Genomic DNA, 144,179 nt, shown 5'->3' with positions numbered 1-144,179 from the left:
ACTGTCAAGGGGAACCCTTCAGGTTCAGGGCGCTTCTGGAATCCTACTTCTCCCAATCTCCTCCCCCAGCCACCATGACTGTCATCCAAGATGATGCTAACCGGTCACTTCCGCTGCTGTCCCCATCAACGCTCATTCTCCATCACCATACGGGTAACTGTAAAGGGAACGGCTTCTGGCCAAAGTCAGGGCTCTGTGCTATTTGTGCCTTTAACGCTCTAGTCCCTTTGTAGGGCATGGATCTGTGAGTTTACCCTCCCTAAGAAGCACCATCCTGACAAGAAGACTGGGTAGGTCCCAGGAATAGCACAACTTCAATCTTTTTTTTTTTGCTAAAACTGGACACAGCAGGCCAAGGGCTGCAGGCCAAGAATGAGGTCTAGTTGAGAAGAGGGTTCGGAGGAGCTGGGCTAAAGTTTGGTCAAGGAGGGAGTCTTTGTCAATGAAAACCCACACATAATTTTTGCATTTAGTTTTGGGGAGGATGTCACAGACCACCCATGAGCCCTTTGAGGAAGATGAAATGTCGTGATTCTTTGGTCTTATTTCAGACACTCTTCTCCATGTTGGATGCAGTGTTCATTGCTTGGAAGAATGGGCGGCTACTCTTAGATGTTTACAGATGTAGGGAGGCATTGCTGTAGAGCAAGGGCATTAGACTTCTGGTCAGATGACATGGCCTAGACTTTCACTAATAATCCTGGTATCATCTTGTGTGATTTCAGACACAAGTCATTTCAACTTTTGAGCTACAGAATCTCATCTGTAGAATGAGGAAAGCACTATAAATAGGAGTTGGCAAACTCTGGCCCATGGGCCAAATCCAGCCCACCTCCTCTTTTCATATGGCCCATATGCTAGGAATAGTTTTTTTATATTCTTAAGTGGTTGAATAAAAAGTCAGAAGAAGAATGATATTTTGTGACATATAAAAATCATATTAAATTCAAATTTCAGCATCTATAAATAACATTGTTTTGGAACATAGACATACCCATATCTACATATTATCTATGGCTGCTTTTGTGCTACAAAGGTAGAGTTGAGTGGTTGAGGCAGAGACTACTGCCTAAAATATTTACTATTTAGCCCTTTATAGAAAAAGTTTGCCAATCCCTTCACTATACCTTCTTTGCCTAACTTAAAAAATAGTTGTTGGAAGAAAAGTCTGTAAAGCCTGTGAAAGAATTTTTCATAGTACAGAGCACTTACAACCCTGGGAAATGATTATTATTGTTATTTTGTTTTTATATTGGAATCACATTTATGGGAGTCTGAATATCCAACAGTATGACTAACTGATCCCTAAACAATTTGACTCTGCAGACTTTTCATTGACTTCTGCATGACTTGTTAGTTGAGAGATGAAAGAGAAAAGGACTGCTGTTTTTAATCTGGCTGCAGTGAAAGTTGGTCCTTCCTCCCCATCAAAAATATAGCTGAGTCCTCGCCTGGGGAATGTATTTGTAACAGAGTGTATATTAGCAGAAAGCTGAGAATAATAAGCCACATTGATTTATAAAAGCATAAGAAAATAACTGCTCTTTGATTGAGATTTGTCAATCAAATCTCAAATGTAACATTCTAGCTTAAAATGCAGTAAAAGCAAGTTGCTTTGCAAGAATTCATGGAGCATCTACTATTTCCAGAGTAATGAGCTGTGGAAAGAACTATGCAGTTGGCAGGTCTTGTCTTGGACAACCCTCTTTGCCTTTGGGCCACTGCTTGACATTCCCACACCCCTACCCATGAATAATACTCATACCTGAACTTCTAGGCAAAAGCCCAATTCTGGACCTTTCTTGAGTTCTTCCCTATCACCTTGGTGTAGCTGGACCATAGACAGTAGTGGTTGATAAATCTCAATAGATGGGTCGAGGTTCTATTGTAAAGTTACTTGAATGGCAGGATGAAGTGTTTGTGCTTCATTCCAAAGACAGTGAGGTATTTTAAAGTTTTACAGCTGGGGGTGGACAAGGAAATTGGGGCTGTATTTCAGGATGATTAATCTGGTAGCTGTGTGTGTAGGATGGATTGGAGTGGGTGAAGGCAGAAAGATCAATGGAGTAGTTTTCCCGGTTGACCAGGCAAAGACTAATGAGGCTCTGAGCTAGTGTGGGGCCTAAGGGGATAAGACAAAGAAAACAGACAGAAGAATCACCGCAGAAGCAATTGATTGAATGTGGGAGCTAAAGAAGAAGAGCTTTGAGCTATAGACGCCATTAATGGAAGCAGGAAAATTAGGAGGAGTTGCTGATTTGGGAGGGAGAGAGTAAGTTTAGTTCTAGATATGTTGAGTTGAAAGTGTCAGCAGGACATGCAGGTTGAGTGGTCAAAACAGAGGATGGAGATACTGTTCCAGAGCCCAGGAGATGATGTCAGGAGATGGAAAAGGAGGGGCACGTCTACTCTGACACTGAGCTCAGATGCCGACAGCAAGACAGGAAGAAAGAGAGTGGGAACAATCTAGGAAACCAGATAAAGATTTCAGGGTTTCATCTTAAGAAGTCTACTGAACAAAGCAAAAGACAAGCAAGTAGGGTTAGTGCTGATCAGAAAGAGAAATCATGGAGGAGAGGATGGCATGGGAGAGGCTGTAAAGACCACAAGGCCAAACAAAAATCAGTCAGCAGAGGGACTCAACAAAGCCAAAATATAGATGCAGGAAACAAAGCCAGTTTGTAGTAAACTTTGCAATAAAAATTTCATTACCTGGTAGCTCGTCAGTGTTCCAGAGAGAAGTAAATAATGTTCTCCCAATATGCTCTATAAAACTTCTTCCTTCCATTTCTCCACTCCAGAGACAACTTGGCTTTTCTTAAATCTGATTAGACTGAAATCCCCTGTTGACTCAGTTATGTCTTTGTTTTATCACATACGTTTCCTGGCCGCCAAAAGCTGGGGAAGCAAATTTTCTAAAGGAAAATATTCCTTTTCCTCTATCAAACCACCAGGTAATTCATAGCAGGCTTTGTTTTGCCCAGGTAAACACTTTACTTTTGTTCCTTTAGCTCGGAATACATTTTGGGAACGAAAATATTACAAATGAACTTCACGTTCATATTTCTTTCTCTACGCTTGCCTTTTTTTTTTCATTCCCTATTTTTTGAGTGACCATTGAGGGTTTCTGGGTCTGTAAAGAATTAGAAGACTTTTTTGGTCGTGCTATTTACCATGCTTTACTCAGCAAGCCTGCTCTTTTGCTCAGAGAGATAGCTAGTGTTGTTTTGTTATTAATCGATAGATGAAGCAGCAGAAACTGATGAGCTTTCTGGTCAATTACATCAGATCATGGTTTTCATGATTAAAATCCTTTTTCAGTTGTTCTCACTATAACTCTAGGTTGATTTTTCAGTGATAAAAGTCCAAACAGCAAAACCAGAAGCCATCTAACTACCCATCACCCATTTGCTTATACTCAGTGGATTAGGAAAGTACGTGTGTGCACATGCACACACACACACAAGTACGTGTGAGCATGCACGCATGTGTATGGTGTCAGTGGCAAGATGTGTGCAAACCTAGCCAGATAAGCTTTCTCAGCTTTCTTATTACTGATAAGTGGCGCATTACAGAAAATTCACAGACCAAGTTGTTGTCTCTTTATCTTTACTCTGCAGATGAGTCCTATAGATATGAACATGTTTAAAATAAAGATCATCTCAGAAGAAGCTCTTCAGCAGCTCATAAAATATACCCTAGGCATTTTCCATTGTAAAGATGAAAACAGCATTATTTCCATTTTTAAATAATATCAAAACATGAAAAGGCCCCTTGGACAATGACCTTCTGCTAGGTTGTCATAATCAGCCATAAGTCTTTAAGTTATAAGCCAAGATCGGGGCTGCCCAAGCTGCGGGCTGCACTGGGCCATGAAGACCCTTGGCAGAGACCTGGCTGTGTGTTCAGCCACCAGCTTTGTCTGAGATCTAGAGGGCCGTTTCAGCAAATGGCATTTTACTTGTCCAGTCCCTGAGAGTCATCCCGGCAGGGCTGAGCTCGGAATCATGTGCGATCGCCAAGTAAGAGGGGCAAGAGGAGACCCAAATGAGGGACAAAGCCTGTGCGTGAATCAGAAAGAACACCTGGGTATCACGAATAAGAATAGGAAAGACCAGACACAGGGCTGTGTGGAGGAGTCTGCAGAATGGTTTGTTACTCTCTCAGCCAAATTCACCAGCCCAGTCATGAAGGCAGAAGTCTCGCCCCACTGTGGAACCTCTAAGTCCCTGCTTCTCATAATTGTAATGCAGCACGATAAAATAAGATGTGCAATTCTTTTATATGGAGGTACATTTATGGAAGACAGAATATCCAACAGCACGACTAACTTTTCCCTAAACAGTTTGAATCTGCAGACATTGCACTGACAATGGATATACTGTTAGTTGAAATTTACACTTCTTATATATACTGCCAAGCCAAGACTGAAGTTCTTGGTACAGAATGCTAACATACTACAGAATAGCAGAGCGACTACCACCATCTTCACAGGGTGGTGTGAATACCGTGGCAGGGTGTTATGTTACTGAGAATAGGACCAACTCTTTCTTGGCCTTGGCCCCCATCTACCTTCACACTTTTCCCCATGTGCTTGAAGCCATTCAGATGCGTCCTAGAAATAGGAGTTATTAAAGCAGCAGCATCGCCTGGGAAGGAGTTGGGTCTTCCGTAAAGAAACCCAAGCAGGATCAGGCAGGTAAATGTTGATACTGAACCACTGGATCTAGATAGCCAGGCTTAGGGGTGAATGTGAATTTCGTTGGCTGCAGGGCAGGGAGTTAGCAGAATGGCAGCAGGAATGACATGGGAAAGGAGCAGTCTCTGTGTGGCCAGAGTCAGAGGTGTGGCCATAAACCTGAGGTCAGAACTAGGAAAACTGGAGGGAGGTGAGGCAGCAGGCACGTGGCCTTTGGAGTCTGGTTAGACCTGGGGGTGGCTGAGGGATGCTGTCCTCTTCTCTCTTGCTTCAGGACTGAGTCTCTTGGATGTCTGTGATCTCTTCCTGGACTTAACCTATGGTTTTGGTCCACAGTAGTGATGTTAGAGGGAGTTAAAAGCTCCTTTGGAGTCTGGTTAGACCTGGGGGTGGCTGAGGGATGCTGTCCTCTTCTCTCTTGCTTCAGGGCTGAGTCTCTTGGATGCCTGTGATCTCTTCCTGGACTTAACCTATGGTTTTGGTCCACAGTAGTGATGTTAAAGGGAGTTTCAAGCTCCTTTGGCAGAAATAATCTTTTTCTGATTGAAGTCTTCACTTAAAACGGATCCTCTCTTTTCCCAGTGTGAGACCTTTCCTGCGTAGCACCACTAGACGTCTCCAGGTAACAGCTGCTCCTGACATAATGCTTAATCACTTCACGCCCAACAATGTGAGCTCATGGAATTACTGAGAGACCAACACAAGCCAGATTATAATCAGGGGCTAGAGTTTCCCATCAATATACAAATCTGTAAATATTTGTTCTTGGCCGAAGTGCTTTGGATGGCTGCGCACCTTCTTTCCAAAATGCTTCCTTTTCTCAGTTCATTTAATTACAGTAGGGGGAATGTCTCATTTTTTCTTTAGCCGTTGCTAAATCTCTTTTTTATCAGAGAAGTTATGAGCCAGGCAGAGCTGGAGTAAGAGAGGGTCAGTCAGAGGACTTTTCTTTGGCGTCCATTTATGAAAGGATGTGAAAACCTCACGGGAATAAAACAGAAATGGTCTCTTTTATCCAGGATTCTACATATGACTCCTTACAGAACAGGTAAAATGTAAATCAGGCCAGCTTCTTCCAAAGGAGGCAACAACTTCAAATGAAATGGAAAAGGCAACTCTGAGAGCAAACATACACGTGTAAACGGGATAATACCTTGAACATATTAAATAGTGGGGTTCCTCATTCTCACATGTCTTGTTCCCTGGTAGCCACCTGACAGCACAGACTCAGAGAAAGTGGCACTGAAAATTCTAGCTTGGTAAGGAAGAAGAGGTGGTGTAGAGAAAATTCTGATTGGAAAAGTAGAGAATATAGAAACCTTAATTCTTTCACCTCCCAGTTCATCATCAAAAGGAGAAGAGAATGTAAGTTAGTCAAAATAAGAGTTGAGACATATTTGTCCTGACTTTCCCATTCTGCATTAAAAATCTAACAGACAGATACAGCCACTGTGGAAAACAGTATGGAGGTTCCTCAGATAGCTAAAAATAGAATTACCAAATGATCCAGCAATCCCGCTCCTCGACATATATCTGGACAAAACTATAATTCACAATTACATGTTCATAGCACCTCTATGTTCATAGCAGCACTATTCACAATAGCTAAGAAACAACCTAAATGTCCATTGACAGATGAATAGATAAAGAAGATATAGTACATATATGCAATGGAATACTACTTAGCCATAAAAAGAATGAAATAATGCCATTTGCAGCAACATGGATGCAACTAGAGATTATCATACTAAGTGAAGTAAGTCAGAAAGAGAAAGACAAATACCATACGATATCACTTATGTGTGGAATCTAAAATATGACACAAATGAACCTATCTACGGAACAGAAACAGAATCATGGACCTAGAGATCAGACTGGTGGTTGCCAAGGGAGAGGGGGTTGGGGGAGGGATGGAGTGGAAAGTGGAGGTTAGCAGATGTAAGCTTTTATATAGAGAATGGATAAACAACAAGGTCCTACTGTATAGCACAGAGAACTATATCCAATATCCTATGATAAACCATAATGGAAAAGAATATTAAAAAGAAACATATATGTATGTATAACTGAATCACTCGGCTGTACAGCAGTAATTAATACAACATTGTAAATCAACTATACTTCAATAAAAGAAAAAAATTTTAAAAATCTAACAGACTAATACAGAGATGTATTAGGTGAGTTGAGGGAAGGTCTAAAAGTTGAGGTACTTTTTGACTTACTTTTCCATTACAGGGTCTGAGAAGAGACCAACTTTCACAGTAACTCCTCCCATGCCATCTGTGGTGACCATCTCAAAATAAAATCCTTGATGTACAGTGTTTATGCAGAGAGAGGACTCCATCTCTGCAGTGTGGAAGGTATCAAGACATTCTTACACATTCTGCAGAGATGTGGGAAGTGGCTGGTGGTGCTTGTTGGTGAGCTAACCAGGAGGGATGTCACAGGGTGTGAAGTGACCCTAACCGTTGACTACTGGGGAGCAGACCATTCCGCTGGGGATCAACAGAGAGTTACAGTGAGATCTCAGGAGTGTACACAACACCAGCAATTACCAAGGAAGACCAAGTTCAGCAGGGGTGATAATAGGATACTGATCAAAGTAAGAGAACCCGCCACAGATTTTATCATTTGATGCTAGCAGGATGATTCATAACCAGGCTGCCAAAGACCTCTATCCCAGTCATCAAGGTCGCCAGAGAACACAAGGACTTTTGTGTGGGAAATGATACCTCCTCTCCCTGCCACCAGGAGGCCATGTGAGCCCTCCTTCCCCATGCCCGCAATGATCACCTGCCATCTTGGAGAGAAGCAAGGGGAGGGGAAGGAAATCTGCAAGGGGAAGGAACTTCACCTAAACAAGTTTGGATCATGTAAAGAGACTGTTTAGTTTATTGGGTTGGGCCAAATTTAAGAGACGAAATTGATTTTGTTTCCCCTTTACTATCCAATAAGGTAAGGGCTTGTGAGGAAGATTAGATTAACTCTGGGAAATGAGGAAGCTCAGTGTCTTTATACATCTGGATGTTTAATTCTGACCTATGTTAATTATGGTTTCTATTTATTTTTCTATTTTATTTTATCATCTAAATTTTAAGAACTTTACTATGTCTCCTAAGAAGTTACCTGGGTCAGAAAAATTGCAAAAGTAAACTGGAGACAGTGAGCTACAGAAAAGTGAGAGATATATCCTCTGAAAGTGAGAAAGGTGCTCCAACTTTAAACCTGGAAATGAAGTTTAAAAAACCTTATACTTACAGAAATACATGTCTATACAGGTATACATCCATGCTTAGCAAGAATGTGTGTCTAACATTTGAGTTATTACTGATAGAAAAATTAGTGAAATGAGTTAAAAAGTCATGCAATAAATTCCTTATTTGGAACATAAAAAAGGAAGAATATGATTTATATTAATATAAAATATTTATTTCCTTTTACAGTAAATAAATGAATGGACACCAAATTATTAGCTTGCTAGTGCCCCTGCATATCTTGTCCTAAGACTTAGGGTTTTCTGCTGGCAGCAGCAATAGGAGCACCAGCTAGAGGCAGTGGAATTACCCTGACCTGGACACCTGTTGTATTGTCTGCTCTCCCCTCATTCCAGTTTTTTTGGAACCCTCTCCCCTTGATTTACACTGTCACCATGAGAACAGCCAATTTTCCCCCCATTTTCTCACTCTCTGGCTACAATTGGATGGTCCATGTTGGACAAATAATACAAGCTGGGGCAACTGGTTCCTTCTCCAGGAATGTTGAAACCAAGAAGGAAGAGAGAACTCAGGTCAGTCTTGTCTGTATGGCTAATATAAGCCTTAAGAAGCAGGTTAGCAGATGATCCCATATCTGCACATGGGATCAGATGAAGAGGTTGCAGAAGATGTCCTGTGGAATATAGAACTCCCAATTATAAATAAGACTAGGGCTGGCAGAGACTGGTCTGACTGGCCCTCAGAAAAATTGAGAAAACTGGGAAGTTTGCCACTGATGGGTCCCATTGCCCCATTCTGGCACTACTACTTTCCTCAACACTTCATTTGGGCCCCCATTTGCTCTTAACTGACTTTAGTCTCTACTTTTTGCTGTTAATTCGTGTGTTAGTGAAACACATAATACAGAACACAGGAAGCCTTTACCTTGGGTATAAGGGGATCATCTTCTTTCTATCTCTCGTAGACCCTTGGGATGTCAAACTCTCAGCCTCACGTTGAGTGGAGCAGCAATACGGAGGAAGAGACTCCAGCCAGACCAAGACTGGGCAGTGAGTGCAAGAAGGAGAGCCCTTCTCTCCCTGTCCTGTTGCTCAATGGTCCTGAGGAATAAGCAAGCTGCTTAGAAAGCTCTGCGGTTTTTGTGTTTAGTCCACTGAGTCTCCCTACTCTATCCATTGCTTGTTGATTTGCTGTCTTCTCTTTCGCAAAGCTTATTCAGAGATTTTAAATTACACGACAAGGAGAGCTGGTGGAGATAGCTCCTTTCTTGAAGTCAGGGGCCAGTGACCCAGATGCTGTTTGGCTGCTGTTGTGGGCATTTGTGGTTTTTACCACCCAGCATTTCCTGATAACAGAATAATGATCTTCCTCTGAAGAACCACTCTGATCCCACTCTCACTCCACATATTTCAGATACAGTTGATTCCCACTGGATCAAGGTGAGTGTGTGACACAGACTGGGCCAATAAGAACATCCAATCTCTTGGCCAGAGTGATTGATTGAAGACTGGTCACTTGACCCACCAATGTCCATGAGATTCAGTGAAGGTTGCTCTAGAACTTCTGGGGATGATGCATACTTTTTTCCTTTTCCTTCTGGGATATTTGGCAATAAGGAAGAAGCTGGCCTAGACTTCTAGGGATCACTCTGTGGAGACCGAAGCTAATTTACAATGATCTGGAGAAGCAAAGTTGAGAGAGAAAGAGAAGCCAATGCTTGATGACATCTTTTGAGCTCCTGTATCCAGTTTTTCCTGAAAACCTCCTCTACTGGATTTTAGTCATACAAATCAATAGATGACATTCATGCCTGAGCCACTTGGAGGGCTGTTTTTACTTTAAAAAAAAATCTCTTTAAAAAAGTCTTATCAGTTCACCATCACTCTGTGACTTTGGGAAAAGTATGCAATCTCTGTAGAGCTCAATTTTTTCAGTCATTCATTCAATGTATAAAACATCAGTACATACCAACAAACATTAGTCATTCCCTATGCTCAGAAGGTTTGTAAACTGAAGAGGACAGCATGTGTGATTCCTTCCCAGCAGTCCCAGTTTCAGTCTTCATGTATTTCACTGATTTGGGTCACATGCCTCTCCTTGGATCACTCACTATGGCCAGGAGAATGTGATGCTCTAATCGACCAAGTCAGATTGTGTGATTTCTATGGGCCCTTCTATTCTACCCTTTTAAGTTTGTAAACAGATTGGCTTTCAAGTTGAACGAAAATCCACTTTACCAGCACAAGGGAAGTCTATACAATCTAAAGTGGTCATGCACTCTGGAGGACTCACATTTCTGTGACACCCTGAAAATGCAGATGCTGATGGGCAAGGTCTTATTCTAATGAAGCTATTCGGTCTTTTGTTGATACTCAGAAAATGTTAAGTAATCATTCTCTAACTTTGGGTGACTACATATGGGCAGTGTAGTAATTTTATTGATGACTATCTCCTGTTCCTCGTTTCTCCCATAAAAGAAAAAAAGAAACTATGTAATGTCCTAGTCATACCAAATGTCCTTTTAAAAATAATATTTTATTGATCTGAGGGAGAGAAGTGAGGGGCTTCTTAATTGAAAGCAATTTTAGGTGACTAATTTCACCAAATAATGGAGTATTCCAAATTGACTACAATGGTGAAGCAGAGAACAGCTCTATAAAAACTTACCTACTGTTTGCAAGCAGAACAGAAATAGCTTGGACCTTATAAGACTTTGAACAGATTTATTTTTTATATAAGAAGTAAAAAAAATGCTGAAAGTCATTCCTAATGAAAATCAATCTTTTTGTTCTCTTATGCATTGATGAAAGAAGTTTCATGATCGTTAGAACGATTGAAGTCTGAATTCTTTTTAATGAATATTACATTTCTACCCATTAATGGAAGGCACTGCAGCCAGCCAGACTTGAACCCAGTTTTCATTCCCTGTAGTGTTTCCATCAGGGGTCCTAGCAGTCAGCTCCTCAGAGCCTGCCTGTAGTGTTGTAGGAGGAGTGTTTCACTAGCAAAATCTAATGTCGGGCAAAATAAAAGCAAGAAAGGGCTTCAGATCCAAATAGACTTGTTAAAAGTGAGCAAATGGGGTGATTACTTTAAAACAAGGATGATCATGGCTTTACATAATTGGAAGATGAATCATACTGTGATGCCATTCTCTCCCACCTCATCTGTTCTCCACATGCAGCATTTGGGCATATAATTATTATCTTTATCTTCTCAATTACTTCCCTACTCATGGTCGTCCCCATTTCAATGAATGACACTATCTTCTTATTAACTGCCCTTGGTTCCTCCTCTCTCTCCTCTTCAACTCTGACCTTCTATTCTATCTCCAAGATGTGTATAAATTTCTTCCCAATATCTCTTGAATTCTCCCTTTCTTGCTATCCATTTTGCTACTTTCTTGGCTCAGGGAATTAGCCATAGAATACTTTCATAGTTTTGTATACTGTTTGGGTGTTTTTTACCTTTTTATTTTATTACAGAGCAATACGAATGCATTCTTAAAGAACACACAAGAAAATACACACAGTAATAGAAGACTATAAAGAATAGCTATAACCCCATCTACATTTCAGATTCCTCTTTAAAAAGAATTAGAAATGAGAGTATAAAAAACAAACAAAATTGCTTAAAGTTGATGTAACTTGATATAAAGTTGATGTAAAGTTGATGGTTTGCAAAACCGTCTCAGTTTTCCAAAATTTAAGATATTGGGGATATTTATATTCAACCAAAGAGTTATTTCAGTAATTATTGAGCACCACCTTTCAGAGTCTTCAGCACATAGCAAGTGCTAGGACGATACTTGTTCAATTGAAATTCAAATGATGGAAAAATTATCACGTGAATGTGTAATGGGAAATAATATTTTGATGGGCACTCAGGGGTCAGTGGACCCCCATTTAGAGGGTTAGGGACTACTTCTAACATTTGTGGGGTCCCGGAGAAGAGTACAATGGAGGCCTAGAAAACATAAGTTTAAACATTTTAGTTTTAAATCAAATTAACAAACTTCAAATGTTTTATGTTATTTTGGTTAATACACCTTCATCATAACTTGCAAGGCCAGATTTGAATTTAGAGTTCTTAAATTCTTCAGACTTCTGCTCTGGAATTTGATGGTGTTGGGAAAATCCGTGAGTCACTTGTTTTGTCTCTCCACAGTGGTTGTGTCCTGTGCTCTGAGGCACCTTGGTTGCCCAGGGTTGAGTGCACTGGCAGCGTGGTCTGTTCATGGGGGATGGACCCCAAGAAGCTCACACACGCCCTGGAAGTGGGTTTGCTCTTTAGCTGTGGTGTGGTTTACACATACAATTAAGTTTACTAATCACCTCTTCCTCTCAAAAACTAACACGTCTTGATTTTTATCTGCTTCTACATGCTTCTTTCACATTCAGTTTCTTCATTTACTTTTGGGAGAAAACTTTCATGATCTATTGCTTCCTGTATCTGTATTGCAGGAGAAAACTGAAATTAATCGGTGACTCAGAGATGTGTCCTCTTAGGAGATCTATATCTGTTAATGACTGCTGAGAAACAGTCCCCTCCAAAATCGAGTGGCTCAAACAAAAATGACTTATTTTTTCTCACAATTCTGTGGGTTGCACTGCTGGTTTTGACTGAGCTTGCTCATGTGGCTGCATTCAGCTGCAGGGTTGGATGGCCTGGACGGTCCACTATGGCCTCACTCACATGCCTGGCTGTTGGTGTTGGCTGCAGACGGAGGCACCCAGTTCTCCTCCACATGAGGAGCCTTAGCCTTTACTAGGCTTCCTTCCATGGCTGGTCAGGGCAGTGTCCCAAGAGGCAAAGGCAGAAGTTTCAAAGTCTCCTAAACTCTTAGTTCTAGAATTTCCATAACATCACTTCTGTCACATTCTATTTACTGGTCAAAGCAGGGCACAAGGCCAGCCCATAGTTAAGGGGTGGGGAAATATGCTCCACCTTTAGATGGGAGCAGTTGCAAAATACTGTGGCCATGTTTTTCCAATCTGCCATAGGATCTTAGTTTCTTTCTTTGTTTACTTGAAGAGTAGATTATTTAAAAGTATAATTTAGATGGTTTCAGCAAATCACCTTCCCATCATCATTCTATATTTCTGTCTGTCCTCCTAAATTTAAAATAACTCATTTCAGATGTCAGTGGTGGATTACAATAGCCAAATTATGATTTAATGATTACAAAACAATAAGAAATTCTAAAAATTGGAAGTCACCTACAAATTTATGCTTTGAACACTAAAAAATATAATGGTAGAAAATAATTTGTGGCAGCAAGACATTTATACCTAAAACACCTAGGGAATAAATTGACACCAGAACAACTTATTTCAAATGATTCCTTGTGTAAAAGAAGAACCAGGAAAAGACAGGAACTCAATTCCCTAGAGAAGAAATAGACAGTGAAACTGAAAACACGTTTAATATTACCAGTAATAAAAAAATGCAAATTAAAATAAGATCAAGTTTTTCACCAACTGAAATGGCAAAATTAAAAATATAAAAATGCCTGGTATTGGTGAGTTTGTACTGAAATGGGCACTCTCATGTACTGTGAGGAGGAGAATTTGGTATATGTACCAAGGATTTTAAACTGTGGTCAGATCTTGTGATCCAGTAACTCTAGGAAGTTATAATACAATTATGAGATAAGGACAGAAATTTTGATAAAGGAGAATATTTGGAAGAGAAAAAAAATAATTTATATGCTTCAAGTAAATTATAACATATCCTGTTGACAAAATGCTACAAGGTCATAAAAATTTATGCCACAGGAAAACTTTTAATAATATAGAAAAATGGTCATTGATGTAATGTTAACTGAAAGTGTAATATGCAAAGCTGTCAGTATATTATATTTCCCATTTTAATATACATGCTAGTTGATCTTTAATTGCCTGCCTCCCATCAGATTGATTTTCCATTCTTTTCTGCCTTGCTGTGTGCCCTGAAGGGCTGACTCCTATAAACTGTATTTCAGATGTTTTTTCATCAGTGGTCTTCCAATTGGTTGTGGCCAATGGAAGTTACTAGCTTAAGATTGGATGGTTGGAGAAGAAAGTGGTCTGGTGTTTGATTTTTCCCCTTTGGCACCAAAGCTATGACTCTCTATGACTACAGCTCCTGCCAAGTAACTCTATTCTCTTCCCTTGGCCTTTGGCTAAGGGGTTGTGACACCTTTCCACTTTTACTATTTCCTGTGTGTCTCACCATCCCTTGTGAGAGGTCCTCTCACCATCCCTTGTGAGAGGTTCTCTCACTATCCCTGCCCACACTTCTGAAAGCAGTCCCTTCATTAAGTCTCTTTATTTGAACCATCTTTATTTGAATTCAATTTTCTACCAAGTCTCTGACAGATACAACATTCATAGATAGTCATGAAATATATATAGGTATTGAATACATGAACCGTAGTTTTTTTCTTTTTTTTTGATGGCAACATTTATGGTTGACTTTTATTCCCTTCTATATATGTTTTATATTTTTACATTTTTATTTTAAATAAGAATATATTATAATGCATTATAAAAATAAAATGAGATAAAAATTTTTATAAACTGACTCTTTTAGATGAAATTGAGCTAATGTGCATTTTAGCATTGTTTATACCACAACTAACACTCTGAAGATGTCACTGTAGTTGGAAATACAGCTTATCATCTGTTCTTCCTAACTCTGTGAAGTGAGTGGGTAACCATCACTGTCCTGATTTTACCTATTAGGAAACAGAAGCTTAGAGACTGAAAATGATTTGTCCAAATTCTATAGCTGGTAATAGGCATTGGAAGCTAGATCTTCTAACTCATATTCAGTTCTTTTCTGCAATGTGGAAGTTGTGTAGGCTGAAGTTGTGGGCCATTCTATTATTATAAAAGCTGATGATGCTTGAAGTTTAAGATTTTACTTAGAAAGTAATCATGTATATTTAAATTAAGTCATTTTCCCATCCTCATTCCCATCCCATTCTCATTCCCATGAGAAACAAACATCCTCATTTGTAAAGTGCAGCTATAGTGAAAGCATTTTAAAAAAGTCTGTTCCTAATGACACTATTAGAATACGCTTACACTTATTTTTGTGTTTTGAAAGAGATACTATTTCTTCTTTAATACCATCAAATGTCTAATCAAGGATAAAATTTACTAGATCACCCCAAAAAGACTGTCCAGTTCTTTATGATCCCTACTTAAGTCCTTTTTCTGACTCCCCTTCAAAATGTAATACTCTTCCCTACACAGTATTTTACTTTTTGTCACCACCTAACTTTGATTTCATTCTCTTCGTTCATTCCCAGATGTTTTAGGGACCCACCTATATGAGCTGTTTTGTCAGTGTCTACATTAAAGGGACATAAAAGGAAGTCCAATTGAGAATATCCTAATAAACCAATAGCACTCCGCCCCTATCAAGAAAGAATGGCTCAAATCCTAAATCCTACCTTTCCAAGGTTGTAGGGGCCCTTCCGATCCATTTTTGGCATTAGCAATTCAATTCTTCCTTTCATGTATCCAAATGCTAGAGTCTTTGTACATGTAAAATTCCCATTAAATTTAACGGCATATTTGGGTATAAAATATATGGTGTCTGACATTTATGTGTGATGTGAGAGTAGTGTCATGTCTGGAGCTTTATTTCAGTTGCTGAGATTGCTTTATATCTTTTGATTTCTCAATCATTTTACTGCATTTCAATAGCCACCATTGTGGCTCTACTTGAAAAATGTTCATTTTGCACCTTTGAAAGTAGATGTAATTTTTCATGGTTGAGCGCACACTACTTCCAAGACTAGTGGGGTTTTTTTGGGTAGTATTGCTTTTGTTTCCTTCTCCAGGCTCCTTCACTACATCTTCCTACTCCACAAATAGTTCTTGCTTTTTGCCTTTAAATAGGCCATATTCTTTTAAAATTTTCTTCTGAAATCCTATTCATCCCATTCAATACCATTTCACCTCAAATATCCAAAACTCTTTCCCTCTGGAAAATAAATTGGCTCTTCCTTAAGAGTTGTAACCGGTTTCTTGTGAGATATATTTTAGGTTAGAGAATATTCTGATGAGTCACTTGGATCCTAAACCCCAATGGTACAGTTGATGACATTGCTCTTCTGTGATTTTGTGCCCACCTAAGATCCCTGTCAAACCTCCATGAATAGTCCAGAAGGATGGTACATGGGATCTGACTGTCTACTCATTCTGTTCTCTCTGCATGTTTATGAATCAGGTACATGGCATAGGACAACTAAATTCTTCTTGCCGTAGGAGAGCAAGTAGAGGGCAACATAACACTTGGTTAATTGGGAAACTCTTTTTTCCCTGTGACAGGAGGTGGGAGATTTCTAACATACAATGTGAAGAAGGCAGATATTAACTGTGGGAGGAACATAATTATCTGTAGTCCTTTCGGAATGAAGCATGTGGTAAGTTTGTATGTGTTTAAGTGGCTGTGATTTTAGTGCAATGGAGAATTTGAAATTTGTTTCTGACTGATTACGTTTACCTAAGTTGGAGAGCACAGTATTTAGCCCCAAGGCCTTTCCCATGGATTTGCACACAATGGTTTCATTATGAGTCAACAAGGAACAACAGAAAGAACAGTAGGATTGGAGTCGGAGCATCTGAATTCTGGGGTGGACTTGTGAATCTGGGCAAGTTTTAACCTGTTTGTCCTTAGTGTATTCATCTGTAAAATGGGAACAACTGCTTTTGAACTACCTACATCAGATGAGATATTATATGGTAAGTGTGCTTAGAAAATCACCACATGCCATACAAATGTGAAGGATTATTACCTCAGTGGGTATCGATGTCACAGCTATGGCTATCATGGATTCATTGACAATCTTCAAATCTTCATTGCCAACCTCAGTCTCCCTGCTGAGCTCAGGTCCATACTTTCAACTACCTGTTTAACATCCCCTTGAATGGTAGTAACTAAAGGCATATTCAGTTTGATATGCCTTGAACCATATGTGTTATCTTTTGAAGTTTCTCTTTCTCCTGTATTTTGGTTAATGACACCACTATATTCCTCATCACTTGAAACAGATATCTGGGCTGTATCCTCCACTCTCTCTCATCATTCATAGCCTATAAATGAGTAAGACCCACTTAGTTGCCTCTATAACATCACTTAACTCCATCTGTTCCTCTCCATTACCATCTGTGTTCTAGGTTATAATCCTTGTCATTGTGGAATAAATAGACTTCTTTGTTTAGAATGAATCACTTGGAATTATGCATTCGTTTTTTTTTTTTTTTTAAAACAATTATGTCTGTAGGGAAAAAGGCAACAACAAGGATCAACATTTTCAAATTCATGCCTCTTATGTAAGTGGAGGAGCTCCAGAAAGAAGTCAATGTATATTAAAATTTCAGTGAGTAAACTCAATTTTCTACAACTAACATAATCTAGCAAGTGCAAATTCCTATAGCAAACATACAGTGAGTAGACTACATCTAACCACAAACATGCAAAACAAGCTTGCAGTAACCTGGAGATTAAGGATTATATTCCATGGGAGAAAGCTACAAATCTTAGTGGTTACAAAGCAAAGTATTACAGGAAATTCTTGTCCCCCTTCTAGCAAAATGGCCAGAATCTCAATATTATGGTAACAATATATGGAATACTATAGGTTTAATTTTGTTTACAACGGTGACTAATTCTTTGTATTTATCATGTTTTTGTGGTAGTGGGTTTGCAAATATTTTTCAACTTTCCTCCATATTTTTATAACAAATCATGATGTCTAGTCCAGTGCTTTGCCATCTCAAGGGTTCTTATGCCAAAACGTTCCTTCCTCTTGAGATTTCTCATAAAATGCCATTGTGAGATGTGCTCTATGGTTTCAACTGCAATTTTAATCAAATTTGAATCAAAATGTGGGTGGTCTTATGATTTTCTATTGCCACATAATATTTCATTGGAATATTTAAATAGCCTTCTTATGGGTTTCCTCATCCTTAGCTTCACCTTCCTCCAACTCATTCTCCATATTGACACCCTGCTCTTTTCAAAATGCAGACATAATCAAATCACTTTCCTATTCCACACCCTTCAGTCAGGTTGGGAACACTACAAAAAGCAAGTGAAAAACCTTAGCATCAAAAATACAAACACACGGAGGCTAAAAAATACACTACTAAATAACCAAGAGATCACTGAAGAAATCAAAGAGGAAATAAAAAAATACATAGAAACAAATGACAATGAAAACACGACTACCCAAAACCTATGCGATGCAGCAAAAGCAGTTCTAAGAGGGAAGTTTACAGCAATACAATCCTACCTCAAGAAACAAGAAACACCTCAAATAAACAACTTAACCTTACACCTAAAGCAATAATAGAAAGAAGTACAAAAAAACCCCAAAGTTAGCAGAAGGAAAGAAATCATAAAGATCAAATCAGAAATAAATGAAAAAGAAATGAAGCAAACGATAGGAAAGATCAACAAAACTAAAAGCTGGTTCTTTGAGAAGATAAACAAAATTGATAAACCATTAGCCAGACTCATCAAGAAAAAAAGGGAAAAGACTCAAATCAACAGAATTAGAAATGAAAAGGGAGAAGTAACAACTGACACTGCAGATATACAAAGGATCATGAGAGATTACTACAAGCAACTATATGCCAATAAAATGCACAACCTGGAAGAAATGGACAAAGTCTTAGAATAGCACAACCTTCCAAGACTGAACCAGGAAGAAATAGAAAATATAAACAGACCAATCACAAGCACTGAAATTGAGACTGTGATTAAAAACCTTCCAACAAACAAAAGCCCAGGACCAGATGGCTTCACAGGCGAATTCTATCAAACATTTAAGAAGAGCTAACACCTATCCTTCTCAAACTATTCCGAAATATAACAAAGGGAGGAACACCCCCAAACTCATTCTATGAGGCCACCATCACCCTGATACCAAAACCAGACAAAGATGTCACAAAGAAAGAAAACTATAGGCTAATATCACTAATGAACATAGATGCAAAAATTCTCAACAAAATACTACCAAACAGAATCTAACAGCACATTAAAAGGATCATACACCATGATCAAGTGGGGTTTATTCCAGGAATGCAAGAATTCTTCAATATATGCAAATCAATCAGTATGATAAACCATATTAACAAACTGAAGGAGAAAAACCATATGATCATCTGAAGAGATGCAGAAAAAGCTTTCAACAAAATTCAACACCCATTTATGATAAAAACCCTCCAGAAAGTAGGCATAGAGGGAACTTACCTCAACATAATAAAGGCCATATATGACAAACCCACAGCCAAGATTGTTCTCAATGGTGAAAAACTGAAACCATTTCCTCTAAGATCAGGACCAAGACAAGGTTGTCCACTCTCACCACTATTATTCAACATAGTTTTGGAAGTTTTAGCCACAGCAATCAGAGAAGAAAAAGAAATAAAAGGAATCCAAATTAGAAAAGAAGTAAAACTGTCACTGTTTGCAGATGACATGATACTATACATAGAGAATCGTAAAGATGCTACCAGAAAACTACTAGAGCTAATCAATGAATTTGGTAAAGTAACAGGATACAAAATTAATGCAAGAAATCTCTTGCATTCCTATACACTAATGATGAAAAATCTGAAAGAGGAATTAAGGACACACTCCCATTTACCATTGCAACAAAAAGAATAAAACACCTAGGCATAAACTTACTGAAGGGGACAAAAGACCTGTAAGCAGAAAACTATAAGACACTGATGAAGGAAATTAAAGATGATACAAACACATGAAGAGATATACCATGTCCTTGGATTGGAAGAATAACATTGTGAAAATGGCTATACTACCCAAAGCAATCTACAGATTCAATGCAATCCCTATCAAACGACCAATGGCATTTTTCACAGAACTGGAACAAAAAATTTCACAATTTGTATGGAAACACAGAAGACCCCGAATAGCCAAAGCAATCTTGAGAAAGAAAAACGGAGCTGGAGGAATGAGGCTCCCTGACTTCAGACTATACTACAAAGCTACAGTAATCAAAACAGTATGGTACTGGCACAAAAACAGAAATATAGATCAGTGGAATAGGATAGAAAGCCCAGAGATAAACCCACACACATATGGTCACCTTATCTTTGATAAAGGAGGCAAGAGTATACAATGGAGAAAAGACAGCCTCTTCAATAAGTGCTGCTGGGAAAACTGGACAGCTACATGTAAAGAATGAAATTAGAACACTCCCTAACACCATACACAAAAATAAACTCAAAATGGATTAAAGACCTAAATGTAAGGCCAGACACTATCAAACTCTTAGAGGAAAACATAGGCAGAACACTCTATGACATAAATCACAGCAAGATCCTTTTTGACCCACCTCCTAGAGAAATGGAAATAAAAACAAAAATAAACAAATGGGACCTAATGAAACTTAAAACCTTTTGCACAGCCAAGGAAACCATAAACATGATGAAAAGACAACCTTCAGAATGGGAGAAAATATTTGCAAATGAAGCAACTGACAAAGGATTAATCTCCAAAACATACAAGCAGCTCATGCAGCTCAATATCCAAAAAACAAACAAACCAATCCAAAAATGGGCAGAAGACCTAAATAGACGTTTCTCCAAAGAAGATATACAGATTGCCAACAAACACATGAAAGGATACTCAACATCACTAATCATTAGAGAAATGCAAATCAAAACTACAATGAGATATGTATAAAATAAAAATCTTTGGAAAGGGGAAAAAAAAAAAAAAAACTACAATGAGATATCACCTCACACCAGTCAGAATGGCCATCGTCAAAAAATGTACAAACAATAAATGCTGGAGAAGGTGTGGAGAAAAGGGAACCCTCTTGCACTGTTGGTGGGAATGTAAATTGATACAGCCACTATGGAGAACAGTATGGAGGTTCCTTAGAAAACTAAAATTAGAACTACCATACGACCCAGCAATCCCACTACTGGGCATATACCCTGAGAAAACCATAACTCATAAAGAGTCATATACCCCAATGTTCAGTGCAGCACTATTTACAATAGCCAGGACATGGAAGCAACCTAAGTGTCCATCAACAGATGGATGGATAAAGAAGATGTGGCACATATATACAATGGAATATTACTCAGCCATAAAAAGAAACGAAATTGAGTTATTTGTAGTCAGGTGGATGGACCTAGAGACTGTCATACAGAGTGAAGTAAGTCAGAAAGAGAAAAACAAATACCATATGCTAACACGTATATATATATATACAGAATGTTAAAAAAAAAAAAGGTTCTGAAGAACCTAGGGGCAGGACAGAATAAAGACGCAGACATAGAGAATGTACTTGAGGACACGGGGAGATGGAAGGGGAAGCTGGGATGAAGTGAGAGAGTGGCATGGACATATATACACTACCAAATGTAAAACAGATAGCTAGTGGGAAGCAGCTGCATAGCACAGGGAGATCAGCTCCGTGCTTTGTGACCACCTAGAGGGGTGGGATAGGGAGGGTGGGAGGGAGACGCAAGGGGGAGGGGATATGGGAATATATGTATATGTATAGCTGATTCACTTTGTTATAAAGCAGAAACTAACACACCATTGCAAAGCAATTATACTCCAATAAAGATGTTAAAAAAATAAAAAGAAGACTATTTACTTGGAGGTAATCTTCACGATGAAAAACAACAACAAAAACCCCTTAGCATCGTATATAAGTTCCTCTATGATCTTCTCTCTGTTATACTTTTCCATGTTCTTCCCTATCCACTCTGCCTTCAATATCTCATATTTCAGCATTTCAAACTCCTTGCAGTCACCTGGATACACCATGTCAGTTTATGTCTCTGTACAGCTATGAATGGCCTTGAATTTCTTCTCTTACTATACCTTCTCTTGCCTTTGCCATCCCAGTGAAATCCTGCTCTATTCTTTTTTCTTTTCTTTTCTTTCCTTTGTATCTTTTAAACTTTTCACTTTGAAATAATTTCAGACTTTAAACAGTTACAAAATAAAATAGTACAAAACAATCTCTGTATCCTTTTCATCCAGAGTCCCTTGGTTTTTAAATGGTATTCAATTAATATCATGCCAGGTATGCTAATAAAGTTCATCCCAAGTGATTCTTATCAAAACATCCAGGTAACAAAAAGTTCCTAACATTTCTGGTTAAATAAGTGTCTCAAGAGGAGGAGAATGTCTACTTTTCTGTATTTACTGAAATGGGCATGGCCAAAAACCCAAAGGTAATCAGATATGAAATTGGTTCCCTCTCCTGTTCTTGGTGCTTAAAAAATTTAAACCACAGTGAATTCTGAGAAATAGAGTTACTCACCAAGAGGAGTGAAGAAAATTGCAAAGCTTTCTGCAAATAGTCATCATACCACTTGTCTTGTATACTGATTACCTATGAAAGACGGGAAACATGGACTGCGTGCTTCCAGGAAGAACCAGGCTATAATTAACCATAGGGAGTATTCTCTTCTCCAAGACGGACCTATAAGTTTGGGGTCAGTTACTTCTTTTCCTCTTCTGCTTCTTTCTAGCAAACTACACATCACACTCCTTTAAAATCATTATCTTATTTATCTGTCTCCACTAGACTCTGATCTCTTAAGGAAGAAGGGTCAAGTCTTAGTCCTTTTTCTATTTGGCAGCATCTATGACAGTGCCTGGCTAAGAATAGGAATTTAAAGATGTTTGTTGATGGGTTGACTGACTGATTGATGAACTAAATTAATGAAATGCAGCAGAAATGGATAAACATGACCTTGAGGTTTGTGAAATATCCCTTGAAGGGACATCTTACCATTAAAAGAGGAAACGTTCTACTTTTGCAGCAAGTCTTGGTAGGATATGTTCTATTTCTCTAAATCTTCTCGGCTGACATAGCTAATTACAAGACTTTTAGACAACTACAGGGATGTTTCTGAACTCTGCAAAGTTATTAACAGATGTGGCATTTAAGAGACCTGTCTATCCTCATGCATCTTCAGATGTTGGTGGTTGTATCTGTCAGACAGTGGCACCATCCCATCCTGTGAACTTTAAAGCTTGAACTAGCTCAATTTTTCATCCAAAGAAGAAATCTTAAATCTTTTCATTAAAATAACTAACAGGAAGTCAGAGAGGCTTTTTTTTTTTTTTTTTTTTACAGAGCAGGTTTTAAACAGTAAAGGGGTAGTGAGAAAGAATCAAGTGATTAAAAGAGAAAAAACTAGGTGATCACAGAAATGTACTTTCAAAGAACTTTAAGGTTGAGAAGTTATCTCTTTCTTTCTATCCCAGTTTAGTGGTCTTGGCTGAATCCTGGGGCTTCAGGGTTTGGGGTACCAGAAATTCAACTAGGTACGTGGTTAGGGAAACCAGTCTGAAAGATCCAACACAAGGCAATTGGTAGGTGTCCAACCAAAGATGTTCATCATGATGACGTGAATTATGAGAGTAGGCAACTAGAAGAGAACTGAATGCCATGTAATAGGATATACTAGAATAATGTAGGGTCCAGGACTCTGAATTAATGGAGAGGATTGATGTGAATAAAGGCCTAGATCCCTTGCCTTAAGGTGAGACAACTCTGAACTACCATTTCAGTTCCAGAACTCCCTGTGGGGTTGCCAAGACCTTTGTTGTTACCCTGTCATAGTTCAATACTTCTCTTTGCCCAGCCAATTTCCCTCTCTCTCATAGATGTCAACTCTGAGTTTACTCCCCAATAACCTTTCAGCACAGAAATTATCCTGAGCTGTTTCCTATATAGCTGGACCTGAGACACTTCTCTTGATGATTAGAGAGGTAAGTGTTCCAGACGATATAGCTATGAAATGGCAAAGCCTCAGTTAATCTGGGTCTGTGAGTGGAACAGAGCTTTGTAGACCTGAAGTGGACATGTGGCATAAGGGAGAAATAAACCTTTATTGTATTAAACCACTGAGATTTGGGGTTAATTTGCCACCACAGCCTAATCTTGCCTATCTTGACTAATAAATACACTCATGGTGTCATCTGTGTCCTTGGTCCTCTGGATGGGCTTCTGCCAGTAGCATCTGAGTCCCTGTCTTTAGGCCACTTTCAAAATGGTCCCCCTGGCCTTTGCCAGTGCCAGGACAAGAATACAGAGATTAAGTAATAGAGCCGTTATATACTCAATTCTGCCAAGAGACTTCAAATATTTTTGGCTGTAATTTTCTCTGAGAGCAACATGATGGATCTATTTAACAGATGAGACCATTTCAGGCCAACGAAGTATAGCAGGGCTCTCTTCTTCTGTTTTATATTGTGTGATTCTCCCAATTCTATTGGAGAGGGGAGGTTAGGTGGAAAAGAGGAGAGGAACAGAGAATTGGTTTCTACTCCCTCATGCTTATGGAGTCTGGCAGTCCGAATTTCTTCCTGAGCCATCCCGTTCACGTGGGAGTGACAGAAGTAAGTCATCCCCAACTTTTGTAGTAGGCTGAATTCCCAAATTCCTGAGCAGTACAGATGGGGTATTATGACTTTACATATCTAATTTGACCCTTATATCACATAAAAGAAGAAATAAGGAAGAACTTGCCATTTTATTAGAATGTTCCAAGGGAATGTGCCATTTCTCCTTTGCTCTGCCCTGGTAGGTGCCCCCCACCTCTGCCCCATCTTCCTTGTATAATCTTGGTCAAACCAAGCTGTGTTCTCTAGGAATTCCATTCTTGTCCCCTTAGGAAGGACTACCTATTCCAGGTAGAAGTTTGGCCCTTCGGTTCTCCTTGTGTTTTGTAAACGCCTGCATTTTAGTCTTTTTGTAGGTGTGAATGGTTGCTCCAAAGTAGGTAGGTGGAAAAGTTAAAACCCACAGGGAGATCCTCTGATTCCAGTACAGTCGCCTCACCAAAGACTTATAACTGGCTTCCACGTGAGCTACTTAGAATCAAGCACATCTTACCACATGGAGTAAGGAAGAAGAGAGAGTCCTTATGTGAACCTGACTTTGACTCCCCTCCTTGTGAAATAATAGCCAAGGAATCACTGGATTAAGGGTGTCTGATTCCTTCCTGGTGACATTATAAAGGTTCAGATTAAGCAAAATAGCTCTGAGCTACGTGAAACAAATGATATCAACGCCAAAGAGATTTATTATTTTTCTACGTTCAAATATTTCTTTTGATGAGGTTTCGGGAATTCATCCTGTTTCAGAAACAAATATGTACATAACAGAGAAAGAAATAGCTTAGGCTACAAATTCTTCATTTTTCCCTTGGCTCTTCAGTAAGTTAAAAAACAATTATAACATATTTATCGAGTAGTTGCTATATGCCAGGAAGTTTACATACATATTATTAAATACTCACAACAACTCGTTTTTACAGATGGGAAAAAACAGAGGTTAGTTAAATTTCTTCAGATCACTCTATTATTCATAGTCCTCAGCATAGTGAGGATTTAAACCCATGTTTCTCTTATTTGCTAATCAATCCTTCTCACCATTATACCCACTCATCTCTCTGTGTAATGAATAAAAAGTTTGTAGGAATCACTCATCCTCTAGAGATTTCATTATTGATGTCTACATTAAATGGGATTTCAAGTTACTTCTGAATGCGAGAAGTACAATTAAAGAGTTACTCAGACCTGAAGCAACTTATTATAAAACTATCTTTAGAATGTCATAGGACAGAAGAATATGTACAGAAAAAATATGAAGAAAAATCTGAGAGTCCTATCTGGATAAATACCATCAGCAGCATAACTTTCACTTACCAAGCCTTTCTTAGGTGGCTGATGCTGGGCTAAAGGTTCTTATGAATTGTCTAATTTAATTATCAGGAAATTCCTAGCAGATAAGGACTATTATTATCTCCACTTTACAGATAGGGGAACTGAGATGCAGAGAGTTGAATTATATAGGTCATGGAGCTAATAAGAGGTGGACCCAGGAATTGAACTTGGGCAGTCCAACTCCAAATGCGTGCCCTTAGTTATAAGGAGCTTCTGTAGGATAACTGTACAAGGGTATCAAAGACAATTTAAAAGTTCTTGTGGTTACATAAGAAAGAAGATTATGATATTTGTTGGGCAAGCATGAAGAACAAAGTAACTCCAAGAGAGTCTGAGGATTTTCGAGAAGGGATGATGGATAAACGAAGAGTCTGGAACTGCTCTCTCTTCTTTGCACATGAATTGAGTCAAGTCATGGCTCTTCTGAGAATGTTTCTCATATTTGATGTCAAGAAATAGAGGATTAACTAAAATCAGACACTCCATTTCCCAAACCAAATTTTGTTGGAAGGATGGGTTTATAACACTGGTTCTTAACTGTCTGTCAACCCCAGAGACCCCAAGATCACTCCTCTGAAGCTCTTTTATATCTTCTTGGGAACTAACAACTGTAAGTGCTCAGCAAGGGTCAGGAAGCTTAATCCTTTTGAGAGAAGAAGAGGGCTTCCTGCTAGGGCTCTGCTGCAAAAAAGAGTGCTCTAGTTCCTGGATAGAAGATTAGGAGAGGAAATTGAGGCCTATACCACTTGTAACATTTTGTCCTTTGCACTCCAATAACGGGCTCCTGCTTTAAAAGTCCATACCCAGTGCTGCAGCCAGAGTGAGTTCCGTAAATAACAAATCTGATCACATGCCTTTCCTGCTTCCAACCTTTCAGGGGCACTGTACTGCCCATTGTGTAAAGTCCAATCCCCGCCCAAGACGACATCTAAAGCCCACTTCTGCAGGCATGTCTCTTACCTCTCGCCTTCTCACACCCTACAGTCTGGCCACAGTGATCTCTTTGGACTTTCCTGGACATGCCTTGCTGTCTTTTGCACCTGGGATTCTGCACTTGTTCTTTCTGCATAGAACAATCTTGATAACTCCTAATATATTTTTGAAAGACTAGCCATACATACTAACTCCTATGAGAAGCTCTTTCTTCAATTATCCATTCATGCATTCACCAAATATTTGTTAAACATCCACTCTGTGCTAGGAACCTAGGCAAGGGTTTTATGTCAGCCCCCAGGACGTCCCATAAAACCCCTGCTTAGCTCTATATACTTGTCACATTGTATTACATTTGCTTTTTATGTAAATGTTTCTCCCACTAGGCTGGGGATACCACCAGGGAAAACACAATGGCTTTTTTTTTTTTTCAACCTTATCACTGTGTATTCTTTTTTTTTTTTTTTAACATCTTTATTGGAGTATAATTGCTTTACAATGGTGTGTTAGTTTCTGCTTTATAACAAAGTGAATCAGTTATACATATACATATGTCCCCATATCTCTTCCCTCTTGCATCTCCCTCCCTCCCACCCTCCCTATTGCACCCCTCTAGGTGGTCACAAAGCACGGAGCTGATCTCCCTGTGCTATGCGGCTGCTTCCCACTAGCTATCTATTTTACGTTTGGTAGTGTATATATGTCCATGCCACTCTCTCACTTTGTCCCAGCTTACCCTACCCCCTCCCTGTATCCTCAAGTCCATTCTCTACTGGGTCTGTGTCTTTATTCCCATCTTGCCCCTAGGTTCTTCAGAACTTCTTTTCTTTTCTTTTTTTTTATATTCCATATATGTGTGTTAGCATACGGTATTTGTTTTTCTCTTTCTGACTTACTTCACTCTGTATGACAGACTCTAGGTCCATCCACCTCACTACAAATAACTCAATTTCGTTTCTTTTTACGGCTGAGTAATATTCCATTGTATATATGTGTCACATCTTCTTTATCTATTCATCTGTTGATGGACACTTAGGTTGCTTCCATGTCCTGGCTATTGTAAATAGTGCTGCACTGAACATTGTGGTATATGACTCTTTTTGAATTATGGTTTTCTGAGAGTATATGCCCAGTAGTGGGATTGCTGGGTCGTATGGTAGTTCTATTTTTAGTTTTTTAAGGAACCTCCATACTGTTCTCCATAGTGGTTGTATCAATTTACATTCCCACCAACAGTGCAAGAGGGTTCCCTTTTCTCCACACCCTCTCCAGCGTTTACTGTTTGTAGATTTTTTGATGATGGCCATTCTGACCAGTGTGAGATGATATCTCATTGTAGTTTTGATTTGCATTTCTCTAATAATTAATGATATTGAGCATTCTTTCATGTGTTTGTTGGCAATCTGTATATCTTCTTTGGAGAAATGTCTATTTAGGTCTTCTGCCCATTTTTGGATTGGTTTGTTTGTTTTTTGGATATTGAGCTGCATGAGCTGCTTGTTGTTTTGGAGATTAATCCTTTGTCAGTTGCTTCATTTGCAAATATTTTCTCCCATTCTGAGGGTTGTCTTTTCGTCTTGTTTATGGTTTCCTTAGCTGTGCAAAAGCTTTTAAGTTTCATTAGGTCCCACTTGTTTATTTTTGTTTTTATTTCCATTTCTCTAGGAGGTGGGTCAAAAAGGATCTTGCTGTGATTTATGTCATAGAGTGTTCTGCCTATGTTTTCCTCTAAGAGCTTGATAGTGTCTGGCCTTACATTTAGGTCTTTAATCCATTTTGAGTTTATTTTTGTGTATGGTGTTAGGGAGTGTTCTAATTTCATTATTTTACATGTAGCTGTCCAGTTTTCCCAGCAGCACTTATTGAAGAGGCTGTCTTTTCTCCATTGTATATTCTTGCCTCCTTTATCAAAGATAAGGTGACCATATGGCTTTCTATCCTGTTCCATTGATCTATATTGATCTATATTTCTGTTTTTGTGCTAGTACAATATTGTCTTGATGACTGTAGCTTTGTAGTATAGTCAGCTGGGGAACCTGATTCCTCCAGCTCCATTTTTCTTTCTCAAGTTGGCTTTGCCTATTCGGGTTCTTTTGTGTTTCCATACAAATTGTGAAATTTTTTGTTCTAGTTCTGTGAAAAATGCCATTGGTAGTTTGATAGGGATTGCACTGAATCTGTAGATTGCTTTGGGTAGTAGAGTCATTTTCACAATGTTGATTCTTCCATTCCAAGAACATGGTATATCTCTCCATCTATTTGTATCATCTTTAATTTCTTTCATCAGTTTCTTGTAATTTTCTGCATACAGGCCTTTTGTCTGCTTAGGTAGGTTTATTCCTAGATATTTTATTCTTTTTGTTGCAATGGTAAATGGGAGTGTTTTCTTAATTTCACTTTCAGATTTTTCATCATTAGTGTATAGGATTGCAAGAGATTTCTGTGCATTAATTTTGTATCCTGCTACTTTACCAAATTCATTGATTAGCTCTAGTAGTTTTCTGGTAGCATCTTTAGGATTCTCTATGTATAGTATCATGTCAACCGCAAACAGTGACAGCTTTACTTCTTCTTTTCCGATTTGGATTCCTTTTATTTCTCTTTCTTCTCTGATTTCTGTGGCTAAAACTTCCAAAACTATGTTGAATAATAGTGGTGACAGTTGGCAACTTTGTCTTGTTCCTGATCTTAGGGGAAATGGTTTCAGTTTTTCCCCATTGAGGATGATGTTGGCTGTGGGTTTGTCATATATGGCCTTTATTATGTTGAGGAAAGTTCCCTCTATGCCTACTTTCTGGAGGGGTTTATCATAAATGGGTGTTGAATTTTGTCAAAAGTGTTCTCTGCATCTAATGAGATGATCATATGGTTTTTATCCTTCAATTTGTTAATATGGTGTAACACATTGATAGATTTGTGTATATTAAAGAATCCTAGCATTCCTGGTATAAACCCCACTTGATCATGGTGTATGATCCTTTTAATGTGTTGTTGGATTCTGTTTGCTAATATTTTGTTGAGGATTTTTGCATCTATGTTCATCAGTGATATCGGCCTGTAGTTTTCTTTCTTTGTGACATCTTTGTCTGGTTTTGGTATCAGGGTGATGGTGGCCTCGTAGAATGAGTTTGGGAGTGTTCCTCCCTCTGCTACATTTTGGAAGAGTTTGAGAAGGATAGGTGTTAGCTCTTCTCTAAATGTTAGATAGAATTCGCCTGTGAAGCCATCTGGTCCTGGGCTTTTGTTTGTTGGAAGATTTTTAATCACAGCTTCAATTTCAGTGCTTGTGATTGGTCTATTCATATTTTCTATTTCTTCCTGGTTCAGTCTCAGAAGGTTGTGCATTTCTAAGAATTTGTCCATTTCTTCCAGGTTGTTCATTTTATTGGCATATAGTTGCTTGTAGTCATGTCTCATAATCCTTTGTATTTCTGCAGTGTCAGTTGTTACTTCTGTTTCATTTCTAATTCTATTGATTTTTCTCCCTTTTTTTCTTGATGAGTCTGGCTAATGGTTTATCAATTTTGTTTATCTTCTGAAAGAACCAGTGTTCAGTTTTATTGATCTTTGCTACTGTTTCCTTCATTTCTTTTTCATTGATTTCTGATCTGATCTTTATGATTTCTTTCCTTCTGCTAACTTTGGGTTTTTTTTGTTCTTCTTTCTCTAATTGCTTTAGGTGTAAGGTTAGGTTGTTTATTTGAGATGTTTCTTGTTTCTTAAGGTAGGATTGTATTGCTATAAACTTCCCTCTTAGAACTGCTTTTGCTGCATCCCACAGGTTTTGGGTCGTCGTGTTTTCATTGTCATTTGTTTCTAGGTATTTTTTGATTTCCTCTTTGATTTCTTCAGCGATCTCTTGGTTATTAAGTAGTGTATTGTTTAGCCTCCATGCATTTTTATTTTTTACAGATTTTTTCCTGTAATTGATATCTGGTCTCATAGCGTTGTGGTCGGAAAAGATACTTGATACGATTTCATTTTTCTTAAATTTACCAAGGCTTGATTTGTGACCCAAGACATGATCTATCCTGGAGAATATTCCATGAGCACTTGAGAAGAATGTGTATTCTGTTGTTTTTGGATGGAATGTCCTATAAATATCAATTAAGTCCATCTTGTTTAAAGTATCATTTAAAGCTTGTGTTTCCTTATTTATTTTCATTTTGACTAATCTGTCCATTGGTGAAAGTGGGGTGTTAAAGTCCCCTACTATGATTGTGTGACTGTAGATTTCCCCTTTTATGGTTGTTAGTATTTGCCTTATGTATTGAGGTGTTCCTATGTTGGGTACATAAATATTTACAATTGTTGTATCTTCTTCTTGGATTGATCCCTTGGTCATTATGTAATGTTCTTCTTTGTCTCTTGTAATAGTCTTTGTTTTAAAGTCTATTGTGTCTGATATGAGAATTGCTACTCCAGCTTTCTTTTGATTTCCATTTGCATGGAGTATCTTTTTCCATCCCCTCACTTTCAGTCTGTATGTGTCCCTAGGTCTGAAGGGGGTCTCTTGTAGACAGCATATATACGGGTGTTGTTTTTGTATCCATTCAGCCAGTCTATGTCTTTTGGTTGGAGCATTTAATCCATTTATATTTAAGGTAATTATCGATATGTATGTTCCTATTACCAATTTCTTAACTGTTTTTGTTTTGTTATTATATGTCTTTTCCTTCTCTTGTGTTTCCTGCCTCGAGAAGTTCCTTTAGCATTTGTTGTAAAGCTGGTTTGGTGGTGCTGAATTCTCTTAGCTTTTGCTTGTCTGTAAAGGTTTAAATTTCTCTGTCAAATCTGAATGAGATCCTTGCTGGGTAGAGTAATCTTGGTTGTAGGTTTTTCTCCTTCATCACTTTAAATATGTCCTGCCACTCCCTTCTGGCTTGCAGAGTTTCTGCTGAAAGATCAGCTCTTAACCTTATGGGGATTCCTTTGTGTGTTATTTGTTGTTTTTCCCTTGCTGCTTTTAATATTTGTTCTTTGTATTTAATTTTTGATAGTTTGATTAATATGTGTCTTGGCATGTTTCTCCTTGGATTTATCCATACGGGACTCTCTATGAGTCTTACTCTTCCGCCATCTTGAAGCTCCTCCCAACACAATGTCTTATTTGTAGTTTTGTTGCAATATGCAGCTCAATGCTTGACATATAGGTTAGGTGTTCAGAAATTATTTCTAGAATGAACGGATGAATGAACCATTTCTTCTCAAATCTTTCCTTTACTTCTAAAACATAAAACAGTCAGATTATGTTCACAATTAATCTGAAAATGCCTTTTTTTTTCTTTTTTATTGCATTTAGGTTGGGAGAACCCTTCATTTCAGCAAAGCCTGACCACCTGCCCTCAAGGTAAATCTATGGCAGTCCTTCCAGAATCTCTAGGTAGCTCTTCCTGATGTAACCTCTCTAGCTTCAATGAGTCCAACAACAGAAAGCCAAAGCTCACTTAACATGCCCCTAGGTTCCCTTTTCTTACTGTAATTTATCTTGAAAGAGTGCTAACAAAGCCAACGTCAGGGTGAGGAAGTGAACAATTGTGCAGTCACCAAAGATGAGATGTGGTTTCCTATATAGCATCTCCCTTTCCTTTTTGGAAGCCTTTTATTCCCCTTTGCTAAATATTCGTGTGGTTCCTAGGGAGAAAAGCTTGATTTACAGCCAGCTCTGTTTCTGCCTTGCCTCCTTAGCTAGTCTTGGCATTGTCACAGCAAGCATATGGTAAAACTCAATAAATATTTGTTGAATTGAATTATCTTGGTGGTAAGGGAAATGAACTCTGTAGAGCTCCAAAAGCCACATTGGTCAGGAGCTATGTTTGTATTTAATCAGTTTGGAACCCTTGGGACTAGAAATATGATGGATAAAAATTGGCCACAGCAATCTCTTTTTATGTATTTCCCTGACTGTCTTTCTCATCTTTACCTCTAGCCACATAGACAAATCTTATAAAATAATGAAGGTATTTCTATGGGCTATGTGAAAACAATGCAGTGGTAGTTTGGGGGCTGATTCAATTGCTAATATACTGTGCCTGTTACAGAGCATTGGAGTGAATGCTCACAGGGTTCTCACTATGACAGGCAATGGGGATTCAAAGAAACATAAAAGACTAAGAAATCCTATTATATCTTCTTTTGCTCATTTATACTTCCCTGTATTAGGCAATCACCTATGCTGAAAATCATAACACAGAAGAACTGGGAAAGATAGGATGACCCATTGTTCTTTTTCTTTTCAGTTTCCTTACTCATCTGTAATCATCTATAAGCCTAAGGTAGACAGTATTGGTAGAATTATAACATGGAGGGAAATAAAAACAGTTGAGTTCATTTTATGCACTATTTCCACTGTTCTGTTAAAAAGAAAATACAAGTGCTTGTATGACCTACGGAAATAGGAACTGTGTAATTTCAGTGATTCTATGTATGAGCTAAATGTGCTTATATTTGCATTTAAAACTGTCATTGCACCATAAAAGATAAACAGTAAATAATTTCAATTTCAAATTTCTCTTTGCTGAGAACAAATTACGTAGCAAATAAACATCATGACAAAGTGACAGAGGAGACATGGTAGGAAGGGAACACTTTGCATCTTAGTACTTTCAACAACATCTTCCCTCAGGTTTTTAAACAAGAGACCCCACATTTTCATTTTGCACTGGGACTTGCAAATGATGTTGCTGGCCCAGGTTACTAGGCTGACGATGAGAATGTTCATTCATTCAGCAGATACTGAACGAGTGCCTGCCAGTGCCTAGGCCTAAAGAGATAGATGAGATAGAGGAGAGCTGAATCTATAAAGTAGAAAGTGAGAAGCCGAACCTGGGAGGCACAGACAAGTGCCCTTAAGGTGAGACACTGGCACCAGCTGGGGAGGCTGCTCTGTTGCCCCTGGCAGACACTGGGCGAAGACTCCCATGGGTACTGCTTGGAGCAAGGCTCCATTTCGTGTTGGAATCTGTGCTGTGTCTCCTTGTTTGGGACTGGAATGAGAGGCAACTTACCTGAATACTCATTGTCTTTCACTGATTATTCTGGGTTCTACTCTGCTCCTAGCATTGCTTGCATCCCCCTGGGAGATGTGCTTCAGATGTCTCCTAGGTTAACTAAAGGTATCAAGGTATCAACATGGGCTATTGACCCATCTCAGTCCTTCCTAACCTATCCTTACAAGGAGCTGACAGAATCAAGCTCTTAATGCCACGCTTCCAAAAACGGACAGGACCCTGCTTCCTTGAGTTTGGTAGTCAGCCTCCTCTCTCCCCTCTTCTCCTTGTGAGACAGGCTGGGACCTGGGACCCTTTGCTGTAGTGCTTGCACCTGGACAAATGTCTCCTAGCACAACAATATACAAAGTAACCATGTGGGACTAAAAATAGCTGTGTACATGCCCAGTTGGGGAAAATTATAGACAACAAGATACAGAAAGACCAGAAACCCAACTGCCACTTCCGAAGAGCCAGGAGCAAAAGCAGGGTACTGGACATGCCCCCCTGTACACAGCACCACCAAAGGGTGGGAAAACCACCTAAGCCACCTCTCTGGCCAGACTCCTGGAGCCGCCCCTACCCCTACCCCATCTAAGGAACCAGCTTGTGCCCCCTTGGGGAGCGAGCAAGGAAACCTCGTACTTGTTTTCACTCCCTCCTGCTGCAGCAGGGGCCCCAGTGAAGCCTTGCCTAGATTTTTTGTCTGTTCTCTTATCAACTTCTATTAATTAGGGAAGCTCAAGAATGTTGGTCGGTAACACTTGGTCATGAAGTGAGATACTCTTATGGCCCAGATATCCTCCTTTTCTTGGAATGAAAGTAGCTGGTGACAATTACGTGACTCCTCTTAGACCGTGGCTTGCAGCTTTGGGACCTCAGCTTCAGCAGCTTACTTAGAAAGAAAATTCAAGGAGTTGAGATGGGGTTTGAATCCTCAACCAAGTAAGCTGAATGTGTCTCCATTCTTATCAAATCCTATCCAGTCATTGATCTTCTAGAGTATTTCTCTCCTCAGTGGCCCATATGCCCCAGAACTGTTGGATCAGTTGCAGGAACTTATATCATTTTGCTTATACACCTTTAAGGTTTGGTCATTGCTAGTGGGGGACTATTTTTATTTGCTCAACTGTTTTGTCCTATTAAAATAATTTTCAGTAACACTAAGAACTAAAACTTTCTTGAGGTCAGGATTTATTGTTAGAAAAATGCTCTTATTTTTTCTTAGAAGGGTATTTGCTTGACATAAGGAAACTTGGCATTCATTCTGCTTTCCTCACCTCCCAAACTGAGTTAATCACAAAGTGAATTCAAAAACAATGACACTGTACAAATGATGTCCCATGAGATAGTGAGACAGTCAAACCTCTCAGTAAGCATTTCCAAAATTCTATTGCTTCATTCACTCATTTAGTCACATACTTGATATTTATTGAGGGCTTGCTGGGCAGTGAAGTGGAAGGTATTCAGACTCTATCAGAGCTTTTTAGTAGAGTGTTTTCAACACTCCCATTTCTTAACACCAGGGGCAGGACAAAGAGAGCTGGGTCTGCTGACTTGTCCTGGTGATCAGAATGCATGTTTATGATCTTACACGTGATAAAATTATTGAAATACCTGGAGAAAACGTCATCCCACAAAGCATGTATTCATAGCAAAATGAGACCATCTTCAGCTCAATTCTGTTTCAGAGAAGTCTTCATTACCAGATGCTCCAATTTTAGATTAGACCTCCCTGTCTTTCCCTCTCTTGCACGCCATTACTGAGCTTCTTAGAAATTACATACATTTTAAATTATGTGTTTATTTATTTAACACCTCTTCCTTTTCCAGACTGCAAGCTCCATGAAGGAAAGAACAGTGTCTATTAATTCACTATTTTCCTTTACTTCTCTGCCTCTGTACTGGAATATGAGCTCCTTAAAGACAGGGACTAGGGTAATTTTCCTTAGTATCCCCAGCTCCTGGTGGCCCTGGTAAAGCATAGAGGCCAGAAGATCCAGGACCCATGGTTTTATGCATGGACGGGTGGTGGGGAGAGGTGCAGGCTTCAAGGACAAGTAGAATGTGAAGTTAAAATATTGCTAAGAACTCAACATCACTAATTATCAGATAAATGCAATTCAAAACTATAATGAGGTATCACCTCACACCAGTCAGAATGGCCATCATTACAAACAATAAATGTTGGACAGGGTGTGGAGAAAAGGGAACCCTCCTACACTGTTGGTGGGAATGTAAATTGGTACAGCCACTATGGAGAACAGTATGGAGGTTCCTTAAAAAACAAAAAATAGAGCTACCATATGATCCAGCAATCCCACTTTTGGGCATATGTCTGGAGAAAACCATAATTTGAAGAGATACATGCACCCCAGCGTTCATTGCAGCACTATTTAGAATAGCCAGGACATGGAAGCAACCGAAAGTCCATCGATGGAGGAATGGATAAAGAAGATTTGGTGTATATATACAATGGAATACAACTCCAGCCATAAAAAAGAATGAAATAATGCCATTCACAGCAACATGGAGGGACCTAGAGATTGTCATACTGAGTGAAGTAAGTCAGACAGAGAAAGACAAACATCATATGATTTCACTTATATGTGGAATCTAAAATAATGGTACAATGAACCTATTTACAAAACATAAATAGAGTCACAGATGTAGAAAACAAACTTATGGTTACCAAGGGGGAAGGGGGTTGGGATAAATTGGGAGATTGGGATTGACATATACACACTACTATATATAAAATAGATAACTAATAAGAACCTACTGTATAGCACAGGGAACTCTACTCAATACTCTGTAATGACTTATATGGGAATAAAATCTAAAAAAGAGTGGATATATATATATATATCTCCACTCTTTATATATATATATATATATCCACTCTTTATATATATATATATATATATATATCTGATTCACTTTGCTGTACAGCAGAAACTAACACAACATTGTAAATCAACTATACTCCAATAAAAATTAATTTAAAAAATACTGCTAAGAAAACCCTGTCTGTGCTTACAGACAATATGCCATTCCCTCACTCTTAGCTACAGTTCTTCCTTAGATCCCTATTCTCACTGCTCTCTGGGAGTAATGCCCTTTCTCTTACAATAATTTTACTAATAATGATGAGAGTTTAAACTGATATTTACTTATTGTTTTTTAATAAGTATTTACTTATGTCAATTTATCACATACTAGGTGCCAAATACTATTCTAAGCAGTTTACACTACTAATTTAATAATTTATGTATGTGTTCCCTGGAGGCTGGAACTGTGCCAGAGTCTGATTTGCATAAATCTGAAAGAAGAGACTTCCTTGACCTCCAGATTAGATGAAGCATAAGTCAGGAGCAGACCCACAACATTGAAATCAACAAGTTGTCCCAAGCCTAGATGGAATCAATTGTGTTCCAGTTTCCAAGCAAGGCAAAATGTGGGATGTGGGATGATACCTAGGCTTTATTCCTCATTACAACTCTAATCATTTGGAAGCAACAACCTGGACATTTTATAAGAACCACTCAGCTCAGCAAGAACAAGTACCTCTATCGATTAGCAATGTCTGCCACAAACGTGGATGAGCAGTGGTCTCCTAACTCATTCACCAAACCTAGCGCTTCTGCAGAGAAGAGGAATTCTTCCCAGCCAGGCTGCTGGAAAAGGGCAGAGTTCAAATCCCATCCACACAGAAGAGAGACTAAAACATCATTTCCCTTCCTTCTTTTCAGAATCCCTGGCCACAAATATGGCCACAGAGAAAGAGATGATGAAAGGATGAGCCCAAAAATGTGCAAAAGAAGAGTTGAGAGTTGCTTCCTCCACAACAGCTCGGTATTTTAGCTCATTACACACCCTTAGGAAAATTTTCCCTAAACTCTCTTCCCTCTACTAAGCCTGACCATCTGTTCTATGATACTACAGGTTTTTTTTTTTTTTTTTTTAATATACATTTACTTCATAGAACTAAGCACAGTTCGTAATTATTTCAATTTATGATCAGTTGAAAATTGTATGTGCCTCCCACTAGACTATGAGCTGACTGAGCTCCATGAAGGCTGAAACTCTGTTTTGTATCTGTCCTACTTAAACCTTTGTCCTCATATGGAACCAGAGTCTCGGGAAAGAACGTGGCTTCCTCCTTGCCCCAAACCCATGTCAGGGATTAAACTGCTATTGAATATACTACATGGACAATAAATGCTCAGCAATGCTCTTATGGGGAAGGGTGCATGGCATATTGTAATCAAGAAAACATGTGAATATGTAATTGAGACAAAATTTAGGTTTCACATCAGAGATGTTTGGCTTATCTGTTGGGAGAGATCCATGGTAATGGTATAAATTTCTGTTGGGAATCAACCCACATGAATCTCCTTCTATTAGTGAAGGCCATGTGGCCACCTCTCAAGCTTACCAATGCCTGGACATAGTAAATCTTCAAATAATGCTAGCTTGCCCCTCCTACCCTTTATCTTTTAGTTCCCCCTTGTATTTATTTCTTTTCCCCAGATATAACCTATGACTTATAGACCCTGAGAGTGGAAAGGGGCCTACAGGATCATCTAGTCCAGGGGTTTATAAATTATATTTTGAGGGTTTCCAGGGACCCATGGAGGACTATCCAGAGTATGAACAGATAGATGGACTGAGCAGTTCCAAATCCAAATTCCAACAGTGCCATTTTGGTCTGTTGAATTCAACTGGAATTACATGTGAATGTGTTACTAAAAAATTTCCAGTGCTAAAAGAATGTTTAGAAATCACTAAGAGTTCCAGGCCATGTTTTATAGAAGATGAAACAGCACCAGAGAGGGGGAATCAGCTGACTTAAGGCCACACAGAATGCAGAGTGAGACACAAGCCAAACCCAGGCCTCTGGACTCCTAGAAAGGCACTTGGAGTTCTGTCCTAAAAATAATCTGCCTCAGGCCTCTATCTCATCTCAGGAAAAGCAGTGTTTCTAGTGGATTTCTGTCTGAGGAACAGCATAGTTAAGAATTTCTGATTTTATTAATTTAGGTTTATATGCTCACAGTTGGCTGGATTCCCTAAGACACTACCGAATACAGAGATAATTGAGAAATGCCTCCAGACATAAAATGGCAGAAAGTATGGACCAAATTGAAGTTGAGTTTCAATTCGAAAAAGTGCACCACCATCTGGGGAAAGGATATCTGAAACAGACTCTAAGTGGGCAAGAAAAATCCTGGAAAGCCAGCTGCAAGAATGGCATGAGAGTCGTGGGCAGGAAAACACATTTGTGTTTGTAATGGGATCCAGTCACAGAAAATAGACAGTGTGGGATGGGGCACAATAAAACTCCAAGTCACAGCACACTGGGGAGATTGTCCCTCTGGTGTTCGGTAATACTCTTCTGAGACAAAAGGCTGTTCCATTTGTTAGCTCAGCAGCAGAAGGATAGAGATGAATTGGAGGAAGTTCTGAACAGAGCAATGAATGGGATGAATAATTGGCTTCTGAAAACGTATAATGCTTTTTTTTTAAGTGATTTTTTTACTAATTAATTAATTAATTTTTATTTTTGGCTGCGTTGGGTCATCATTGCTGGGCGCAGGCTTTCTCTAGTTGCGGCGAGTGGGGGCTACTCTTCGTTGCGGTGTGCTGGTTTCTTGATGTGGTGGCTTCTCTTGTTGTGGAGCACGGGCTCTAGGGGCGCGGGCTTCAGTAGTTGTGGCACACGGGCTCACTAGTTGTGGCTCGCGGGCTCTAGAGCGCAGGCTCAGTAGTTGCGGCGCACGGGCTTAGTTGCTCCACGGCATGTGGGACCTTCCTGGACCAGGGCTCGAACACATGTCCCCTGCATTGGCAGGCGTGTTCTTAACCACTGTGCCACCAGAGAAGTCCCTGAAAATGTATAATGCTTTTGAGGGACTGTCTTAATATTTCCCCGTTACAATGCTAGAAACCGGTGACACCAAGTGGGGAGTGAAATTACTTGGAGGCACAGATATATGGTGGAAAATGATTGCATATGGTTAAAAATATCAGAAAGTAGATTACACTTGGGCTAAAGTTTTAGTAGAAAGAATCAATTTATCAGCAAATTGAGTCACCATGCTAGAAATAGGAGCAGCTTTATATAAAGTATGAGATACGTCTCTTTTCTCATAAACTTTCAGCTATGGGATACCTCCAACCAAACCATTTTCTTGAACAATATTTGTTCTCCCCTGAGGGTCTTTGCACCTGTTGTTTCTTTTGTCTAGATTAGTGCTTGTTTACCTCCTCTCCCTCCCCCTTGAGTGACTGGCTCCTTCTTCCTATTCAGGTCTCATGCCTCAGCTAAAATGTCACCTTCCTGTCTTTTAAAATGAGGCTTTGAGTGGTTGAGTAACTTGACAAATATCACAGTGTCTCACCCTAGAACCCAAACTTTCCAGTTTCAATACTGCTTTACTTAATAAGAAGTATGTATTTCAATTAAAGAAAAAATAGTTTATTGATATCATAGGAGACAGAGATGTAAGAGCCTCCCACCATAAGTCTGGGAAAGGGCAACCAAAGAGAAAGAGTACCTGGTGACCACAAGTCATCATCTGGGGTATCTTGAGGAAAGCTTTATGGCGAAAACGGACGGGGTCCTGTGAGAGCCACCAGTTTAGGGAATGCCAAATGGATGGGCTTTCTATAAATTTTACCAAAATCATTATAAATAGGATCCCTGAGAGCTAATCATCAGTCTTTGATATAAATTTTGGTACCAGGAAGTGAGTTAAGTATGAAATAATCACATATATATAATCACGACATACATATATGATGTTACTATATATATATATTTTATATATGATATCATAACTGTCTCTCTTAACTATCCACTTTATTTTAAGGAACTAGTTCATACAGTTGTGAGAGCTGGCTGACACACCTGAAATCTGTCAGGCTGGAAACTGAAGCAGGATTTCTATGTTGCAGTTTTGAGGCACGATTTCTTCTTTGGAAAATCTCCATTTTGTTCTTAAGGCCTTTTAACTGCCTGGAGAAGGCCCATCCACATTATTGAGCGTAATCTCCTTCACTTAACATCAACTGTCGATGTTAAACACATCTGCAAAATGTCTTCACAGCAATACCTAGGCTAGCATGTGATTAAATAACTGGGTGCCAGAGCCTACACAAGTTGACACATAAAACTAACCATCATAGGTACTTGTCTCTGTATGTTCTCCATTTCCTGCTTACTTTTCTTAACTTGTAAAGTTAAGAGCAAAACCATACATGACAGTTCAGGAGTGACTTCACCAAGAATCTAAGAATAGAAGAGGGATTTCTTTCCATTTTCAATGCACATCACCATTTTGGGGATATTTTTTCAGTGGTAGCTCTTTGTTGGGCTGGTATTGGTATTGGCTTTTTTCATCTCTCATTCTCTTATGTATTCATTCCACAAATACTTATAAAATGCGACCAGGCTCTAGGGAGTGGAAAATAGTCTTTATAAGTCAGTGCTTTCTGCAATGATGGAAATGTTTTATAATCCACACTATTTACTACGGTAGCCACTAGCCACATGTGGCTACTGGACACTTGAAGTGTGGCTAGTATGACTGAGAAACTGGATTTTCATTTCCATTTAATTTTATTCAATTTAGATTTACATTCAAATACCCAAATGAGATTACTGTATTAGGCAATGTAGTTCTAAATTATTGTGTTTCTTTTACTAAGATCTAGGCATAAATTGGATTCTGATTTTTGATCCAGAGAATGTCAGAGTTAGAAAGGACTTCAGGGGTCATTTGGTCAACCTTCTTTTATAGATGGGGATACAGAAGTCAGATGAGTTGCTGAAGGTTAGAGCTTGTTAGCAGCAGTGCAGGACCCAGCACCTGGACTGGCTGAGTCTCAGCCCAGTGTTTATTCCCTTAGTCTGTACTATCTCCCCATCTAATTAGGCCATTTGATTTTCCACTTGGAATCTCCAGTCCATTTTGACTATAATTAACAAATGCTTCTAAAAATGGAACTCAACCACACACATGGTTTCAGAATGATTATATCTTGCCTGCGCTGTGGCAGAATGATCTGGCATTTTCCTCTTTCAGAAGCCAGTTGGCTTATGACACATCTATCACCTCTGCATTGTTGCCAGTGGGATGTTCTCTCCAGTCATGATGACTCCCATATGCTTTACTGAAGACAGAAAACCATTTTATCTGCATTGCACTTAGTCTTCAGTATTTTCTTTGGAGGAAAATGCCACTTGACCCACATGATACAATTTTTGACATGGTACTTTCTTTGATAAATCTCTAGGTGACAGAAACAGACTGGACAGATTTTCTGCGATTCTCCTAAGATTTTTTCACATGGCCACTGGTTGACCTTCCTGTACTACGAATCTTTCTATGTTCATTTCCACTGTGCAAAATAAACAGACTTATATTGACAGTTTACGTTTGCCAGGACACTGTCCTTGTTAAAATAAGCTTGAAACCATTTTGCACTGTACCAAAGCCGGCTGTCATATTGACTCTGCATTTAATTTTTATCAAAGTATAAAATATAGGCCATGAAGCACTCAGAGGAAAGTTTGCCTCTGCTCTTTTTAGATAAAGTAAATTCAAAAAGTAATGGCAATCAGTAGTTGCATGAATGGACCCGTGTCTCAGAATGGGCACTGGATTTGAGGAGCAGATGGAAAGTGTCTCTGGGATGAGACTGATTGAATAATATCATTTTAAACATGCTTTGCCAACAACAGATTTTCTGTCACAGTGATCCATTATTGAAGATGAAATTCTTATACCAGATAGAAATGAGGATTGTAATTTAAGGGAAGGAGGCAATACTATCTCTTGGTGCAGAGTTTTATTATTTGGGGCCCGATTTTCCAATCCACTATCTGTGATTGACACAACGATCCGAGTTCCATCAATCCTCTGAGAGGTGAGTTGTCCGTCCATGGCTATCAGAGAACCAAATTTAGATTGGATGTTTGAGCCATAGGCTCAACTCCTCCAAATCTGCTCAGCTAAAAAAAAAAAAAAAAGCTATAACTAACACTGAAAAAAATCTATGGGATAAGTCAAGCCATTACAAAATCAACTACAATTTAAAGATAGCAGTTTGGGGTTAGGATAATTATTTTTATTTTGTTTTTATAGAAAAGGCTCAAGAGTTATAGTAAGTACAGCAAAACCAAGTTAATTCAAATGACCTCTCCTTCACTCATTCTGTTACTAACCAGCTTGTTCTGAAATAAAGAGTTAGTGAGGTATAGGGTGCCTGACATTTTAGGGAAAAAAGCTTTAAGAGAGTTTATTGTTTAATATTTATCAGCATCATTTTATATTTGTATAAAGTTTTATTTTGATGAGTTAAAACTACCTTTCTCCCTAAACCAGCCTTGGGGCACCAGTGGCACCAATTACAACATTTAAAATAATCATCAGTAGTAAGCATAAAATATCAGCCACCTCCTAACAATATTTCTTGTTTAAAAATTTTATTAGGGCTTCCCTGGTGGTGCAGTGGTTGAGAGTCTGCCTGCCAATGCAGGGGACACGGGTTCGAGCCCTGGTCTGGGAGGATCCCGCATGCCGCGGAGCAACTGGGCCCGTGAGCCACAACTACTGAGCCTGCGCGTCTGGAGCCTGTGCTCCGCAACAAGAGAGACCGCGATAGTGAGAGGCCCGCGCACCGTGATGAAGAGTGGCCCCCGCTCGCCGCAACTAGAGAAAGCCCTCGCACAGAAACGAAGACCCAACACAGCCAATAAATAAATAAATTAATTAATTAAAAAAAAAAAAGTTAATGGGAGCTTTGCCTGCACAAGGACTGCTGGATGCACAATCTATAGAGTCCAATATTTAAACAGGCAAATTAAAATCAGATGCTCCCAGATGACAAGAATAAACAGAATGGTGTTTAGAGTGATATGTAACAATGGCCACAGCAGGTCTAATATGTTATATGCAGACTTTTCCAATTTTATTTGTATAGAAACTCCAGAAATGGCTTCAAGGAGTGAATTGCCAGTGCTGCTTTGGCAAGGGAGTGCAGGATGCTCGGAGAGGGTGCCCAGCTGAACTGATGAATGGAGAATGACTCCTCCCCTCACTGTCTCATGAGATCCTCACAGCTGTCCTAAAAAATGTTTAGAAAACCACCACTACCCCTCCTTCGCAGATGATGAAGCCAAAGTGAAGGTCAGGTATGTAGTCTGCCTGACCCATACAGCTTCTTTGTGACCGATAGAGGATTCCAAAAATTGCTGAGAAACCTTGAAGTTGGGTGGATAAGCACGGACCTCTGGCTTTTAGTCCTGTTGGCTCCACTGTACAAGATAAACCAATTCTCGGGATGTTGAGCAGAATTTCTAAGAGTTGAGCAACACAAGATTTGAAATGTCCTTATCGACTCCACTAACAAATTGAGTATCTACTGTGAACAATCCTATCTAGGGGATGTTGGCTATCTGAAATCTACATTTCTGGTTTCAGTGTCACCATTTTATTTGATAATTTTCTTTCCTCTGTGTCAGTGTCACTCTCTGGCAGGCCCTCTCCATGAGGTGGCATCCCATGGCTCTAGCCTTCATTCTCCTAAACTGGGTAACGCACGGAAAGAGAATGTGTCTTGACTGATGATTCCAGTAGAAGTCCTGAGGCTGAATGTTACTGGATTGATCTGCATCATATGCTCATACCTGAACCAATCACAGTGGTCAGCGGGATTGAACACTGACTGGTCAGGCCTGTGTCATACACCTATCCTTAAGTGAAGGGTGTATGGGGACAGCCCCATATAAATTTCATTAGCATGGGGAAGGAATGATTCTCCAAAGAAAATTAAGGTATCATTATCAGAAAAAGGAGGATATAATGATGGGCAGGCAATAACTGTCCTCTAGAGGTAAGTTAAAACAGTCTTCATTTTATAAATGAGAAAACTGAGGCTCAGAGGGGTCAAGTAGCTTGACTAAGGACAGTGGTGATCGGTAGAGACAAAGTCCTTAACTTCTAGCTCTTGAGAAAATCTTCCCAGAGCATCCATCACATCACTGATCACTGAGGTTAAGAAAAAGTGTTCTATTCACATTTTAAACCCATCCACTGCAAATAGGAAAAAACAAGAGAAGTAACTAATCAGATTTTATAAATATTTGATACTCAAATTTATTTTGGCTGAAAAGCTGTTTGTTCACTTGTGTTTAGTGAATGGCCACTTATCTGACAATGCTGAAACACTCATTTAAACTAAAACATCTGTATTTACGTTTGCTGAAGACACGCTGTTATTAAGTTGAAAAATTGCTGTCTCCACAGTCTTGTATGCTTTCAACTTTGTCTACCAAGGTAAAAAGTCTTTAACAAAAAGGCTTAGTGCTGTTAAGGACAAATACTGAGAATTCAAAGAAGACATTCTTTTGAGGGGATGATCTAAGAAGAATTACCACCCTGGATACCACTCAGGAAACAGCTTCACAGAAGAGCGAGCTCAGCATTTATAGTGATTAAGATGCTTACAATTACCCTTTCTTTATTGACTTTTCCAAGCCCTCTCTGTTCTGAAAAACTAAGCTGAAGTGCAAAGCATTTTGTTCACTTAAAGTGTTTCTGAAAAATTTTATATCCCCATTATAGCTTGTAAGATAGGTATACCTGGTAAGATTATTAGAATAAAAATATGTTGATTAAAAACCCTCCTAGAGAAGATGACAGAAGACCTGGCTGCTATTGATGTCTGGGGTGGACTCCAGAGAAACATGCTGAGACTTGTCCAAATTCTGTCTACTCCTGTGAATTTTATAGGAATTCAGCAACATTCACTTAAAGAAAAGCCATCAAATAGGTGGAAACTGTAGTCTAACCATGGGCATTCTGTCACTTGCTCATTCAGGGTGACAGACTGAGGACTTCTTTCCAGTCCTATGGGTATAAATGCCAAAAAGATAACACAAGCAGGAGCAATGGCATAAGGTTACCGTGTGTCCCGGTGCACTGGGGGGCAGAGCATGGTGACCCAGAGAACAGCAAGATGTTCTCCCAGGGGTGGCCATCAGACTTGCAGAGCAGGATTGTATGAAAAGCTGAGAGTGGGGGATATTCAGGAGGTGGTGGGACACCAGGACACACATGTGGCATACAATGAAGCTTCTCCTCTTAGAGGGATAAAGTACACTGAGTCCCAGAGTATTTGAGAGGATCAGGGAACTGGCTGAAAAGGGTGTGTGTTCTCGGCAAAGCTAGAAGTAAGTGACTATGGGAACTGGTGGGGCGTATTTCTATATTCAAATTTATACCCATATCTGTAATTTTGCTTGATTATATAAGGAACAATCATAATCACAATGCTACATGTACATCACCTTATTGGATCTCACAGTAGCCCTAGAGATGAGATAGGCAGATCAGGGCAGGTACCACCATTCTCATTTTACAGGTGAGGATGCTAAGGTCTGAGGACATTAAGTGATTTGCCAGCATTAACTGTAGACAAGTCCATGAAAGCGTAGCCAGGCAACACAGCACGGTGATTAATTACTTAGACTCTGAAATCAAACAGAACTTTATATCCTGGTTCTCCCATAATTGTCATGTTAGCTTAGGAAAGCTACCTCAGTCTGAGCCCCAGTTGTCTCAACTAAACATGGAGTTATGAAACACACATCTTCAGGTGTTTGTGGTGATAAAATTACATATACTATATAATACACTTAGCACAAGTTATGGCACAAAGCAAGTATTTGGTAAACATGACTAGCTATTATTACTGTTGTTTGCAGGCAGGTTGTCAAGACGGCACCCAGATACAGGAAAGATAGGTAGTCAGTTATCAGAAATGGTGTTCAGGTTAGGTACCGGGTTTTGGAACCTAGGAGAAACCTAGTTATCGGAATTCAGACAAAATGTAAGATCAGACTTAGTAGTAGACCTCTCTTGCTTGCCTGTGCACCATTCCTTCCCTCTTCTTTTAGTCACAGCACCCCAAGTATCCTTTGGGGTACTACTCCTTCCAAGTTCTTGGTGGCTGTGCTTCAGTGGGGCTCGACACTCCAGCCCTGGAGGGGGCATTCCCCCAGGCCCAACTAAATAGAAGCCACGCTCTCTGGCTCTGGTGATGGGTGTAGCCTTGGGCAGGTGGACGAGGCTAACCCAATTAGAGTGAGTCCTGGGACTTCTGTGTAAACTACTAGACAAAGAGGCCCTTTCTCTCCCACTGGGGCTGCCGAGCTAGTACAACATAGGTCTGAGGGGCTGGAGGCCATCTTGCCACCCGAGGGGACACCTTCCTGATAGTGAGGTCAACCTGGAGAAATGTGGAGCTGACAGATGTAGGGCAACTTGAGTCCTGATTACACAGTTCAAGGCAGCTAGACAGCAAACCAGCTCTGCTCCTGGTTGAGGCTTTTTTTTTCCTCTTTATAACTGGAGAGTTTTTGATTCTCAGTTCCAAAATGTCTTTCTTGCTCATCATCTGGAAATGTCCTGGATAATGAGGCTAGTCTGTGTGCCAGGTGGGTGAGAGGAAGGCTGCAGGGATCAGCCAAGCAGCAGGAGCACCCACGCTGGGCCCCTCTGTAAAGAGGGGGTGACATTCCGCCCCCTCTCTTCTAGTTATTGTTCCCCCTGACCCTGCCAACCCCATTTCCTGAAAAAATGTATCTGCTACTAAGAGTTTGTGAAAGTAACACCGTTCCTGGGTTAATTTATAAATGACAAGTGCTTTCATGATCTCCTGAGACAGATTCCAAGTGTGAGAGTGTCTTGTGCCCCAGACCTTGAGAAATGGGATTCCTAGAAAATGGTTTAATGTGGTTTGTATTGTTTTATCTCACCAACTATTAAGAGCATTTTAATTAAGCTCTGTTGTATGCATCCCTCACTCTTACTAAAACCCTTTATTTCATAACTCAGTTCAGAACAATTAAGTATTTCATTTGAAGTGCAATCCCCCATTCACCACCCTGCCTTATTGTGCAGATAAAGGAGTTGGGGTATATGAAAAACTCCTTGAGACTCAGCCGAGTGTCATGATCTGGGATGAGAGGCAGAAAGCCCGGGCTCTAATTTCAGCACTGCCTGAGAGGCTGGGACAGCTCAGACTTCTTTTCCAGAGCAAAAATGAGAATGCTGAAATTGGTTTACTTCACTGAGCTTTGGCAGGAAGTATTAGGGAGACAGTGTCTTCAAAGCACAAAACGAACTTGGGAAAAAAAACTTCACATTACTTATGAGGTCAAGAAGATATTCTGATGGATGCAATTACATAAGCAAAATGCGTTATTATGGACTCAAAAGCTAGCACAGGGAGAACACTGGCGTGTGTCCCAAGAATGCTCCTGCTCTAGAAGTACTTTATTTTTCTATCAGTTATGATCACATGGAGTTCTACACAGTCAGCACTTTGTTTCATTGACTGCTCCATTAATTCATTAATTCACTACTTATTTCCTGAGTGTTTTACTATTTATGCAGCACTAGAGACACCCAAAGTAGCTCAAGCAAGGTTGGTCATTCATTATTTCATTAAGCCAACAAATATTTATTGAGCATGTACTATGTGCCAAGCAATGGAGAAATGAAGATGTGAAGACCAGCGGCATCAACATCCCCTAGGAGTTTGTCAGAAATACAGAATTTTGGGTACTACCTCAGACATAGTGAATCAGAATTTGTGTATTCACAAGATCCTCAGGCAATCTGTATGCACGTGAAACTATGAAAAGTGCAGCATTAGGAAGGCATATGTCATAATGGAGTTTAGCGGGAAAAGAATGGACTACTAGTCCAGAAGCCTGGGAGCTACTGGCTGCCAACTTTCTGCTCTGATGCTTGCTATGGAACTGAAACAAGTCACTTATTTATGTTATGACTCAACATATTATCTTCAAAATGGAGATAATAATATCTGCCCTTCCTCTCTCAGGTGCTATTGTGAAGATCAGATGAGAAAATAGTTGCAAAAGTGTTAGTGCCATCCAAAAGCAAGGTATTGTTATTGTATATGACATTGAAGGTTTGGAGAAATTTCTGTGTATCGTGCCTGGCTTATTGCCAGGAACTGGGATTTGATTCTGATTTAACAATTTCCTGCATTATGACTCTATGTTAAAGCATTCTTATTTCTAGGATTCAGAGATGTGAATAATGGGTTTGTTAAGGTGCCAGTGTGCTGTCAGGTTCTAGTGCTTTTTAACAAACATATACAGAGATTGTCGTGGTAGACATTTTATGTATTCAACTCATTTTTGTAAAACTTATTATGGGCTTGACTACTGGGAAAAACTGTTGGGTATGGCAGGCTTGGTTTCCGCCCCCCCGCCACCCCACGGAAAGTTTATTTTAGGATGGTGATGTAATATACAAAATAATTAAAATTCATGGTACAATAATTTAGTTGCTCTGGGAGAGGTTCAGACAATAGGTGAGGACACCAGTAGATGAATAAAGCAAAGAGATTTGTAAAACCAGAACATGACAGATTTTAGAGACTATATTTTTCTCACTTGCTTCTTTAGCAAGCTCTCAGGGCAGATGGGGCATAGGACATCCACAGGTGCTGGAGAAAACCATCACTAGATCACTAGAAAGTGATGACCCAGCTCCAGGTGGGAACGGATACCTTGTCTTAGCCATCATTAAATTAGAGAATTCAAACACATATCACTTAAAAACAGGGGCTCTTTTCTTTCCTATGATTTATAAAGTTTCTGCAGAAAAAGTGCTGTCATACTGCCTGTCTACAGCTAGAAATGATTGTTAGGGGAAATTAGATTAGGATTTGGATGAGAAAAACAATGCTCATGTTCAACTGAAAGGACTGTCGGGGAACCCCTGCATTCCTGGTTCATAGCCCCCTTCCCCCTTGCCCTTCTTCTGAATTGCTACTCAGATTCCACAGCAGGGCATTGGAACCCAAGGGAGTATACTTGGTGGAGTAGCAATGATCTGGTGATGATAGAGCCTGGAAAATCAATCTGGAGGAATTAAGTTTTGTGACTGAACACTTAAGCTGTGGGGTAATCAACTAGAGTGAATTCCCCCATCAAAGGTTAAGCTGAACCCTGTCAGCTTTAAATCCCTAGCCCTCCTATTACACAGTGTTTTGTTTTAAAAAAGTGAATAATAAAGATGTTTAAAAAAAAAAAAAAGTGAATTAATTAGCTGTTTCATGAGCCAGAGGCTCATGATTCCTACTTCAGCAGATTCTCAGCCATGTGAGACCCAGAGACTGGAGGATACTGAGAAAATAAGTGGGGATGGGGGTGACAGAAAGCCATCCTTTTGTAGGCTATGCTTCTCCGGCCATAGACTATCCCATAGCTGTGTGAAAAATGACCAAGTCAGCCCTCCACAATGACGGCTAGAGAGACCTCAGAAATAAGAATGAGATCTGAGTTATATTCTAGGCTGTATTAGATAACCACCTTCTTTGTTTCTCTAAATGGAAAACCAGCAAGAGGAACTGCTCTAGTGAGCATGTGTTGAACGCAAACTTGTAAACAGCTAAAGGTTATCTTTGCCAAGTATTATCCCTACCTGCCACTCTGCCGTCCCATCAGTCTTCCGTTCCAGTTCTCTTGGTTCATTCTAGGGTACTTACTTCTTCCCCTGTGCACCCTTCACCCTGGATCCTCCTGGTCACACCCAGAAGTCCTCCAAGAGCTTTGCACTATTTTTTAATAGAAGTAAGTATTCGTGTTACAAGCATTCTTTCGTGATTGTAGTTTTCTTTAACTCCACAAGTAGGCATTGAGCACCTACTAAGTGTTAGAAGACAAGGTCCTTTCTCTCCCTGAGATTCTTTCTGGGCAAGGGAGGCAGATGCCAAATAAATCGACAGATGAAATCAGTTCATTTCATTAGCAACAAGTGGAAGAAAGACAGTTCTTTTGACTGAAGATGGGGTATGGGTTGGGAGCCAGTTTCTAGAGCATTGGGTAAATGCTCATTGAGGCTGTGGGAGATGAGCTGAGAAGTAAATGATGAGAAGGGGCCAGTCATCCTGAGACCTGGAGAAAACCATTCCAGACAGAGGAATGGCAGATGCAAAACCATTGGCTGGTTTTAATACAGAAAGTGCTTGGGTGTAGGCTGATAGGAAGGGGGGTTTCAGGATTTACTGGAAGCTGCATTTGCAGAGTAAACACATTCTTTTTGCTTATATTGTGTTGATTGTGTGCTTTTATTGTGAGTGGCTTGGGGAAGATTTATAGAGATTTTTATGAGCAGGGAAGAGCTCTCTTGTCAGTGACACATGTGTGACTTCTGCTCAGAAGGGCTATGGCTTAGATATACTACAGGGTAGAATATGGGCCATTCCAAGTGTCCAAGCTATAAAGTCCGCTCTTTTCTGATCTGCTCCAAAAAAATACCAGAATGCATGAGTGGCATAATTATGGGTATTACTTTCAAGTGTGCCTCTAATTTTTTTACATAAAAAATTAGAATTATTAATTACACATTATTCCCAGCATACCTCACAAACCGGTAGGTAGTCTGGCTGTCCTCTAGATCACTCTTTTTTCTTGCCGCCATTAAAATTTCTTCTCAGGTAGCTATTACAGTGAAACTGGAAAAATTCTGATGGCTTAGTTTGCACTCAGGTGTCCTGGGAAATAGTGACTGAAGATGTTCATTCTCCAAATATATGTATTTGAAGAGGGACAATGGTTTGACCAGCAGAAAGTGTTTGGACGTGGGTGAGTTCACACATAAGTCAGGATTGTAGAAGACCAATATTCGGGCAAGAGTCCTTCCTAGAACTCCTGAAACTACGTCCTGTAGCTCTTTTCCATCCATACAGTGTTGCCTACGATGCTAACGTTTTAGAACACTGCTCCTTCCCCCTACTACTTTGTGGGCTTTAGGCTCTTGAAGATTAATGTTGTGTCATTCTAGAAATGCTTAAGATTCATAAAGTAATGAAAAACAATTTTTTAGCTATCATCATTTTTGTCCTCCTACAAGGGCTTTTCCTTTGGAGAATTTCTCATTCGTGTGAAGTAAAAAGGTTCTGCTGAATAACGCAAAAACATAACAATTATAACAATAGCCAACATGTGTAGTGTTTTCTGTTTGCCAGGCTCTATTCTGAGCACTTCATTCATATTGACTCGTTTAATCCTGTGTAGTGGGTACTACTGCCCATCTCCATTTTATGAATGAAAAAATAGAGACACTTATGCTAAATTCCAACACTTGTAAATGGGTGGATAATTTGGGAACTCTGAATATGTAATGTCACCTCCATGAGAGCTTCAACCATGGAGTCACATCCTGGAGGACAGGATTTACTAATCACTAAACTCATTCCTGCAGAATATGCCAACGGCTCCTCCCATCCTGGGAGGAGGATGCCTTATCAAGGAAATTTATTCTCGATAGAGAGTGCTATAAAGCTACAGAGAGGTTTTTGACTTTTAATTATTAACCAGTGAAATAGAATTTCAGATGACTCCCTCAGATGTAGTTTATATTATAATGTTTTATATTGCTTTATGTACAGAAGTCAGGAAAGATGGCTCTCAATGAGCTTTATAGGACTAAGGGAGAGCTAGAGGTCTCAGCTTAGCGATGAAGGCATCTCAAGAACCAAGATGATGAAATCTTCATTGAAACATGAAAAGGTCAGAGGTACAAGGCCTTTCAACCTAAATATTTGGCTTTTAAGGGAAAATTGGAAGTTAATGCTAACAGCAAGGTATGTCTCATTTCTTTTCTTTTTATGATATTTGCCTTTTCCTTATGAACATGACCAAGAATTCATTTCCTAGAGGTTACCAAAATTGTGTAATTGCTTTTATACTACCTTTGTAAAGACTTTTAACTCTTGCAAATGTAACTCAGAAACCTTCTGGGTCCAGATATTGTACCCCCTCTCCCTTTTTCTCTCTCTCTCTCAAAAAAAAAGGAAAAAAAGCCTTTCAAAACAACAGTTGCTCACAAATAAAATAAAAGCAACTGCCCATCTGTCATTATTGGTCTTTTAAAACTATAAGTTGTCTTTCTAATTTCTCTTCAACTTTTGACATACCACTCAAAACATCTTTTCACAGACAGGTTACGTGGTTATTTCAAATACTGTCTAAAAACTCTATAAGGAGATTTAATTAAATTCAAAGCACAGATGACTGATACTCTTAAAATAACTGCTGTCTTACTGATTCAACACAGGAATCTGCCGTTTATTGCACTTTTAAGTGAACTAATCTAAATTAAAATCTTCTAAGATCAATAGATCATTTTTTTTAAACCACAGAGTATTCTCAATGCATTACCAGACTGGGTAAGTCATATTTTCAGAACTTGAAAGCCTACAGCAATCCAAAGCTAATGTAGATTTGGGGTAATATTTTACAGCAGGTCCCCCCTTTTTATTATTATTATTATTATTATTATTATTATTAGGCTGCACCGCACAGCATGCAGGATCTTAGTTCCCCAATCAGGGATCGAAACTGTGTCCCCTGCAGTGGAAGCTCAGAATCCTAAACACTGGACCACCAGGGAATTCCTCTACTCCCCCACCCATTTTTTGCACAAACATATTAAAAGAGATCAGCCGTCCAAAGTGTAAATGTCTCTAAACATTCCTGTTCATTCTCTAAGCATACCTCCTCACTTGAAAGACATCATTTCCTTCTGATGTATGAAAGTACTCATCAGCCTGGTCTTTTATTACCTGAATAATAATTTGAGTCATTCATCTTCTCACTGCTGTTAGGTGAAGGTAAAATTTTGCTGAATTTATAGAGAGAAAACAGTGGAAACCATTCAGTTAAAGTTGAAAGTCACTCAGAGTTTGGAAATCAGGCAAATACTTCTGAGCCTCTGAGACAGGCCCAACGTCCATAGAGAGTCAAAGTTGGTAGAAGTCAAGTATAGCAGCCCCCTTTTCTTGGCTTCCATGGCAAGCAATATTGAAGCCTTAATTTGGAAAGGACAGATCCAAGTTTTGATCACCTTTGTCAGTAAGAGTGTTCTGAAAAGTCTCCAGCCAGGTTCTATTTACAAGCTAAGAGAAACTTGAATGTATAATAAACTGTGAGATTAGCAGCTAAGAGTGTTTTCTAAACAATAATCTCAGAGTTCCACCGTATTCACAAAGCACTTCACAGCATTAGCTATTGTCTCTCACCCCCTTAGTTCATTCACTTTGTGTTAAGGAAACATTTGAGACCAGCTCTGAGCTAGAATTCTTTGGGAGTCAGTCCATGCTGCCTCTTTTCCATGTTCATAATTTAGACAGAGTTTGCAAACAAGAAAGAAGACTCCTGGCCAATGCCTGGGTTCTGGCTGCTGAAGTAACCCTCTTCATTTGCAACATTCACTTTAGTCAAAGAGTAAGCTAAGGGAAATGTGAGAAGAATACATTCTCTTAAGAATTATTCTACTATCTTAACCTGACCACCCATTCAGCCCTTCTTCCTTCCTCTGTACTGCAACCTTCCCTGTCCCCCAGTGTTATTTCACATCATCTGGTCATAAGTGTGGTCATTAAGCCTAAGTTTCATTCTGCATGGCTTACACCCCCATCCTTAAGATGCTCTCAGGAGGCCTAGTGTCTTGAGAAGTGGTAGAAGCTATAGTACTGGGAAGGCACAGTGCTATATGAACATAAAATGTCAAGTGTTCTTACAGCATCATCTATGGAATGTGGACTTTTACTGAAATGGAAAGCAGGGTATCAGAGTTGTCATTTACATTTGACGTGAGTCATTGGGTATTTATACTCAAGCTAATTACTTATTAGTAACTAAGGTTTAGAAGCAATGATAAGACTAGCTTTTGTCTGGCCTGAAGACTCACTCTAATTGGTTTACAGTAGGATCTTAACGTGGGGAAATGAGATCAAGAGATCTATTTGCTGCTGCAAAGATTGGGCCCTGGCATCTTTAATAACAGGCAACACATTAAGAGTTTGTGGAGGGTTAGGCAATATTCTAAGCACTGTTCATATATTATCTCATTTAATAATCACAACAATCCAATAAATTAGATTCTATTATAATCATTGACATTTTACACCTAAAGACACTGATTACACCACTTGCCCAAAGTTGCCTAGCTCACGTGTGGCAGAGCTGGGATTCCAACCCAGGTTTTCTGCCCCCAGGGCTCATACCCTTCACCACTGCCATACAGACCCTCCTTGTCTGTACTCATCCCAGCCTCCAACAGCTAGGCTCTCACCATCTATAAGGACTCTACATCTGAGGTCTGACATCCACTGAGGGACCCAGATGAAGTCACAGTTGAGGCAGGAGAATTCAAAGATTCTCACACTCTCATTTAGTAGGACTTGGTACTAGGATCTACACCACGCTCAGTCTCTGTGTGTTCCACTGAAGACCTCTGAGCTGCCTGATCCCTGCCTGATCCCTCATCGAAGTCTAAGTCTCCCTTCTGACAAGTGAGGACCACAGAGCCTTGTGTTCTTGTTGAGGATCACGCTCTGCCTTTATTCCACAGAGGACCTCAGTCTCCCTTCCCCTCCATGGGGCTCTGCTCCTCTGTATGGGAATCCTTGAATCAATTGCTCCTTAAATCATGACTAAGTCTGCATGGTTTTTGACATTGTCTTGGGCATTCCTCTTTACCATTAGAATACACACTCCATAGGAGAGAGACCTGCTGGACTTGGTTACCACTGCAGGCAGCAATGAGCACATTTCTTGGCATAGAGTAGGCATGCAACAGACATTTGTCAAATGAACGAAAGGGAAGCTTCTGCATCTTCTGTCTCAAGTTAGAGGGCAGGCTTCAGGCCAGGCTCTGTCTCCTCTACCTACACTATTTGCTTCTTGCCACTGAGAAATTAACCATCCTCTCCTGGGCCTAAGTTTTAAAACATGAGAATAGACAGAATGTGCCAACATGTAAGCTTTCCCATTTTTTAAAAAATTTTTTATGTATTTATTTTATTTTTGGTTGCAGTGGGTCTTCATTGCTGCGCGTGGGCTTTACCTAGTTGCGGTGAGCAGGGCTACTCTTCATTGCGGTGAGGTGGTTTCTCTTGTTGCGGAGCCCGGGCTCTAGGCATGTGGGCTTCAGTAGTTGTGGCACGTGGGCTCAGTAGTTGTGGCTCATGGGCTCTAGAGCGCAGGCTCAGTAGTTGTGGTGCATGGGCTTAGCTGCTCTGCGGCATGTGGGATCTTCCCGGACCAGGGCTCAAACCTGTGTCCCCTGCATTGGCAGGCAGATTCTTAACCACTGCACCACCAGGGAAGCCCAAGCTTTCCCATTTTACTCACATGACACAGAGACTAAAGGTCTATTCCTCTGACCACAAGCCTTCATGTTTTACAAATGTGACCTCCCTGATTTTATGCAACGAATAAACAGACGTCGGAATAAGACTAACGATGACATTTACATAAATAGGCCATCAATATTAAAATAACACACGATGGATGGAATCTTTAAATGTAAATTAATTAGAAACCTGAACTAATTTCATTACTAGTCATTAAAACCTGGGGGATATGAGCATACTTCTTGAAATACTGAAATGAAAGTTTATGGTATCTTTTGTGTGTAAAGTAATATGAAAGTTTCATAACATAAGGCAGTATTTGGTTTTTAAAATTATAATTTTTTTAAAGAAATCATATATTTCACTTTGTCATTTTTAAGATATTTTGAGCTTTGATTTACCACTTGTTTTATGTAGTCACTTCAAGGCTTTTTAGTACATCTATACAGATATGCAATATTGTCACTTTCTAATGTAGAGCATAACATGTCATTCTTAATATACCTTACATACAAGATAGTTGCTTATTTTAATTTCTCAATTCACTTTGAGATGTGGTGGTACAGAAAGGACACTAAGACATTGGGAACTATTGATGAAGAAAATGAGCAAGGACTCTGCACTGGGTGTTACTGGCCAGTAAAAATGTATATTGACTTGCTGTGGGGAAACCTCCCTTCTGTTCACAGTTGAGAAGCAAGTGCTTGGTTAGTTGCAACCTGATAGGCTCTTGGTAGGCAATGTCCAAAGCAGAGGCAAAGCTCCAGCGGGGAGTGGATGGGCAAAAAGATCCACTAATCCCCGTGAGCAAATTCTCCAAAAATGATGCCTTTTCAGGCCTTAAGACTCAAAGAGAACATTGTCAAAAGGTAGAAACTGTTTTAAAGTGCTCATTCCCCCGAGAGTAAAATCTGGTTTAAGGGGATGCAGTCTTTTACTGCAGGGAGAGGTGAGTGAGGTTTGTGTCAAGCCTTTGTGATAAGAACACCGTATAAGTCAGAAGAAGCTAGGTTATGCTGTAAAAACAAACAAGCCACACATCCTAGATGCTCACAGTAGCGAAGATTTGTTTCTCTTTGTTTTACAAGTCCAGTGCAGGTCAGTAGGGAGGCTCTGCTGATTCACTGTTGTCATTCAGGTACCCAGGATGAGGCAGACTCAACTTCTACGCAGATTTTTGTGGTTGTCAAAATCACGGGGCAAAATCAGTACTGGGGGATCTCACATTGACATTTCAATACCTCAAACAGAGAGTAATTCATGTAATTTTCACTCTCAGCCCATTGGGCTGAATTAGCATCCAGTCTCAAGAGGGCAGAGAAGTCCTCCCCTGTGTCCAGAAAGAGAGGAGAATAAAAATCAGGGAATGGCAGTAAAGACTGCCACATATATAGCACTATTTAATGACATGGGGAGGGGGGAGTTGTGATACTAAAATTCTAGCATCAGAATTATATTCAGTGAGAAAACTCTTCTCATTTGGGAAAATATCTTGATAGGCATCTCAGTGTGAGGGTTGAGAGCTGACTAATCAGGCAATAGAAGATTATCCCTGAATTACTCTGAGTGTGATAAATTTAAGAATTTGCTGTGATTCCAAGAGGAAGAAGAGAAAAGAAAAGAAAAAGAATAAAGAGATAGATGTCAGCAAGATGCAGAGATTGAGACAAGATGAGTAAAAGATCATGGAAAACCTTAAGTCCTTTAGTAAGATAACTGATGTATCTTTTCAGAACAATGATGACTACAGGTCCAGTTTAGATTTTTTACATGGCTGCAATTTAACTTCTTCATTTTAGCCTGCAGTCTTCAATAAGTCTGCTACATTCATCAATGCACTGTGTGCACAGATTTCTTCTGTGAAAAAATGAAGGAAAGTTTCTTTTCTGGTTTAATACATGGCTACATAGAAACAGAAGCTGAAGGCAGACACCCTCCTACTCCTTATGCCCAAGAAAGTTGCCAAGATACAGGGAAGACTTTGGATGCCCATAGGCCATGGAATTTGGGGTTAAAGCCAAATCTTTCAAGGAGCCAGGAGATCCCAAATTGGTTATATCAGTATATACCCAGGGATTTTGTCAGGATAAGAAATGTAGGTGTCTAAGAAAGTTCTTTCTTGCATTTATTGAGATTCTTGAATCTAGTCCCCAAATTTGGGTATGTAACTTTGTCTTATGGGTTTTGGTTCTTTCCTTTAAATGTTTCCATTCTCCTATACTTTCATTATTCCTTCTCTACTTCACATGAAGAGACACCAGCCCAGATTTGCATGACTCTAATGTGGTCAATGGAGGAACCAGGAGTTTATGCCACCAATATTCATTTCTACTTCTGGAGTCTTAGATAAGTATATTTTAGGAATTTCTTTTCAGCTCAAAAAAAATTCAGCAAATGCTGGTATAATTGGAGATGCACACGGAAAACTGGTGCCGTCAATGTAGTGACATTATGGAGAGCAATGACTTCTATCACAGTGGTTCTTGAGGCCTGGGAAGCCAATGTGGCTAGGATGCTGGGAAGTGTAAAGCTTCCTGCTCCAGATTTTGCCAGGTGGTTGTGCCCTCTTTTAATTTCAACTGCAATTATAAGGATGATAAAATGGAAAAACAAATATTTGTGCAATGAATGGGAAAAGCCAATTAGTTTTGCACCAATGAGAAATAACGCAGAACTCCTCGCGTCTTATAATAAAATTGGCTCTTTCCACATACATTTTTAAAATGCATATATACTGTCCAAATGTACTTAGAAATTTAAATAGCGCTGGGATAAAATATATTCTGCAAGTTTTATTAAAAGAAATCAGCAATAAAGTTTCTGAATTTTAAGAAAAATAATTATAATAGGATCTAGGTGTATAATAATTTAGTAAATGTCAGGGTTGTGTTTTTTTGCTTCCATAATATGTTCTTGCATGATCTTCTCTTCCCTCTTGCTGTCTCCACCCGCATTCAAAGGAAGCATAGATATATCTAAGACTTAACCAGTTAGCAGTGCAATTTCAAGCTTAATACCCCTGCCAGCTCCAATTTTTTTTTTTAAGGTAGAGAAGTCCAGTCTATTATAGCTTTTTCTCCGACTTAGTTGAAACTTGACAACTAGATCTGAAAGTACTTTGTGATTTTTTTTCATATTTGATAAGACAAAAATTTCCTGTGTGACTACAGGCTGGTTTTATATATGAAGTATTAATATGGATATCCTTTATTTACTAAGCAGTTACTATTAGCTTTATATGTGAAATTCATTTTATATAAATTATTGCATTTAATCTTTATAACAGTTCTATGAGAAAAATCTAATTATCCCCATTTTACAGATAAGAAAACAGGTTAAGAAATGTTATGATAACCCAGCTACTGAGGAGATACACAAGTCTACATGAGTGCAAAAGGTTTACTCTGAATCACTAGTAAGTACATTACTCTGAATGTAGTTCTTACTAGTATCTTCTATCCACCCATCCATCCAATCATCCATTCAATCAATCATTCCTTCATTTATTGATTTCTAAAAATTGTACTATTCAGCCATGATATACCAGATGCTGTGTACCAAGAACTGGGGATACAACAGTGTGAAACAGCAAAGCCCATTCCCCCAAGAGCTTACATTCTTACAGGAATAGATGAGGCCAGAAACAAAAAACAAAGAAGGTAACACAGATAGTGATAAGGGCTCTGAAGGGAATGAAGAGTGCACTGTGGAGGAGAGAAACTGGATATGGCTGAGACCCCACTGCTTTTCACAGAAAGGTCTGAGAAGGACTGAGGAGGGGATATCTGAGCTGAGACCCTCAAGTTGAGAAGGTGGCATCCACATTCATGGTCAGAAGGAGGAGTGTCCCAAGAAGAGGATGCAGTATTGGGGAGGTGTCTAACAGGGCCAATTCCAGGTAATGGGAGCTTCTTTTTTAAGTGCCTATTTAAAAAACCAGGTACCTAGTTCAGTGGAAATGATCCACAATCAATACCACACCATGCTGCTTTCTAGAAGACAGGTCACTGGACTACTCCTCTGGTTTCTGTTGATTACATTAAGGCCAGTATTACATCTTCAGGTGTTCATTTTAGATAACTCTCAAGTCTATTTATTGTATGTACCACATTTATTTTTGAAACTTAGGAGAAAGGAGTCTCATGTGGAAGTTCTTGGGGAAAATGATGGGCAAGTCACACTTCTAATTAGTCTTTTCACATTACTTAATGTCTTAGTTAAATTACTTTTTTTTGGTATCCTTCCCGTTTCCTCTCACCTACTGAATAATAATTTGCTGAGTGTTTGTAAACACTATGCTGAAGAGTAATAACTGAAATTCTCCATAAAAGGGATGTGCAATGTAGAGTGACAAGGATTGTTTGGCCCTTAGGGTGTTGGAAGAGATATTATATCTTGTGCACTGCCATTACTTCCACAATGAGACTAAACCAGACTAGATTCACCTTCTTGTGACATTTCCCTGAAAGACAAGAAAATCTCTGGACTCATATGACAAAGTAAATGTTTCATTTTAAGTTGTCTAACTCTTCAGAACAATGTTATAAGTGTCAGTGTCTGTAATTTCAGGCTCTAGAGAGTGAGATTTTCTTTGAAAGCCCTGAGCAACTGTAAGATAACGCATGATGTGTGATACTGTTTTTGATTGACAGAGCCAGATCTGATAATCCAAGGGGCTAAGATAGGAGTTCTAATTTTTAATGTTGGCATGGAAGGTGACTGGGGCTGGTGATATTCACTTTAATATTCACTCTGTTCAGGTTTTGTGAACAAATGCTATATATATTCTTCAAGTATAAATATGTTGGCAGTCCTGGGACATGTTTGCTGGTTTGTGATGACCTATATAGTATGTCACCCAGTACTGTACCGAATGGATTGCTTTGCAAAGGCAGTTCTACCCTCGATTATACATTCTCAGAGAGCAGTAATTTGTCTGTATAATTCACTAGAGCTTAGGATAAGCTTGGAGCTTAGCTATTAGCAGCAGGAATTTCATCAAGGCTTGGGAGGAAGGGGAGGATGAGATGGATGCCAAATGTTGGGTTGAACAAAAAGCTGAGGTATCTCCGAGGGCTTCTTGCTTTCTTCTTTAACTTTCCTCCCAACGAAAAGCAACTGCTGGGAATTTTAGCCTGTTCAATTTGCTGGTAAACAAGACATGAGGTGGGACATGGACCTGGACTTGCTGACTTGTGGAGGTCGTGGGACAGGAGCCACAACCATCAAATCATCTTGGTCCACAAGGTGGTGGACAGGCCTGGGAGTCTCCCAGCAAGAGCAGAAGGAAAGAAAAGAGCTTTATTTTGATGCTACCTTAGGATTCACCAGACAGCAACCTCATAAAAATAGGGCAAATTTGGTGGATAAAGGTGTGTGTGAAAGAGTGTTTAGGTCAGTGCAACTACTGTGTATGTTACTATAAGAGTGGACACATGTCATTATACGTCTGTCCAAACCCATAGAACATACAACACCAAGAGCGAGCCCTAATGGAAACTATGGACTTTGGGTGTACTACAGATGTATCACTCTGGTGGGGATGTTGATAATGGGGGAGGCTACAGGTATGTGGGAGCAGGGGGTATATGGGAAATCTGTACCTTCCACTCAATTTCTCTGTGAACCTAAAACTGTTGTAGAAAAGAAAGTCTATTAATAATTAAGAAATGACATGTAAATAATTAACTGCTGACAGGCTTATAATTCATTCCTAAAATACACATTAAGTTGGACTGTACAAAAAAGTTTGTGTATGTCTGCCCATAAATGCACAAAGAATTCCATGAAGATATTCAGGATATTCTTAAAAATGGTTTATTCCCTGTATCTCAGCCTAGGATCTTAGGTAGGAGGACGTACTGTCCGTGTCTACCTTCTTAAATTGTAAAGATATTTTGCTGTGGATATATGTTACTTTTTAAATTAAAAAATAGGCTAAAATTTTTAGGTAGGTGGTATTTACCTTAAGGTATGTTTCTTTGATTTTTTTTACGTAAATGACTTCTCAATATTTAATGTGAGTATTTAACAATATTAAATACTTCGGAAGTGCTTTTTTTATCTCTGAAAGAGGAAGGGGATTATTTTTACTCAGAAGAGTCTTCTGAAGTAGCTTAGTACTGTCATTCAGCATTTTCTGGTTAGGAAATTGGGGCAGAAAGAAGCAAACGTATTCACTGACGCACTGAAAATCTGTAAAAAGGACAGAATTAGAACTCGCAGCAGCCAAATCACAAACTGGGCGCATTCAGCATGACAGCGTGGTCAGTGCAGCAGCAGCGTCAGTTAAAAATGGGTGGCTGGGCTGGATCCAGGTGTCAAAGAAGCCAGCCCTGAGGAGCAATATCCTCAGAGAAGAGTTCAACACAGGGGAAGTATACCATGCTGTCTAAGCCATTAGGTAGAAATTAAATAATTGCATCTTCCGAGCAAAGAGTTTGAATTAGTAGCAAATGACCATGTGGATTAGAGTGGAATGCCTGAGGCCTGTAATCTGGCCAACCAATAGTGGAAAGGGTATATTTGAGCAGACAATGAATCCAGTGTGTTCAGATATTAGGTCTAACCAGTATACCTCAATTTAGTTGGGGGCCTGGTCTTTATTAAAAAGGAGAAATGACTATGTATTATAAAGCAGATTAAAAAGAACTATTCCTGATATATTTTGGATAGTAACCCTTTATTGGATATATCATTTGCAAATATCTTCTTCCATGTGGTAGGTTGTCTTTTTGTTTTGTTGATGGTTCCCTAGGCTGTGCAAAAGTTTTTTAGTTTGATATAGTCCCATTTGTTTATTTTTGCTTTTGTTTCCCTTGCCTGAGGAGACATAGCTAGAAAGATATTGCTAAGACATGTCAAAGAGCGTACTGTCTGTGTTTTCTTCTAGGAGTTTTATGGTTTCAGGTCTTACTGTAGCATTGTTTACAATAGCTAGGATATGGAAATAACCTAAGTGCTCATCAGTGGATGAATGGATAAAAAGGATGTGGTACATGTACACAATGGAATACTACTCAGCCATAAAAAGATGAAATCTTGCCATTTGTGACAACATGGATGGAAATAAGGGAAATAAGTCAGATGGAGAAAGAAAAATATTATATGATTTCACTTTATATGGCATATAAAAAACAAGCAAACAAACAAATGAACAAACCAAACAAAAGCAAACATGTAAATACAGAGAACAGAGTACTGATTACCAGAAGGAAAAGGGGGCAAGGGGAGGACAGAATGGATAAACGGGAATCAACTATATGGTGCTGAATGGAAACTAAATTTTTGGTGGTAAGCATGCTGTAGGGTATACAAAAATAAAAATATAATATTGTACACATAAAACTATATAATATTTAAACCAATGTTACATCAATGAAAAATAAATTAAAAAAAGAACTATTCCCCATCTGCTGACAGCAACATCCATAATAACAATGATTCTAAGAAGTGATGGAGAATTAGTACTCATTGGGACATTACATTAATCATAGAATGGATTTCTCCTTCTGTTTCTTTCAACTGAAAATGGCCAAGGGGCAACTGAGTTTATTATTTACCAGCTTTCTCGGAAACTAACTTGTGACTAGGAAATGCAGGTTATGACAAATCCCATTCTAGCAAACTTGTATCAAAAACTGTTCATACTGTTTTGTCATGTTGATTCTTGTTGCATAAATAATATTTAAAATATAGGAGGACACTGATTGCCATTGTCTGTGTCTTGGGTATCATTTTTGTAGCAGTTTAATCTGAATGTTTATAATGTTTAAAATGAAATGCTTATTCAGTGAATGATGAAGTATCACAATTCTGGTGAAGACTCAGAAAAATCTTAGTTTCAGATTCTGAAGGGTAAAGGGGAATATTAGGCACATAAAAAATCTGTTGCCAAATATAATATTTTCAATGATGTGTTATGTGTTAGCTTGTTATAATTAAATATTTTTCTTCTCTTTCAGAGTTAGCTGACTGTGAAGGAAATGGAAATTCCCATCTTTTTCTCACTGACCAATATCTGGGTGACTGAGAGTCTTGGGGTGCAAAAGGTAATATGATGCCTCACTTGTCTTACTGGATGCAAATTCAAAGAACTCATCCCCTGGCGGTGGTGGTGAAATTTGCTACAGTTGGATTAGCAGCATTTAAAAATGTGGACTCACTGGGTGCAAATTCACTGATACCGAAAGAAGAGGTGAGTTAGTTGTGATGTCTTGTGGTTGTGCTTCCAAGCAGAAAACCCTGCTGCTGTCCTCTGATGCCCTTTGGCTTTGACATAAAAAGTGATGGCCCAGCCTTTCAGAGGAAAGCTTCGAGGCAGGTTTTGTCTTATCTCCTGGACTATCTCCTGAGAGGCAGGCTTGTCAGCTTCGAGTCAAATAAATCCAGGCTTTGAGATTCGGAGGAGAAGATGAGCTATGCCTTTGCTCTCTTGGCAGTCATCTGGGGACTTGCTGTGAAAATCCTTTGCCTAAGATGAATCATCAGCCCCTCAAGACTTTCACTAAAGGAAAGGAAACTGTACTCATGAAAATTAAATGGTGGCATTCCAGATAATGACAAGAGGGTGCTCTCTCTCTCTCTCTCTCTTTTATTTTTATTTTTTTTATTTTTATTTTTTAGTAATCATTTATTTATTTATTTATCTTTATATTTATTTATGGCTGTGTTGGGTCTTCGTTTCTGTGCGAGGACTTTCTCCAGTTGCAGCAAGCGGGGGCCACTCTTCATCGCGGTGCGCGGGCCTCTCACTGTCGCGGCCTCTCCCGTTGCGGAGCACAGGCTCCAGACGCGCAGGCTCAGTAGTTGTGGCTCACGGGCCCAGTTGCTCCGCGGCATGTGGGATCTTCCCAGACCAGGGCTCGAACCCGTGCCCCCTGAATTAGCAGGCAGATTCTCAACCACTGCGCCACCAGGGAAGCCCTCTCTCTTTTAAATTCAGGAATTCAGTGCTTTGGTTTTCAGTGATGCTCTGTGCATTTATAGATCAAGGAGCTGGAATATTAGGAAGCGTGTGTTTGTCTGCCTTTCTTATTCCAATGCCTTAAAATCATGGCTTAGGTCCTTGGAACCTTTTCTTGCTTGCCAATGTAAATAAAATAAAGAAGAGAGACACATACTGTGGTGAGAATATGAAGTCAGCAGAAAACTGCTTTGGAGTTTGCAAGACACAGTCAACTATATCTAGCTCAGAAGGTGCATTTAAGGGTTAATTAGCTTAAGTTGCAGAATATTTGGAAAAGGAAGCATGAGGCATGGAGACTAATCAATAAAATATACACTTCGTAAACATTTTAACCACCTAGCCCCAATATTTCTCCCCACCAAAACACTGTTTATTTTTATATTATTTATTTGCATCTATCAGCCTTAATAAAATATTTCTTTTATTGTTTTAGTATCGATATTTTATCAAGTCTTTCTTTTCTCAACAAATACAAGCTGTATTTGCACTGGAACATTTCTATAGCTCAATCTCTTTAAAAATAAAAATGCCCCCCCCCCCCGCAAAAAAAAGAGTTAGTGCCAATTTATCAAGAAGAAAATAAAACTCAGATGGCTTGCAGTCCATTTTCAAGTAAAGTATGAAATATCAGGAGATGGTTTGTTTTATACATGTTCACTTTAGATTAAAATGAAATTTTCATAATGTTCTTTAAAATACAATCCAATTAAATTTCCAGTGTCTTTGTTTACAAGTTCCTAGATGGAACTTTTGAAAAGCTCATACTGTAGTAATAACCATAAAGCCACCTTGCTAAGAAAATGTTACCCAACTTAGAAATAATGTCTTTATAGTCTGTGTGGGAATACGTAAGTCCAGAATCTTTAGTAGGTGATTATACTGATTGAGTCTGCATTTTCTCTCCTGTTGTGTCCTCTTTATTGAGGACACATTCTGAATGGCACTCTACTACCAAGTGGGGAGCATAAGGCAAGCACAAATCTATTATTTGAGAAAGTTGAGCCCTGAGAATTTGAGGCAGCTACTCAAAGTCATACAGCTGATGGCGGGTTCAAGTTCCCAGGTCTTGTTTTCAGAAACCTCTACTTCCATTCCTTGAGTAATTCTTAGCCTCTACTAAGGCTGGGGTCAATTTCTCAGGGACAGCCAAGGTATTATACTTAGACATGGCCAAGTACATAGCAACTCACATCTAGATAAAATTGGTTACATGGCAGATACTACGCTGAGAACTTTTATACACAGTATCTCTTCTACTCTTCACAAGAAGTCTGTAAGATGGATTCTATTAATGTCCCCATTTTACAGATGAGAAATTGAAAACAATAGAGGTCAGGCAACTTGTTCAAGGTCATATATGTAAGAAAATGGCCAAACCAGAAACTGAAACTAAGTCTGTCCGTACATTTGAAAGTCCATACATTAAACCACTTCACTCCATGGCCTCTACACATAAACAAGAAAGATACAAACAGGATGAGAATCCACACTTATTACTTAAAGCAAGCACATTTTCAAATGTCTTTTTAAGGAATAGTCATATGCAAACAATGACAAGATGAAGTATTCCTGAAATATGAGTTTAAATTTTGGGAATGCAAATAGTGAGAACTCAGTACTTTAGTGTGTAGGGATGATTACAATGGTTCTGCATAAATACACACATCCTTTCTGCAAGTGAAATAGCAAACTATGTGTAAGACGTGTGTAAATTATTTTTGCACACGTATTAGCTACCACTTGTAAAATCCTATTAAGAAATTGTTGTTGACAATAGTCAGCACTGGGGAGCAGAACGAGATCTTTGGTTGTGTCAGTTATGTTCTTGTGGCTGACAGAATATTTCTTCCCAGAGTTAACTATTATAAATTGTGTTGCCCCTTCAGTTGCTACAAGCTTGTGGTGGAGAGTGGGCAGAGAGGACAACCTGTAATTCAGGACGGTTTGGAAGCTGGTTGCCTAGGAAACTGGGATGAGCAGCAAATGCCCACCAAAACTGACTTGTCAACAAGATAGGGGATTTTCTTTTTTGATCTGCATTGCTTTCTGAATACATATTTTGTGACTCATGTGGAGTCTGATTTGGGCCAGTAGCCCTTGGTGGGCTGTGTATGCCAAAGTGGGCCAAAGGTTAGTCAGGGAGGATGGGTAATTTTTCATAAACATTGTGCTGACAAAATACTGGGGGGAAAGGGCATGATGGTGCAGTTAAAAGGGGGTTTATAAGATAAGCTAATCAACAGATGAGTATCTTACATAACATAACATGCTTACAATTCTTATCGTAACTTTACATTTAAATTTGTAGTAGCAAAACTTACTTTTCTTTAACATAAAGGTTTTATTTGTTGTAATCCACTGTTCCCTGCTCTTACACCAGAAGCTTTGATTTATAGTAAAGTAGTTATCTCCAAGGGTAGCACTTGGAAATTCACAAAGCTTTGAGGAAAACAGTACCTAATTTCCCTATAGTTTTAAAGCATGCACACTTAATTTTTTATTTTTAAATGTATCACACATGTACACATATACATTTTATAAGTATGTATACATGTGTGCATATATATTTAAGTAGAATCATATGAAATTGCTGATTTTAGACTATACTGGGTCTACAAAAATGGCAATTTTATATATATATATACTTCAACTTATAAACAGGAGAGATCATAGAATACATTTTTTTTCTTGTCCTTTTTTGCTTGGGTTCCCATTTCCTCTTTTCCCATCTCCACCTTACCCTGTCTATATCAGCCCTACCCTGCCCTTCTCATATATCCTCACTCTATCCTCGTCTCACAAACAATTCACATTAACAAACTATCAATAGTATATATCTTCATAGTTATAGAATCATAAACATATGTGCAGCTATATATGGGCTAGTGACCAAACTTGTGGTGTGGAACCTCAAACTTCCAGATTGCTTTTCCCCTGTTGAAATCTGTAGCCAAATATTCTCTTTCCTGCATTTAAATAATACTTATCTCCTCTGCTTTGCACTAATCTTTAATGGATTTCAGCCTGGTTTTACGTAGTTTCTTCACTTTTTGACACTCATTCACTCGAATTCTTTTTCTCTTATTATGTGCTAGAAACTACTCACAATTGATTCAAGCTGTAAAGTATGGCAACACGTCACACGATAGATTAGTAATTCTTTTCTGGTTTCTTACTTTTGCCTCCACAGAATAGCCTATTATTTTGCGAAGTTAAGAGTAAGAATATAAGAGAAGGAAATACTTTACTAGACCCAGAATTTCTCCTGCAAAGAAAAATGGCCTCCCAGAGCCATTTCTCCAGTTTCCATCTGTCAGAGCAAAGTTAATGACCAGGTAGGCAATAGGGCCATACGAAAAGACCTAAGAATTTATGTTCCAGGGGAGAGAGTTTGAAATGTTAAAATCAACAAGAGGTACAGCTTCACGACAGATATGATAGAAGACCTGGCGTTCTCACGCTCAGCCAAAGGTGACTTCTCCCCTCACTGCCTACAGCCATTGCCATTGAACCCCACTTTCCTTCCAGGAGACAATATTTATTCTACTAGGTCATTGTGGGTGATCTCTGTTCAGCAGTATGGGCAGATTTCCAAGATGCTGGGCCACTGGGCTACTCCAGGACTACACCACTCTGCGTGCTCTCCCTAGGGAGTTAGTGTCAACAGATGAAGAAGGAAATGAGGACTCAGAGGTGGAGGGTCTACGCCCTCTTCTCCTCTCTGCACTCGCCTGCCCCTGCATGCATCCCTATAGGTCTTGGATGCTCTTTGGCCCACATGTAAATGCCTGCCGTGTGTCGAGGCTGTTGTCCTTGGACTACAGTCCTTTCTCTTATTTGGAAAGGAAAGTTCTTTGTAATGAAATAAAATTCATAGGAGTCTGGGGGTTGAAGGTCTCTTGGGATCAACTCAGAAGAGCCCATTTCTAAGAGTTGTGATGGGTTTGCCTGGTAGGGGTTCCTTGGGCTGGTCTTTTGTCCTCAGCAGAGGGTACCCTGGCCAGGGAGAACACAGCTCATTCTGGTTCTTTTGTGCTTGAGGGCTCTTATTTATTTAGAAGCTGAGACTGCCCTTCTCCTGTCTGTCAAAAGGGTTTCAAAGCTGCTGCACCAGGAACTGTTTCAGATTAGAGACTTCAGTACCTAATGATCCATGTCCTCTCTTCAGTAGTAAAACCCCCAAATGGTCCTAGGAGAAGAGAAGTAAATCTTGACAGCTGCTTAGAGGGCATTTTAGAACTAAATCCTAGGAGAAATGCTTTTAGGTTCAGAGACCTCCCCACCCACTGCCAAAAAAAAAAAAATAATAATAAGGGAGGGAAAAAATATTAGTGTACAGAAAGGCAGCTGTTTGAGCTCGCCCAGGTGTGCTCTGAAGACCAAACCCCTACATCAGCAATTAGCGGGTAACCCTTGAGCTCCTCTACCTCCTAGACAGCACAGTGGAATCAGATGGCGTGGGAAGCGCGCGCGCGCGCGTACACACACACGTCATGTGATCCTACCTGCAGGAAGGTAGTTCCTGTGGGTGAGAGAATGAAGCCAGGTAACATTCCAAACAGACCGTAGTTTTAGCAGATCTATCAAGAACATTGACGTGGGAGGCTTGTTAATGTAATCCCAGAAGCCTTTTCATTTTTTCTTTGGAAAGTGTGTGAATAATCGTAATGCTGTTTTGCTTCCAAAACTGGACAGTGAGTTAAAGAGCAGCAGCCGTCGCCACAGTAACAGCACCACCATCACCAACACCAACACCAACATCTTCTATCCTGGCCACCATGGAGCTTCTTGAAAGAACTTATCTTGTGACTGACAGAGCCACCAAGATGTACGCCTTCACACTAGACAGGTAACAGACATCTGACGCTGCTTCACAATTCTCTGTGTCTTGAGTGTTCACTAAGTCCCTAGAGCCTGCTGCTTCAGAATTGGACACTTTTGCTGTTGCAACTTGGGGGCGTTTTGTAAAATTTTATAAACTGTTGGCCAACTTACATAATTCTTATCCTGAGAAAGGCAATACTTTGCATAGTTGATTTGCTTCCTTAAATATCCTGAGTGTACGAAGGACATATTTTATTAGTATATTTTTCATCTGTAGATTTTCTTCTAAAAAACAGACATACACAATCTGATGTGTTTCCCTTTCTTTTCCTCAATTATTCACACTTTTAAGATAGATAGTAAATTTTATTAAATTATATTTAGAAAGAATTAAGGCTTTTCAACTATGTGCAAATTGTGGTCACACTGATCTTAAGTTAATTGCTATTTTCTTAAGTATATAATATCATTATCACATATACACACCTACAATAAATATAGCTGAGCTTAATGTTCTACATAGCTCTAGTTCTTTTTACTATCTCCTACAGTGCCATGTGCAATATATTCATTCATTTCCCCCTTATTTAACAATAATTGATTGAACATGTGTATATATACTGGAGACTAAAATATTCCTAGTCCTATATCTCTGTCCTCTTGAAAGCCTGAGTCTAATGTGGAATGCATATAAGAAACAGGCAATTACAAAATAGCATGTGTGTTATTCTAGGGGTATACAGTAAGAATACCTCAAGGGAACCTAGGTCTTTGATGGACTTTGGGAGTCAGAGAAAGCTTTTCAGAAGTGATAGGCTGAGAACTGAAAAAATAAAAAGGAGTTAGAATAGGGTTAGGGAAACCCTACATAGGAAGTAGCGTTAGGAAAGTTTTCCTGACTGAGATAATTTCCTGGTAAAGACAGAGACAAATAAGAATGAGACTTTGGTGCATCTGGGGAATTCAATCCAAGTGGGGAGCAAAGAGAAACACACTCAGAATACATAGATAAATGAATGAGAATCTGAAATAAATTCATGTTAGAAGCAGAATTTAAGAGAATACTTACCCATTAATAAAATGTGTAATGTTTTTGTGTGTTTCATGAAAACAAATTAATATTCCAAAGAGTAGCAGCATTGTGTTTGACAGCATCGAATGTTTAAGCAACTGCAAAAGGAGTTTTTCTTAGGATATTTATAACTTTGCTTTAAAAATACATATGACAAAGAGTCTAGCACATCTATTACCTCACACTGTAAGAACTATTTTTCTAAGAAAATAATATTAGATGTGATTTACTGACATAAACGACATAGCCTCACGTTAGGTCAGGCAGAAATTTTGAACAACAAATTGTTAACACTGTGGACACTATTAATAGAGCATCTCTACATTATTAAAATAGCAGTATTTCCCTTCTCATGAAACTAGACCATTAGCACTCTGTTATGCAAATAAAGCCAACTGTTTATGGTTATGGGGTCTCATTCACCTCATGAACTGGTATGGTTTTCAGGATACGGTGATGATAAAAACTGTCAAACTCATTTTTATTTTCTTTCCAAAAAAAAACAATTGAACCTAGATGAGATTATTTATCCTGATCCCTCATTTCACCAGTTAGGAAAGTGAATTCCAGAGAGAATAAATGCCATTTTTAAGGTTGGATGTCTAATTATGGCAGAGTTGAGATGTGGACCATGCCTCCTGTTTGTGAATTTTGCTCCCCTCCCCCTCTCCTGCACACACACTTTCACCATGTGTCCTCCTGGGTCCTTAATCTCTTTCCTCCTGAGCTCATATGAACCTTGATCCCCTCACTAATTCACTTTTCCTCACCTCTCCCAATCTCCTTTCTCATATATTTTGTTCTATCTCTATTTCAGAGGTAACTTTGTCCCCTGAAGGTCCTTCTCTTTTCTCCTTCCTTCTCTTTTTTTCTACTTATCATCAGCTTTCTATTTAAGTTGTTATCATCTGTTAAGAAACATATAGAAGGAATATGTATTCTCTAATTACACAACAAGAGTGCTTCAGTTATCTATTGTTGTGCAAGAAACTACCCCCAAAATGTAGTGGCTTCAACAACAATCATTTTATTAATCACAGTTCTCACTCCATGTGGAGTTATCGAGGTTTGCTTGTGAGGCTGCATTCTGCTGGTGTCTGGGATGTGCTAGAAGGTCAAGGATGGCTTCACTTACTTGTCTGGGGTCTTTGTGTTAGCTTTGACTGGTCTTCTTTCTCCTTCCCATAGCTTCTCTCTCTGTGTGGTGTCTCATTTTATCAGATTAGCTTGGACTTTTTTATATGGCAGTTCAGGGGAGCAAGAGAGCAGCAGTGGAAGCTGACAGGTGTCAGACAGCCTAAGACCAGAACTGGCACAGCACCATTTTTACCACATTTGATGGGTTAAAGCAAGTCCCAAGTCTGAGATTCAAGGGGTGGCACAGTGGATTCCATCTCTTGCTGGCATGTGCATATAAGATGACAGGAATTGTTGGACATAATTTTAGAGACATTTTACCACAGGAAGTAGTAATATTAGGCCCTGTAGGTATTATTGTGTAATCTCTCCCCCGCCAATCCCTCCAATTCTCTTTCCAGTGATGTGATTCCCTATGCTTGGGCTCATGGTAGCAAAGAGATAGTTGTATAAAGTTGATCTACATACTCAATATGGTTTTCTTGGTACTGGAAACAAGCTTTTCTTTTTCCCAAGTTGTATATTAAAGAAGTGCAGGGAATGTGAGGGCAGGGAAAGATGGTAGGGACAAAGTACTGGAATCTTTTCAATGTGAAGCCTTAAAGTGTATGTGTGTGTGTGTGTGTGTTTGGGATGGCAGGACTTCTGGAATGGTGGTGTAAGTAGCTCAATGGACCTCCTTCCCCAGTGAAACATTTTTACCATTTTACTGGTAAAAATAATATTTAAAAAACTCCAACAGTTTAGTCTCTGGAAATTGTCTTAAGGGCATAGAGAAAACTGAGATTTATTCAAGAAAATCTACTAAATCTCAGTAAAAAGCAAGAGTCTGTGGCATTTGAGCCATGATCTGCCCCACTAACCTCTTTCCCCTCCAAGCTTGTCGTGATGGAAGTTCTACTCTGGTTGGATGTGGCCAAAAGACAGGGATCTCTCTCCTCCCAGCTTCCAACTGGGGCTACAGTTCACCCCTAGAGCAAAGGGCTGCTGGAATCTCTAATGGCCCCAGCTCCATATTATAGAACCTGTATTCAATGCAGACATGGCCAAGAGGACTGGGGCCCCCTTCCTTCACCCAATCCCTGCTCACGGTCCAGGAGCAGCAAGCTCCTGAACACCCTGCCCTGGCTCACACATAGGGTGAGGTTCTTCACCACCCACTTATGGAGCAGAGGTGGGACTCCAGGATAAGTGGGTCACTGTTCCTTCTCTCAGTTTTGGGGCAGTGATGCAGAGGTTCTGCCCATGGGAGAATCAGGCTATAAGAACAGAGAGCTATGCATCTTTCCCTTAGAGGACTGATGATACATCAGCTAAAAGTTTATTTGGAACAGAACATGGGATATTTCAAGCATAAGGGCACTGTCAAAAACAATGAGGATTTTGCTGTTGAGCAATCAAGAGCAGGCTGGTTGCTTCATCAGAGCAAAAAGCTAAATGGTAGACCAGTTAGAAGTTTAACGGAAACAGCTAGGGAAAGACAGATAAAAAGAGCCCTCCTGGAGTTGGTACAAGCCACAAAGATTAGCCTCAAATACTATCCCTGTAAGGAGGCTCTTATGGACTGAATGTTTTTGTCATTCCACAATTCATATACTAAAACCCTAGCTCCCATGTGACTATATTGGAAACAGGACCTTTAAGATGATTAAGGTTAAATGAGGTCATTAGGGTGAAGTCCTGATAGATAGAACTGCTATCTTTATAAAAGAGGAAGAGATACCAGAGATCTCTCTCTTTCTACCATGTGAGAACATAGCAAGAAGACAGCCATCTACAAGCCAGGACCACCAAAACCAGAAACCAAATGTTCCAGCACCTTAATAATGGATCTCTAGCCTCTAGAACTATGAAAAAATAAATTTCTGTTGTTTAAGCTACCCAGTCTGTAGTATTTTACTATAGAAGCTAGAGTAGACTAATACATGGCCCAACTTTAATTGGATAATATTGTAATTTATGCCTCAGGATACTGCTGAAAACATTAGAGCAATCAGCAAGTGATTAAGGAGGACAAGAGCTGAGTGTGATACCAACACAGGCAGAGCAGCCAGAAGCTTAACAGTGAGAGCATGGAAAAAGACAGTCAAAGCAAACATGATGAAAATGACCACCATCCCTGGGAAAGGGGGTAGGGGGAGGTAAGGATAACTGTGCACATGTCCAAGGCTGCACTCTCTGAGGAATGGCAATAGAGCCTACACAGCAGGGAAGGTCAAAGAAAATACTCCACTGAACTAGACAAGCCAATTCACTAACCAAATAAAAAAGCAAACAAGTAAGCAGCAACAATAACAAGCCCACTGGGGATCAGTATTCAGAATTGCTACAATATATTGCCTAAAACATCCAGTTTCCAGAAAAATATGACAACCTATGCAAAGGAACAGGAAAGGATAACCTATAAACAGTAAAAAGAGCAGGTAATAGAAACTGCCTTTGAAAGGGCCCCCATGTTGAACTTAGCATTCAAAGAGTTAAAGCAGCTATTATAAATATGTTCAAAGAATTAAAGAAAATCATGTTTAAAGAATTAAAGAAAGGCAGGATGACAATGTCTCATCACATAGAGAATATCAGTAATAATAGATAGAAATTATAAAAAAAGAACCAAATTCTGAAGTTGAAAAGTACAATAAATAGAACAAAGGGACTCAGCAGTAGATATGAGCTGGCAGAAGAAAGAATCAGTGACTGTGAAGACAGGTCAATAGTTATGCAGCATAAAGTACAGAGAGAAAAAGGAATGAATAAAAATTAACAGAGCCTCAGAGAAATGTGGTACATAGTTAAATGTCCTACCATATACATAATGGGAATACCAGAAAGAGAGGAGGCAGAAAAGGAGCAGAATAACATTCAAAGGAACAAATTTCAAAATTTGGTGAAAATATTAATTTACACATCCATGATAGTCAACAAACTCTAAGAAGAATCAAGGCAAACAGATCTATACTCTGACACACACATCATAGTTAAAATATTGAAAGCAAAACACACAGAAAAATCTTGAAAGCGGTAAGAGGAAAAAAGACTCATCGTGAGCAAGAGTTTCTCAGTAAGATTAACAGCTGACTTCTATCAGAAACAAAGGAGGCTGGAAGGCAGTGGGACAGCATATTTAAAGTACTGAAAGAAAAAACAAACCCTGCCAATCAATCAACTTTTATCCAACAGAACTATCTTTCTAAAATGAAGGTGAAACAAAGAAATCCCCAAATGAATAAAAATTGAGAGAACTTTTTGCTAGCAGATTCATTTTACAAGTAATAGTAAAGGAAATTCTTCAGTCTTAAAACAAATGACACCAGCCATTAACTGGAGTCAACACACAAAAAATCAAACAGCATCAGTAAAGGTAATTATGTAGATAATTACAAAAGACAGAATATTTACTCTCCTTTTTTCTCTTAATTGATTTAAAGATAAATCACATAAAATAAAATGCATGTAATCTTTGATGAAACGGAAAAATTCACAGAAAGATATCAGCTACCAAACTCGAGAGGAAATAGAAATCTGAGTAGACCAATAACAAGTAAAGAGATTGTATTAGCTTCACATAAAGAAAGCCCAGATGTCTCACTGATGACTTCCACCAAAGATGTAAAATAGAATTAATATCAATTCTTCCAAAAAATAAAAGAGTGAACATTTTCCAACTTATTCTATGAGTTCAATATTCCACAGATAGAAAAACAATAGAAATGAAAACATACAATAGAAATGAAAACATACTTCCACAAAACTTTGTATACAAATTTTCAAAGCAGCATTATTCATAATAGCTGAAAAAATGTAAACAACCTAAATGTCCATTAGATGTATATCCATACAACTGAGTACTATCTGGAAATAAAAAGCAATAAAGTACTGACGTACTGATATTTGCTATAACATGGATGAACCGTGAAAATACTACACTAAGTGAAAGAAGCCGGTCACAAAATCTACATAATGTATGATTCCATTTATAGAAAATGTCCAGAATAGGCAAATTTATAAAGACAGAAATAAGATTAGTGATTTCCTGAGGTAGGATTATGTGTAAGGAGACTGGGGATTTACTGGGTATGGAATTTCTTTTTGGGGTGATGAAAATGTTCTAAATTAGATTGTGGTGATGGTTGTAGGACTTTGTACATATGCTAAAACCCATTAATTGTATACATTAAATGGGTTTGTGGTATATGAATTATATTTTAATAAAGCTGTTTAAAAAAGGGGTGGAACATTGGATAGCTGGTCTGGGACAAGAAATTACACCTGTTAGGTGAACACTTCTATTCCCCACTCCCTCATAACATTTAATCAAATAAACGGTCTCCATATTTTGCTCACTATACTCTAGCCTTCCAAGCAACACCCAAAATGATTTTAGAAATGTGAACCACACAATGTTACTTCCCTAGTCAAAACTTTCCAACTTCCTCCTTTTACATTTTGAAGAAAATGAAACCCTTTACAATGGCCCACAGAGTTCTGCATGATCCGACTTCTGCCTACTTCTTTGACTTCATCCAATTTCACTCTCTCTTCATGCTACAGTGCCCACTATGTAGTTTCCTTTCTGTTCAAGACAAGCTTCTGAACAAGACAAGCTCTTTCTTGCCTTTGGGCTTTTGCACCAGCAATGCCCTCTGCTTGTGATGTTCCTCCTTCATGTGGGTCTGCTCCTGGTTATCTTTTAAGTTACTGCTGAGATATCATCTACAGAGGTGCCTTCCCCTACCACTCCATTGCAGGTAGCCTCACCTTTCCTCTCCCAGTCACTGCCCATGATACTACACAGCCTCTGTTACTATCCGCTGGTTTGCTGTGTTCCCCTCTGCTAGGATATAAGCTTCTTAGGTCAAGAACTTTGCTTGTCTCAAAGGCATGGTATCATTAGCACCTCTGATGGTACAGGCATGCAATACTTTTGTTGAATGAATGAATACATGAAGTGTTGGAAATGCATGGCGGGACCTAAGATTTTATCTCCTCTCCCAACAGGAGGAGTGATTTAAGGCTCTTGGGAAGGGTAATGTGAAAGTACAAAAACTAAGTGATTTTATATAGTCAACATGTGAAGTAAGAGTGTGAAAAATATTACCAGCTCCACTTAAGAGATATAGAACCAAAGGGGTTTGACTTCTACCAACAGACAAAAATAAGATACAAAATTAAAAAAAAAAAATGCTTCTCCAAGATCACAAAATAAAGCTCCATTTATAATTCTTATTTTAAGAGAGGAACTCTAAGTTCTAGGCTATTGACATCAACTTTTGTAATATTTCCCTATTTTTCTTCTCTGTTTCTCCCCGTTTTTTCTTTTTGATGCTACAGTAAGTTTCTTTGCTCTGGCCTATTGTTCCTACTCTTCAAAGCGGCAGCCATATTTGAATGTGTGGTGACCTCTGGTGATTTATTCTTTGAAAGTAAATTCACATTTCATATTTTGATGCATTCTAGCATTTGCTTTTTAGAACCTTCGTTTTAAAATTCTTAGAATTTGCATCACTTTTCAGATCAAGAGCCTGTACTGCATCTAGAGACACTTAGACCACTTTGCTCTTATGAGATGATGAGGAATATATTTTAACTTCAGTTTTTTAACTTCTTTTGTAATCATAGACCCTTTGGGGAGCCCAGCGAAGATGGTGGACTCCCACCTCCCCTCATAAAACACATACATACACATATGTGAACACACTGTATCCAATTTCAGTCTTGTTCTGGATTTCTGGCTTAGTGCTTCAAGGAACAATCTCAGCTCAAAATGTATCCAAATTGGTTAATCTTAGGTCTAGGACAAGGTAGCAGTATTTAAAAGTAAAAATTGGCCAGGTTTCTTGCACTTTTCCTCTTGTGGCATTGCTCACAGGCTGTTCCCCTGGTGGAATTCCTGCCTTGGTCTGCCTCCTAAACTGTTCCAGGATAAGTTCTCTCTCAGTCACTCACCACCTGGTTTTCTCTGCCCACAAGATTCACGAAAAATAGAAAATAAAGTAAAGCTTCATATGGCCAGAGTGGTCATATGAACAATGCCAGAATATTTGGTGACCCTGTCCTGCTCACACTGCCTTCTCAGCACAAGGAAAAAGGAAACCTCCACCATGTTTCTTATTAGTTCTCTGGCTCCTCTGAGTCGATGACCATTGGTGACTAACACTACTACCTTATATATGTTGTTTATTATCATGGTATGTATCACATTATAAAGGTGAAAATTTATAGGTATGAGTACTCTATGTGCCTCTTGCCAAATAGTTCTTATTCCAATATGAAGATTACTTGGAATTGCTCAAAATCCTGAGTGCTATTAACATCATCGGCAAAAACATTCTGAAGCCAATTTGGCAATATACATCAAAATCCTTAAAAATGCAGATACTCTTTTTTTAAAAATAAATTTATTTATTTATTTATTTTTGGCTGCGTTGGGTCTTTGTTGCTGCATGCGGTCTTTCTCTAGTTGCGGCGAGTGGGGGCTACTCTTTGTTGCTGTGCGTGGGCTTCTCACTGCAGTGGTTTCTCTTGTTGCAGAGCACAGGCTCTAGGTGCTCGGGCTTCAGTAGTTGCGGCACGGGGGCTCAGTAGTTGTGGCACGCAGGCTCAGTAGTTGTGGCGCACGGGCTTAGTTGCTCCGCGGCATGTGGGATCTTCCCGGACCAGGGCTCGAGCCCATGTCCTCTACATTGGCAGGCGGATTCTTAACCACTGTGCCACCAGGGAAGCCCAAAATGTAGATATTCTTTAACCAAGTAATTCCCCTTTCAGGATTGCATTTTAAGGAGATAATAATATATTTACCAAAGGATAACTATAAGGATATGAATCACAGTGGTGCCAAATAATTGGAAAAGAGTCAATTGTTCAATAATAGAAAATAGTTACTTATGTTGTGACATATCTATACTAAATATAATGCTCTCTGTATGTTAAACTAATGATATAGAATATTTAATAAATTGAGAAAATGTTAACAATACATACAGCTAAAAATTAGGTTCCAAAGCTCTATCTTTGGTGGAATCCTATTGTGACACTGTCATTTCATCCACAATCTATTCCAGCCCATCCCCACTGAGTTGCAGTCATGTGATTTGGGTAGCATTTACCCCACTCTCAGCTCCAGGAGTCAGCGTTGTTGGGTTTAGCCAATCTTCTGGCTGTAACAAGGTCTAAGCCAATTAGCACATCCATAGTCCTCTGGCTACAGAGGCTGGCCAAATCAGCATGCAACTCAGGACCCCTGTTTTGCAGTTGGGAGAATGAACACTCCTTCTCGCTGTATAATAAAAAACAAGTACACTGTCCTGATTATCTTGGGCAACTATTCCACTACATGAGGAAAACCAGCCTGAGGGTGAAGAGTAGTTGAGAACTGCAGAGCAATGGATCTGGAGCTTTGATAAATCAGGCTGAAGCCTGATACTTCTAGATGTTTTCAGTTGCAGAACCAATAATTCCCATTTGTTAATTTACCTAGCATGAGCTTTGTTTTCTGTACTTGCTATCAAAAACATCCTAATTAATATGGACTCTAAGTAAAAACAGTATTTATTTATTACAAAGCTAAACAAAAAACTATCAATAATAGTTGTCTCTTGGTGGTAATTTATTAGTGATTTTTTTTCCCTCTGCTTTGTGCCTTTCTGTAATTCCAGGTTTTCTATAACGAATATGTATGTTATTTTATTCAGGAAAACCCCCCAAATATAAGGATAATGAGAATTGTAATAATAATCATCATTTAAGCCAAAACCATCAGATCTTTTTGTGGATGGTGATAAGACAAAGTAACTCTTCAAGTGGAGGAAAATAATTTATTTCCATTTTTATACCTTTCAAAGTCATGAATGTAAAGTTCTTACTCTACGAACCGTATTAATGTCTTCTAATAAGTTTAATAAAAAATACAAATCTAATTAGTTCAAGATCATGGCATCAGTAAAAATTGGTTTTAGGTGTACCGATGTTCAGGTAGAGGGGCAGTGTGGGCATAGTGGAAAAAACACTAGGCTTGGAGTCCCAGCTCTCCCATTTCCTGGCTATTTGACCTCAGGCAATTACTTAACCTCTCTGAATCTTAATTACTTCAGGTAAGAAACTGTGGGTTGGACTAAATGTTATCTACAATCTTTGCATTTGTGAAATTCTATATTTCTATAAATGGCTCTATATTTCTATAAATGCTTTATATTTGAATAGAACTGATAGGCACTGCCTGCTTTTGGAAGTATAAGTAGGTTTAACTCTCATTACAACTTTGATAGATTGGCAGAGATTTCTGCAAAGCTGTGTTAAGAAGGTTTCTGAGGGTTCATATGGACTCAGCAGGAAAAAGTGCTATGATCTATTAACAATGTTGTTGTGCAGAAGAAAGGGAGAGTGTTGCCATGCAATAGTGAGTGTCTGAATCACCAGGCTGACTCGTACACACATTACTCGTTAATAATAATAACCTCATTACTGCCCCTTTTAAAATCTATAGCAGTGTCCAAAATGTTTTCAAAGTGAAGTGACTGTGAAGGAAATGCACCAAAATGTATCTGCTTCCTTTCTCCTTTTCCTTTACTTTCTTTTAATCACTGGTAGTATAGACTGAATAAGAGCTTGCCTAAATAAAAGCAAAACTCTGTTTGTAGTTGAGAATTCAGAAGGAAATTTCTCGCTTGTTCCTTACATTTGATATTTCTTGTAGAAGGAGCCATGAATGATAAGTTCCTAGCTAGTCAGCAAATGTCCTCATAGCAGTTCTGGTAATGGATAGGGCTGCCAGTGAGAGGTTTGTTTGCAACCATGTTCACTTCTTGCTTCTGTCAAACTCATCCTCAGCATGGAACTCCAGCAGAAACCCCTGAATAAAGATCAACGTCCTGGAGAGAAGCCAGAGGAGCCAGAGTCAGGAACCATGTATCACTGCCACAGCAACTCCAAGGCCACAGAGAACAGGGCAAAGGAGCAAGTCTATGCCAAGTGGAAACTCTGTGCTGCTTCAGGAACATGCTTAGTTTTCATGATTGCAGAGGTCATCGGTGAGTATTTCTCAAGACTTCTCTGATTAAACAAGCAAACAAACAAAACCCTGCATCATTACAGGAGAGTTGCCTAAGTTCTTTTAAAAAAAGACTGAATATTTTCTGTAAATATAAAGTAACAATATGCTCATTGTAGATAAGTTGGAAAGCAGAAGGAAACAAAATAAAATTCATCACAATCCCCTTTTGAGTGATAATCTTCAATAACATTATGGAGTATTTTTCTACAGTATATTTTCTATTCATAGCTCACAATTTTTTTAACATAACTGAGAGCACACAGTGCTTTTGGCCATGCCATCAAATACTCTTCAAAAACGTTTCTATGCCTGAACAATATTCTATAATATGCTCTACTGTGATTTACATAACCATCTCTCTATTGTTAGAAATTCTGGGAGTTTTTTCCTGCTTATGGACAATGCTGCAATGAAAAATCTGGAATAAAACTCTGCTTGCTTTTCTGGATAATTCCTTCAAAGAGATTCCTAAAAGTGGAAATAACTAGTTGAAGGACATGAATATTTTTATTACTACTTTATGCACATTGCCAAACTGCTATCCAGAAAGCTTGAAACAATTCCTATGTCTGCCAGCTCTACATGAGAATGATTCTCTCTCCAAATCTTTCCCAGAACTTATTTTAATCTTTCAAAAATCTTTGCTAATGTATAGATGAATATGTTTTATTTTAATATGCATTCCTTTGTTACTATTAATATTATTTGCATGTTTATTAATGATCTGTATTTCCCTCTGTTAATGCATTTCCTATTTGCCTCTTAATATCTGTGGCTCATTTGTTTTTTCAGATAATTTGTAATTCTTTATATTGATCTCTGGGAGCTCTTTATATAGTTATTAAACTTTTGTTATATCTGTTATAAGTACTATTCTAGTTTGTTGTTTACTTTTTAGTTTTTGTTTAATTTTTGGTTTGACTTAGAGAAGTTTCAAATTTTATAGAGGTAATTGTATCAAACATTTCATTTTGAGCTGATTTCTTTTACTACTCTTTCACTATTTTAGTGCTTAGTAAGCCTTTCCTATCTACTGAGAAGATAAATATCATTTTGTTGTTGTTCAATTTTTTGCATTTAATTTTAAATCAATGTGAAATTATCTATGCTCTTAGCATTGAAAATTCTCTTTCTAAAGAGCTAACAAAGATTTACACATCATTTATGGAATAATTCATTATTTCCTCCATTGATTTTTCTCCATATTACTTTTATCATTTATCAAATTTCTATAAATAATAGAGTTAGGTTCTAAGGTGTTTTATCTGTGCTGCTGATCTCTGTCAGTAGTAACATATTTAATGTAGATTTACATGTTATAATATCTGTTGTTCTTTCCTCATTATCCTTTGTTTAACAGAAAAAAGGTAAAGGCTGTTCATTCCTGTTTATTACTCTAATTAAACATGAGAATAATTTTGTTCAGTTTCCTCCAAAATCTAATTTTGATTTTATTGGTATATAAATAAATTTGGGAACACAAATCTTCTTAAAATACTCAGTTTTTCCCTCCAGGAATACAGTATGTTTCTCCATTTATCCAGATATTCTACATCTCTCATCAAGTTAAGGTTTTATGTTTTTAGTTTGCTTGTTTTAACACAAGGACAACCTACTTCTTGCTAGAGTTATTTATAGTTATTTTGTGTGTTTGGTTTATTCTTTCCAGAGGTGAGGAGGGTCTTCCTTTTCTCATGTCCTGCTTTCTAAATGGTTACTTTTTGGATTTTGGAAAGTTTTCATTTTGTATATTCATTTTGTACTCAACAGTGTATTTGAACTATCGTCATTCTAAATGTATCTCGGTTAATTTTCCTTGTTCCTCTCTCATCTCTCCTCCTAGGAGATAATCATCTCCTGTTCAAAAAAATTATATTTCTCCTTGCTTTCAATAGTTATGTCTCTTCTGTATGTTTCATATTTTTATCATGTTAAATAATATGCTAAATCAAATCATATGTTCAACTATTTAGCTGTTAAGTGAAATGTTTCCTGAGGGGTTAAGTATTTTTATTATGTTAATGAAGTATTCTCCTTGTCCTAGTTTTTTAATGGTTAACGGATAATCGAGGATGAGTGTTGACTTTTATCAAAAACCTCATCTTTTAAATTCATTCTGTTTTAAAACTTTTTTACCCATTGTTGATGTGTATTATATTAAGAGATCATGATGCATTTCTGGTATTATGATGACAACAGCTAATATTTGTTTAATGCTTACTATGTTCTGGGAACTGTGATGAGTGCTTTCTACGTATCACCTTACTTAATCCTGATGAAATTCCTGAGAGGTAGGTCCTATTATGAATTGCACTTTATAGACCATAAACCTGAAGCACAAAGAGTAAAGTACTCGACTTTAACAACATACCTATCAGTGAGCAGGCGGTCTGAATTCCAGAGCTCATGTTCTTAGGCTCTCACTATGGTGACTAGACCTCGGTGGACCATTCTTTCAAGGCATTGCTCAATCTGAGTCACTAATATTTTTGTTAGGATTTTTACATTGAAAAATCATTGTAATTTTTTTGATCATTGAAATTTAACTATAGTTTTCTGTTTTGGAGCTATTTTTCTTGGTTTTTGAATCTGAGTTATGCATATTAAAATGAAAAGTTTAGTTTTAATAATTTCCTTTTTATATACTGGGTTGGCCAAAAAGTTCATTTGGGTTTTTCCATAAGATGTTAAGGAGAATCCAGAACGAACTTTTTGGCCAACTCTATAAAAAAACTAAAACAATTTATATGACATTGTAATTATTCTTTCTTTTTAAGAACTCCCTGATAAATTGTCTGACTTCAGAGACATTCTTGGAGATAATTTTTTCATATATTTTAGCTTCTTCCTCATTCATGGACATACTCAAAATTTCTACTTCTTGAGTAAATTTTGGTTATTTATAAATCTCCCAAGTCATTCATCTCACTGAAATTGTCAAATTTATTATCATACAATGGAACATGATAGTCTTATATTGGTATTCTCTTATTTATTCCAGCTCCTTTCTCATTTTAATATTGTTTGTATATTTTTACTTCTTTTCCTTGATAAAACTTTCCTTTACTTTATTGATATATATATTTTTTATTGAATATATTATTATTTTAATTTTCCTTCTGTTTTCTAATTCATAATTTTGGCTTTAAAAATATTTTTATTTCCTCTTTCTTTTCTCAGAGTTGTAGTCTTATTGCATATTTTAATATCTTAAGTTATATCTTTATTTAATGTATTTGTATCCTTTCTTTTTATTAATAATAAAGCTATGTAGAGCTTTAAACTTAATCTAAAGGTTTTGGTATGCTGTGGTATCTTATTTATAATTTTTTTACCAAAAAATTAACAAGAACACTATAAGCTACCTATATAAGTACCATAGGCTACTACCACTCTTACCACTATAACTTGTTACACTCTGTTACCAATATTTTGGCTTCATTTTCTCTTTATTACCTCAAAAGAGTGCTAAATTAATGATAATCTGATAGTGGAGGAGAATCTGTTAAGCTTTTTTTCTTTTTTAGCACTATAATAGCAAGCAATTAGAATTAGTTTCTTCAAGTTATGGAGTCTTCTGACCTATACACATATACTTTTATAGCTTTTGGAAACTGGAAGAGAGCTTAGACCCAATCCGGTCCAAGATGAATCCAGAGTTGGTAAATAACCTTCCAGTTAAAATTTTTTTAAAAAATTGATACCACACAATTTCTAGAGCCAGGGTGAGTCTTTTGAATGAATGACTTAATAGCTTGATAGAGCTGCAAAGAATTTACTTTTAGCAGCTCCAATCTGGAAAACTCCCTCTGGAACTCCATTGATATCTATACTAGAGGGGCATTCTTTTTTATTATTGAAAGTCACTAGACTATGGACAATTTTCAATTGCTCACATAAGAGATCAACAAAACAGAAAATCTAAAAAACATAATCCATTTGAAACCTGATTTGAAAAGCTGATGTTCTGGACATTCATAGCCTTCCAAATAAAGTACTGGCACAACCCCATGCAAACGCAGCTCAGCAGGATGTATAAACTGGCTTGTTTTCTGCACAACTTTCTTCTCTTGCTTTTCCCGGAAAACATGTGGATGCTGAGAATAGACGCATATTCTCCCCAGCTGATATCTAATTAATATTCTGAAATGACATGGCCTCCCATTCACAAAACTCAGTTTTCTCCTTGTACCTTTCCGTATGCCCTGTCAATTTGTTTCTAAAATTTTTAGAGGGGAAATGGGAAGCTATTCACTTGGAGTGAGCAAATCAATCTCCTCCTTTCCTTCTCATTCCTAATAATTAGTCTATGAGTTCAAATCTGGCTTTAGGGTCAGAAAAAAGTGATGTTGTCAGTAAAGGAATTAAGTGGATACTGACAGAAAATCATTTGGAATTTGAGCTGTATTGATGTTGAGCTAATTTTCCTGAAACATTGCTCTCATCGTGTTAATTCTGTTTTCAAAATTCTTCAGTGGCTCACCTTTGCCATTTCAGTCCTTCACAACCTTTTCCCCATCATGTCAAGCACAGGAAATTTTACTGAGCCCAGGGGCAAACTGACAAGTATTCTCGTAGCAGAAAGAGGCTGGTTCAGGGGCCCTCTCTGTGGTAGGCCCTACTCAGCTGCACCAAGTGAAGAGAGATCAATATACTGGAAAACGCTGGCATCCTGCACAAAATGAAAAATTCTTACTCTGGCTTTCAAGTTATTCCACCATTTGCCTGCCAAACTGACTATCAATCTTTTTCTTTTACTGCTTCCCTATATGACTCTTCTTCTGTTTCAGCTATTTATTCATTCTATGCAAAATAATCATTGCACCTTAAGGTCTCTGTAACTTTTGCTTATGCCTTTTGATTTACATGGAAAACCCTCTCATTCTCCATAGCCATCAAAACCCTGACCATCATTCAAGACCCCAACCCACAACTCACGTCCTTCCTAAAACCATTTTTGACCATGTCAGAGAAAGCAAGTAGTATTCTCAGATGACTTTTAGGAATCTGGGAGGTCCTCCTGCAGGATATGGGATCTGAGCAAAGCCTTGAAGGATGAGTAGGAATGGAGAGGTGACTAAGAGGGAGATGAGAAGGGCCCTTCAGATGGAGGGGCTTGAATGCGGTCCAGGAGTTAGTAAATATCAGCCTTACCTGGAAAGATTTTGAGTTCTTAGGTCAGCAATAGGACAAGAAATCTGTATTCTTAGAAGGAAATTCAAGTGATTCTGATGTGTTAGCCACATTTGGGTGGCACCGTTTGCAGTGGACTGGCATTGCCTGCCCAGCAAGCTTTCTCATACTTACTGTCCTGGCTGCAGCTCTGGTCCTCCTGGCCCAAGTCCCTCATGCTCACAGGCACGGCTGGCTGTGAGACAGCAAGCTGGATTAATCGGAGTCTCTGGGTCTTTATATAGGGAGACTGGGAAAAAAGCTCTCTCTCTTTCCTTTAAAATACTATGCTGAAATGATATAAACCCAGACGCCCACCTTTTTTTTTTTTTGCTGAGGGGGAGGAAGCCTGTCTTCAGCAGAACAAGAAATAGCAATAGTTGGAGACAGAGCAGAGCCCCAACAAAAATTTTTTGAACCTTACGATTAGGCTGTACCTGATCCAACCCCACTCAGATTTGTTCTCAGTTATTTGAGCCAATAAATGATCATTTTGTTGTTGTTTAAGCTAGTTTGAGTTGTGCATTTATGACTTACAACTGAAAGAACCTAAGGCAGTGGTGTGGGGTAAAACGTGGTTAGTGAGGAATGAAACTAGAATGGTGGCTGAGGGTTCTAGGAGGCTGTGAGGCCAGGCTGGGGAAGCTGGATTTATTCTGTAGGCTTTGGGGAGTAACTGGCGTTTAGAAGAGGGGAGAACCAGGTCACAGAGCTGTGTTTAGAGAAAGAACTGGCCACAGGGTGCAGAGCAGATAGGAAGAAGGAATTAAAGAAGGCTAAGGCTTTGAACCTACTGAATTGGGATACTTTCTGATTGAATGTGAAAATTCCTATTGTGGCAAGGCCATAAAGAGGAGTTACACTACATATGTAAACATGCATCCCTTTTTAAGAAGACAGACATACAGAAACCAAGAACTCACAAAAACAAGCTCAAGTATGGCCATTTCTGGAAGAAAATGAGAGTAGTCAGGAAAAGACATCCTGAAGCAGGACTATTTAGAGTTAAGCAAGAATGGAGGAAGCATTGGTTTGCTGGAAAGGCGTATAGATCTGGGAGCAGGCTGGGGAAGATGGTAAGTATCTCAGAGTAAAAAAAAAAAAACCTCTCTCGTAGTAAGAGAAAGCTAAAGCTGAGTGATGTGATAACCACAAGCTTTATTGCTAAGGGTGCTTATTTTGTACTAGAGCCAGGGCGTCTCAGTGGCTTAGGCTACTTATTTTTTTGAGGTTGTTGGTATTAAAAATTTAAGAAATGTCAAAACGTGCCAATGCAAACTGTGGTGTGTTTTAAATACATGTTAAATAATGACTTCATGAGTTTTTGACATAACATCATATGTAGTGTAATAATACTATTCATAAAACAAAGAATTTTAAAAATATGAATTAATAGCATACACTGGGGTTGTCTAGAAATGGGACACGAGACTACAATTGTCAGATGAATATTTACTTCTCCCAATCCTGTTAGCATGTCTGTTCTCCACAGAAAACGTCACATGTACTTAACAGCAACTCTCCAAAGCTGGGGTGAATATGAGACCCAGGGCCAGTGGCTCCCCTGCTTTCCTACTGTCCTCTTCATCCCACAGACCCTAGGAGAGTCTGTTTCCAGTCCTTAGTGCCTCTCCTATCTTGTTCTAACTGCATGACTCTCTGCATTTTGCCATGTAATCCAGGAACATGTCTGTTACTGCCTTACTTCATGCCTTTATCTCAATTTCCTTTGGCTACTTCTGCTGTGTCTTAACCTCCAGCTTCTCCCTCCCCCGCCCCCAGCCCAAGTCATCCTCCCTATTGCTGGCAAAGATCTCCCGCTTAAATACAGATCTGAACATGTCACAACCTTGCCTCAAAATCACAAAAAGATCCCTTTGTTCCACAGGATAACATTCAAATCCTTTAGCATTACGTGTGACACCGTACACAAGGGTCCCCAAGCCACCTTTCCAGTCTCATTTCCCGTTATTTCTCCAACACACCACACCTCCTACTTTTCCACAAAGGTGCCCTGTTCTTTCACTTCTGTTTTTGTTCTTGCTCTTATCTCTTTCTGAAAAACTCTTCCTTTCTAGCTAATTCTTACCCCTTCCTCCTGTGGAAAGTTCTTCAGGGCTCCCAGTGAGAGTGGCTTTCTGATCCCCTAGACCCCTAGACCATGATGCCTGTTTTCTATACAGTGAGTGTTAGACAATGGGATCACTGAAGAGAGGAACTGTGCTTTGTTTAACTTTGTTTATTTTTGTGTACCCTATCCCTGTGATGTGCACAGTAAGGTCTCAATACATCCTGGCTGGATGACTGAATTAATTGTTGATAATACCCCATGCTTTCAGAAGCAAATGCAAATTCAGTCACAGACTACCACTTGCAAACAGTTTACTCCATAGGATTCAGCATGATTGCCCACAGTTTTTTGGATTGTTCTTATAAGCAGCTTGGATGGTTGCAGAATGGTTCTCAGTTCCCGGGTCTCCATATAAACATGCTTCTTCCAAAGCAAGCCCTTTTTCTTTCCCAGTTACCTCCTGACTCAGCTAAGCCTGTTGAAGAACCCCTGTAAGATTTCATTTCCTTGACTTAAGCTAAAATTTTAGCCCAGCATACCATCATTCATCACCATCATTCATTGCTAAGATTGCGGCATGCTGCTTATCTGCATGTAGTCATTCCCTGGGCAAGAAATAATGCATTATTAACACAGCTTTATTATCAGGCCCAAGTTTGGCAGACAGAGCAACATTAGAGGATAATTGGAAGGACAGCTGATTTGTTAGCAAAATGTTGCTTTTTGGCTAATGAATCATTCTGATTTTTGCCCTGACAGCTCAGTAACAAGCTTGAAGACTACTTTGCTTCAGACCATTAAACTTTGACAAACCAGATATTAACTATAGCTAGAGCCAGTGATCTGTGGGGCTTATTGCAATTATGAACCTTATATGCAATTTTTTTAAATCATTCGTTGAGACAAGGTGAGTCTGATGATGGAGGGGCTGATGACTGACAGTCTCCGTCGCTTTGTTGCACACAAGGCAATAAACAGCTTCTGGGAGGACTAATCAGTCAGTGGAAGCTCTTTGCTGGGAGATTGTAGTAAGAACAATAAAGGTTATTGCACTCAAACAACAAGCCCTGTTCGAGAAGGAAAAGACAAGGTTGTCCTTTTGACTTCTATTTTAGAGGTTGGAGGTCTTTTCACAAAGAAGAACTAGACAGAAGTACAGGGAACACACCAAATGGAGAGAAAAACAAGGCAGGTGTCCCATGGCTTGGGTTCTCTTTCTGTCCTTTATTGGACTGTTGATGCATTCAAGATTATCATACTAAGTGAAGTAAGTCAGACAGAGAAAGACAAATATCATATGATATCGCTTATCTGTGGAATCTAAAAAAATGATACAAATGAACGTATTTACTAAACAGAAACAGACTCACAGACATAGAAAATAAATTTATGGTTACCAAAGGGAAAGGGGGTGGGATAAATTAGGAGTATGGGGTTAACATATACACACTACTATATATAACATATACACACTACTATATATAAAATAGATAATTAACCAGGGCCTACTGTATAACACAGGGAATGCTACTCAGTGTTCTGCAATAACCTATATGGAAAAGGAATCTGAAAAAGAACAGATATATGTATATGCACAACTAAATCACTTAGCTGTACACCTGAAGCTAACACAACATTGTAAATCAACTCTACTCCAATATAAAATAGAAATTAAAAAAAAAGAATCTCATTGGAAGGTATCTGCCCTTTCTTCTTACTCCTCCCCACTATTCATTCATTCAGCGATCTCAAAACCAGGTGGATAACATAAATTAGTGGAACAGAAGGAAGCGGTAAAGACTATGGTAAAATTACAAGTCAAATAACAGCACATCGGTGGGCCAGATTGTGTCATTTGGTTTACAGACCAAAGTCCAGGTCCTCAGTCTGGAGACCCTTTCAATCTGGCCTGCACCCCTCCAGCCTCCTCTTTTTATATTTCTTTTGCATCCTCATGCCCCAGTCTAACCGGGATGTTCTTCAAATGTTCCCCACATTCTCTTATCTCTGTACCTTAGCTCTCCCAGGAATGGCCTCTCTTGTGCAATTCACTTCTACATGTTCAAATCCTACCCACTCTCTGGATCTTGGTTTCTCTACTTGTCAAATTGGGAAAAAGAGATGGATTAAATCAAAGTTAAGACCCTTTCTCGTCTTCAGTTCTGTGAGTCTGTGGCATTTTCGCCAGCTGTGGTTAGTATGTATATGATCTAGTTGCACTCTGGGGCCCTAACCCCATATCCTATTCTGCATCCCCGAGGTGGACACATCGCTGGGAGTCTTGCTGTCATCACAGACGCTGCCCATCTCTTAACTGACCTGACCAGTTTCCTGCTCAGTCTCTTCTCCTTGTGGTTGTCATCGAAACCCCCCTCCAAGCGGCTAACATTTGGATGGCACCGAGCAGGTACAGTTCATCAACTGAGCACTGACACAGAGTAACGCTGCAGAGTCAAACCGAGGATAAAAATGGAAGGGACAGTGAAAAGCCTTGTTTGAAAATCCCTTGGAGGCACATCTCTGGTTCACAGAGTGAAATAGATGTGTACGTGGTAATGTGTGTTCTCAACGCTAATTCCGCTAAGAGCCAGATTAATGGCGCTACCTCTACTCCAATGCGACAGCAGGAACACATACCTCACTTTAGCAACCACCCCAGTCCAAGAATCTCAGTGTGTGGTAACAGCCATGATATTATTCATTAAATGACTCGGCATCTGGGAGAGAGGGTGGGGTGAAGCTTCCACCATTTTGCAAAGTAAAGCACAGAGAGACCAAGAGAGTTGGAGGGATTGAAGAGCTTCTTATGGGGGGTTGGGAATGGAATATGGACTTTCCTGCTCACACAGCATTTAGCCGTTCAGTGAATGGCTCCGCTGGATATCTTGTTCAATCAGCCGTCAACAACAACAAGAAAAGGAGAAGGAAGAGGAGGAAGAGGAAATGAAAGTTTATTTTTCCTCTTTCTTAGATCTGGTTCGTTGACGAGTTACGGCTTGCTCTTGTCTAGGAATGGGCCCAGGTATGATGAGGGTTTACTACCTGGGAAGCTTTTACTTTGGCTCAGTTTTACAATCCACCCCTCTCTCCAACACATACTGTCACTCCACTTCTCCTCCTCTGTATTATTCCTTATATCAGCTGGAGGAGCTACTGGCTGAATGTACAAATCATGTGTACATAGAGTTACAATTCTGTATTTTCACACCAGTTGAGAAAATCAACGTGGAGGAGATCTGAGGGAAGAGCTTTGGGCAACATGCTAACACGGCCAGCCTTCACCGAAAGGTGCCAATAGACAGAGACCACAGCTTGTAGGCTGACAATTGTGGATTGTGGTTTTTCAAGTTTAGAATGATAGGAAGTTCTAATTTCATGTCAAACAACTTATCAACACAGGTGTTTTGGATTGCCTTTCCTTTAACACTGAGAGAGAGAGAGAGAGAGAGAAAGAGAGGGGTGAGGCAATAAACATCAATAAAAAGACTTGGTGACAATGTGATTTAAGATGCTTTTCAGTCCCTGAATAGGGCTACACTTGGAAAACATGTACCTTTGGCTGAGCACCCATCATTTATCTGCATAAATTTTTACATGTATTTTACCTTTTCTCATACCATTGGTCAAACCTGCTTTGTAAACACAGGGAAGACTCAGAATTTAGATTGCTGCTTGAACTTTCTCATCCTGGTGATGGAAGTCCATGAGCATTGACACTGTAGAAGACCAGGGCTGTTCAATAGGGCTTTCTGCTTCAAGGGAAATGTTGTATAATAGATAATACAATGTGGTCATGGAGCACTTTAGATGTGGCTAGTTCTACTGAAGAACTGGATTTTAAATTATACTTATTTTAAATTTAAATAGCCACATGTGATTGATGGCTACCATATTAGGCAGCACCTCCATAGACATATAGGTGAAAATCAGCTAGCACATCAAACATGTAAATTCATGGTTAACATTGTTTAGGAAGAAGCTAAGTACAAAAAGTGAGTTTATGTAAAGATAATGCTAATACATGCACCCCAATGTTCATAGCAATATTATTTACAATTTCCAAGATATGGAAGTAACCTAACTGCCCACCAACAGATGAGGGGATAAAGATGTAGTATATCTATACACATATATACATACGTATACATACACATACAGTGGAATCCTACTTGGCCATAACAAGAATGAAATTTTGCCATTTGCAACAACATGGATGGACTTGGAAGGCATTATGCTAAGTGAAATAAGTCAGACAGAGAAAGACAAATACTATGTGATATTACTTATATGTGGAATATAAAAAATACAACAAACTAGTAAATATAACAAAACAGAAGCAGACTCACAGATTTAGAGAACAAACTAGTGGTTACCAGTGGGGAGAGGGAAGCGGGGAGGGGCATGATAGGGGTAGGGGATTAAGAGCTACAAGCTATTATATATAAAATAAATAAGCTACAAGGATATATTGTACAACACAGGGAATCTAGCCAATATTTTATAATAACTATAAATGGAATATAGCCTTTAAAAATTTTGAATCACTATCTCATACACCTGAAATTTACATAACATTGTACATCAACCACACCTCAATAAAAAAAAAAAAAGAGTGTTAAGTGGCCAGTGAGACAGGGGGCATGTGAATATGATAAAAATCATGAAAGTGTATGTAAATGACTGAAGTCTGGGAAATAATATGTTACATTGCTCTGCTTTAAAAGGGGGAAGGTCAGAATTATGAAATGTGCCTGACCACTGACTCACAGAATGTTTCTAGAGCCTTGTAGGCTTTTAGAACCTATTTACAAGGTTGAGTGAAAGATCAAGGTGAGGTGTAAGGAACTTCTAAGTGAGCAAACATACTTCACTTAGTGGGAAGCTTGAACACTATCTTATCTTTAAATGTTCATGTAAATGTCTCCATTCTGACACTTCTTTTCCTTACTCTTGCTTGTAAAATGCAGTTAGAGCGTTGATATACCTTGGAGTTTGCCTCTGTGTTTATAATATGTTGGGTTGGCATAAGAAACTCATTTTCACTAAGTCTCTGAAGGCTTCCCTTTTGACTATTTTACAGTGCTGGCAAGTTGTAAATGTTTTATGGCAAAATTAAGAGTTTCTAAACACATTTTACTCTTTGTGTCCCGTTATTTCATCTCCTAATAAGTTTCAATCATTTTAGCACCTGTTTAAATTAAAATCCCTCAGGAAAACAGCAAGGGCAGGCAGCCATTAATATGCTTGAAAAATTTGCTGAAAATTACTTAGTAATATGGAGCATAATGAACTCAGACACTGGTGTTTTATGAATACAACATTAAAGTGTCTCATCTTAGTGCTAAAATCCATCCACACTTTTGCTTTGTGAATCACCGAGTGAGCTAGTGTGAAGCCTCTCTTTTTTTGGGGGGGGGGGATGGAGCATTAATATCTTATGACTCTTGGGGAGGTTAAGGTGATTCACAAATTCTTTGTTTATGCGTGTCTGTGTGCTTGAATCCCTAGAGATCCTTGGTGCCCTGCTGTCCATCCTATGTGTCTGGGCGGTGACTGGTGTGTTGGTGTACCTAGCGTGTGAACGCCTGCTGTACTCCAATTACCAGATCCAGGCGACTGTGATGATCATTGTTTCGAGCTGTGCGGTGGCAGTGAACATTATGTAAGTCACCCCACACACTGCCCATGAAGCTTGTCTGGACATAGATTTGTGGGTTTGTTGTTGTTGTTGTTGTTTGTTTTTAATTCCTCCACTTGTGAGGATGGTAGAGACCTGACAGAGTGTTCAAATGGCTCTAAGACTGAAAATAGGGCTGGTTGTGCTAGTTTAAGTTACAGTGTGTTTTAATATTGGCTTCTAATAGCTACCATTTTGAATGCTTCCTATGTGTCAGAGACTGCGCTGAGATCTTTTGATCTATTTACATTATCAAGCTCAATGTTCACAACACTCATACCATACAGATTAGGAAACTGAAGCTCAGTAAGGTTAAATAAACTGCCAATGAGACAGTGCAGAGCAGGATTTGAAAATAGACCCACCAAACCCAGAATTGAGCTTCTAGCCGTTCTACTCTCTCACACAAATTGATGGTTCCATGTGGAATGTGACTTACTCCTATTCTTTTTGTTACATGAACACATTATGAGTTCCCAGAGACCTGGGTTGGAAGAGATCATAAATTTTATTTACTTCAGTCCCCTTTCTACTTTTGAATTCTCTTTTGTAATATCCCCATAAAGTGGTCATTAGTTTCATATATTTTAACAGAATAATAGGGAATTTATTTCTCTCAAAAGCAGTCTATCTTATCTTTGCATCATTATGACTGCATGAAAACTCTTAAGCTGTGCTAGCTAAACTCTCTCTTTAGTTTCCATCTCTTGGTCCATTCTCTCATCCAAGCAGTCTTAAATCATTCTTAGAGGAAATGTGATCATGCCCTGCTGGACATGTGATCATTGCCATACTGGTCTGGTCTTCCCAAATGAACTATTTGATTGCTCATGACAATGCGGAGTTGAAGCCAGGGCTTTGATCCTTTTTGGTTGATTTGATCTTTCCTATTTGATACTCTGATTTTGGGCAACGTTACTTAAAACTCTATCTATCCATCCATCCATCCATCCACCCACCCATCCATCCATCCATCCATCCATCCATCCATCCATCCATCCATCCATCCATCCATCTACCTACCTACCTATCATCTGTGGTAGACACAATAATGGCCCCTCAAAGATTTCCACATTCTAATCCTTGGAACCTCTGAATATGTCAACTTACATGGTAAGAGGAACTTTGCAAATGTGGTTAAGGATGGATCTTGTGAAGGGGAGACTATCCTGAATTATCCAGATAGGCCCAATGTAACCACAAAAGTCCTTGTAAGAGGGAAGCATGAGGTCAGAGGGGAGAGAAGATGCTGCATTGCCAGCTTTGAAGATGGAGGAACGGGCCTGGAGCTAGGGAATGTAAGTGACCTCTAGAAGCTGGAAAAGGTAAGAATATGAATTCTCCCCTAGAGCCTCCAGAAGGAATGCAGTCCTGCACACTCATTTTAGACTTCTGACTTCCAGAACTATAAGATAATAAACTTATGTTGTTCTAAGCCACAAAGGCTTTGATGTAATTTGTTACAGCAGCAATAGAAAACCATCTATGTATCACCTGTCTGTCTATGTTGCAATGTAACATGATACATTCAATGAGGTAGGTTCACGAATGAAAGTGAAGAAGATAGTGACGAAGAATGGCATTTTAAACAGCGTTTTTTTGTTTTTGTTTTTTGAGAGTGGGCACAAAGGAACCCCTGGAATTAGAGGGTAGTCTGAGCGTGTGTACTTTGAATAAGTTCCTCCAGGCACTTTCATGTCCTTAGCTTGTACCTGCCTCAGTTCCTCATCCCTTAGTTTGGGACCCATTGCTCAAAATCTCTAAGCTAAACAATTAGAAGAGTGGTATCTGATCTGCTGGCTCTGACTAGATCGCTATTTCTACCCAGTTAACTTGAAAATGTGTTTCATATTGGCACTGGGAGAAAAAGTATGGGAAGATCAATGCAAATCTATCACTACTAGGAGACAAATAAGCCAGACCACATGTCCTGCTGACTGGGAGTCAATATCATCATCTTTGCATAAGAAGAACAATATGTCCCCAGGGCAGCAGGAACAATAAAAATGTTAATAATTTCCCGAGTCATATGTCACATAGGTAGTGTGTATGCTGCATAAACATGAAGAATGCACCCAGCTAACTACCACATAAATCTGGCACCTTGATGATCGAGTGTGACTTTCTAAATAGATACACCATCCAAATTTTCTTTTTACTGCAACTGCTTTCGAACTTCGACCCTAATATTGCATGTGCTTTTCATACTTACAAAGACCAGGGAATTGAAAAGCATTGACTTCCCTGTGCAAGCAGGCAGTTATTTATGGATAAGGATACTGAGTGACTTAAATGTTTACTCCCAGAACTGGGATTACAGGTTTCAAGTGCTGCTAGATGCTGTATTGTCTGACCACAGAGATATCAGAACCATAATTCGGGAATAAATTTATTCCTTGGGAGCCCAAAATCAAGGCAGAAAGTTCTAACAGAAGTTGCTAAGGGATTCTCGGATGAAGATTATTGACAGCACCTTAAGGCTAAGTTTTTCTCTGCCTGCAACATTTCCTAGCCTATTTAACTCTAGTATATCCTTTCAAATCCAACTCAATTGCCTTGTCTGTCTAACTAAATCAGAGTCCCCTGTTGTACTATCTGTAGCACCAGTTCTTAATAGACTTAGTATAATTAGAATTTTCCATTTATGTGTGTCTTTCTAAAATCTCTGCCATCTCCATCATACTTAAAGCTACAATGGGGGAGGGACTACGTCTATTTTCACCTTTATGCCCCAAGCATTTAATAGTGCCTGGCATATAAGAATCCTTAAGTAAGTTTTTTTTTTTTAATATAAAATGAGGAAAATAATGAATAACAATGTGATGAGCATACATGGCAGACCTAGAAAGAAAGTCTATTAACTGCCAGGCATGTTAGGTTGTCTGAAGAACTTCAAATGGTAACTCCTAATTGAGGGTGAATTTTTGCCCAAACACTGACAATCTAAAAACTGTAAATTATGTAATGTTCACATCTTGGTGGATAGCAGTCTCTCCGCTTTGTGATGATGGCCTGAGATTTAACAGACACTTTACCTGCAAATAGACTGGGATACATGGTACTAAAAAATTATTTTTTTAAACCTTTGTTCCAAAATGTACAGACAGCGTTTCTAGGCAAAACATAAGAGATATTACTCCTAAAGTTGTGGGTAAATAGAATCAGGTACATAATTTATAGGACCCACTATTAGTCTCTTTGACTTGGATTGGAGCTGTTAAATTTTGCAATATGTTATATATACATATAACATTTATATACATTATAATACATTAATATATTTCAGTCTCTTGATAAATAGCTACATATACATAAGCACAGTACTCTCATCATTGGCCATTAGGGAATTATTCAAATTTCCAATTCTCATGGAAATGAACAAAATTAAGTAAAATAAAAGATTAAAAAATCCGACTTTGATGAAATTCACTACTTATTTTGTTTTATTGTTTTCTGCTGCTTTTTTTGCATTTGAAACCAGCACATTTAATTAAGCTCCCACCAAAGCTCAGCTTTAAGCCTAGCTCAGTGCCTGACATTCAGTAGACCCTCAATAAATGATATTTCCCCTCCTCATTGTCAAATACTTGGCATTTACCTAAGAGGTGATGGTTTCCAGTTTTAAAATGAAACAGAGTAACATTAATTAGATGGAAAAGAAAACTGAGGTGAATCTTCATTGTCTATCCTTGTGTGAAATTTTTTAAATTCCATGATACCCTTGTGTTCAAACTTAGTTCAAAATAGTCCACTATACAGCATTAATGTTTCAACTCTTTGCCATTTTGGGTAATACATGCTGTTGTCAACTCCCCCATTATGCTGCATATATTTTTAAGGGTTAATCTCGTGGGCCAAGGACATTGTTTTTTCTTCCAGACTAAGTGTGATTTTGCACCAGAGACACCCTGGCCACAATCACAAAGAAGTGCAAGCTAATGCCAGTGTCAGAGCTGCTTCTGTACATGCCCTTGGAGATCTATTTCAGAGCATCAGTGTGTTAATCAGTGCACTTATTATCTACTTTAAGGTGAGTATGTTTGAGTTTACTCACTGTCTTAGTGATTTTGTAGATTAGGTGGTACAGAAGCTGACCCTCCATTATTAACTTAAATGAGGGTGGAGAGCCGGTTTGCCTACACAAACTACTTTACAAGGTTTAAACAAAGAAACTTTCAAAGCTTGAAACCTTAGACTTTCCAAATTCCTAAGAGCTATGTCTTTAACTGTAGGGCTGCCAGTCTTTCAAGAAAGTAGTTCCTTCTGTTCTGTGGTTAAGATGGATTGCAATGGAACCATGAATAACTTAGGGTTCTTGGGTTGTAAGCAACAGAAAAGATCTGTAGCTCACTTAAGCAAAAAGTAGACTCATTGGCTGAAATTTATTGGATGTACTCCTCTACAGAAATCAAGGTAGAATAAAGAGCAACTTTTGGTATCTAGATTTCAGAAACTATCCAACTTCTGTCCTAGGCACCATGCTGAAATGAATGTGACTCAACTAATTTTTTTCCTGTTCTTGTCACTCTGCTGAAGATTCATATTTCTGGGAAATGGAGCCCAATTGACATAGGTTGGGTCTTGTATCTGCTGTTTGGCTGGGGACGGTAGAGCACCTGATTGACTCTCCCACCATGGGAGACAGGTAACTTATTTCCAAAAAGTCAGGGTGTCAGTTGAAACTTGGAGTAGATCCTGAGTGGGCCTCTGACCCCAAACAAATATTCACTACAGATCTCTATTTGGTAATACCAAGAACCAACAGAGTTGGGTGAGCGTGGAGGTAGGGGGGTAATGGAGGAGAGGAGCGTATAGCTCTGTCTGTTCGCATCACGACTGCCCAGTTAGCAAGGACTCTATTATTTTTACTGGAAAATGAAAACATGTAAATAAAAATTACAAAGACATTTCTGAATTCAATTGAGCAAATCCTCACTAAAAGCTTTAAGTTTAAGACAAAATCCTTCAAAATTGTAGGGTGAGTGAAGTTTGAGAGTACTCTTACCAAAGTTACTCTTCCCGGGTTTCTTAGAAGTAATGAGGCACAAATTTTTCTGTGGCACAAAACTTCATCAAGGGCAGAAGAGCAGGTGTTTCACCCTGAGGCCAAGGGCTCCAGTGGTGAGAGAGCATGAGAATGAGGCCTCAGTACATATTCTTTGGACTGTATCAAAGATGCCTGCCTTGAGTATGTGTCATATTTAAGAGGGAAAGAAGTAAACTAACCCAGTCTGCCAAGACCAAACTCTGGCTATACCTTGGTTACATGCAATCTCTGAACAAATGATATCCTTTCTTTTCATCATAATTAAGGCTGAAAAGTCATTGAACGTTGTACAAATGTGTGCATATTTTCATCACATTCTCTGTACTTCTATTAATTTGAGAGAAGTTAAATCAGGCCTTTTGAGAGAGCACTCAAGGATATCTCTCTTTTTACTTCTTAAATTGTGGGGAGAGCATGTCCTATGGTCTCCCTTTCTTGAGTTACTGAGAGTTGAAAGCTTAGAAGAAGGACTGAGTCTTCAGGAAGTCTTGCCTCTGAGTTGGATGTTCGGTGTCAGGAGGGTGAATGGGTGACAGGGAGGGAAGGAAGCGTGAAGGTTTACTTATTTTATCAATCAGACTTTCCGCATGGGAGGCCTGGATTCAATTAACTGAAATCCCCATATTTTCTAGCCAGACTATAAAATGGCTGACCCGATCTGCACATTTGTCTTTTCCATCCTGGTTCTGGCCAGCACCATCACTATCTTAAAGGACTTCTCCATCTTACTCATGGAAGGTAGGAATGATTTTCCTATTATTCCCAGCATCTGTGTTTTCTCTTCCTTATAATCACAAAAGGGAATGGCCTCAAGGCATGCTCACTGTAAGTTTGCATTATAGGGAAAATGTAAACTTACAAGAAATTTTTGTGAAAAAAATTATGATTTTTATTCAGATGGGAATACATAAATAAAAAGGATTGGCTTCTGTTTTCTTCAGCAACTGTTAAATGATATGGCATAGTATAAAAACAATACTTACAAACACTAGAATGAGTGATTCAGTGAGGGAGATACAGCAAAAATATAAATTTATCCCTAAATATGTGGCAAATACCTAAGAAATATTGAATAAATCTATCCCTCAGGCAGCATTATAGCTACTATGAAAGACTTGCCTAAAATGCTCATTAGACTAGGCCAGCAGTTCTCAGACAGTGGCATCAGAACCACTTGGAGGGTCTGTTAAAACACAGACTGCTGGGCCCACCCAACAGTTCCTGAGACAGCAGGCCTGGGGTGAGACCTGAGAATCTGAATTTTAACAAGACGTTGCCACTGCTGGGCGGGGGCCCATACTTTGAGAACCACTGGACTAGTCTCTTCATACCCCTGAAAGGGTTCTTCCATGAGGGCACTGGGAGCGGCACTTAGAAAATTCAATCACAACCAGAGGTTTGCATCTTATCAAACATTCAGATGATCAAAAATAGCCATACGTCGGCTGAGCTTCTCTTTCCTGTCCAGCACATTTTGACCGAAGGTAGACACAGTCTCAAGAGTGCAGCTGCCTTCACGACAGGTCACCCTTCCCTAGCTTAGCATTCACTGCCCAGTACACGTTTAAAGGTTTTGTTCTCAGAGGGCATGATAATCGTTGGTAGGTGATAATGTTGATTGACCACAGTGAAACAGAAAACGGAGTCAAACATCACAGAGTAACAAGTGACTGTCCTCGCTCAGAAGGGGACAATATTTGGTTTGTCAAGTCACAGATGCATCCATTTCCTTTTCTGAGGGCCAAGTGCTGCGCTGCAGCTGTCACTGCTGTTACGGAACTGACTGACTTGAAGGTGGAGAAAAGACAAATGTGTGTACAATGTGAGATGACCATATTCCACTTTATCTCTCAGTACAGCCCTTCTCTCATGATTATCTTTTTTTTACTTAAGCAAAAATGTAGCTAATTATTGAAACTGGCAGGTAACTCCTATCTGGAAGATGCTTAATTTTTAAATTAGGTTTTCAAATTAGGTTAGCATAAAATAATACTTGTACTTGGTAAAATTTAAAAAAAAAGATGGAAAGGTATAAAATGATAAGAAAAAGTCTCTCCATTTTTCCACCTTTGAATTCTCAGTCCCATTATTCAGGAGTAACACCTACTAATAAGTTGACATATATCTTTCCAAAAATATCTATGCATTTACACATATATGTGCATGTAATATACATATATACATGTGTGTATATGTGTGTATATATATAGTGCATGTGTGTATGTCTTTTTTATACAAACTGGGATTACATACATATTTTGTTCTGTACCTTGCTTTTTTCAACTGGAGATCTTTCCATATTAGTACATACATAGATACACCTCATTCTTTTTCACAGATACATAGTATTCTATTCTACTGTAAGCATGTATCGCAATACCTGCTTATTGACAGACATTACAAATAATGCTGCAATTACATTTTTAGCACTTGTATATCTGTGGAATAATTCCTAGAAGTATACTGCTGTTTCAGAAGTTATGTGCATTTTAAAATTTGATAGATATTGCCCTTTCTACCAAAGATACCATATCAATTTCTTTTTTACTGACAGCATATGAGAGTGCTTATTTCCTCACATCCTCACCATCACTGTGTATTGTCAAACTGCTGATTCTCTTCTAATCTGATAGGTGAATATTATCTTATTGATTCCATACACAAGTCTTGAATTATGAAGAATACTGAGTGGTTTTTCATATACTTATTAGCCTGGGTAATTATTTTTTTGAAAACGAATCTGGGTATTTTCCTGGATGCATTAATATTTTTGCAGGCTCTCCCCCAGAAAGAAAAAGTTTTCTAAGGTGTGATGAAACATTGAGGCCAACGGGAACATATCCTTTTGCTTGTCAATATTATTTCATAGAGTAAAATAAGTAACAGTGGACTTGCATTCTCCATAAAAGTCAAGTGATAAAGGAGGCAAGAGAAAAAGAGGTAGTGGGATCACGGCTTCATCTCAAGGGTCCTAGATGAATGACAGCAGGTCTTCAAAGGGTCAAATGAAACTCTCCAGAGATGACACATTGGGCATAATAGTCAACTTTAGGTTACAGTACATGGAGTCTAGCATTTGCATGACACTCCACACCCAGAGCACATACCTTAGAATCTGACATCCCACTTACCTATGTGGCCTTAGCAATCCTTCTTAACCTCTCTGACTCCCACTTTCTTCTCCAGTCAAACAGGAGTTGTAACACTCATTAACTAGCTCTTAAAGTTCTTATAACTATTAAATAAAATAATCACTATAAATAAAGTGCTCAATACAAACCTTGACATGTAGCTTCTCAATAAAGGTGTTATTATTATTATGATGTAACGTTTTCGCCCATGACTCCATGCACATTCTATGGCTAATCTGAGACAAGAACTTCTTTGTTTCTAGTACCCTGAGCTTTGTGCAGCTCATAGAGTAAAAAGCCATGTTGACCAGTTCTATGAAATATGAAGTGGGACTAAACTCAACTCAAACTGTAGTGAATTTTAAGTTAGCCTCAAGGAGGAAATCCCCATGAGCAAGGTTCTTAAATCCTGAAAAAGGAGAGTTAAGGATTCCCTATTCCTTTTAAGTAAGTGGTTCTCTACTAGCTGCTCATTACAGTCATTTGGGAAGCTTTTAAAAAATACTTATACCCAGGCCCTAGACCCAGAGATTTTGATTTAATAGGGGCTGGCTTTGATGTTTTTTAACATGCAGCCAAGCTTGAGAACCACTGCAAGGTAGAGCTGCCCAGTAGCTGGTAAATATTAGTGTAATGGTCCTCTACCTTGACTCAGTTAGAATCACTAAATGAGCTTAGAAAATACTGATGCTGGGTCTTATCCCCAGAGAATCTGACTTAATTGGTCTTGGGTGTAACCCAACAAATCATTTTAGAAATTTCTAAATTTCCTGATCATTTTAGAAATCATCAGGATTTCTAAAATCCCCGGTGACACTAATGTGCATCCAAGGTCAAGAACCACTATGAAAGCATATAGATTTCAGAGCCTCATCCATAGACATTTTCTTCAGGAGCATTTTAATGGAGCCAAGGCATATTTATTTTTAACAAACACACCAGGTGTTTGTGATGTATGTATACAATTGAAGTGGAAGCTAAAAAGTGTTTATCCTTAGAAATCTCTTCTACAGCATCCTCTTTGGATCACCTTTAGTGGACAAGGATTTACCTATTGCATCAAATGGCTTTACCATGGTTGTACTAGTTGAGTTGATTTTTTCTTTAATTCTTATATCAAACTGATGTCTTCTATGATTTTAACCAACCATTGACTCAGGCCCTTACACTTTCATATCCTGTCATCTTCTATGTGACAATCCTGGCAATGTTTGAAAACAGTGATCCTACTGCCCTTAGCCTCCTCATCTCGAGGCTAGAGACACCCCAGTTCCTTCAGCCCCAAAGAATAGCTGATTGGCTGCCAGACTTCCCACTTTCCTGTGTGTCCCACACTGTTCCTTTACAAACAAGGATGAAAGTCAAACTACTGCATTCTGTGGCCCAAATATTAAACCCTAAGATACCTAAAATAATAGAAATTCTACAGACTGAATAATGAGATGGTATTAAAACATTAGGATCCCCTATTAACACCGTTCACTAAGTGACCTGTTGGATAACTAACATTTGTATAGCAGTAGAGTTTACAAAGGACAGATATTTTCTGAGATATTTTCAGAGTCCCCAAAGGACTCTGTTAACTACATATTGTTCTTATCATCCCTATTTTACTATAAATTTCTAAGGATTAGACAAGTTCCAAGAGTTGGGTAAATTCACAATAGTTGTAGTCAGAATGCCAACCCGGGATAATTTGATACCAAATCCCATGTGGTTTCCTTTTCCTTTCCAGATAATTTCAAAGATAACTGGGTAAACCATACACTCTGAAAATGAAGGGTGATGACTGTTGTTGATGATTGCCTAGTAAAATCTGCAAATATTCTTTGTGAACCTGTTATTGATGGTAAAACCTCTGAAATAGGTGAAGCTGCTTTGTAAACATTTGAAATAAGAAACCATAAATGGAGAGGGCAAGTTAATATTTTACTAAGGACTTTGCATCCTCAACTGGCCATTGCACTGAGCTGTATTTAGTGAAATAACAACAGCCTCCCACTCTGTCCTCTTGGCAGGTGTGCCAAAGAACCTGAGTTACAATGGTGTGAAAGAGCTCATTTTAGCGGTGGATGGGGTGGTGTCTGTGCACAGCTTGCACGTCTGGTCGCTAACAATGAACCAGGTGATCCTCTCAGCTCACGTTACTGCAGGTCAGTGAGTTTTGTAAACACCCTGCACGAAATTCAGTCCTTGTCCTGTAAAGTCCGTAGTTTCCCTCCTTTTGGTAGAGGAGCCCTTAGTGTCTGTTGCCGCTGCCAAAACAACTGTAAAGTGTTTTGTGTGACCAAGGGCCTGTGAAAATCATCCCCTTTGCCAGTGTCGTCATGGCAACAGTGATACTTATAACAACCCTGGAGGCCGACTGCAGAGGGTTAGAGAGTAGAACAAAAGGCTAAAATGCCACCCAAACTTCAAGGCCTTAAACTCTGTTTGACTTGATGTCCTATCGGTTAAATAAGAGGAAGAATTTAAGAAGAAATCTTCATTGAGTATCTTTGGTGTGTAAGATGCTTTGCCTATCACCAAAGACAGAAAGATGGTCCCATCCTTAAGGTTCTAAAAAGTTAAAAGATATTCTAGTCAGAATTAATCGTGGTTCCTTTACTGAATGGTTAGAAATTCTGTAACCATGTGAGATAACTCTTAGGATTTGGGGTTTATCCTAAAAACTACTTTTTCAAGTAGAAGGTGATTTTGTTCGTGATACGTCCTAGGGCTGAGAAAATGGGCACTGCCTTGGGATACAGCTCAGGCTAAGGATGACACATTAGGCTGCTAAGAAATAACTCATGAAGTTACTCAGAGGCAGGGAACAGGAAGAGTCATTTGAGGACTGTGCTTTCTCAGACATCCTCATCTTTGCTGAGAGGCCTGGATCTGGCTGCAGGGAATTTACAGCCTACACTACACCAATATTTCACTGCAAATGGAAGAATCTAGTAAACAATCAGGTTACTACGGAGGGAACTTTACAGCCTCCTGATACCTTTTGGGACAAGAGAAAAGATGGCAGTGCGGTTTGCTGCTCTAAATGCTTCCTGGCTCTTGTCACTATCTTTGATATAAATTCTGATTAGCTATAAGGGTGGCAACCCAGAGAACCCAGGCAACTGGTGAGCAGGGCTGTATAAGAAATAATAGTTTTGACTTGGTTTTTTCACGGCTTGTCTCCACTTTCATACTCAGCTCCTAGGAGCGCCAGACTCCAGAGAGGCTGTGGGCGAGAAGAGTTCCCATAGTGACGGGGTGCTTTGCAGCACTAGGGTGTCCCCTGTCTTGTCTGTGTGAATGTAGCTGATGGTCAGAGCCATCATGGCTCCTTCTGAGTGCACTGCCTGTGCCCCACCCCACCAGGTCAAAGACAAAAGCTGCAGATGAGACGTCGCCCCTGTGTGTATAATCAGTGCCAATCTCACTGTGGTTCTTTATCAACAGCAGCCAGCCGGGACAGCCAGGTGGTTCGGAGAGAAATTGCGAAAGCCCTCAGCAGTAGCTTTCCTGTGCACTCACTCACCATTCAGATGGAACCTCTAGACGACCAAGACCCCGACTGCCTTTTCTGTGAAGATCCCCGGGACTAGCTCAGTCGCACTGCCAGCTCCCCAAGTTTGACAGGCCACTACGTGCTGCTCCGCAGTTTCTAAGAAACCAAAGGAAGAAGTTTGAGAAATTCATGATACAGTTCAATGCACATTTTATCCTTCTTTATTTAGCTCCATCCACCATGAATGAAAATGCGTTTAGATTCATCAGTCCATTGGATTATCAACCCATCAGTAGCTGTGTTCAATTCCAGGAATGTGTGTATAGATTATTCCTGACTGGGGCTGAAATAACAGCTGTTTGTAACCACAGGTGATAAAAAGTTCACCTCCCTTCAATAACGCATCCCGAGGCTGAGTGGGTAAAGTTGAACTCACGAAAGTCTTTTCAGGAATCAGTGGCAAGGAGAGAGTCACAAATTTTTTCCGAAACACGAAAAGCAAAAATGAGAGGAGCCAAGTCAGGGGTAAAAGAGAATTTGGAGGTCTAATACTGCATTAGAGCTTGACTTTCCCCCTAAGCTGTAATATAATTTGGGGCATTATCTTTCTACTCCTTATCAATATCACTATTCACTAAATGGGATAGAATTCCCTCTCTTTATCTTGCTTGCACACTATGTTGTGATATGTCTGAAACTGCTGAATTATATTTTACATCCCTGTATAAAAGGCACCTGTACAAATGAAAAATGATGAAACTGCTGCTTTTTGAGTGTTTTCATATGGTGTGGCCTAATAATAAAAGAAAACGAGGAGGCACAGAGAGGCAGAATATCTACCCCAAGTCACATGGAAAATAATTTAGTCAAAGAATTAAGATAAAAGCTCCCAGGTCTTGAATAATATTTATGGAGCACCAATTATTGTCCTAGTTGGCTCTTATCTTATACTGGGCTCTTTAGATATGTCCTCTTATTTCATTCTAATGATAACTTTAAAAAGTTCAAATTAATACCATCGTTGTATAGATATGGGTGTAAACGTTAAGTAAAGTAACCAATGTCATTTATTCATTCATTTAAAAACATTTTTCGATGCAGGCTATGGGCTGAGCATTGGTTAAACCAAGCTGACATGGCCTTTGCCCTCATAGAACTCTTTCCCCTATGTGGGGAGCCGGGCATTATACTAATAAACACCACCAAGAATGTACTACAAATAGCAGCAAGTGATATGAAAGAAGAGGCTGATTGAGATTGGGGGAGGTCAATGGAGGGCCCCTCTGAAGAAATGGCATCCAAGTTGAGACTTGAACAAAAAGACAGGTGATAGCCAAATGCATTGTAGAGGGAAGCACATTCTAGAAGAAGCCAGAGAATGAGAGGACACCCTGAAGAAAGAACTGGGTGTATTTGAGGAATTGAGGAAGGTCCCTGTGGCTGGAGCGTACTAAGTGAAGGATGAGTTAAAGAATATGAAGGACCAGAGCAGGAGGAATAAGCAAGTCCAAGTTTGAAAGTAGCTGAAACCAGATCTAATTTGGCCAAAATCCCATCTACACTTTCTCTTTGAACACTTTTTTTTTTTGGCTGTTTCTTTTTGACCAAGTAATCTGCATTGACAATCAACCATTATTTCAGAAGTGCCTGCTAAAGACGAGCCTACATTCCTCCAAGAATGGGATGAATAAATTGCTGAGTTTGAAAGTAAAGGCATGACAGTGCTTCTGTAATGTATCCTGTCTTAGGTAGCACTAAATTTGTATCTTGTCTACACAAAAGTCTGACGAAAGAAAGAGGAAACCTAAACTAATGGAAGTGGTTGTAGGCTGACCTACCAAAAGACCTTGCCCCCAGAGACCCTGAATTATACCAGTGACAATGGGGACATGAAAGGGAGAGAGGAGTGACATGGTGGAAACAGGGGACTTTGTGGTGGAGGAATGAACGTGAGAGGGAATTAGAAACCCTGGTGTGAGTCCCTTTCTGCTGCCTTCCAGATCTGGGACCTTCAGGGGCTACTCCATTTCTCTGAGCTTTAGATTCTTCATCTGAAAATGGGGATTATATTTTCATCAATGGGTTTCTGTTAGAATTACATGGGATAATGTAAAGAACAAGGTTCTTGGGACTTCCCTGGTGGTCCAGTGGTTAAGACTCCGAGCTCCCAGTGCAGGGGACCTGGGTTCAACCCCTGGTCAGGGAACTAGATCCCATGTGCCGCAACTAAGAAGCCCGCATGCCGCAACTAAAAGATCCCACATGTGCCAACAAAGATCCCACGTGCTGCAACTAAGACCCGGCCCAGCCAAATAAATAAATAAATATTAAAAAAAAGAACAAGGCTCTTTGTGTGGTAAAAAGTGAGTGCTCCATAGATATTCTTTCCAATCCAGGGTTTCTCAACCTTGGCATTATTGATATCTGGGGCTGGGTCAACTCTTTGTTGTGGACGAACTGTTCCAACACAACAGCAAAAAGTTGTTCCTGTGCATCATAGGATGTTTAGCAGCATCCCTGGGCTCTACCCACTAGCTACTACTAGCACTCTCCAACACACACACACACACACACATCATACACACATAAACACACACTTATAGACCAAAAGGGAAAATATAGCAGTTGAGTGGGGCATGGAGGTCTTGGCACTCAGGACGGCTGCCTCTTGACAAGAAGCCAATGGGATAAGAGGAAGTAATTTGAGGCTGCTCCTTACATTCCAGGTCCACTTCTGTTCACTTTCCAGACCCTCCAACAAGGGGACAGGAGTATTTAACATGATTTGTCTGAGACTAGGACGTTCTTTGGGCTGTGGTTTTCTCCTAGACAGGGTTACTGTGTCTTATAGCCAGGGACACATGATCTCATTTTTTCTCTCCTTGCCTCATGGTAAATAAACCCAGGCACAGTGGGTCTCCTTGGTCCAGGCCAGGCATGCTTCTCTTCTTTTCTTTTCCAACTCCCCTGAGCGGAGAGCTGAGTGGGTAAGTTACACCAAGGCCTTTTGTGCAGATCTGGCCATCCATCTTTCCTTCCCACCCCGTCTTTGCACAGGGGGAATTGAATGTGCTGGTCTCAAGATTTAGATTTAAGTAGTAGGAAGGAAATGGAAGGCTCACGTCAGCCTCCAGCTGGAGCCCTGTGTTCTGAATGTGGAAACACTTCACTGGGTTATTGGATCTTGCCTCAGATATTAAGGACGTACTATTTTGATTTGTATTCTGCTATTATTGTGTGGCTCTCACCTGTGGAGAGTAAAATAAAGATGTGCAGGCCTCAGTGGGTCTGGTTTGGAACCTGAACTTCTGTATTTTTTAACATACCCGGAGATGATTCTAAAGAACAGCCAGAGTCTAGAAGAACCTCAGCCAAAGGAGGTCACTAAGTGGGGGATTCAAACACAGACCCAGATACCTATAATAATTTCTTAAGTTGCAGCCATGTGGATGGGGTACGAAGGGAGCATAGAGTGGTGGAGATTGCAGTGTGGACATGGCCATTGAGACTTCATGCCATTGAGCTGACAGCCATGCTAGACTTTGAATTATATATGGAGGTCCTCCAGGCAGATGAATAAAAGGGCATTTGAGACAAAGGGAAGACTATGAGTAAGTCATGCTTGTGTTTTTCTGCTGGTTTTTAATTTGAAAAGCAGAATATATGTGGCAAAGAAAACGATTAACTCTGTGATGTTTAAAACGATGTAATTTTTGCTACTTTGTCATTATTAATATTGAGGAGAACAGGAGTTCTGCCTTTGATGATTCTTATGTCATTGTCAGCATCTAGCAGGGTGCTGGAAACCTAGCAGGCATCAATAATTGCTGAGGCAATGACTCTGGGGCTATATATGGGCCTTGTCATTATTTTTCATTTACATTTGTATTTTTCTGAAATTGTGAGGGCCAAGAAAACACTGACTTTGACTGAGGAGGTCACATCTGTGCCATCTCTGCAAATCAATCAGCACCGTTGAAAGAGCTACTTAGCATTCTGCTGACGGCTCGCCCTCCTCGGTGGAGACAAACAGACCCGTCCCACACCTCAGGAAGCACGCTTAGGCAACCAGAATGAGGGGCACTCAGGTTCCTAGTGGCTCCTGCCTCAGCTGGCTCTCGGAACAGAAGGGATGGTTCACGCCAACTCATGTCTCCTGTCTGAAGGGCCGCTGAATGGTTTCGCTTTTCTATATTTTGTACAGGACAGAGTTCTAAAGGACAGATGACCTGGCAAACACACAAGTTCTAGTGGCACTGTCTGCTCTGCTCTTTTTTGAAATCGTGTTAATCTTCGATTTTATGCCAGAAACACATTGAATGCCAGGTAATCATAAGGGAGATGGACTTGTATGTCAACCAAAGGAATGGCCCATGGCTCCAAGCCATTTCTACTATTCCCCTGAAATTCTACTTCTTTAGTTGACTAGATTGAAAACTCTGGATGGTAGATGTTTTTGTGTTAAAGTCAAGACAATCTGCAATGGGGATTTTAAGGATTTGAGATGAAAGAGCAGCTGCCACCAAGGGACTTCATGTGCCAGGCATCACTGCTGAAGGTCTGCTGCTCCCTTTTCCCCCTCCTTGGCGTGGTCAGAACTCCAGGCCATTGAAGTTACTGGAATAGTGTAGTAGAATTCTTTACTTTGTGGCATTGTACTCTCTCTGGCTATTGAAACATTAACGATCTTTCATGACTTTCAAAGCAACATGCTTTATTCAGCAGAATACTAAAATCAGGCCAATTGTACTGCCACCCCCCTCCATCCTTAATATGCTTCACTGGCATCCAGTAGCCGGTCAAGATTTATCTAGGACTCTGTGGTGATGTTAGGGCCCATAAAAGAAATTTATGGGTTCCATATGTTTGGTTAGAGATGGAAAATGGGAATGTTGAAGGACATGAAGGAAAGAATGCTTGTCCTTTGAACAGCAGTTCTGTCAACTGCCTGAGTTTGAATCTTAGTTCTTCCCTTTATTAGCTCTGTGACCTCAAGCTAGTTACTTAAATGCTCTGTCCCTGTTTCCTGATCAGCAAAACTTCCCTATTCAGAGGCATGAGAATTTAATAAATGAGGACACTTAAGGAAGTTTCATTTGTGCATAGCAGGTAGTTAGCACTCAGTAAATCTTAACAGTTATTTATTGTTATGTACAAAGTGAGTATGTGTGCATGTGTGCACAGAGATTTTTCTTTTAACATCTTTACTGGAGTATAATTGCTTTACAATGGTGTGTTAGTTTGTTTTATAACAAAGTGAATCAGCTATACATATACATATATCCCCGTATCTCCTATATCATGCCAACTTTTAAAAGGTTTTGAGTCATCAACACACTCCCACAAGAGAATGGCCCAATTATTGGTGAGAATTAAACAGGGCTTTCTCTCACAGGGAGCGACTGAGGCTTGCTGAGATGAAGGCTTGTCTGAGAGAGTGTTACCTAGTAAGGGAGTCCTGGATTCATTAAAATAGTTACGTCCCTTTCTGACATGCTTTGAAAACTTCTACTTTTATCTTTGAAGTAAAAGCTGAATGAGTCACTCAAAGTGCGTTTGTTAGCAAAGTCTAACTGTCCAGTTCAATGAAGGCAGAGTCATAGACCCCCTAGACCTTGTACCCTGTTCCTATGAAACATCACTTCCTTGGTTTCTTGGTGTCTCTTTCTCTCATGGAGTTGAGACTTGCTCTAACCAGGTGCATTTCCTTCTGCTGGTCTCTAAATTGTCATTGCCATATTCGGATCATTTACTTACCTGTTAAATTTTGCAAGCCAACAAAGGCCTTTAGCACTCTGGTGTCAAAAAAAAAAAAAAAGTGCTCCTGGGCATATACATTTTATAGATTCTTGGAGAATGTTGCTCTTCTGCGCCATCCCCACCCAATGAAACGGGAGCCAGAGAACCCCGCAAAGAGACAGACCTCATTTTCTGCAATTAGCTTTCAAGTACCTTAAGGAAATGATTTTCTCAGCTCATCTCCCTGTACTCCCTGTTTGGGATCACAGGGCAATCTGCTTAAATGACTAATTACAGAAATCATTAAAGGCACCAAGCAAATGTTGTCTTTGAATACCCACCTCCCCAGTTTTACAAGTCCTGCTTGGCCTGAAAGTGATGAAACCACCTAATAGTCCAGCGCAGGCGGATGTTAAGAAAAAAACGGTGACCATATGTGGTTCAGTTTCCTAGCTTTCAGATTTCACACTTCATGTTTGTCATTCTGTTACTGGGCATCTGTTTAAATTCTATTTTAAAATGTTAATATATGTTTAAAACAAAATGAGGAAAAAGAGAATTTGGGTTAAGTCATCGTTTTTTGATCACTAAAATCATGACAGAAAATGTTTCTCATGACACCAATCAGGACTGTATTGAGAATACACACGTCCACTCTCAGTCTTTTATTGGAGGGAAGAACCCATTTGAGGAGCAGATTGGTCTAAGAGAGATCAAAGGTGACCTAAGAATCAGAGGCACTTCTGAAATCACCCTGGTCATTGCTATGAAACCCCAGTGGGGGAAGAGGATGGTGGTCAGAGGCTATGGTAGCCCTTGACAGTTGTAAAAAATCAAACACACTTGTGCTTCTTCAACCATAAAGGCCAGGAAGTGATGAGAGATGTCAAACTGAATTGCACCCTTTTCAGGTATGTCAAGCAAGCCCCAGGAGATAATGTATCAATATAATTGCCCTATATTCCCTTTCTTCAAAGGGGTACCCATTTGTTGAAAACATAATTGTCCTATTTGCAGCCATTAAAACCACGTGGTTGATGTACACAGTCCAATGGCACCGTCACATGCTATTTCCCTAGACCTGTGGAGTCTAGGAGTGTTTTGGGGTACTACAGAAGAAGAAAGGGTGCCAGCTGCACTGAAGATATTGTAAACCATGGTGAGTTAACCTGTACAATGGAATCAGCTTCAGATGTGACCTTGGGGTCTTCTTTGAAGTTGAACCGAATTCTTCAAATGGGATTCAGCAGGAACTTCATAAACTAATACCCTGTTTCTTTTCCATCCCCTCCCCTATTTTTTTTACAGAGATGAATAGGGGATTTTCTTTGGCCTGTACATGGGATTTATCAACAAGAATTTCTTTTACTGTCCCGTTCTCCACTCCAAATGTGTCTCTGACATGGCAGAAGCCACAACCAGAAAAATATGAGTACTCTGTGTTGACATTTCATTAGAGCAATACCTTCTATGAGTAATTAATAGCCCAGAAAGATGAAGCCTCCTTTTCCGGTTTCCACTTTCTCATACAGTTCAGCACCTTGTATGAATCTGGATGAGGAAAGGACAGCTCAGATTTCCCTGTCTCAGTAAGCCCTGAATTCATAAATAAGAAGCAGATTCTTTTTCCATTCAATCTCCAATCCTTTATAAACAGAAAACCATGGAGAAGGTTTTTCAGGATCTTAGATGAGATCATCTTTAATGTTGACTAAAGACAAAATTCTGAAGGAGGCACTATGATCAAACATAGCTGATGAGAATATGCAATTATTTTCCTTCTCCTTCTTCTTCTTCTCATAATTAATATTATTTTGATAGCTTTTAAACACTCTAGACTTTACCACTTATACACCAACTATGGAGGATGTTTTACCTGGGTATAAATATTTGTACAATATATACTGCAGTATATAGATTTTTAAAGAAAACTTCTAATTCCCTACCCTGAACCTTTTCATTAATTCATTAATTCATGTAATTCATTTTTTCAACTGATTTTACTAATATTTAATGATCAAATACATGTCAGGCACAGTGTATGGGAGTACGATATTGGTCAGATACATTTATATTAGTCTAGAAGACTTTTATTTATATCAAAGATTAAGAAATGACTGAATAACTAAACCCTGGCGGTCCTGAAAAAATCCTAATATTCATATGCTAGACATCAACTCTGAGAAGTAAACACACCTGCATTGCTTCTCCCTTAAAAAATGTATTTTATAAAGATATTGCTCAGGTGCAATCAAATCATGAAATTAGTCACATTTCCTAATGAAATTTTACTGACAGGTCTAAAACTTGGTGAAGTATTTCACTTTACTTCCTTTTCCAATTACTGAGATATCAGTGTCTCTCACTGTACAACAGCAATTATTGGGCAATGACTTGAGGGTTAGATAGGCTTGGAATGTTAGTGCTGGAATAAATAATAATGAAACACTTAGGAATAAATTTAACCAAGCAGGTGAAAAAATCTGTACATTGAAAACCATAAGACACTGATGAAAGAAACTGAAGAAGACACAAATGGAAAGATATCATGTGTTCATATATTGGAAGAATTAACACTGTTAAAATCTCTATACTACCCAAAGTTATCTACAGATTCAATGTAACTAGTATCAAAATTCCATTGCAATTTATCACAGAAATAGAAAAAGCAATCCTAAAATTCATATGGAACCACCGAAGAGCCTAAAGAGCCGAACTAATCTTGAGCAAAACAAAGCTGTAGGCATTACACTTCCTGATTTCAAAATATATCACAAAGCAACAGGAATCAACAGTATGGTACTGGCATAAAAACAGACATTTGACCAATGCAATAGAATAGAGACCCCCGAAATAAATCCATGCATTTATGGTCAACTGATCTTCGGTAAGGTACCAAGAACACACAATTTGGAAAGGATAGTCTCTTTAATGATATTGGGAAAACTGCAGGTTCACATGCAGCAAAATAAAACTGTACCTTTATCTCACAGTGTGTACAAAAATCAACTCAAAATGGATTACAGACTTAGAGGTAAGACCAGAAATTGTAAAACTACTTGAAGAAAACATAGGGAAAAAGCTTGACATTGGTTTGGGCAATAACTTTTTTGGATATAACCTCAAAAGGAGTTATAATGCAAATTTATAGGACCTGACAATATTTGGAAGGTATTTAAAGCAAATTGCATTGAGATAATGCATCTAAAATGCTTAGCACAGTGCCTGTTTTGCTAGGGCACCAGCCCAGATAATAAGATAAGTGTAAATTACTTTCTCATTGTGCACAGAAATAGAATAAACTGGGAAAGTGGAGATATGCGGTGGAGAATGGGATATGGTAGAGAGAAGGGTAAGAGGTTGAGGATAATAGAGTAAAACTGATTCATATGTTACACGTATCCTGGATGGAGGACATCAAAATAATGTGATGCAAGTGTAATAAAAGACGGCTGTTTCCCTCCATTCTTAGCAAAGTCAAATAGAAATTGGGGTATTTTAAATACTAATGCCAATGTAGGGCAGAATTTAAGTCAACTAAAACTGCCTTTGCTTTTTCATCCACTTGTTTATTTAATGAGATTTTAATGGTTAATACGTGCCAGGCTCTGTGACAGACATGGGGATCCAGGACTGATGATGATACTCACATTTTAGTAGGGGATATGGACAATAAAGAAATAAACAAAGACCTAGATAAGACATTTTTCAGATAGGGGTAAGTAGTAAGAAGAAAATGAAAGCAGATGATATGGTAATGACTGGTGTGGGATAGAGGGGGGCAGTTATCTATACAGGGTGATCATGTAGGCCCTTTATGAGTAGATGACATCTGGGTTGAGCCAGGATGTTAGGAAGGAGCCAGCCATGCAAAGTGGTGGAGGAAAGGGGAGGGCAGCACGTGCAAAGGCCCGAGGCAGGAAGAACTTGGCATGTTTGAAGAAAAGAAGTCAGTATGCCTGAGCATATGAGCAAGGCCAGGGAAAGAGGGACATGCTGGGCTGGGCTGTCAAGGAAAAAAGCTGGAATTTTAGTAAATGCAAAGATCTCCACTGGATGGAAGGGGGAACTACACCAGAAACTTGGTCTGCTACAGTTCTGTAGCTCTGCGTTTTGTGTTTTTGCAAAATACATTTTCAGACAAATTCATCAAAGATTTACCAAGTATCAAAAAATCCTTTGTAAAGAAATGCTTCATTTTTAAACACACACACACACACGGAGAAAGTGAAACACTACACTCAGGGAAACACACCCCATGATCAGCATGAGGAGAATCACCAGGTGGCGGGGGGAGACGCGATGACTAGATGATTAGTAAAACTCCACGCTCCTGGGACGCATCTCTCCTTGGGAGCTTTTCTCCTATCTGCCTTCACCAACATTTAAACAAGATTATGATAAAATAAACCCAAAGTTGGTTTTCTTTTTCTCTTTGTTTTGTTTTGTTTTGGTTTTTAAGGCATGAATTCCTCCTCTGGGTCTGTAGGAGCTGTCCCTTTCCTTCATGCAGCCACCAAGGAAAAGCCATGGTACCAAGACAATCCCCACCATTGACTTCAAGGCCCATATCTTATCCATACCTGATCTGGGACAATCTTGGCCTTTCTCCAGAGAAGGTATTTTAAAGTTTATTATTTACAAACCTTGTTGCCTTTTAAACAATTACATTCTGAACATATACATCATACACAGGGTTAAAAGCTAGACCGCGCAGTTGAGGTCATCTGGCCTGATTTCACCTTCCAGTTTCATCTATGATCACTGCCCACAAGTATCCTATACTGAGAGTCTCACCTGTTCACAAGCAGGCCTTCACAGGTCACAGCTCTATGCTTTGGCTCATTTCCCTTCCTGAGCTGCCCTCTCTTCCCTTTTCCTCCTCCCCAAAAATCTCATAGTCTACAAATTTCCAGTTATAAGACAAATAAGTTCTGGGGATGTAATGTACAGTAGGGTGACTATAGTTAACAATACTGTATTGTATATTTGAAATCTGCTAAAAGAGTAGATCTTAAAAGTTCTCATTACAGGAAAATGTGACTATGTGGAGTGATTGATGTTAACTAAACTTATTGTGGTAATAATTTTGCAACCTATACATGTATCAAATCATTATGTTATACACCTTAAACTTATAAAATATTGTATGTCAATTACACCTTAATAAAACTGGAAGAAAACCACAACAAAACTCTCCTATTCATCCTCCAAAGTCTTGCCAAAGATTGACTCTGAAGTTTCTCTGCCTTCCTCCTTCAGAAGTTAGTTCCTCCATCTTCCTTGTTTATTCAACACTTTGTAGGAACTTATCACATTCCACAAAAAATATTTATTTACATAAATATTTAAATATTTAAATGTTGACTTTCCCAGTTAGATTTTGAGCCCCTCAAAAGCAGTGATCTTTATCTTATTTAGCTTTGTGTCCTCCCCTAGAAACTGTCATTGTGCTTAGCATCTAAGTAATCGTGGGATAGCTTGTCGAATGAATAATAATGGAATATGTCAACTTCTGAAACACAGGAGCAGCTCATGATCTCTGATCAAGCCCTTAAGGAAGTGGAGTGTAGACAGCAGATGAGAACAGGTAATAGGAAGTGTAACAGGACAGCTGTCAACAGAGCCAGTTCTGTCCTTGTAAATTACTCACAGCGAACTCTGGAGTTCTGTCTCCCCACAAGTAAAATGGGAATAAGAATCTCCCTTCAGCTGTTACAGAGACCAAATGGGATAGCATAGGCGAAAGCACTTTATGAACTGTAAACCATCATATAATCAGCAGATATTATTATTATTATTATTATTACTAACTGCAGTGGTTACTGCATGGCACTCTATTGTAGAAATTATACAATAGATTTACCTGTGTCCACAAGAGTATAGCTGCCTCCCCTCCCCAACCTTCAACTACCGAAAACACACACACTCACATACACACTTTTTGCTTGTCTGAGTTGTGGAGAATCGCTTATTGAGATCTTCCTGTAAGACTACTTGACTGAGGGGCTGCAAATACAAATCCATGGAGGCTGAGAAATAATTCTTCTGGTAGTAACTGTTGTTCTCATTTCAGCACACACTGACCGAGCAGCTTTATACGCCTGGCACTGTATCTTGGGAACTCAAGGTAATTCAATGGAAAATAAGGCAGAGTGATCTCAAGTCCCCTGGCCCCTGCCCCAGCACTGTAGGCCAACTTTATAATACAGGGTTTTAATATGAAGGTCCTGCTTAACTTTTTGTGAGCATGTTGGCACAATTAGACTTCTCTGAATGCTGTTTACCTGGCTGAAGCAGGTAATGAAGTAAAGAAAGCAATTACAGGATGCATTTTGTGACTTAGAATAGAATCTTATCACATGATAAACATGATAGAGGAGACAGCTTCTGTACTACTGTTTTGTTTTTGTTTTTTTTAAATGCATGACTCACTTTTATTTTTTATTTTTATTTTTTTAAAATTTATTTATTTATTTATTTATTTATTTATGGCTGTGTTGGGTCTTCGTTTCTGTGCGAGGGCTTTCTCCAGTTGAGGCGAGCGGGGGCCACTCTTCATCGCGGTGTGCGGGTCTCTCACTGTCGCGGCCTCTCTTGTTGCAGAGCACAGGCTCCAGACGCGCAGGCTCAGTAGTTGTGGCTCACGGGCCTAGTTGCTCCGCGGCATGTGGGATCTTCCCAGACCAGGGCTCGAACCCATGTCCCCTGCATTGGCAGGCAGATTCTCAAACACTGCGCCACCAGGGAAGCCCTGTACTACAGTTATGTTGGAATTCAGGACACCCTTGGCCTTCAGACAATTTTTAGAAGTGTTGGAAGTTGAGGGCTGGGTGGTTCTAGAAGGTACGATTGGTTCAAAAAAGCTTGACCACTTTCCTAACAAGAAAAGGAATCTGGCATCTGTTCCAGGAGAAGTATTATTGGAGTGACAAAGCCATAAACCGCCAAACGCGTCTCTTAAAGTGAGAGTTTGGCAGTGGTGTTTATTCAAATTAGGGTTTTGCTTTATTATAAAGGAAAAGTCTCTGTTTTCCAGTGGATCAATCCAGCTGACAGGAGTGAGATGAGGCAGAAGAAAAATCAGCATCCTGATTGATGTGTGCTTCTATATATCACGTACCTCTTTAGGAGGAATTAGCATCTTAGACAGGAGGGCTGGGGGAATGTTAATGTTAAGTTGATTAGAAGCCAAATAACTTGGCTTAGTCGGAGCCCCTACAGGTTTCCTGAGAGCCCTGACTGCACTGGTCCAGATGGTCTTTTTTGGCTGTGCTGCCCTCAACCACACATCCAGCCAGCTTCATGCTCCCAGCTCAACCCAGAGCAGGAGAGGCTGCCGCTACCTCCTCGTGTGCCCCACAAATGCTGCACCATCTCCGTGCTCAGTGAATATTAAATAATCAAAATAGCAATAACAGCCCAAACTTGGCATATCCCTTCACAAGTCTTGGACAGGGGACAGGAGATACTGAATTGACGGCTGGAAGGAGAGAACAGGGTCCAACCTTTTCCTCATTATAAAGGATAATCATAATAGTGATATATTGTTGATATAATATCGATAATGACATTAATAGGGCCTGGCAAGGTGTCAGGTACTGGGCTGAGAAATTAAATACATTTTCTTATTTGACCCTCAACCAAATTTCATGATGTATGTATGATAACCTCCACGTTACAGATGGGAAACAGCCCAAACTGTATGAGTGAACTTCCCAAACCTAACATGTAATAGAACTAAGATGCAAACCCAGGTTTGTGACATTCCAAAACACATGCTCTAAAACTTTACTTTATAACCCTCCCCCCGCCCCAGCTCATTATGGCTACATGAATAACATGAAAAATGACTTGAGGGTCAAGAGGGGGCCTTCAATTCCCTCATTTGTCACCAAAGGAGCAAAATTTCTCGGTGAGGTGATGAGATGGGGGCTGAAGTGAGCAGACTAGAAGTGAAGAAAGTCAAGTGATGCTATTTTTTTTTTTTTTTTTTTTTTTTTGCATTCTGTCTCTTGGACCCACTACCCTGAGGAGTAGTGAATTTTGCCTCATTTGAGAATGGCAGTTATACTAATCATAATGGCGATGATGATGACCACATAGCTTTAGAGAAAATTTTCTCAGCTGTCGAATAATACTCAAAAGATTATAAGGTTCATTAGCTATAGAATTATAAATGCAACTCACACATGCAATGTCCTGAGAACACTGAATGTCCTAAGAAACCAGCTGATCTTGAATATGCTTCAATTTTTCTACTTAAAGAATGAGGAACTAGAATTTTGTTTATGTACATATGTATATACATATATGTATTTAGATATAAATATATACATATAATGTTTCAGTGAGATGGGTGGGAAATTGTGTTTGTGTGAATATATTACTTATTTAAAAATAAACTTTGAAAACCAGTCACTCTCAATAGTTTGAAGTGCTAAATTATAATACACTTACATCCGTAGATTTCTACATCTATAGTCTGTCAACTTTCCGTATACAAAAATACACAAAACAAAATTAAATGATTAGCTTTTTCTACTATTATATTCCCCTTGTTTCTCATACTCAGGGATTGGGTGGAACAGAGTTTTACCTAGAATTTCAGAAAAGGCACATTTGCCTGTGAGAGTGATTATCACTGCTCTATTGCACAGTTCATTTTGGGCAAAAGAAAAGCTCAATACTCTCAATATTTTCTAGCCTTCACTAAAGATTGGGTATAGTTGCTAAATGATTCACAATCACCCAAGGGCCCAAGATCTGGGTTTGACCTTGTGTATCTCACATTAAAATTATTAGACTGTGATAGGAGTAGAACGCAGGATGTTTGCGCAGGTGAGAGGGGAAAGCTCTTACTGAGTGAAAAAGATCTTATTAATCCAAGGTCTGCTATAAGGCAGGGAATGCAGGGAAGGTATATGACAGTTTAATGGAAGTTGCTGAAATATGGACTCTACCTCCCATTTTTGCAGAGCCTCTTAAGTGCAAAATGTCTAATAGGTGCAGAAAGTACTTGTGCTAGTGATGGCTGCATTTGTCAAAATGCCTCCTGCAGCTGTATGTACCCAAGGCAGATGGATGACCAGTGATTTCTTCTTGAAATCTTAGTCTACTCCTGTTCACTCGTGTATCCCACTGATATGACTGATGTATGGACCACGCTTACCAATGCACTCCCCTCTGAAACACAAAGCTAATCATTAGAGGCCGTGTCAGGTTAACAATTCAGCTGGGCTCTAGAACTAGACTGCCTTGGTGTGAATCCAAGTTCTCTCTGAAATTTTCTAAGGCTGAGCTTCCCCAGGTATAAAAGAGGGAAGATCAGATTTCCACCTGTAGAGTTAATGTATATAAAGTGTCTTTAGGGCTTCCCTGGTGGCGCAGTGGTTGAGAATCTGCCTGCCAATGCAGGGGGCACGGGTTCGAGCCCTGGTCTGGGAAGATCCCACATGCCACGGAGCAACTGGGCCCGTGAGCCACAATTACTGAGCCTGCGCGTCTGGAGCCTGTGCTCCGCAACAAGAGAGGCCGCGATAGTGAGAGGCCCGCGCACCGCGATGAAGAGTGGCCCCCGCTTGCCACAACTGGAGAAAGCCCTCTCACAGGAACTAAGACCCAACACAGCCATAAATAAATAAATAAATAAATAAAATTTAAATAAATAAATAAATAAATAAAGTGTCCTTAGAATAAAGTCCTATGTCAATCATAGAATAAACTATGGTTGCCAATGTCTTCCACGACCCATATCTTCGGCCTCAACTGGCACCTCTTTTCTTTCCCTCTCTCCAGCCATATTTCTACTCATCCCAACTTTCTCCTTCAGGGACTTTGCATATTCTATTCCTTTGCCTGGAAGATTCCTACCTTCTTTCTTATAAAAAAGGGCTAAATTCTCATCCAAGTCTTGATTTAAATGACACACAATTAGGCCTGGTATAGATCCCCCGCACTACATTCCCATAGCATCCTGAACTTCTCCTTTGTAGCACTAACTACATCTATAATTAAACATAGACTTTTAAAATGTCTGTTTCCTGCCACCCTATGTTGACTGTAAGTATACACCAGTGACGAACATAGTATCTGACATTTAATAGAGGTTTGAGAAATATGTATTGGCTGAATAAATGAATAAATAAATGCTATTTGGCTATGGTTGGTGTTTTGCAATAATAAATATGGTTCCCAGTTTATCAACATGGGCCTGTTATTACAAGTCTTTGGAGAAAGTTTTTGAGATTACAGACAGCTTTACTACATAAATTGTGGTGACAGTTTCATGGGTGTACAATTATCTCCCAACTCATCAGGTCGTATCCATTAAATATGTACAGCTATTCGTATGTCAACCATAACTCAAGAACGTGGTTCTAAAAAATTCAACTATAATACTTCTAACATGCTTTATAGATCCCAGTAGTTGTTTATGTGTCTAACTTCCCAGTAGATTCTATAGTCTTCAAAGACAGAAGCCAGTGGTGGAAATATATTGAATCTAACATAAAGTATGAAAAAGTATTTAATGAAAAATAATAAAAGGGTTGATTATGCTTTGTTCTACACAGCCACCTGGCCTAGTGAACAACAATCACAGCTATGAATGCATGTCTAATATGCATGATCTCAATTAGAAGTTGACACTTTGGGGGTGTTGTGACTTACAATTATCTGAGCGCTGATAGCGCCCAAGGCTAAGAGTGTGGCACCTGACCTACCTACGCCACATTCCCGATAAGCAGCCATGGCTGCTGTGGCATGTCACCTGTCACTTTGTTCTGCTCCTTTGCCCTAGTAGCTGTGAAAATGCTTTCCGCTCAGAGTCAGCCTGTCTCAAGTTTCCACACACTCCAATGTGTCTTTCTGCCCAGGCGTGATCTATGCTCCATTATGGGGCTTCCTGCCAGGTGTGTGGTTCTCCTTTATCCGTGTTCGGCCTGCCCTTGTGTACTTTCTGTTCCCTATGAGCCACAGCTTGAGCATCTTTAGGTAAAGCCGCCAATAATCTTGGTCCAGTATGTCAGCCTAGCACTTGTGCAAATGCAAATTAGCATGATTTTTGTCTCTCTAGGAACAACACAGAGAAGCAGTTAAGAGTGTGAGATGAACCTGGGTTCGATCCTGCCTCTGCCATGTGTTAGCTGTATGGTTTTGAAAAATCAGAGCCAGTTTCTTCGGCTTTTAAAAGAGCTATCTTACGGCTTGTCAAAAGCATTTACTGAGACAATGTGTATAAAGGGATCAAGATGGTGGTGAATGTTATTACTACTATTACTATTATTATTACCCTTACTACTATTATTACTACTACTACTACCACCACTACTACTACTATTATTATGTACTATGATTATTATTATTTCAGGTTAATCCTGAGCTGATTGGATTTCACTGACTGATACAACATATGGCAGGTGTCCAGAGACCATTGTCCTACAGTTAAAAGTACCCTAAAATATATGACTAGATGGTTCTGTACTCCTTAGGGAAGCCTTCAGGCAATTCCTCAGAATCTTCATGCTGATGGAAATGCTGTGGTCCAAATAACGTTGAAAGGAAGAAGGGCAGATAAAAAGTGAGGACAGATGAAAGACTTGTAAATTGAAAGTTATACTTGAGAATAACACGGAAGCCCTTGCTATCAATTTTTCAAATTACTTTGCTTTTTAAATTTCCAAAAAGCTTAGCTCCACCAACTAGCAAGTCAGCAGGAAGCAAGATCTTGGTGAATTTCTTACGGATACTGCAATTTCATAAGTATATAAACACACATATGATATATTCTTCTGTACAAATATCAATATATAGGCTCCTATACGGGGGTTGATTTTTAAAATTATCATTTGTTAGCACTAGACAACTTTGCCCCAAGGCTATTGGGGCCAGAGGAGAACAGAGACAGAGGCATGGTGGCCTTCTTTACATGTGGTTGTTACCCTCCCCTCCTGTCAACTCCCGACTTGCAGCTTTCAAATGGAGGACTTTCCTCTTGGTGACAGGGTAGGTCCGAGCAGCAGTTTAGGCTCCTAAGCAAAGGAGCCACTAGTAAGGGTGTTTCTTGTGGAATTTCAAGATAGAGAGGCACATAGAGAATTTTCCATCTTGGATGGCTTGTTTGAAGTTTTAATCTGCTCAGTTGGGCATGAGTGTGATGGTAAAGTGACTGGCTCAAGTGCTGAATACCTATTCCAGATGTGAGACTCAGGTTAGGGTCAGCTTTACCTTATCAACCTGTGGGGCTTCCCTGCTAACCTTCTCTGGACAAGGGTCCCACCATCATGCTGATTTGTACTTAAGCTTACAGACAACTTTTAAGTCAGGTTGTACTGTTATGAGCACTCTTGTTCAAGCACAGTAGTACTTGGAGGCTAGAAGCTGTTGGTTTGGTTGGGAAATTCTCTCTCTTAAGGGCCCTGGCAGTCTGATCTATTGTGCTTATCTGAATCTTGCTTAGCACAATCAGGATGCCCCACTCTGGGATCTAATAAAGTGTGAGCCTTAGGGATTTGTTAAGTCCCATTCTGAAAAGTCACTCTGAAAGTCAAAATAAGCTAAAATGTTTCAATCTCTAAATAAAAGATGGTTGTAAAGATTTCCAGTATACAAAACGATAACATTACCAACTGTAGCACCTATCAATGGTTTATGATAACCATGCCCTTTGCAACGAATCTGTTCCAACTCTTCTGTGAAGAGGTGGAATCTTTTCCCCCAGTCCTTGAAACTGGACTGACCCTGACTTGATTTAGTCAACAGGATGTACTGGAAATGTAGAAATGGTAGTTCCAAGTTTAGGCCTTAAAAGGTCTTGTGGATTTCTGCTCTCTTTCTTCCTCCTTTCCCCAGGCTAGTCTTTTAGAGGATGAGACACATGGAGCAGAACAGCCAACCTGGTTATCTCAGTGAAGCACTGATCACGTTAGAGAGGCCATTCTAGATCAGAGGTCCCCAGACAACCTACCAGGTAACTGCAGAGTCAGGGTGAGGTCAACCACCATCAGCCAAGCCCAGAGAGAAATTCCCAGATGATCCATAAACTTGTGAGAAATAGCAAAGCTTGTTTTGAGTTACTAAGTTTTCTGTACAGCATTATTGTGGCAATATTGATATATACAAGTGTATAGAAATTTGGAGAAGGAGCTATAAACAAGATAGAAAATATAATTGTCAGTGGGGTAGCTGATCATCAAAACCCTGTAGTTTTCTACTATGTTGAATGTAAAACGAGAGAGGAATGTGGGTACCAATAACTAAAATTACTTTTAAGTACTACCACTTTCAAAAATGGGCTGCTTGGAATATGATCCAACAATTCCATTCCTGGGTGTAAACCCAAAGAAAATGAAAACACTAATTCAAAAAGATACGTGCACCCCAAAGTTCATATTGACATTATTTACAATAGCTAAGATATGGAAGCAACCTAATTGTCCATCAACAGATGAATGGATAAAGGAAGATGTGGTACATATATACAATGGAATATTACTCAGCCATAAAAAAGAATGAAATTTTGCCATTTGCAACAACATGGATGGACCTGGAGGGTATTATGCTTAGTGAAATAAGTCAGACAGAGAAAGACAAATACTTTGTTATCATTTATATGTGGAAACTAAAAAAATGAAACAAATGACTATAACAAAACAGAAAGAGACTCACAGATATAGAGAACAAACGAGTGGTTACCAGTGGGGAGAGAGAAGGCGGAGGGGCAATATAGGAGTAGGAGCTGAGGTACAAACTATCATGTACTGTATAAAATAAGCTACAGTGACTTCCCTGGTGGTGCAGTGGTTAAGAATCCACCTGCCAATGCAGGGGATACGGGTTCAATCCCTGGTCCGCAGAACAACCAAGGAAGATCCCACATGCCGCAGAACAACCAAGCCTGTGTGCCACAACTACTGAGCCTGCGTGTCACAACTACTGAAGCCCATGCGTCTAGAACCCGTGCTCTGCAAAAGAGAAGCCACCATAATGAGAAGCCTGCACACCGCAACGAAGAGTAGCCCCCACTCGCCGCAGCTAGAGAAAGCCCGCACGCAGCAACGAAGACCCAACACAGCCAAAAATAAATAAGTAAATAAAATAAAGTAAGCTACAAGAATATATTGTACAGCACAGGAAATAGAGCCAACATTTTATAATAACTATAAATGGAGTATAACCTTTAAAAAATGTGAATCACTGTATTGTACACCTCTAACATATAATATTGTATATCAATTATATTTCAATAAAATAAATGAATAAGGGTGCTTCCCTGGTGGCGCAGTGGTTGAGAGTCTGCCTGCCAATGCAGGGGACACGGGTTCGAGCCCTGGTCTGGGAGGATCCCACATGCCACGGAGCAACTAGGCCCGTGAGCCACAACTACTGAGCCTGCGCGTCTGGAGCCTGTGCTCCACAACGAGAGAGGCCGCAATAGTGAGAGGCCCGTGCACCGCGATGAAGAGCGGCCCCCGCTTGCTGCAACTGGAGAAAGCCCTCGCACAGAAACGAAGACCCAACACAGCAAAAATTAATTAATTAAAAATAAATAAATAAATAAATAAATGAATAAGTAAGTAAATAAGCTATAAGAATAGACTGTACAACACAGGGAACATAGTCAATATTTTATAATAACTTTGAATGAAGTATAATCTATAAAAATATTGAATTACTATGTTGCACTCCTGAAACTAACATAATATTGTAAATTAACTATACTTCAATTTAAAAAATTACACAGGAAAATATACGTTATAATACTAAGGAAAGTGAAAATATGACATGAAATTGCACATACAATGTGCTCCTAATGGTGTAAAAATATGTAATATAATTAGTAAATTTTTACTGATTGCTAAAAAAATAATAAAATTAAAATGGGCTACTTGGAGAAGCAATGTCTAATGTGTGCTCCATTCTGTGATTCTAAGAATTGTCTACGATTTGGTGTATGTACCTGCCCACTGTACAAAACTCAGACACTCTCAGAAATGTTCATGCTAGAGCACAGGCCATGAGAGTCTCATGGGGAAGTTAATGCGTGTTTGACCAATTGCTCAGAGGGATACATGATTTTGATGACTCAGAAGTTACCTTCTTGGGGGGCTTCCCTGGTGGTGCAGTGGTTGAGAATCTGCCTGCCAAGGCAGGGGACACAGGTTCGAGCCCTGGTCTGGGAAGATCCCACATGCCACGGAGCAACTGGGCCCGTGATCCACAATTACTGAGCCTGCGCATCTGGAGCCTGTGCTCCTCAACAAGAGAGGCCGCGATGGTGAGAGGCCCGCGTACCGCGATTAAGAGTGGCCCCCGCTTGCCACAACTAGAGAAAGCCCTCGCATAGAAATGAAGACCCAACACAGCCATAAATAAAATAAATAAATAAAATTAAAAAAAAGAAAAAAGAAAATGCTCCCGATTTCACTTACAAAATTAATTTTGAATTAGTCAAAATCCTTATTTATTTAAAAAAAAAAAAAAAAGAAGTTACCTTCTTGGAAGTCAGAGATTTCTGATACAGTGGAACACTCTTCACGTATAAAATAAACACCAAAGAGGTTATTTATTTATTACAAATTCAATAAAACATGTTTAAAACCATTTCAAACCAAGATGGGGAAACAGAAGCTGCTACACACTGGATTAAGCCCACTGGGGCCTGGAGTCATTACAGCTTGGCAGTAATCCCAAAGCAAGCTCTAGACGCCCCGCCCCCCTATCATAACTATGGAGATTCAGGCCTCCACTTTGCCCTTTCTCTCACAAATCCCACTTGGAGGCTGTATGTGCCAGGGGTTGAGGACAAATGTAGCTTTTCCACTTCTTTCCTATAGGGTAGGAAAGTGATGTCTCCTAAGACTGCAAGATGTGTTCTCTGTCCATTTCTTCCATCAAGCTTCCTGGTCAGTTCCAGGACTCTCAGCTATTTGTGACTATTAGGATTTGGCTTTTTCAACCTCAGAAGCCTTCTGTGGATTGATACTTAGAAGTTTTCAGCACACTAAATATGACTTCTGCTGTCTTTGCTCTTTTGACAGCAAGCAAAGACAACGTGTTTCGGTCCAGATGGTGTCAGTTTACTCATTGGCACCTAATGTAGCATGATACACTAGTGTTGACCCAATGTACATTATGGGTAATTTTCTCAGATTTTGCTTTGGAAAGGAGAATGCAGAACAGTTTGGAGAAAAAAAATATTTGTAGTAGTGTGAAAATCTGATCTAAGATTTTTATTTTACTTTTTTTTTTCTAAACTGGAATTAAATATACATAAGTTATTAATGTAATCGTAGTATTAATCTTTTGTTAAAAACCTGAAATGTGCTATTAAATGTAATTGTTTATTTCACTTACTTTTAATTTTAAAAATTTTCTTTTTTTTATAGCTTTATTGGCATAAACTTAAATATACAAAAAATTGCATATATTTAATGTATACATATTACTGAGTTCAGACATAAGCATACACTCATGATAACATTACCAAAATCAAGGTAATAAACATATTTATCACCACCAAAAGACTTCTTGTGACCTCTTGCTTTTCTGGTTTTGTGTGTGTGTGTGTGTGTGTGTGTGTGTGTGTGTGTGTGTGTGAGACAATAGCATTTAACATAAGATTTATCTTCAACAAGTTTTTAAGTGCACAACACTGTATTGTTAACTATGGGCACCACGTTATAGAACAGCAGATTTCTTCAATTTTCCATCTTGTATAACTGTAAACAACTCCCCATTTCCAAACTCCTCCTGCCCCCGTTCTATTCTTTGCTTCTATGAGTTTCTATTTTAGATACAAATGGGATCATGTAGTAGGCATTTTTCTGTGTTGGCTTGTTTCATTTAACATAATGTCTTCCAGTTCATCCGTGTTGTCACAAATGATAGGATTTCCTTCTTTTTTAAGGCTAAAAAATATTTCCACTATGTATACATCACACTTTCTTTATCCATTCATCTGTTGATAGACACTTAGGTTGTTTCCATGTCTTGGCTATTGTGAATAATGCTGCAATGAACATGAGAGTACAGATAACTCTTCAAGATCCTGATTTCAGTTTTTTTGGATATATATCCAGGAGTGGCATTGCTGGATCAACTGGTGGTTCTATTTTTAATTTTTTGAGGACCTCTATACTTTTTTCAAAAGTGGCTGTACCAACTCACATTCCTTCCAACAGTGTATAAGGGTTTCCTTTTTTCCACACCCTCGCCAACACTGATCTTTTGTTATTTTGATAATTGCCATCCTAACAGTGAGAGGTGATATCTCATTGTGTTTCTGATTTGCACTTCTCTGATGATTAATGATGTTGAGCACTTTTTCATATACTTCACTGTATATGTCTAGGCCATTTGTATGTCTCCTTTTGAAAAATGTCTATTCAAGTCTTTTGCCCATTTTTTTTCATTTGATCATTATTTTTTGAGTTGTAGTTTTTTATATATTTTGGAAATTAACTCCTTATGAGATATATGGTTTGAAAACATTTTCTCATTCCGTCAGGTGCCTTTTCACTTTACTGATTGTTACCTTTGCTGTGCAGAAGCTTTCTAGCTTGATGTAGTCCCAGTTGACCATATTTACTTTTGTTATCTGTGTTTTTGATGTCATACCCATAAAATCATTGCCAAGACCAATGTCATGAAACTTTTTCTCTGTTTTCTTGTAGTAGTTTCACATTTTCATGTCTTATGTTTAAGTCTTTAATCCATTTTGAGTTGATTTTTGTGTATGGTGAAAGATAGGGGTCTTATTTTCCTAACACCATTTGTTGAAGAAACTATCCTTTCTCCATTGTGTGTTCTTGGCACCTTTATTAAAGATCAATTGCCCATGTATGTGTGGGTCTATGGGCTCTCTATTCTGTTCCATTGGTCTATATAGCTGTTTTTATACCAATACCATACTGTTTTGAATACTGTAGCTTTATAATATAGTTTGAAATCAGGACATGTAATGCCTCCAGCTTTGGGAGACAATTAGTGTCTGCTGCAATAACCTCATCTTACACCACTCTCTGCCATGCTCCCCATGTTCTAGCCACACTGGTTTCCTTTGAGTTCCTTCAGTGTAGACAGCCCTTTTCTCCTCAGGGCATCTTTGGAATTACTACTTTTTTTTTTTTTTTTGCTTAGAATATTCTTCTCCTCACTCTTTTCCATGATTTGCTTCTTCACAGCTAAGCTCACACCAGGTAAAGTGGTGCCCCTCCTCTCACCCCTAAATAGTTACTGTTGAGCACATCTTCTTGCTCATGGCTCTAGGCACCATCATAATTATTTACTTTCTTGCATGATATCTGATTGAAATTGAAATAAAAGCTCCATAAGGGTGTTTTAAAGCCTTTCTGTTGTTCATCACTGTGTCCCCAGCACCAACTATATCAGGTGCATAGCAGGCACTAAATAAACAGAAGTTGACTAAATGAGCATCTTACTTTGGTTAATATTCCCAGCAGCCCTAGAGGAGAGCCAGTCATTTTCTGTGGTTATAGAACTACTGAATGTGTCAGAGTCAGAATTCAAACCCATGTCTGCCTGGCTATCACACCATTTCTCTTTCCAGGAACACTGCTTCTCACAGTGGAAGGCTCAATTGGCTGTTTTCAGAAGTACTCTCTATTTCAGGGCACGGAGGTCATGATCTGCACCAGGCTAAATGATCTGTTTGTCACTTCCACAGCAACCAAGGATGACTGACATTAGCACTCTCCCACAAAAGCCAGCTTTTCCATTTGATTCTCTCAAGAAGGCCAGAAACCAGGATGTTTGTCATTACCTTTGAGTGAATTCATCTTCAGTGATGGGAAATTAACTTCATTCTGCTGACCAGTAAATGGGAAACTCCAGCCCTTAAAATACTTATTAAGAAAGCGTTTTCACCCTAGAGATAAGGAAGTTATTTTCCTCCGACTGAGGACTCCCTCTAGACTCAAGTTAGTTGTTTCTAAGCATGATGTCTAAATTACAGTCAAAACCTGATTTGTATATAATCTTGTTTATGAGACCCTTTCCTGATACAACTTGTATCAAAGAAACTCTTCACCAGGGTCTCTAGTCCTTAAAAGTGACTCAGACATCAGAAATGAATTAGCTGCCTATCTCACCCGCTCAGCACTTCAAAACTTAGGGCTCCTGCAAACTAGAATATTCTCATCTGAGTGCTCTGGAAGTGTTCCTTTTCCTACTCAGGAAATTTCACTCTACAGCTGGAAGGTTTTGTTGTTGCTGTTTGTTAATATGTTTGTCTGTTTTTCTGTCAGCCATGCTTCTCTCTTTGCTTCTGCATGAATTACCACTGGAAGCATCTTCCTTTTGCCCTTTTTCTGTGTTAAGTTAATAGGGATTGTGGTTGGTTTGTCTCCATGATAAATGCTGTTGGTTTTCTTCCTCAGTTGTTAATAATGGATACTCAGAGAGAGCTATCCTCCACAAGAAGTGTTAATTTTTTGGCCTTAATTGTCATGCCCTTCTAGTTTGGGTCAGGTGCCCCTCTTATGTGAGTTCACTGCACTCTTTCTTTACCTCTGGTCTTCATCAGGTGAAATAAAACCCATATCACACTTGATCCACACTAGACAGTACTCTATCTCCTGCTCTCTATCTTGATCATATAAATAAATATTAGTGAAAATTAAAAATAGATGAATGGATTGCCAATATACTTGTCTTACCCCATAGGAAACTGGAAAAAAGCGTACTTGACACAAAAATAGTATTCAATAAAATAGATAGCTTGCTTTGCATCATCTCTGGTGAATGAATCCTCATTTTTGCTACTTTATGCCCAGTTATTTTGTCTGTGGCATTTATCTTTTCATCAGTCTTGACATAACACTCAATGAGATCATTTAAAGGCCAGTGGGTAAATCAAATTTTTGTCTCCAATTCAACTCATTGAGCACTTATTTTGTTAGACACTTAAGAGAATACATGGATGAGAAAGACACAGTCCCTATCATTTAAAATCCAAAAGATTAGAACTAGACAGTCATATAGCAATGCAGGGGGAAATATAGTCAGTGCTATAAATCAAATAAAAACTAAGTAATAGGGGAGGAGAAAACTTCTTTTTCCTAGGTGTGGATTAGGAGAAATTTCTTTGGCTTTAAAGATAAATAAAATATGATTTCCCTTTTCAGAAAAGTTAAGATGAAAAAGGGTGGAATATGGTGGGCTAGTTTATCAGGTTGCCATGTGTCGACTGGATCTTTCTACTACACCCCAGCTCCAGTTAGGGGAGTCTCTATTCTACTCAGCACTGGTAACCACCCCTCACCTGCTGGAGGCTGGGACTGGTAATGGCTCCCCCCACTTGCTAGTCCTGGGACTCTATACTCTCCCTTCCTAACTCCCTATATTTTTACCCTCACCTTTGTGATGTGTCTGATGATTAGACGTTCCCCAGTGACTCAGTTTGATGTGCTACCTGTTTACTAACAGGGTAAAGCTGAAATAGTACTTTCAAAATGCCGGGCACTGCACATTTTCTGATTTAATCTTCAAAACAAAATTGTGGGTAGGAATTACAGTCACTGCTTTAAACATGAAAAATATTCATTTCTGAAATGTTAATTAACTTAGAAAGTAGCAGGGGGCCCAGGTAGCCTGACACCTCGTTTTGAATCCTTTATCTAACCTTTCTTTGCTTCTAACTATAAAAACTTGACTGCAGCATATTTTCCTTCTTTCCTTTTATTTCAGTGCTCAAGGTCTATTCATTATTTTTCGTTCCAGGCTTTCCCACCCCTTAGTTATATACACTACATATGTACATTTGAGGGACTTTCCTGTCAACATTTTTATGAATAGTCTGTGAAAATGAAAGCACAGAGAAGGTCATTTCTCATCCACCCCAGGTATGTCAGAGCAAAAGAAAATAAAATTCAATCCTTGCAAGTGACAACCACAGATAATAGATACTATCAAACCAGGAATTTGAGAGTGGGCTGTAAATCAAAACAATACAATATGCAATCAAACAGATAAGGAATAGGAGTGATGAGGGCTCTTTTCATCTATATATTTGTCCACTCTCAGTAAAAGGCTCTGGCTCTGGAGAATCTGAGCTCCTAGAAATGTCAGTTCTCACTGCCAAGCAAGGTTGGACACTGACACATTATTGCACACATCAGGTTTCAAGCTGCCAGTGTGGTCTCCATGGCAGAATCTACCAAACACCAGAGAAGGCTGTGATGGAGGGGTGCACATTTTCAATAATGGCAAGAAAAATAATAAGGCCCCCAAATAGAAGCATCCACCAGAGTATAGGCTAACAGATGCTTTTGACAAGAAAGGATTGAAGCTGCTTTACTGTAATATCATGAGAAGCTGGATGGCACTTTTATACCATGATAGTGATAATGCCATTTAAAATTTGCAAAGCCCTTTTCATTCTGAAGGAAACAGAGAGTGTGGAAAACCACAGAAAACACTGAGTTTTGCTCATTTGGGGCTAGTTGCCCTGGCTACAAGACAGTGCATGGTCTGAAGAATATAACAGGATTGTGTGGGGTATGTATCCTGCTTTTGGATTAGTCCTTTTCTGGTTCAGGAAAGATGGTATCAATCAATGGTATAGAGCAGATATTTGTTTTACAATATTCAGGCACTTGAAACATTTCATTGCTTTGTTTTCCAAAATCAAATTAAATCTGGTTCTGAGCACCACAGAGCCACGATGGGATAGCCAATATCTGTCATTATCAAGGAGCTTTTCTTTCTTATCTTGGCTGTTCTGGGTCTCAATGGCTTATGCAATTCAGTGAATCTGAGCAAAGGTGCACACCATATAACTACTACCATACTCAAGACAAACAACACTTAATCACTCCCCAAAGTTCCCTGGTACAGAGTTGCAGGGAATATACGCTCTATACTTCTTGCCCTAGGCAACCACTGATCTACTTTCTACTACTATACATTACTTTTCCTGTTCTAGAATTTCATACAAATGGAAAGAATATAGTATGTATTCGTTTTTTTTTTAACACCTTTATTGGAGTATAATTGCTTTACAATGGTGTGTTAGTTTCTGCTTTATAACAAAGTGAATCAGCTATTCATATACATATATCCCCATATCTCCTCCCTCTTGCATCTCCCTCCCACCCTCCTTATCCCATCCCTCTAGCTGGTCACAAAGCACCAAGCTGATCCCCCTGTGCTACGCAGCTGCTTCCCACTAGCTATCTATTTTACATTTGGTAGTGTATATATGTCCATGCTACTCTCTCAGTTCGTCCCAGCTTACCCTTTCCCCTCCCCGTGTCCTCAAGTCCATTCTCTATGTCTGCATCTTTCTTCCTATACTGCCCCTAGGTTCTTCAGAACCATGTTTTTCTTATTAGATTCCATATATATGTGTTAGCATAACGGTATTTGTTTTTCTCTTTCTGACTTACTTCACTCTGTAGGACAGACTCTAGGTCCATCCACCTCACTACAAATAACTCAATTTTGTTTCTTTTTATGGCTGAGTAATATTCCATTGTATATATGTGCCACATCTTCTTTATCCATTCATCTGTCAATGGACACTTAGGTTGCTTCCATGTCCTGGCTATTGTAAACAGAGCTGCAATGAACATTGTGGTACATGACTCTTTTTGAATTATGGTTTTCTCAGGGTATATGCCCAGTAGTGGGATTGCTGGGTCATATGGTGTTCTATTTTTAGTTTTTTAAGGAAACTCCATACTGTTTTCCATAGTGGTTGTATCAATTCACATTCCCACCAACAGTGCAAGAGAGTTCCCTTTTCTTCACACTCTCTCCAGCATTTATTGTTTGTAGATTTTTTTTTTTTTTTTTTTTTTGAACTTTTTTTTTTTTTTTATTCACACACACACACACTGTATTTTATTTTTACAAGACATAAATAGACTGACACCAAGCATTGTACATGGATGACCACAACAAAAGCAACAATGATTGCAATTACCAAACATGAAACACACTCATACTATGTCATAATATTGACATTCAGTCCAGTAATCCTCCACTGTAACAGCTCCTTTACTTTGCAGTGAAAATTGATTTGTATATTCTTTGCCTCTGAGTCCTTGTGGGATTTTTTTTTTTTTTTTAATTCAGACAGAAAGTCACAAAAATTATACTCATCCTCATCAGTTCACTCAGTCCCATGTAATTAATTTTTTTTTTTCATCTTGATCTTTTGTTAGCACTTTTATGAGTTCATCAGTTTTTCATTAGAGTTCTGAAAATGCTTATTCATTCAGTTCAGCAGTACAGTCAGTTACCAGAAACCTGTACTTGTCAGAGTCTTTTCCATGAATTTCTTGAAGATGAAACCCTTTTATAGGAACATATTTGCAAAATCATCAGAGTACACCCAGAACTGTCTGTAAATGACAAAAGACTTAAAAATGACCACGGTTAAAGATTTGATGAAAGTTCATAATAATGCAGTTGACAAGAAAATTAGTTATTTCTGAGATATACATTTTAAAGTAATAACTAGGATTATTACTTATAACATTATACCAGAACATATAAGATTTTTAGAAATTTCATGTAATGTCTGAAACATTTATATTAACATATTTCCATACATATTTCCATACAAATACAAATATAAGATTTTTAGAAATTTCATGTAATGTCTGAAACATTTATATTAACATATTTCCATACATATTTCCATACAAATACAAATATAAGATTTTTAGAAATTTCATGTAATGTCTGAAACATTTATATTAACATATTTCCATACAAATAACCCAATGAAAGTTTAGTATTAGTTGTTTTGTTTGTTTTTTTATACTGCAGGTTCTTATTAGGCATCAGTTTTATACACATCAGTGTATACATGTCAATCCCAATTGCCCAATTCAGCACACCACCATCCCCACCTCACCGCAGTTTTCCCCCATTGGTGTCCATATGACCATTCTCTACATTTGTGTCTCAACTTCTGCCCTGCAAACTGGCTCATCTGTACCATTTTTCTAGGTTCCGCATACATGCATTAATATACGATATTTGTTTTTCTCTTTCTGACTTACTTCACTCTGTATGACAGTCTCTAGATCCATCCATGTCTCAACAAATGACTCAATTTCGTTCCTTTTTATGGCTGAGTAATATTCCATTGTATATATGTACCACAACTTCTTTATCCATTCGTCTGTTGATGGGCATTTAGGTTGCTTCCATGACCTGGCTATTGTAAATAGTGCTGCAATGAACATTCGGGTGCATGTGTCTTTTTGAATTACGGTTTTCTCTGGGTATATGCCCAGTAGTGGGATTGCTGGGTCATATGGTAATTCTATTTGTAGTTTTTTAAGGAACCTCCATATTGTTCTCCATAGTGGCTGTATCAATTTACATTCCCACCAACAGTGCAAGAGGGTTCCCTTTTCTCCACACCCTCTCCAGCATTCGTTGTTTGTAGATTTTTTGATGATGGCCATTCTCACTGGTGTGAGGTGATACTTCATTGTAGTTTTGATTTGCATTTCTCTAATGATTAGTGATGTTGAGCATCCTTTCATGTGTTTGTTGGCTATCTGTATATCTTCTTTGGAGAAATGTCTATTTAGGTCTTCTGCCCATTTTTGGATTGGGTTGTTTGTTTTTTTGACATAGAGTTGCATGAGCTGTTTGTAAATTTTGGAGATGAATCCTTTGTCAGTTGCTTCATTTGCAAATATTTTCTCCCATTCTGAGGGTTGTCTTTTCGTCTTGTTTATGGTTTCCTTGGCTGTGCAAAAGCTTTTAAGTTTCATTAGGTCCCATTTGTTTATTCTTGTTTTTATTTCCATTACGGTAGGAGGTGGGTCAAAAAGGATCTTGCTGTAATTTATGTTATAGAGTGTTCTGCCTATGTTTTCCTCTAAGAGTTTTATAGTGTCTGGCCTTACATTTAGGTCTTTAATCCATTTTGAGTTTATTTTTGTGTATGGTGTTAGGGAGTGTTCTAATTTCATTCTTTTACATGTAGCTGTCCAGTTTTCCCAGCACCACTTATTGAAGAGGCTGTCTTTTCTCCGTTGTATATTCTTCCCTCCTTTATCAAAGATAAGGTGACCATATGTGCGTGCGTTTATCTCTGGGCTTTCTATCCTATTTCATTGATCTACATTTCTGGTTTTGTGCCAGTACCATATTGTCTTGATTACTGTAGCTTTGTAGTACAGTCTGAAGTCTGGGAGCCTGATTCCTCCAGCTCCTTTTTTCTTTCTCAAGATTGCTTTGGCTATTCAGGATCTTTTGTGTTTCCATACAAATTGTGAAATTTTTTGTTCTAGTTCTGTGAAAAATGCCATTGGTGGTTTGATAGGGATTGCATCGAATCTATAGATTGCTTTGAGTAGTATAGTCATTTTCACAATGTTGATTCTTCCAATCCAAGAACATGGTATATCTCTCCATCTCTTTGTATCATCTTTAATTTCTTTCTTCAGTGTCTTATAGTTTTCTGCATACAGGTCTTTTGTCTCCTTAGGTAGGTTTATTCCTAGGTATTTTTTTCTTTTTGTTGCAATGGTAAATGGGAGTGTTTCCTTCATTTCTCTTTCTGATTTTTCATCATTAGTGTATAGGAATGCAAGAGATTTCTGTGCATTAATTTTGTATCCTGCTACTGTACCAAATTCATTAATTAGCTCTAGTAGTTTTCTGGTAGCATCTTTAGGATTCTCTATATATAAAATAATGCCGTCTGCAAACAGTGAGAGTTTTACTTCTTCTTTTCCGATTTGGGTTCCTTGTATTTCTTCTTCTCTGATTGGTGTGGCTAAGACTTCCAAAACTATGTTGAATAATAGTGGTAAGAGTGGACAGCCTTGTCTTGTTCCTGATCTTAGTGGAAATGGTCTCATTTATTTCACCATTGAGAATGATGTTTGCTGTGGGTTTGTCATATATGGCGTTTATTATGTTGAGGTAAGTTCCCTCTATGCCTACTTTCTGGAGGGTTTTTATCATAAATGGGTGTTGAATTTTGTTGAAAGCTTTTTCTGCATCTATTGAGATCATCATATGGTTTTAATCCTTCAGTTTGTTAATATGGTGTACCACATTGATTGATTTGCATATATTGAAGAATCCTTGCATTCCTGGGATAAACCCCACTTGATCATGGTGTGTGATCCTTTTAATGTGCTGTTGCCTTCTGTTTGCTAGTATTTTGTTGAGAATTTTTGCATCTATGTTCATCAGTGATATTGGCCTCTACTTTTCGTTCTTTGTGACATCTTTGTCTCGTTTTGGTATCAGGGTGATGGTGGCCTCGTAGAATGAGTTTGGTAGTGTTCCTCCCTCTGCTATATTTTGGAAGAGTTTGGGAAGGATAGGTGTTAGCTCTTCTCTAAATGTTTGATAGAATTCACATGTGAAGCCATGTGGTCCTGGGTTTTTGTTTGTTGGAAGATTTTTAATCACAGTCTCATTTCAGTGCTTGTGATTGGTCTGTTTATATTTTCTATTTCTTCCTGTGTCAGTCTTGGAAGGTTGTGCTTTTCTAAGAATTTATCTAGTTCTTCCAGGTGTCCAACTTATTGGCATATAGTTGCTTGTAGTAATCTCTCATGATCCTTTGTATTTCTGCAGTGTCAGTTGTTACTTCTTTTTCATTTCTAATTCTGTTGATTTGAGTCTTTTACCTTTTTTTCTTGATGAGTCTGGGTGATGGTTTATCAATTTTGTTTATGTTCTCAGAGAACAGCTTTTAGTTTTATTGATCTTTGCTATTGTTTCCTTCATTTCTTTTTCCTTTATTTCTGATGTTTTTTATGATTTCTTTCCTTCTGCTAACTTTGCGGGGTTTTTTTTGTTCTTCTTTCTCTAATTGATTTAGGTGTAAGGTTAGGTTGTTTATTTGAGACGTTTCTTGTTTCTTGAGGTAGGATTCTACTGCTATAAACTTCCCTCTTAGATCTGCCTTTGCTGCATCCCATAGGTTTTGGGTCATCGTGTTTTCATTGTCATTTGTTTCTAGGTATTTTTTGATTTCCTCTTTGATTTCTTCAGTGATCTCTTGGTTATTTAATAGTGCATTGTTTAGCTTCCATGTGTTTGTATTTTTACAGTATTTTTCCTGTAATTGACATCTACTCTCATAGCATTGTGATCAGAAAAGATACTTGATACGATTTCAATTTTCTTAAATTTACCAAGGCTTGATTTGTGACCCAAGATATGATCTATCCTGGAGAATGTTCCATGAGCATTTGAGAAGAAAGTGTATTCTGTTGTTTTGGGATGGAATGTTCTATAAATATCAATTAAGTCCATCTTGTTTAATGTATCATTTAAAGCTTGTGTTTCCTTATTTATTTTCATTTGGTAAAAGTGGGGTGTTAAACTCCCCTACTGTGATTGCATTACTGTCGATTTCCCCTTTTATGGCTGTCAGCATTTGCCTTATGTATTGAGGTGTTCCTATGTTGGGTGCATAAATATTTACAATTGTTATATCTTCTTCTTGGATTTATCCCTTGATCATTATGTACTGTCCTTCTTGTCTCTTGTAATAGTCTTTATTTTAAAGTCTATTTTGTCTGATATGAAAATTGCTACTCCACCTTTCTTTTGATTTCCATTTGCATGGAATATCTTTTTCCATCCCTTCACTTTCAGTCTGTATGTGTGCCTAGGTCTGAAGGGGGTCTCTTGTAGACAGCATATATATGGGTCTTGCTTTTGTATCCATTCAACCAGTCTCTGTCTTTTGGTTGGAGCATTTAATCCATTTACATTTAAGGTAATGATCAATATATATGTTCCAATTACCATTTTCTTAATTGTTTTGGGTTTGTTTTTGTAAGTCTTTTCCTTCTCTTGTGTTTCCTGCCTAGAGAAGTTCCTTTAGCATTTGTTGTAAAGGTGGTTTGGTGGTGCTGAATTCTCTTAGCTTTTGCTTGTCTGTAAAGGTTTTAATTTCTCCATCGAACCTGAATGAGATCCTTGCTAGGTAGAGTCATGTTGGTTGTAGGTTTTTCCCTTTCATCACTTTAAATATGTCCTGCCACACCCTTCTGGCTTGCAGAGTTTCTGCTGAAAGATCAGCTGTTAATCTTATGGGGATTCCCTTGTATGTTATTTGTTGCTTTTCCCTTGTTGCTTTTAATATTTTTCTTTGTATTTAATTTTTGATAGTTTGATTAATATGCGTCTTGGCGTGTTTCTCCTTGGATTTATCCTGTCTGGGACTCTGCACTTCCTGGACTTGACTATGTCCTTTCCCATATTAGGGACGTTTTCAACTATAATCTCTTCAAATATTTTCTCAGTCCCTTTCTTTTTCTCTTCTTTTTATGGGACCCCTAAAATTCGAATATTGGTGCATTTAATGTTGTCCCAGAGGTCTCTAAGACTGTCCTCAATTCTTTTCATTCTTTTTTCTTTATTCTGCTCTGCAGTAATTATTTCCACTATTTTATCTCCCAGGTCACTTATTCGTTCTTCTGCCTCAGTTATTATGCTATTGATTCCTTCTAGAGACTGTTTAATTCCATTTATTGTGTTGTTCATCATTGTTCGTTTGCTCTTTAGTTCTTCTAGTTCCTTGTTTAACGTTTCTTCTATTTTCTCCATTCTATTTCCAAGATTTTGGAACATCTTTGCTATCATTACTCTGAATTTTTTTTCACGTAGACTGCCTATTTCCTCTTCATTTGTTTGGTCTGGTGGGTTTTTACCTTGCTCCTTCATCTGCTGTGTATTTCTCTGTCTTCTCATTTTGCTTAAGCTACTGTGTTTGGGGTCTCCTTTTCACAGGCTGCAGGTTTGTAGTTCCCGTTGTTTTTGGTGTCTGCCCCCAGTGGGTAAGGTTGGTTCAGTGGGTTGTGTACCCTTCCTGGTAGAGGGGACTAGTTTCTGTGTTCTGGTGGATGAGGCTAGATCTTGTCTTTCTGCTGGGCAGGACCGCGTCCCGTGTGCATTTTGGGGTATCTGTGACCTTAACATGATTTTAGGCAGCCTCTCTGCTAATGGATTGGGTTGTTTCTGTGTTGCTAGTTGTTTGGCAGCACTGTAGCTTGCTGGTCGTTGAGTGGAGCTGGGTCGTAGCGTCGAGATGGAGATCTCTGAGAGAGCTTTCGCTGTTTGATATTACGTGGAGCTGGGAGGTCACTGGTAGACCAATGTCCTGAACTCAGCTCTCCCACCTCAGAGGCTCAGGCCTGACACCCAGCCAGAGTACCAACACCCTGTCAGCCACACGGCCAGGTATGTGGGAGTTTTTTGCCTTTTGGGAAGTCTGAGGTCTTCTGCCAGCATTCAGTAGGTGTTCTGTAGGAGTTGTTCCACATGTAGATGTATTTCTGATGTATTTGTGGGGAGAAAGGTGATCTCCACGTCTTACTCCTCTGTTATCTTGAAGTTCTCTATAGCATGTATTTTTTTGCTCTGGTTTATTTTGCTCAACATTGTGCTTCTTCTGATTCATCCATGTTATTGTGTGGATCTGTAGTGTGTTCATCTCATTGCTGAGCAGTATGCCATTGAACACTTTCACCATTTTCTTTATACATTTTCCTATTGACAGGCATTTAAGTGGTTTCTATCATTTGGCTATTTTGAACAGAGCTGCCATGAACACTTCAATATAAGTCTTTGCCTGGACATGTGTTCATTTCTATTCAGGAAAAACCTAGGAGTAGAATTATTAAGTCATATGTATGTCTAACTATGTAAGACACACTGATAATACTTTTTCAAAGTGAGTATACCGTTTTACATTCCTATCAACAATATTTGGGTATTGGAGTTGCTATATATCATAACTACATCATGGTATTATAAATCCTTTTTATCATATCCATTTAATCAGTATATAGGGGTATCTCAATTTGCTTTTAAGTAGCACTTCATTGATGACTAATGATATTGAGCATCTTTTCATTAGCTTATTGTTTATCTTCTTTTGTGAAATCTGTTCAAATCTTGCCCATTTTTGTGTTATTCTTGAGATGTATGAGTTCTTTATAGATTCTGGATATAATTCCTTTGTCAGATATATGCATTTCAGATATACTCTTCTAGTCGGTGGTTTGTATTTTTCTTTTCTTTTCTTTTGTAACTTTTTTTAAAAATTAATTTTTATTGGAGTATAGTTGCTTTACAATGTTGTGTTAGTTTCTGCTGTACAAAAAAGTGAATCATCTATACATATATATATATCCCCTCTTTTTTGGATTTCCTTCCCATTTAGATCACCACAGAGCACTGAGTAGAGTTTCCTGTGTTATACAGTATGTTCCTATTAGTTATCTATTTTATACATATTAGTGTATATATGTCAGTCCCAATCGCCCAATTCATCCCACTCCACCTTCCCCCCTTGGTAACCATAAGTTTGTTTTCTACATCTCTGACTCTATTTCTGCTTTGCAAATAAGTTCACCTGTACCATTTTCTAGATTCCATACATAAGCAATATTATACAATATTTGTCTTTCTCTTTCTGACTTACTTCACTCTGTATGACAATCTCTAGGTCCATTCATATCTATGCAAATGGCATTATTTTGTTCCTTTTGATGGCTGAGTAATATTCTACTGTATATATGTACCACATCTTCTCTATCTATTCCTCTGTTGATGGACATTTAGGTTGCTTCTATGTCCTGGCTATTGTAAATAGTGCTGCAATGAACGTTGGGGTGCATGCATCCTTTCGAATTATGGTTTTCTCCAAACATATGCCCAGGAGTGGGATTGCTGGATCATATGGTAGCTCTATTTTTAGTTTTTTAAGGAACCTCCATACTGTCCTCCACAGTGGCTGTACCCATTGGTGGGAATGTATTTTTATTTTCTTAATGCTGTCTTTCAAAGAGCAGAAGTTTCTAATTTTAATGAAGTCCAATTTATTATTTTTTTCTTTTATAATTTGTGCCTTTTGTGTTCTATCCAAGTAAACTCTGCCTAAACCAACTTTGCAAAGCCTGTTCCCTTTGTTTTAATCCTGTACTATCAATTGGCAGCATTTTATCTCCTCACATCTTTGTTTCAAATTTAACTGTTTGTCCACTTCTCGATTTTCTTGCCACAGGATTATGAGTTGTCTTCCCTCTTCCCCTCTTATCTACCTCCCCTTCTTCATTTCCTCTCTCTTTTGCATTATTTTTAAGTACTATGTCTACACTTGAAAACAGATACTACAAACACTTGGAATGTTGAATAAAATACAACATTCTAAAATACATTCATGAGTTTATACACACATGCATAGACACACACATACACACTGATACGAAATCTCCAGGTACCAGAAACAAAGAAGAACTAAAAGCTAGTGTGATACAGTTGTGAGTAGAGAGTAGAAGGAGGGAGATACTAGTATCAGTAACCTATTATTTGTGGTTTTATCGCCCTGGTAGTCACAGGCAATGAGTCCTCAGATACATATAATATATAGGGCTCTGAGCTGAAGTTAAGACTGCTGTATAATTCTGGGAACCCTGAAGAACTAGACTCACTGTAAAGGATTAGACTTGGAAAACCTCTACTCCTTGGAAAAGGGAGGGAAAAAAAGGTTTTTGTCTATCTAGGCCTAGCCTATGGTAGGAAAATTTAAAACTCCAGATTTATATCTCCTTCAGGCTTATATTTTGAACTTACACCACCAATGTGGTCTGGGAATCCCAACCCAAAAATTTAACATAAAAATTGGCTCCAGGGAGGCTAAACAAAACACTACTAAATAACCAAGAAATCACTGAAGAAATCAAACAGGATTTCAAAAAATACCTAGAGACAAATGACAGTGAAAACACGACCATCCAAAACCTATGGGATGCAGCAAAAGTAGTTCTAAGAGGGAAGTTTATAGCAATACAATCCTACCTCAAGAAACAGGAAACATCTCGAATAAACAACCTAACCTTACACCTAAAGCAATTAGAGAAAGAAGAACAAAAAACCCCCAAAGTTAGCAGAAGGAAAGAAATCATAAAAATCAGATCAGAAATAAATGAAAAAGAAATGAAGGAAACAATGGCAAAGATCAATAAAACTAAAAGCTGGTTCTTTGAGAAGATAAACAAAATCGATAAACCAATAGCCAGACTCATCAAGAAAAAAAGGGAAAAGACTCGAATCAACAGACTTAGAAATGAAAAAGGAGAAGCAACCACTGACACTGCAGGAATACCAAGGAACATTAGAGATTACTACAAGCAACTATATGCCAATAAAAAGGACAACCTGGAAGAAATGGACAAATTCTTAGAAAAGCACAACCTTCTGAGACTGACGCAGGAAGAAATAGAAAATATAAACAGACCAATCACAAGCACTGAAATTGAAACTGTGATTAAAAATCTTCCAACAAACAAAAGCCCAGGACCACATGGCTTCACAGGCTAATTCTATCAAACATTTAGAGAAGAGCTAACACCTATCCTTCCCAAACTCTTCCAAAATATAGCAGAGGGAGGAACACTACCAAACTCATTCTACGAGGCCACCATCACCCTGATACCAAAACGAGACAAAGATGTCACAAAGAACGAAAAGTAGAGGCCAATATCACTGATGAACATAGATGCAAAAATTCTCAACAAAATACTAGCAAACAGAAGGCAACAGCACATTAAAAGGATCACACACCATGATCAAGTGGGGTTTATCCCAGGAATGCAAGGATTCTTCAATATATGCAAATCAATCAATGTGGTACACCATATTAACAAACTGAAGGATTAAAACCATATGATGATCTCAATAGATGCAGAAAAAGCTTTCAACAAAATTCAACACCCATTTATGATAAAAACCCTCCAGAAAGTAGGCATAGAGGGAACTTACCTCAACATAATAAACGCCATATATGACAAACCCACAGCAAACATCATTCTCAATGGTGAAATAAATGAGACCATTTCCACTAAGATCAGGAACAAGACAAGGCTGTCCACTCTTACCACTATTATTCAACATAGTTTTGGAAGTCTTAGCCACACCAATCAGAGAAGAAGAAATACAAGGAACCCAAATCGGAAAAGA

At 38.9% G+C, this 144,179-nt stretch overlaps 1 protein-coding gene across 1 annotated transcript; it reads left to right on the top strand.

Annotated features, from left to right (window-relative positions):
• The first annotated feature begins 69,566 nt into the window (after positions 1-69,566).
• SLC30A8 (solute carrier family 30 member 8) lies at positions 69,567-105,701 on the top strand. Its single transcript, XM_036830721.1, has 8 exons — positions 69,567-69,637; positions 80,645-80,844; positions 90,371-90,517; positions 93,619-93,772; positions 97,667-97,817; positions 99,467-99,572; positions 103,984-104,118; positions 105,404-105,701. The coding sequence occupies exons 1-8, from the start codon at positions 69,567-69,569 to the stop codon at positions 105,547-105,549; spliced, it is 1,110 nt and encodes a 369-aa protein (XP_036686616.1). The 3' UTR covers positions 105,550-105,701.
• Positions 105,702-144,179: the final 38,478 nt, after the last annotated feature.

The sequence above is a fragment of the Balaenoptera musculus genome, chromosome 17 (assembly GCF_009873245.2).
Source record: "Balaenoptera musculus isolate JJ_BM4_2016_0621 chromosome 17, mBalMus1.pri.v3, whole genome shotgun sequence".
Lineage (NCBI taxonomy): Eukaryota > Metazoa > Chordata > Mammalia > Artiodactyla > Balaenopteridae > Balaenoptera > Balaenoptera musculus.
This window is presented reverse-complemented; position numbering and strand designations above follow the sequence as displayed.

What these genes read in the sequence shown, in the direction of transcription:
- SLC30A8 (XM_036830721.1), top strand. Translation starts at nt 69,567, where the DNA reads ATGGAGCTTCTTGAAAGAACTTATCTTGTGACTGACAGAGCCACCAAG. An exon ending in CACTTATTATCTACTTTAAG is followed by an intron (nt 97,818 to 99,466) that starts GTGAGTATGTTT and finishes CATATTTTCTAG; the next exon opens with CCAGACTATAAAATGGCTGA. An exon ending in CTCAGCTCACGTTACTGCAG is followed by an intron (nt 104,119 to 105,403) that starts GTCAGTGAGTTT and finishes CTTTATCAACAG; the next exon opens with CAGCCAGCCGGGACAGCCAG.